The 144,179-nt window shown below is 47.3% G+C and overlaps 1 protein-coding gene across 6 annotated transcripts; it reads left to right on the top strand.

Moving 5' to 3' along the window:
* The first annotated feature begins 26,303 nt into the window (after positions 1–26,303).
* POMGNT1 (protein O-linked mannose N-acetylglucosaminyltransferase 1 (beta 1,2-)) lies at positions 26,304–143,164 on the top strand. Of its 6 annotated transcripts, XM_073564995.1 has the most exons (24): positions 26,304–26,460; positions 27,780–27,992; positions 56,218–56,320; positions 56,395–56,510; positions 56,691–56,756; positions 62,892–63,005; positions 63,821–63,938; positions 64,462–64,560; positions 83,096–83,223; positions 105,771–105,841; positions 105,914–105,989; positions 106,141–106,224; positions 106,422–106,463; positions 106,833–106,891; positions 111,954–112,026; positions 112,115–112,243; positions 112,336–112,461; positions 112,788–112,852; positions 120,487–120,555; positions 139,711–139,755; positions 139,830–139,965; positions 141,369–141,478; positions 141,895–141,943; positions 142,046–142,379. In XM_073564995.1, the coding sequence occupies exons 2-24, from the start codon at positions 27,810–27,812 to the stop codon at positions 142,109–142,111; spliced, it is 2,127 nt and encodes a 708-aa protein (XP_073421096.1). In that variant the 5' UTR covers positions 26,304–26,460; positions 27,780–27,809; the 3' UTR covers positions 142,112–142,379. The 6 variants fall into 6 exon arrangements, with proteins under 6 accessions (XP_073421096.1, XP_073421097.1, XP_073421095.1 ...); XM_073564996.1 differs by lacking the exons at positions 141,895–141,943; positions 142,046–142,379 and adding an exon at positions 142,386–143,164; XM_073564994.1 differs by having other exon boundaries at positions 141,895–142,379.
* Positions 143,165–144,179: the final 1,015 nt, after the last annotated feature.

Below are 144,179 nucleotides of genomic sequence, written 5' to 3'. Positions count from 1 at the left end.
TGGTTGCTGTTTCCCACCCAATGCCCTAAATACTGAAACTCTGCTTTGCCCACGTGACACTTGTTTGGGTTCAGGGTGATTCCGGCCTGGTGGATCCTGTCCAATACTGTCTCTAGGTGATTTAGATGCTCTTCCCATGTTGCACTGTAGATGGTGATGTCGTCCACGTAGGCACAAGCATAGTCCTGGAGACCATCCAGAAGCCGGTCAGCCAGCCTTTCGAAGGTCGCCGGGGCATTCTTCATCCCGAATGGCATAACTCGAAACTGGAATAAGCCGAACGGGGTGACAAATGCCGACTTGGAAATAGTGTCAGGACTAAGGGGAATCTGCCAGTAGCCTTTGCATAGATCGATGGTGGTCAAATACTTTGCCCCCGCCCGCCGGTCTAACAACTCATCCACACGTGGCATGGGATATGCATCCGTCACTGTTTTCTCATTGAGCTTACGATAGTCTACACAAAACCGTGTAGGCCCATCCTTCTTGGGCACTAACACTACGGGGGATGCCCAGGGACTGACTCTTCAATGACCCCTTAATGCAACATCTCTTGTCGCATCCCCTCTCGTACAGACTCAGGGACGCGGAAGGGGTTTTGTCGCAGGGGGATCTGATCCTGGGTCGCAACCTTGTGTTGTGCCAGGCGAGTGTACCCTGGTCTCCCCGAAAACATCCTCTGTCGCTGCCTCAACAACTCCTCCGCCTGCTGTCGCTCCCGGGGGCCTAGGTCTTCACCCAAGTGTACCTGGTCCCATGTTTTAGACTGAGTCCTTTCCCCTAAGACAGTGGTCCCCAACCTTTTTTGCACCAGGGACCGGTTTCAAGCAAGACCATTCTTCCATGGCCCGGCAGGGCGGGGATGGAGGTGTGGCAGGGGCGGGGCTTTTGTCATAAGGGGGCGGGGCTATGGACACGGTTGTAGTGTAGCAGTGCATACTTAGAATTAAATAACATTTATAATGTGACTCAACTCACCATAGGTTTTGAATGAGTGCTCCATCACCCCCTTCTCCCCATCATTGCCTTCACCCCATCACTCCCTTCTCTCCATCATTGCCTTCACCCCCTTCTCCCCATCATTGCCTTCACCCCATCACTCCCTTCTCCCCATCATTGCCTTCACCCGATCACTCCCTTCTCTCCATCATTGCCTTCACCCCATCACTCCCCTCTCTCCATCATTGCCTTCACCCCATCATTGCCTTCTCCCCATCATTGCCTTCACCCCATCACTCCCTTCTCCCCATCATTGCCTTCACCCCATCACTCCCCTCTCCCCATCATTGCCTGCACCCCATCACTCCCTTCTCCCCATCATTGCCCTCTCCCCATCATTGCCTGCACCCCATCACTCCCCTCACGGTCTTCTCCTCATGTCCCCATCTCCTCCAGGGCCAGGCTACACAAACACAGACCAACACACACACACACACACACATACATGTACACACACAGACAGACATACACTCACTGGCCACTTTATTAGGTACACCTGTCCAACTGTGTGTTAAGACTTAATTTCTAATCAGCCAATCACATGGCGGCAACTCAGTGCATTTAGGCATGTAGACATGGTCAAGACCATCTCCTGCAGTTCAAACCGAGCATCAGTATGGGGAAGAAAGGTGATTTGAGTGCCTTTGAACGTGGCATGATTTGATAGGAACTGAAGGAGTTAAATTGAGTTCTGTCTATGTTGCATTCTCTTGTTTAAAACCTTATCTGTTCTTCGAGATGTCTCAGACATCTCCCTTGTGAACCAAGGTCAAATACCTCTGCTTTTTCGCCTAAATGACTTTCTTTGTCGAAAACAAGTTGTAAAATCATTTGTACTGCGCATGTCTGTAAAATGTTTAAATTCTTTACTATAAAAGACGGAAGCCTAACTGATAAGCCAGAGGCGTCTTGAGAGGCATCCCGAGTGGTATTATACAGCTGGTGTCTGTGTTATCCTTCTCGACGGAGCAATTGATTAGAGACATATGGTGCTTCACACCTAAGAACATCGGTCCTTCAGATGAAAGAGTAATCTGAGGGATCCCGACAGTTTCCTGGCGCCCGAAACAGGGACCTGATATAGGCACCTCTCCAAGACTACCCGATCTACAGACCACTCCAGTTACTGATGAAATTGTGAACAGCAGACCTAAACACCTGGCCAGGTAAGAGATCAATTTTTCTCTTCTCTGCTCTTCATAATCTATCATTATAACTAAGGTCCGTATAAAGGGGAATCTAGTAGAGGAGGGGGCCGTAAAATCAGGTCCATATAAGAACTCTGAGGAAATCGGGTGTGACACGCATATGTAATTTCTGCTCGAATGAGAGGTTACTGTAGGTTCTGTGTGTGCACAGCTATTTTTAGAAAAAGAGCTGATGCAAATCAAAATGGGAGAGGTCTGACATTCCGGAATATAAGGCTGGGTGAACAGTTCATACTGCGCAGCCCGGACGGACAAGTTTTTCACAATAGACGGTTCCGCACTAGGAATAGAGGAGGTTGTTGAATGGCTACTTTGATTTGAAAGGTTGTGAAAAGTAGACAAATAAGCTGCACAGTAGGTATTCGTTCAAAGAGTGGTGATATTGCCTAACTGGGTCATGTGACAGCGTCCTTTCGGGGAGGTCACCGCCTAAGCTTAAATCAACACCCTTTACGAATAAACCTTGTGACAGATAAGAGTGTGACCGAATGAGCACAGGACCGTGAAATGAGCCTGTGACAGGATATGACTGAAGAACCCCAGTAGATGGACACTTTATTTACAATCCTGTGTGTTGTGGGAGTATTTCTGTTCGGATGCTACATAGCATATAAGTACACGAAACACGTAGTACACCGAGGAACAGACACTCCATTTAGCCTGTTAGCACCTTAGGAAGAAGGTAACGAGGTATAGTAGAGCCTAGTCTTGAGCTTACCCAATACACCACCTAAGGCAGGGGACTAACAGGAAGACAACAAGAGAGACAGGATAAGAATAAAAGATAAGATGGGGAACAGGGAAAGATACCTGAAGAAGGAAATCGGTTATGTGATATAATTGAGGATAGATATGGAAGTAGTGCAGCAAAGAACCTGGAAAAAGTATTAATCAAATCCAAAGTGCAAGATAGGCAGGCTGTGTGAATCCTTGTATATATGTCTATGAGAACCTCTGAATAAGATGAGAGATGAGTAATTGAGTATAAAAAAAAAAAAAAAAATCAGTGAATGAGCAGGTATGAATGAATCATCACACATCATTTTTGTGTCAAGAGATTTGTGACCTTTCTAGTTGTGGTGGAATCCCGGACAGATGCGTTATAGATATTTCAAATCTACATCTGAGACTGAATGAATTGAGTAATGATATAGTTCGTGTTATATGTGGCATTACATTGTAAAGTTTCCTGAATGCATTTGGCCAGAAAAAGGGCAAGACATGGTTAATCTCATTATACAGTTATCTGCCCTTACAGTGAAATCCCGTGATTTTGAGTTTCTTTGTAGAAATTGATTTTGATAAGTCTAAAGAACTACAGAATTCTGTGAAGGACGACGCTGCATTCTGACGGGAGGGGTGAAGGATGGAGCTGCGTAGTTTTTCTTCTCCCTTCGCTCTTATCTCTGCTGAGTGTGAGCTGTGCTCAAAATTCTCTGTAATTCTATCCGTAAGGTACACGCTGAAAGATTTGTGCATTTTAAAGCAACAGTACTTAATTGAAGATTGGAAGTTAAAAGTAAGATTTGGTGCCTAATTTAGAAGGGAATTGTAAGTGATTGCTTGGTCATTAATGTGTTTGAACCTGCTTCTAGTTGTGTGATTGATTTGTATAGCAAATTGTGTCAAATTACAAAAGACAGAGAAGGAAGGAAGCAGTAAAACAAGTGGGACAAATATTGAAAAAGGCAAAAATACCAGAGTGTGAATGTTTGGATGTACAAAAAGGCACAGACAAGGGAAGAAAATAGCAAGTGAATAAATGATGCTTGAGAATGTGCAGCAGTGTGGAAGGTGTATTATGAATGTTTGATTGACAAAGTGTAACCAGAGACCCAGACAAAACAGATGGACTTGTAAACACTGTGGTCAGACTCAGACAAATCCAGACTGAATAGCTACTTGTGTGACCTGTGCTACTGACCTAAGAGAATTGCACTAAATCTTATCCAGACAAGATCATAAGAAGCTGACATAATAGTGTGGATAGTGGGTAGTGGGGACATTGGCCCTTGAGGAGTAAGCTGACAGTAGACATCAGACGGCCAACCCCAGAAGGACCTAGAAGTGTGACTAGAATAAGAAAGATACAGGTGTATTATCCCTGGAGCCCCTCTGACCAGCTAGCTTTGCTGAAGCAGCTGCCTGCCCCTGAAGACCAACCATTCCCGTTTTACAGACACATAAAGGAAGTACAGCAGACATATAAGTGTACCTGGGCAGACCTAGAGAGGTTGATGAGTTTAAAGGCAGGTGACGCACTAGATCATATAATTAAGACACACACAGATGTGACAAAGAATCAGGCTTGGGGCATGGATGATAAATCTGCACGATCTGGGGAGACGTACTGTGAGTCACTAAGACAATGGGCTGCAGTGGAACAATCAGAGCAGTCTGTACTCCTGACTAATGTGACACAGCAAAGAGGAGAGAGAGTAGAGATATACCTTGGACGGTTACAGCTGAAATGGGCAGACATGGGGTACATTTGCATAAACCCACTTGATGTTAGAATACTGGTGAATGCATTCATTGACGGTATGAACAAAGACTTACGAGACGCAGTACAGACAGCCAGACCTGAATGGAGACATGTAGATCCGAAAGACCTCCTTAAGGTAGCTAAAGAAATTGAGCAAACAAGGACAATAAAACGACCTGTCATGTATGCTGGAGCACAAGGAAAAAAGTGGAGACGTAATAGGGAAGGCATGTGAGATGACACTGACGTTTCTTTTGACAATCTATTCCCCACATGACATCCATGCCATACTCCTACAAGTTCAACCAAAACATCTGTCTATGGCCAGACAGCTCCGACTTGAGTGTGCTCTACTAATTCCTGAGTATGTCACTCCTCAAAAGATGTAACGTTCTGAATCCAGCCACCCTCCTGCCTGTGGATTCAGAAGAGGGGGAATTGGTGACCGTATTGGCAAGTGAGGAAGGATACTTGACATGACGCATGAACATGTCTGCATAGAACTGATGAGTCAGGAGACAGTTGGGTTTGCACACATTCATGAAAAACCTGTTCCTAATGCAGACTTTGAGTTTCTTTTTTGTAGATGGCCCCAGATACCACCAGGATGGACGATTCTACACTGGATATGCAGTAGTATCCTCGCATGAGGTAATCCGAGCGGAACCACTCTCTCCTCACATGTCGGCGCAGGAGGCAGAGTTGAAGGCACTCACTGAGGCGTGTAGAGCCGCTGCAGGTAAAGTCGCTAATATTTTCACAGATTCGAAGCCCATTAAAAATGCAGAGCTGGTGAAACAATTGATGGAGGCATTGATGTTACCAGTCCAGGTTGGCATTGTCAAGGTAAAAGCACACACAAAGGTGACTCCGTGGAGGTAGAGGGCAATAGAAGGGCGAACGAGGCTGCTAAAATAGCACAAGGCGGCCTAGAGAGAGCAGTGGACGGTGGCGGGGAGTCAGCGTATTCCAGCCACATTGGGTCTAGATGTCCTGAAATCCCTCCAGCAAAAGGCTGCCCAAACAGAGAAGGTACACCGAGGGAGACTGGGAGCTGAGCTGAACTCAAATGGAGTATGGGAGAATAAGGATAAATTGTGCCCACCAAAGTCCCTGTTCCCAATCATGGCACAAGCAGCACATGGCCCCAATCACACCTCAAAAAGTCACATGTGTGCCATGGTAGATGCCTTCTGGATCGCTCCTGGCTTCAGTTGCGCAGCCGCGAAACTTGTACAATCATGCCTCATCTGTGCACAGCACAACCCAGGTAAAACAGTAAAAGTCCCTAAGAAAGCGACACCTAGGCCTCTCTACCCGTTTCAGAGACGGCAGATTGACGACATACAGCTACCAAGGTAGGAGTGTATGCAAATATCCTAGTATGTGTAGATCTCTTCTCTGGATGGCCAGAGGCCTACCCGGTGAAAACGGCTACAGCTCGAGCCACTGCAAAGAAACTGGTGATGGAACTAGTACCACGATTCGGTGTCCCTGAAACAATTGAATCAGACAGAGGTACACACTTTACTGCTGAGGTAATGCAAAATGTAATGCAAATGATAGGTGTAGAACAAGCATTTCATACACCCTACCACCCACAGAGTTCAGGGAAGGTAGAGAGAATGAACAGGACACTGAAATTGAAAATACAGAAAACCATGGAGCAGACCCATAGACCATGGCCAGAGTGTCTCCCATTAGCATTATTCTCAGTAAGGTACACACCCACGGGGAAAACTAAACTGTCACCCTTCGAGATACTGTTTGGAAGACCACCGAACACAGGGTTGTACTACCCACAGGTCTTAACACTCAATGTGGATAATTTGACAAGTTATGTAATCCAGTTGCAAAAGCATTTAACTCAAATGCATTCTCTAGTTTTCTCTTCCACTCCAGATCCAGATAGTGTGGAAGGAACTCATTGTCTACAACCTGGTGATTACGTATATGTCAAGAAACACTCCAGAAAGACCCTTGAACCCCGATATCAAGGACCTTACCAAGTACTCCTAACAACGCCTACTTCTGTTAAGTTGGAAGGACGACCAACCTGGATCCACGCATCGCATTGCAAACTAGCCACAGGAGTTAACAAAGCATAAGAGTGCATAATGTTTTGGTTTGGTTTTGTTGCATTATCTGAAATAATGGTAGCTGCGTGGGACAATCTAAATTCTCCAATGTCCTTGAATAATAAGTTTATACAACATCATGAAAAATTACTGAATGATTGGTCAAATCATTTGCTGGATCTGCACACATTCACCAGTATCGGCCACTAGTATTCCGTTCCTTGTTATTCCTGTGCCACCCGAGGAATTATTTGCCTGGACCAGTTGTTCTGATACACTTGCTAATAATGCCACAAATAATGTGAAGTTATGGAACACAACTGTTGGAATACCTATTGTGGGATGGGTAGGATACCCTTGGTGGCAGGGTAATCTTTCAGGAAGTAATACATACCTTCAATATCTGGCAAATAAAGGGGGGGCTTGGGTACCCAGGAATAGAACTCGATTAACCTACCTGGGGCAAATTCCAATGTATGGCCTACAAGTTAGTTTTAATGTAACTTCCCACTCTACTGATGCCTTCAAACCAATACTGCTAGAAAGAAGGTTGCATAACACGTCCTGGGAGTATTCCAATTTATTTCCCCAGGGCAATAATGAAACTTGTTTTAATATTTCAGGTAATATACCTTGCAACGAGTCATCTGGATATGAGAAAGGAACTCCCACCTGTGGAAATCCCGATGTAGGGTATTGTAGCCCTTTAGGACAACTTCCAAATTGGTGTATGCTTCAGAATGTATCTGCGTTCATAGATTTAGTTCATAGACTGGTATTACAACATTCAGCCCTATGGGACCTACCTAGTGACATGCTCTGGGTATGTGGAGACAATGCATATAAATGGTTGCCAGTAGGGGTAAAAGGTGCTTGTACTCTGGGTCGTTTGACTCCAGCTACCTTTGTTATTCCGAATGACCAGTTGAATACTCAGAGCATACCTAAACACACGTTGTACAAAAGAGCTGCTGACAATACACCTCGCCTCTCTGGGAGACCACATATAGTGCAGATGAGTGTGGCTAATAAAATTGTCAGCTCTATTTTTATTTATCCTATGATTACTCAAATGTGGGATAAATTAGTCAGGGCTACAGATTACTTAGATGACCAAATATGGGATATATTGGATATATTGAACACCACCGTTGCTGTCCAAAATCAGCTTATTATAGTCACTAATCAGCATACCATAGTATTAGATTATTTAACTGTAGCGCAAGGAGGTATGTGTCAAGTCATCGGACCAGCTTGCTGTCATTATATAGATCCCAACAGCATTATAAAGTTAAAATTGAAAATAGAGGATGTTCAAAAACTTAGAGATCAGTACAATAAAGACAATGATCGTACTAAGGATAGTTGGTGGTCAGATACATTCTCCTTTCTTAATCCAGCTAATTGGTTTAAGGGTATTGGAGGCTGGATAACTGGGATTATACTAAGTCTATTACGTATTGTTGTTTGTATCTTCGTAATATATGTGCTATTGAAACTTGTTTTTTGGTGTATCTCTGTATGCAAGAAAAGATGTAGAAATAGATAAGGAAGTTTGACTGTAAACAACAAGAATTTAACTATTATTCCTTTGAGTCCTAGATTGACATCTCATTTCTGGCATGAAGGAGCGTACTCTTGCAATGATGGACGTGGCTTCAGTATCTGGGGGATGGAGAAGGTAGAAGACCTGTCTCCCTTGGGCAACCCGTCGGCCTGGGATAGTACCTGGTGAACGAGCCACTATCCGCTGTTGTTGCAGGATCCAGTGTTCCAGATTGTGGAAAATGAAGATGTCAAAGGGGGGAATGATAGGAACTGAAGGAGTTAAATTGAGTTCTGTCTATGTTGCATTCTCTTGTTTAAAACCTTATCTGTTCTTCGAGGAGATGTCTCAGACATCTCCCTTGTGAACCAAGGTCAAATACCTCTGCTTTTTCGCCTAAATGACTTTCTTTGTCGAAAACAAGTTGTAAAATCATTTGTACTGCGCATGTCTGTAAAATGTTTAAATTCTTTACTATAAAAGACGGAAGCCTAACTGATAAGCCAGAGGCGTCTTGAGAGGCATCCCGAGTGGTATTATACAGCTGGTGTCTGTGTTATCCCTCTCGACGGAGCAATTGATTAGAGACATATGGTGCTTCACACCTAAGAACATCGGTCCTTCAGATGAAAGAGTAATCTGAGGGATCCCGACAGTTTGTTGGTGCCAGAAGGGCTGGTCTGAGAATTTCAGAAACTGCTGATCTACTGGGATTTTCACGCACAACCATCTCTAAGGTTTACAGAGAATGGTCCGAAAAAGAAAAAAAATCCAGTGAGCGGCAGTTCTGTGGCCAGAAATGCCATGTTGATGCCAGAGGTCAGAGGAGAATGGGCAGACTGGTTCGAGCTGATAGAAAGGCAACAGTGACTCAAATTGCCACCCGTTACAACCAAGGTAGGCAGAAGAGCATCTCTGAACGCACAGTGCGTCGAACTTTGAGGCAGATGGGCTACAGCAGCAGAAGACCACACTGGGTACCACTCCTCTCAGCTAAGAACAGGAAACTGAGGCTACAATTTGCACAAGCTCATCGAAATTGGACAGTAGAAGATTGGAAAAACGTTGCCTGGTCTGATGAGTCTCGATTTCTGCTGCGACATTCGGATGGTAGGGTCAGAATTTGGCGTAAACAACATGAAAGCATGGATCCATCCTGCCTTGTATCAACGGTTCAGGCTGGTGGTGGTGGTGTCATGGTGTGGGGAACTTTTTCTGGGCACTCTTTGGGCCCCTTGGTACCAATTGAGCATCGTTGCAACGCCACAGCCTACCTGAGTATTGTTGCTGACCATGTCCATCCCTTTATGACCACAATGTACCCAACATCTGATGGCTACTTTCAGCAGGATAATGCGCCATGTCATAAAGCTCGAATCATCTCAGATTGGTTTCTTGAACATGACAATGAGTTTACTGTACTCAAATGGCCTCCTCAGTCACCAGATCTCAATCCAATAGAGCATCTTTGGGATGTGGTGGAACGGGAGATTCGCATCAGGGATGTGCAGCCGACAAATCTGCGCCAACTGTGTGATGCCATCATGTCAATATGGTCCAAAATCTCTGAGGAATGCTTCCAGCACCTTGTTGAATCTCTGCCACGAAGAATTGAGGCAGTTCTGAAGGCAAAAGGGGGTCCAACCCCTTACTAGCATGGTGTACCTAATAAAGTGGCCAGTGAGTGTACATACACACACCACCTCTCTCCTCTCACCTGCCCGCCTCCCGCGCTTCCTCGCTCTGACACAGCAGCGGCCGCGCTCCTCTCTGTGTCAGTCAGACAGGAAGCGCGGGCGGCGGGCAGGAAGCTGGACGGGTCCTTGCAGCTCCGCTCCTGCTATTCCCTCTTGCAGGCAGCGGAGCTGCTTGGATCACTCCCTGGCCGCCGCTAAGAACTGCTGCGCGCCGCCCCAGCCCCCGCTACGCCACTGGCTCCCCTTGTGTCCGCGGACCGGCAAGGGCACTGCAGCGGCCCGGTGCTGGGCCGCGGACCGGCGGTTGGGGACCCCTGCCCTAAGACATCCGGCTAAATCCTCTGCTTCAGGTGCACAGATGGCCACTACCTTTTCAGGGCGCTCCCGGTAGGGCTTCAGCATATTCACGTGGAACATGCGGATAACCCTGGGGTCGTCACAATCGGCAACATTATAGGTTGTGTCGGTTATTTTCCCCACTACCTGGTAGGGCCCCTGCCATGCAGCTTGGAACTTGTTCTGCTTAGTGGGCTCTAACACCAGGACCTTCTGTCCTATTTCCAAGGTGCGCTCTCTGGCCGTCCGATCATACCATATGCGCTGGCGCCGCTGTGTCGCCTGCAGGTTCTCACGTACAACCCGGGTCAGCTCCTGTAGGTGGTCCCGGAATTCCAGCACATAGGGTACAATAGGTACCCCTTCTATGAAGCCCTCCCCTTTCCAGTGTTCCAGCACTAAGTCTAGGGGTCCCCTTACCCGTATACCAGCTCGAACGGGGAGAACCCCGTGGATTCTTGGGGCACCTCCCGATAGGCAAACAGGAGGTGTGGCAAGAATTTCTCCCAGTCCCTGTAGGTCCTGGTAAAATTCCCAATGAGCTGTTTTAATGTCCCGTTAAAGCGTTCACACAACCCATTGGTTTGCGGATGGTACGGGGCGCTTCTAATGGACTTTGCGCCGCACAGCTTCCACAGTTGGTTGGTCACCTCTGCTGTAAACTGGGTACCCTGGTCCAAGATAATCTCCCGGGGAAATCCAACCCGTGAGAAAACCTGGAGCAGGGCGGCCGCCACCATCTCTGCCAGTATGTTAGGTAACGCAACCGCGTCTGGATACCGTGTGGCATAATCTACCACTGTCAATATATACCTTTTCCCTGACTGACTGGTTTTGGCTAACGGTCCTATCAGATCGACCGCTACTCGGCTAAATGGTTCCTCCACAATGGGGAGGGGGCGTAATTTGGCCTTGCATCGATCCCCCCTCTTGCCAATGCGCTGGCAACTGTCACAGGTCTGGCAGTACTGACGAACATCATAGGTTACCCCCTGCCAAAAGTTTTGTGTCAGACGATGCCTGGTGTAACTGACGCCGAAGTGCCCGGCCAAGGGTATATCATGAGAGATTCGCAGTAGCTCCTGCCTATACTTCTTGGGAACTACCAGCCGTCGTCTTATAGTGGAGCTCGTCCCTGTGTGGTGCTGCTCTGTGATCCGGTAGAGGAGTCCCTGCTTTCATACAAACTGTTCCCCTTCCAGTACTGCTCTCCCCTCCTGTGCCTTCCCACGATGTCCCTCTAATGAAGGATCCTCAAGTAACTCCCTCTTAAATTCATCTGGGGTGGCCCAAGAAATGTGTCTGGCTATGGGAATACGTGTAGGGCTGGAATGTCTTACCTGGGCCTCTGAGTGTGATTCCGCCTCCGCAGCTCGAGATTGTCTCCGGGTGGTCACAGGGTATGTCTCAGCCAGAGGGGCCACAGAGAATGCAGACAACATGGGCCCCAAGTCATTTCCCAGCAAGACGTCTGCAGGCAAATCCTCCATCAAGCCGACCTCAACAAGGCCATCCCCGACTCCCCAGTTCAGGTGAATCCTGGCAGTGGGTAGTCGATGTATGGCTCCCCCTGCTACACGGACTGCCACTGTCCGGTCCGTCTTCTCTTGGTCCCGGACGAGATGAGGCTTCACAAGGGTCAGTTGCCCCGGAATCTCTTAGTCCCTGCATACGTTTCCCATTAACCCACACGACCTGTCGATGCTGTTGTCGATTATCTGCTTGGGCTGCCTGCACGGGGTCTACTTCATGCAGCACTTCCTCCATCTCTTCCACCCCTTGGTTAATCGTAGCCCCCAATGCCGGGTCAGCTTCGCCTTGGTAGCAGTGTACAGCAGCCCGGCTGAAGGTAGCTGTTCCCGCCTTTGGCCACTGGGTATGCTGAGTCCGGTTGGGGCATTGTCTTTGCAGGTGGCCCAGCTGACGACAGTTGTGGCATCGCGCCCCAGGGGGACTGTGGTAGGCCGGGTCTCTAGCTGGTCCCCCTACAATCTTCGGTGTTTTGGGGCACTCCAGGTCCATGGGCGGGCCCCTAGTGACCACCTTTGATCCGGACAACTGCGGCCTCCTGATGTTCATCGGCCAGAGGAGCGGCTTCCTCAAGTCGTTGGCCGCCTGTCCCGAAGCCATTCCTGTGTCTCGGGGTTTAGTCGATTAAAGAATCGTTCTAACAGGACGAGCTGGAGGACGTCCTCCGTAGTGGTTGCTTGGCTCCCTTGTACCCACTGTAGCAGTGACCGCCGTAATTTACAGGCCCATTCAGCATGGGTATCGGTTACGCGTTTTTTAAGTCCGCTGAACTTTTGGTGGTAGGCCTCTGGTGTCAGCGCATACCGGGCCAAGATCACTTCTTTGATCCGCTCATAGTCCATACAGTCCTCATCAGGTACCGTGCGATAGGCGTCTGCTGCCCGGCCTGTCAGCTTGCTGGCCAGAATCTGAACCCGTTCCTCCGACTTTACTTGATGAAGGGCACACTGCCGCTCAAAGTCCTGAAGAAAGCCATCAATGTCTTCCTCTGCCTCCCCCAACTGTTGGAAGGCATTGTACTGGATCTTTTTGTGGCTTACTGTTGAAGGTACCTGGTCGAAGACCAGAGCTCCCCCTGCTCGCTGACTCTCCTCTCTCCGCTCTGCCATCTCCATCTTGGCCAGCTCCACTTTGGTCCGCTCTGCCATCTCCATCTTGGCTAGCTCTATCCTTGTCCGCTCGGCCATCTTTTCCTTCAGATCAGTACGCACATCAGCCATCACCTCTCGTATGATCTCTACTGCAGGGTTTAGGCCATAGAACGCCAGTCTGTTCTTTACCTCCCTCTGGAATTCGGTCTTCTTCATGTTCACATTGGGGGGCACTGCACTGTCGTGTTCCATGATGGCTGCTATCAAATCCGCTTTTGTTTTGTTGCTGGCGATCAACCCTCGGGCTTCCACCAGATCTTTTAATGTAGTCCTTTTTAACTTCGGTAATTATTTTCCATTCATTCCTTTCCTCCTGTAGAAGGGGTATCAAATCCCGCTGGCTGCCACCAGTGTAACGGGGTCTTCCAAGCTGGGGTTCCTCTTTCAGTACCACCCCGTGTCTTCGGAGGTCCGCTCTGCGTTGGCTGGAGTGTGAATGAATGACGCTGGCTGGAATTCCTCTGAGTGCATGGGCGCATATAAAAGATCACTGCTTCTCCATGTATTTCCAGTCTGACAACACTTTACTCACAGGACACAGAATATATCACACAGATACAGGGGGCCGGCCAATAGACAAGCGTCAGGCCAGACATGCATTACAAAAGCCGCAGGTGGCCGGAGCCTGCGGATGTTTACTGTGGGAATTACAAAGGTGGGGGGAGGGTGGACACTGCTGATACATTAGAGACATGCATCTCCCATGGAACCTATTAAATATACATATAACTGCACAACGTATTCTGGGTGTTGAGTGGTTCTGTAACAGATATTGTATAAACTGGAGCAGTGGGCAGCAACTAACAGAATGGTTTTTAACAGGGAAAAATGCAAAGTACTACATCTGGGCAATAAAAATGAAAAAAGCATATATAGAATGGGAGGAATAGGCCTAAGCTACAACACATGTGGAAAAGACTTGGGTATACTAATAGATCACAGACTGAATATGAGTCAACAGTGTGATACAGCAGCAAAAAAGGCAAATGCAATTCTAGGATGTATTAACAGAAGCATACAGTCTAGATCACGTGAAGTCATTATTTCCCTCTACTCCTCTTTGGTCAGACCTCATCTGGAATATTGTGTCCAGTTTTGGGCACCACATTTTAAAAAAGACATCAACAAACTGGAGCAAGTTCAGAAAAGAGCGACCAGAATGGTGACCGGTCTGCAAACCCTGTCTTATGAGAAAAGGTTGCAGGATTTGGGAATGTTTAGTTTGCAAAAGAGAAGACTGAGCGGAGACTTAATAGCTGTCTACAAATATCTAAAGGGCTGTCACATTGTAGAAGGATCAACTTTATTCTCATTTGCACAAGGAAAGACTAGAAGCAATGGGATGAAACTGAATGGGAGGAGACACAGATTAGATATTAGAAAAAACTTTTTGACAGTTAGAGTGATCAATGAGTGGAACAGGCTGCCACGAGAAGTGGTGAGTTCTCCTTCAACGGAAGTCTTCAAACAGAGGCTGGACAGACATCTGACTGGGATGATTTAGCGAATCCTGCTTTGAGCAGGGGGTTGGACCAGATGGCCCAGGAGGTCCCTTCCAACTCTACGATTCTATATACAGGAGGAGCGGTACTGTGCAATGTGTGTGTGTGTGTATATATATATATATATATATATATATATATACATACACACACACACACACGAGGAGCGGTACTGGGCAGTGTATATATAAATATATATATATATATACACACAGGAGGGGTACTGTGCAGTGTGTGTATATATACAGGTGGAGCGGTACTGTGCAGTGTATATATACAGGTGGAGCGGTGCTGTGCAGTGTATATATACAGGAGTGGTACTGTGCAGTGTATATATACAGGTGGAGTGGTACTGTGCAGTGTATATATACAGGAGGAGTGGTGCAGTGTATATATACAGGAGGAGTGGTGCAGTGTATATATACAGGAGGAGTGGTGCTGTGCAGTGTATATATACAGGAGTGGTGCTGTGCAGTGTATATATACAGGAGGAGTGGTGATGTGCAGTGTATATATACAGGAGTGGTGATGTGCAGTGTATATATACAGGAGGAGTGGTACTGTGCAGTGTATATATACAGGAGGAGTGGTACTGTGCAGTGTATATATACAGGAGGAGTGGTACTGTGCAGTGTATATATGCAGGAGTGGTACTGTGCAGTGTATATATACAGGAGTGGTACTGTGCAGTGTATATATACAGGAGGAGTGGTACTGTGCAGTGTATATATACAGGAGGAGTGGTACTGTGCAGTGTATATATACAGGAGGAGTGGTACTGTGCAGTGTATATATGCAGGAGTGGTACTGTGCAGTGTATATATACAGGAGGAGTGGTACTGTGCTGTGTATATATACACAGGAGTGGTACTGTGCAGTGTATATATACAGGAGTGGTGCTGTGCAGTATATATATATAGAGAGAGAGAGGAGTGGTGCTGTGCAGTGTATATATACAGGAGGAGTGGTGCTGTGCAGTATATATATAGAGGAGGGGTACTGTGCAGTGTATATATACAGGAGGAGTGGTACTGTGCAGTGTATATATGCAGGAGTGGTACTGTGCAGTGTATATATACAGGAGGAGTGGTACTGTGCAGTGTATATATACAGGAGGAGTGGTACTGTGCTGTGTATATATACAGGAGGAGTGGTACTGTGCTGTGTATATATGCAGGAGGAGTGGTACTGTGCAGTGTATATATACAGGAGGAGTCGTACTGTGCAGTGTATATATACAGGAGGAGTGGTACTGTGCAGTGTATATATACAGGAGGAGTGGTGCTGTGCAGTGTATATATACAGGAGGAGTGGTGCTGTGCAGTGTATATATACAGGAGGAGTGGTACTGTGCTGTGTATATATGCAGGAGGAGTGGTACTGTGCAGTGTATATATGCAGGAGGAGTGGTACTGTGCAGTGTATATATACAGGAGGAGTCGTACTGTGCAGTGTATATATACAGGAGGAGTGGTACTGTGCTGTGTATATATACAGGAGGAGTGGTGCTGTGCAGTATATATATATAGAGGAGGGGTACTGTGCTGTGTATATATGCAGGAGTGGTACTGTGCAGTGTATATATACAGGAGGAGCGGTACAGTGCAGTGTATATATACAGGAGGAGTGGTACTGTGCTGTGTATATATACAGGAGGAGTGGTACTGTGCAGTGTATATATACAGGAGGAGCGGTACTGTGCAGTGTATATATACAGGAGGAGCGGTACTGTGCTGTGTATATATGCAGGAGGAGTGGTACTGTGCAGTGTATATATACAGGAGGAGTGGTACTGTGCAGTGTATATATACAGGAGGAGTGGTACTGTGCTGTGTATATATACAGGAGGAGTGGTGCTGTGCAGTGTATATATACAGGAGGAGTGGTACTGTGCAGTGTATATATACAGGAGGAGTGGTACTGTGCAGGGCATATATACAGGAGGAGTGGTACTGTGCAGTATATATATACAGGAGGAGTGGTACTGTGCAGTGTATATATACAGGAGGAGTGGTACTGTGCTGTGTATATATACAGGAGGAGTGGTACTGTGCAGTGTATATATACAGGAGGAGTGGTACTGTGCAGTGTATATATACAGGAGGAGTGGTACTGTGCTGTGTATATATACAGGAGGAGTGGTGCTGTGCAGTGTATATATACAGGAGGAGTGGTACTGTGCAGTGTATATATACAGGAGTGGTACTGTGCAGTGTATATATACAGGAGGAGTGGTACTGTGCTGTGTATATATACAGGAGGAGTGGTACTGTGCTGTGTATATATGCAGGAGGAGTGGTACTGTGCAGTGTATATATACAGGAGGAGTGGTACTGTGCAGTGTATATATACAGGAGGAGTGGTACTGTGCTGTGTATATATGCAGGAGGAGTGGTACTGTGCAGTGTATATATACAGGAGTGGTACTGTGCAGTGTATATATACAGGAGGAGCGGTACTGTGCAGTGTATATATACAGGAGGAGTGGTACTGTGCAGTGTATATATACAGGAGGAGTGGTACTGTGCAGTGTATATATACAGGAGGAGCGGTACTGTGCAGTGTATATATACAGGAGGAGTGGTACTGTGCTGTGTATATATACAGGAGGAGTGGTACTGTGCTGTGTATATATGCAGGAGGAGTGGTACTGTGCAGTGTATATATACAGGAGTGGTACTGTGCAGTGTATATATACAGGAGGAGTGGTACTGTGCTGTGTATATACACAGGAGGAGTGGTGCTGTGCAGTGTGTATATCTATAATAATAAATGCCCTAAGCAGCTTCCGGTTGTAACCGCACACCTCTTGCCATGTTAACCCTCAACACACACACTCCTCTCACCATCTCCACTCACGTCCACTCCACATACGACCCCTTCTCTCACTCCGTCTCTCATACTCACGCCGTCATCGCCGCTGATCCACGATCCCCGACATCTTCCGCCGGCGCCATCCTGGATCCAAACGTCCTCCACGCCGGCGACATGTTCTTGCGGCGACGCCATTTTGGATCAGCGAAATCCCGCGATAGTCAAGATGGCGTCGCCGGAAGAACATGTCGCCGGCGTGGAGGACATCGGGATCCAAAATGGCGTCGGCGAAAACTCGCGAGATTTCGCCGACGCCATTTTGGATCCCGACGTCGTCCACGCCGGCGACATGTTCTTCCGGTGACGCCATCTTGACTATCGCGGGATTTCACGATACTCAAGATGGCGTCGCCGCAAGAACATGTCGCCGGCGTGGAGGACGTCTGGATCCAGGATGGCGCCGGCGGAAGATGTCGGGGATCGTGGAGCAGTTGCGATGACGGCGTGAGTATGAGAGACGGAGTGAGAGAAGGGGTCGTATGTGGAGTGAAAGAGTGAGTGGAGATGGTGAAAGGTGAGAGGAGTGTGTGTGTTGAGGGTTAACATGGCAAGAGGTGTGATGCTATCGCATCCTCCTGATGCGATAGCATCGGGCCATAATCTAGTGTGTGTGTATGTGTGTGTATATATATATATACACACACACACACACACAGGAGTGGTACTGTGCATTGTATATATACAGGTGGAGTGGTACTGTGCAGTGTATATATACAGGTGGAGTGGTACTGTGCAGTGTATATACAGGAGGAGTGGTGCTGTGCAGTGTATATATACAGGTGGAGTGGTACTGTGCAGTGTATATATACAGGTGGAGTGGTACTGTGCAGTGTATATATACAGGTGGAGTGGTACTGTGCAGTGTATATATACAGGAGGAGTGGTACTGTGCAGTGTATATATACAGGAGGAGTGGTACTGTGCAGTGTATATATACAGGTGGAGCGGTACTGTGCAGTGTATATATACAGGAGGAGCGGTACTGTGCAGTGTATATATATACAGGTCGAGTGGTACTGTGCAGTGTATATATACAGGAGGAGTGGTACTGTGCAGTGTATATACAGGAGGAGTGGTACTGTGCAGTGTATATATACAGGTGGAGCGGTACTGTGCAGTGTATATATACATGTCGAGTGGTACTGTGCAGTGTATATATACAGGTGGAGTGGTACTGTGCAGTATATATACAGGAGGAGTGGTACTGTGCAGTGTATATATACAGGTGGAGTGGTACTGTGCAGTGTATATATACAGGTGGAGTGGTACTGTGCAGTGTATATATACAGGTGGAGTGGTACTGTGCAGTGTATATATATATATATATAATCATAGAATCGTAGAGTTGGAAGGGTCCTCCTGGGCCATCTGGTCCAACCCCCTGCTCAAAGCAGGATTCGCTAAATCATCCCAGTCAGATGTCTGTCCAGCCTCTGTTTGAAGACTTCCATTGAAGGAGAACTCACCACTTCTCGTGGCAGCCTGTTCCACTCATTGATCACTCTAACTGTCAAAAAGTTTTTTCTAATATCTAATCTGTGTCTCCTCCCATTCAGTTTCATCCCATTGCTTCTAGTCTTTCCTTGTGCAAATGAGAATAAAGTTGATCCTTCTACAGTGTGACAGCCCTTTAGATATTTGTAGACTGCAATTAAGTCTCCTCTCAGTCTTCTCTTTTGCAAACTAAACATTCCCAAATCCTGCAACCTTTCCTCATAAGACAGGGTTTGCAGACCGGTCACCATTCTGGTCGCTCTTTTCTGAACTTGCTCCAGTTTGTTGATGTCTTTTTTAAAATGTGGTGCCCAAAACTGGACACAATATTCCAGATGAGGTCTGACCAAAGAGGAGTAGAGGGAAATAATGACTTCACGTGATCTAGACTGTATGCTTCTGTTAATACATCCTAGAATTGCATTTGCCTTTTTTGCTGCTGCATCACACTGTTGACTCATATTCAGTCTGTGATCTATTAGTATACCCAAGTCTTTTTCACATGTGCTGTCACTTAGCCCTATTCCTCCCATTCTATATATGCTTTTTTCATTTTTATTGCCCAGATGTAGTACTTTGCATTTCTCCCTGTTAAAAACCATTCTGTTAGTTACTGCCCACTTCTCCAGTTTATTTAAATCTTTTTGAATCCTCTCTCTCTCTTCTCTAGTATTAGCTATCCCTCCTAGCTTTGTGTCATCAGCAAATTTAATCAGTTTACCCTCAATTCCTTCATCTAAATCGTTGATATATATACACAGGAGTGGTACTGTGCAGTGTATATATACAGGAGGAGTGGTGCTGTGCAGTGTATATATACAGTAGGAGTGGTACAGTGCATATATACACAAGAGTGGTACTGTGCAGTGTATATATATACAGGTGGAGTGGTACTGTGCAGTGTATATATACAGGTGGAGTGGTACTGTGCAGTGTGTATATATACAGGGAGTGGTACTGTGCAGTGTATATATACATGTCGAGTGGTACTGTGCAGTGTATATATACAGGAGTGGTACTGTGCAGTGTATGTGTATATATATATATATACACACACACAGGAGTGGTACTGTGCAGTGTGTGTATATATATACACACACACACAGGAGTGGTACTGTGCAGTGTATATATACAGGAGTGGTGCTGTGCAGTGTATATATACAGGAGGAGTGGTACTGTGCAGTGTATATATACAGGAGTGGTGCTGTGCAGAGTATATACAGGAGGAGTGGTACTGTGCATATATACACAAGAGTGGTACTGTGCAGTGTATATATACAGGTGGAGTGGTACTGTGCAGTGTGTGTGTGTATATATATATATATATACACACACACACAGGAGTGGTACTGTGCAGTGTATATATACAGGTGGAGTGGTACTGTGCAGTGTGTGTATATATATATATATACACACACACACACAGGAGTGGTACTGTGCAGTGTATATATACAGGAGGAGTGGTACTGTGCAGTGTATATATACAGGTGGAGTGGTACTGTGCAGTGTGTGTGTATATATATATATACACACAGGAGTGGTACTGTGCAGTGTATATATACAGTAGGAGTGGTACTGTGCAGTGTATATATATATATATATACAGGAGGAGTGGTACTGTGCAGTGTATATACACAGGAGTGGTGCTGTGCAGAGTATATACAGGAGTGGTACAGTGCAGTGTATATATACACAAGAGTGGTAATGTGCAGTGTATATATACAGGAGTGGTGCTGTGCAGAGTATATACAGGTGGAGTGGTACTGTGCATATATACACAAGAGTGGTACTGTGCAGTGTATATATACAGGTGGAGTGGTACTGTGCAGTGTGTGTGTGTGTATGTATATATATATATATATATATACACACACACACAGGAGTGGTACTGTGCAGTGTATATATACAGGTGGAGTGGTACTGTGCAGTGTGTGTGTATATATATATATACACACAGGAGTGGTACTGTGCAGTGTATATATACAGTAGGAGTGGTACTGTGCAGTGTATATATATATACAGGAGGAGTGGTACTGTGCAGTGTATATACACAGGAGTGGTGCTGTGCAGAGTATATACAGGAGTGGTACAGTGCAGTGTATATATACACAAGAGTGGTAATGTGCAGTGTATATATACAGGAGTGGTGCTGTGCAGAGTATATACAGGAGGAGTGGTACTGTGCATATATACACAAGAGTGGTACTGTGCAGTGTATATATACAGGTGGAGTGGTACTGTGCAGTGTGTGTGTGTATATATATATACACACACACACAGGAGTGGTACTGTGCAGTGTATATATACAGGTGGAGTGGTACTGTGCAGTGTGTGTATATATATATATACACACACACACACACACAGGAGTGGTACTGTGCAGTGTATATATACAGGAGGAGTGGTACTGTGCAGTGTATATATACAGGTGGAGTGGTACTGTGCAGTGTGTGTGTATATATATATATATATATATATACACACAGGAGTGGTACTGTGCAGTGTATATATACAGTAGCAGTGGTACTGTGCAGTGTATATATATATATATATATACAGGAGGAGTGGTACTGTGCAGTGTATATACACAGGAGTGGTGCTGTGCAGAGTATATACAGGAGTGGTACAGTGCAGTGTATATATACACAAGAGTGGTAATGTGCAGTGCATATATACAGGAGTGGTACTGTGCAGTGTATATATACAGGAGTGGTACTGTGCAGTGTATATATACAGGAGTGGTACTGTGCAGTGTATATATACACAGGATATAGAGGTGGTACTGTGCAGTGTATTCGGCCCCCTGGAACTTTTCAACCTTTTCCCACATATGCTTCAAACATAAAGATACCAAATGTAAATTTTTGGTGAAGAATCAACAACAAGTGGGACACGATTGTGAAGTTGAACAAAATTTATTGGTTATTTTAAATTTTTGTGGAAATACAAAAACTGAGAAGTGGGGCATGCAATATTATTCAGCCCCTGTAACTTAATACTTTGTTTTGCCACCTTTTGCTGCGATTACAGCTGCAGGTCGCTTGGGGTATGTCTCTAATAGGTTCTGTACATCGAGAGACTGAAATTCTCGCCCATTCTTCCTTGGCAAGCAGCTGGAGCTCAGTGGATGGAGATCGTTTGTGAACAGCAGTTTTCAGCTCTTTCCACAGATTCTCGATTGGATTCAGGTCTGGACTGTGACTTGGCCATTCTAACACCTGGAGACGTTTGTGATCCATTCCATTGTAGATTTTGCTTTATGTTTGGGATCATTGTCTTGTTGGAAGACAAATCTCCGTCCCAGGTCTTTTGCAAACTCCAAGAGGCTTTCTTCATGAATGGTCCTGTATTTGGCTCCAACCATCTTCCAATCAATTTTAATTATCTTCCCTGTCCCTGCTGAAGAAAAGCAGGCCCAAACCATGGTGCTGCCACCACGTTTGACAGTAGGGATGGTGTGTTCAGGGTGATGAGCTGTGTTGCCAAAAAGTTCGATTTTGGTTTCATCTGACCAGAGCACCTTCTTCCACATGTTTGGTGTGTCTCCCAGGTGGCTTGTTGCAAACTTTAAACAGTTTTTATGGATATCTTTGAGAAATGGCTTTCTTCTTGCCACTCTTCCATAAAGGCCAGATTTGTGCAGTGTACAACTGATTGTTGTCCTATGGACAGACTGTCCCACCTCAGCTGTAGATCTCTGCAGTTCATCCAGAGTGATCATGGGCCTCTGGCTGCATCTCTGATCAGTCTTCTCCTTGTTTGAGATGAAAGTTTAGAGGGACGGCCGGGTCTTGGTAGATTTGCAGTGGTATGATACTCCTTCCATTTCAATATGATCGCTTGCACAGTGCTCTTTGGGATGGTTAAAGTTTTGGAAATCATTTTGTATCCAAATCCGGCTTTATACTTCTCCACAACAGTATCACGGACCTGCCTGTTGTGTTCCTTGGTCTTCATGATGCTCTCTGTGCTTCAAACAGAACCCTGAGACTATCACAGAGCAGGTGCATTTATACGGAGACTTGATTACACACAGGTGGATTATATTTATCATCATTACTCATTTAGGACAACATTGGATCATTCAGAGATCCACAATGAACTTCTGAAGCGTTTGCTGCACTGACCGTAAAGGGGACTAATAATATTGCACGCCCCCCAGTTTCCGTTTTATTACTTTCCACAAAAACTTAAAATAACCAATAAATTTCCTTCAACTTCACAATTGTGTCCCACTTGTTGTTGATTCTTCACCAAAAATTTACATTTGGTATCTTTATGTTTAAAGCATGATATGTGGGAAAAGGTTGAAAAGTTCCTGGGGGACAAATACTTTTGCAAGGCACTGTAACTTGCACTTGTGGAAAAAAAACCCCAGAAGTTTGGCAAAGATTTAGAAAATTTTATAGTTTTCCAACTTGCCCTTAAATCACAGATGTCACATAAAATACTTATTAACTAGAATTATTATTTATTAAGTAACATTTCCCACGTTTACTTTACATCAGCACAATTTTGGAACCCAAATTTTTTTTTTTGTTAGGAACTTGTAAGAGCTAAAAGTTGGGCAGCGATTTCTCATTTTTACACCTTTTTTTTCGGACAACATCACATTTGAAGCCACTTTGAGGGGTCTATATGATAGAAAATACCCAAAAGTGACACCATTCTAAACACGGCACCCCTCAAGGTGCTCAAAACCACATTCAAGAAGTTTATTCCTTCCAGTGCTTCACAGGAATTTTTTGAATGTTAAAAAAAAAAAAAAAAAAAAATTTTTTCACAAAAAAAATACTTCAGATACCCTTGGGAAAATAAAGAAATATTGTAACAGGAGAAATTGGAGCCAAAAAGTTATAGTGCAATTTGTCCTGAGTACGCTGATACCTGATATGTGGGGGGGAACCACTGTGGGCACAGCAGAGCTCGGACTGGAAGGGGCGCCGTTTGACTTTTCAATGTAAAATTGGCTGGAATTGAGATCCAACTGCAGGACTGGGGAACCACGCAGAGCAGGGCCGGGAAGGAGTCACGCAGAGCACGACAGCGCCGGGGGGGGGCACGCCGGTGCAGCCCCTCGGTCCCCTCCTCACAGGGCTCCACGGTGCGGCCCCTTGGTCCCTTCCTCACAGGGCTCCACGGTGCGGCCCCTTGGTCCCTTCCTCACAGGGCTCCACGGTGCGGCCCCTCGGTCCCCTCCTCACACTGCTCCACGGTGCGGCCCCTCGGTCCCTTCCTCACACTGCTCCACGGTGCGGCCCCTCCTCACACGGCTCCACGGTGCGGCCCCTCGGTCCCCTCCTCACACTGCTCCACGGTGCGGCCCCTCGGTCCCCTCCTCACACGGCTCCACGGTGCGGCCCCTCGGTCCCTTCCTCACACGGCTCCACGGTGCGGCCCCTCGGTCCCTTCCTCACACGGCTCCACGGTGCGGCCCCTCGGTCCCTTCCTCACACGGCTCCACGGTGCGGCCCCTCGGTCCCCTCCTCACACGGCTCCACGGTGCGGCCCCTCGGTCCTCTCCTCACACGGCTCCACGGTGCGGTCCCTCGGTCCCCTCCTCCCAGGGCTCCACGGTGCGGCCCCTCGGTCCCCTCCTCACACGGCTCCACAGTGCGGCCTCTCCTCACACGGCTCCACGGTGCGGCCCCTCGGTCCTCTCCTCACAGGGCTCCACGGTGCGGCCCCTCGGTCCCCTCCTCACACGGCTCCACGGTGCGGCCCCTCGGTCCTCTCCTCACACGGCTCCACGGTGCGGCCCCTCGGTCCCCTCCTCACACGGCTCCACGGTGCGGCCCCTCGGTCCTCTCCTCACAGGGCTCCACAGTGCGGCCCCTCGGTCCCCTCCTCACAGGGCTCCACGGTGCGGCCCCTCGGTCCTCTCCTCACACGGCTCCACGGTGCGGCCCCTCTGTCCCCTCCTCCCAGGGCTCCACGGTGCGGCCCCTCGGTCCCCTCCTCACACGGCTCCAGGGTGCGGCCCCTCGGTCCCCTCCTCACACGGCTCCACGGTGCGGCCCCTCGGTCCTCTCCTCACACGGCTCCACGGTGTGGCCCCTCGGTCCCCTCCTCCCAGGGCTCCACGGTGCGGCCCCTCGGTCCCCTCCTCCCAGGGCTCCACGGTGCGGCCCCTCGGTCCTCTCCTCACACGGCTCCACGGTGCGGCCCCTCGGTCCTCTCCTCCCAGGGCTCCACGGTGCGGCCCCTCGGTCCTCTCCTCCCAGGGCTCCACGGTGCGGCCCCTCGGTCCTCTCCTCCCAGGGCTCCACGGTGCGGCCCCTCGGTCCTCTCCTCACACGGCTCCACGGTGCGGCCCCTCGGTCCTCTCCTCACACGGCTCCACGGTGCGGCCCCTCGGTCCCCTCCTCACACGGCTGCACGGTGCGGCCCCTCGATCCTCTCCTCACACGGCTCCACGGTGCGGGCCCCTCGATCCTCTCCTCACACGGCTCCACGGTGCGGCCCCTCGGTCCCCTCCTCACACGGCTGCACGGTGCGGCCCCTCGGTCCCCTCCTCACACGGCTGCACGGTGCGGCCCCTCGGTCCCCTCCTCACACGGCTCCACGGTGCGGGCCCTCGATCCTCTCCTCACACGGCTGCACGGTGCGGCCCCTCGGTCCCCTCCTCCCAGGGCTCCACGGTGCGGCCCCTCGGTCCTCTCCTCCCAGGGCTCCACGGTGCGGCCCCTCGATCCTCTCCTCACACGGCTCCACGGTGCGGCCCCTCGGTCCTCTCCTCACACGGCTCCACGGTGCGGCCCCTCGGTCCTCTCCTCCCAGGGCTCCACGGTGCGGCCCCTCGGTCCTCTCCTCACACGGCTCCACGGTGCGGCCCCTCGGTCCTCTCCTCACACGGCTCCACGGTGCGGCCCCTCGGTCCTCTCCTCCCAGGGCTCCACGGTGCGGCCTCTCGGTCCTCTCCTCACACGGCTCCACGGTGCGGCCCCTCGGTCCTCTCCTCACACGGCTCCACGGTGCGGCCCCTCGGTCCTCTCCTCACACGGCTCCACGGTGCGGCCCCTCGGTCCCCTCCTCACACGGCTCCACGGTGCGGGCCCTCGATCCTCTCCTCACACGGCTGCACGGTGCGGCCCCTCGGTCCCCTCCTCACACGGCTCCACGGTGCGGCCCCTCGGTCCCCTCCTCACACGGCTCCACGGTGCGGGCCCTCGGTCCTCTCCTCACACGGCTGCACGGTGCGGCCCCTCGGTCCCCTCCTCACACGGCTGCACGGTGCGGCCCCCTCCTCACACGGCTCCACGGTGCGGGCCCTCATGTTCCGCTTCTCTTCTCCGCCAGCCTCAGTATAGCGCGGCTTCCGGCTCTCGGGTCTTCATAAGTTCACTGGACTGAATGAGGCCACGCCCCCTTCCGGTGACGTAATTCCCCAAAAAATCGCCTCTATCGCTGCTCTCTTGTCATTGGTCCGTCCGCCTGTCACGCCCCTCCCCCTGTCGCTGGTCTAGGTTTACGATGAGAGGATTCGCGGTACACGGAGCGAGGAGGAAACCGGGAGTCGGCGGCTGCGGGACGGGAGCAGCGATGGCGGATCACTGACGGGTATTACTGAGCCCGAGCGTCCCCCCTCCAGATACCGGAGCGTCCCCCCCCCTCCAGATACCGGAGCGTCCCCATATCTCCCCCTCCAGATACCGGAGAGTTCCCATATCTCCCCCCCCTCGGGCCCCGGAGCACCGCCCCGTCTCCCCCTCCAGATACCGGAGCGTTCCCATATCTCCCCCTCCAGATGCCGGAGCGTTCCCATATCTCCCCCTCCAGATACCGGAGCGTTCCCATATCTCCCCCCCCCCCCCCTCGGGCCCCGGAGCGCCGCCCCGTCTCCCCCTCCAGATACCGGAGCGTTCCCATATCTCCCCATCCAGATACCGGAGCGTTCCCATATCTCCCCCTCCAGATACCGGAGCGTTCCCACATCTCCCCCCCCTCGGGCCCCGGAGCACCGCCCCGTCTCCCCCTCCAGATACCGGAGCGTTCCCATATCTCCCCCTCCAGATACCGGAGCGTTCCCATATCTCCCCCTCCAGATACCGGAGCGTTCCCATATCTCCCCCTCCAGATACCGGAGAGTTCCCATATCTCCCCCCCCTCGGGCCCCGGAGCACCGCCCCGTCTCCCCCTCCAGATACCGGAGCGTTCCCATATCTCCCCCTCCAGATACCGGAGCGTTCCCATATCTCCCCCCCCCCCCCCCCCTCGGGCCCCGGAGCGCCGCCCCGTCTCCCCCTCCAGATACCGGAGCGCTCCCATATCTCCCCCTCCAGATACCGGAGCGTTCCCATATCTCCCCCTCCAGATACCGGAGCGTTCCCATATCTCCCCCTCCAGATACCGGAGCGTTCCCATATCTCCCCCTCCAGATACCGGAGCGTTCCCATATCTCCCCCTCCAGATACCGGAGCGTTCCCATATCTCCCCCTCCAGATACCGGAGCGTTCCCATATCTCCCCCTCCAGATACCGGAGCGTTCCCATATCTCCCCCTCCAGATACCGGAGCGTTCCCATATCTCCCCCCCCCTCGGGCCCCGGAGCGCTGCCCCGTCTCCCCCTCGAGATACCGGAGCGTTCCCATATCCCCCCCCCCCCCCCTCGGTCCCCGGAGCGCTGCCCCGTCTCCCCCTCCAGATATCGGAGCGTTCCCATATCTCCCCCTCCAGATGCCGGAGCGGTCCCATATCTCCCCCCCCTCCAGATACTGGAGCGCCGCCCCATCTCCCCCCCCTCCAGATACCGGAGCGCCGCCCCGTCTCCCCCCCCCCCCCCCCCCTCGGGCCCCGGAGCGCTGCCCCTAAGTTGCAGTGTACTGGCCTGTGCACTATAGGTGAGCACAGGGTGACGTGACGCTCTCTTCTCTCTGCAGCCTCCACGTTCCCTCTAGACAGCGTGTCGCATGTCCATCACCAGAGCACAGAGACTGCTTCAGCCGCAGGGGTCCCCGGACAGCCAGGGGCCTATGGATCAGTGGGACCCCAGTGCTCAGGGGAGGCCCCCATTACCCCACAAGAAGCGCAGCTGGTATCTGGCCTGGAAATACAAACTGAGCAACCAGAGGACGGTGCGGCGAATGTGCCAGGTGAGGGAAACAGTCAGCATGCTTGTAGACCGTCGCCCCCAACAGCTGGTCTGAGCTTTTATAGTGCAGAGGGGAGGCTGAAATATATAACAGGAGCTCTGTGGAACGCTCGCTCTGTCTGCACAAGCTTTCCTACAGCCATGATCTTTTTTGTTACTACCAAACTCCTTCCTCGCCATCACCGAAACCTGGCTCACCCCTTCTGACGCAGCCTCTCCTGCTGCACTTTCGTATGGTGGCTTCCACCTCTCTCACCCGCCCCAGCAGCAAACATGGCGGAGGTGTTGGCTTTCTCCTGTCAGATACCTGCTCCTTCACCCCAATCCCACTGCCACCCTCTGTTACCCTCCCTTCCTTCGAGGTGCACTCTGTGCGCATCTACTCCCCCTCCAACCTCCAACTGGCTGTCATCTACCGCCCCCCAGGGCCAGCCACCACCTTCTTTGACCACTTCACCACCTGGTTACTTCATTTCCTTTCCGCGGACATCCCTACTATCATCATGGGCGACTTCAACATCCCCATCGACACTTCCCTCTCAGCTTCCACTAAACTCCTATCTCTCAGTTCCTCCTTCGGTCTCACTCAATGGTCTTCTACAGCCACCCACAAAGATGGCCACACACTGGACCTCATCTTCACCCGCCTCTGCTCCCTATCTAACCTCTCTACCTCACCTCTTCCTCTCTTTGACCACAACCTTCTCACATTCTCTTCCCTCTTCACTCCATGTCTACAATCCCCACCCCACAAACTTTCACACCCTCGCAGGAATCTTAAACACCTTGACCTACACTCATTCTCTGAATCCCTCCTCCCTCTGACAGATATAAGTTCCTTACACAATGCGGATGACGCTGCCACTCTATATAACACCACAATAGCTGTAGCTTTGGAATCCGCTGCCCCACTTACACATACCAAAACTCGCAAAACCAACAGACAGCCCTGGCACACCAGCCTGACCAAAGAACTGAGGCGAGCTTCCAGGGCTGCTGAGCGCAGATGGAAAAGATCCCACTCCAACAAGCACTTCATCGCATTCAAACAGTCCCTCACTACTTTCAAGACCACACTCGCCACAGCTAAACATACCTACTTCTCATCTCCCTCTCTCACAACCCTAAACAGTTATTCAACACCTTCAATTCTCTCCTCCGCCCCCCAGCACCTCCTCCCTCCCCACTCATCTCAGCTGAAGACTTTGCCTCATTTTTCAAGCAGAAGATTGATAACATCAGAGACAGTTTTGGTCAACAACCCCCAGAGCCCTTCCTCCCGACTTCCCAGCCCTCCACCTTCAAAACCAACTTCACCATTACAGAAGATCGACTCTCCACTCTACTCTCAAGATCACATCTCATCATCTGTGCACTTGACCAGATCCCATCCCACTTCATACCAAACCTCACCACAGTCTTCATCCCAACCCTAACCCATCTCTTCAACCTATCACTAACAACTGGTGTTTTCCCCTCAAGCTTTAAACATGCCTCCATCACACCTATCCTCATAAAGCCCTCTCTTGACCCATCCTCTGTATCTAGCTAGCGCCCTATATCACTTCTCCCCTATGCCTCCAAGCTACTGGAACAACATGTCTACCTTGAACTGTCCCCCCATCTCTCTTCTTGCTCCCTCTTCGACCCGCTTACAATCTGGCTTCCAGTCACACCACTCCACTGAAACTGCCCTTACTAAGGTCACCAATGACCTCTTAACCGCCAAGAGCAAGCGACACTACTCTGTCCTCCTCCTCCTGGACCTGTCCTCTGCCTTTGACACAGTGGACCATTCCCTATTATTACAGACCCTCTCATCCCTCGGCATCACAGACTTGGCCCTATCCTGGATCTCATCATACCTAACAGACCGGACATTCAGCGTCTCCCACTCACACACCACCTCCTCACCTCGCCCCCTATCTGTCGGAGTCCCACAAGGTTCAGTCCTAGGACCCCTGCTCTTCTTCGTTTACACCTTCGGCCTCAGACAGCTCATAGAATCTCATGGCTTTCAGTATCACCTCTATGCTGATGACACACAAATCTACATCTCTGGACCAGATATCACCTCCCTACTAACCAGAATCCCTCAATGTGTGTCCACTATTTCATCCTTCTTCTCTGCTAGATTTCCGAAACTCAGTATGAACAAAACAGAATTCATCATCTTTCCCCCATCTCACGTGACCCCCCCCCTACGAACCTATCAATTACAGTAAATGACTGCCCACTCTCCCCAGTCCCACAAGCTCGCTGTCTCGGAGTAATCCTTGACGCTGATCTCTCCTTCAAACCACATATCCAAACCCTTTCCACTTCCTGCCGACTTCAACTCAAAAATATTTCATGAATCCGTTCATTCCTCAACCAAAAATCTGCAAAAACCCTAGTCCATGCCCTCATCTCTCACCTTGACTACTGCAACCTCCTGCTCTGTGGCCTCCCCTCGAACACTCTCGCACCCCTCCAATCTATTCTAATCTCTGCTGCCCGACTAATCCACCTGTCCCCCCGCTATTCCCCAGCTTCTCCCCTCTGTCAATCCCTGCACTGGCTCCCCATTACCCAAAGACTCCAGTACAAAACCCTAACCATGACAACCTGTCTCCTCCATACATCTGTGACCTCATCTCCCGGTACTTTCCTGCACGCAACCTCCGATCCTCACAAGATCTCCTTCTCTACTCCCCTCTTATCTCCTCTTCCCACAATCGCATACAAGATTTCTGTCGCGCATCCCCCCTACTCTGGAACTCTCTACCACAACACATCAGACTCTCACCTACCATCGAAACCTTCAAAAAGAGCCTGAAGAACCAGCTCTTCCGACAAGCCTAAAACCCTCAGTAACCACCGATCCACCAAACCGCTGCATGACCAGCTCTACCCTCGCCTACTGTATTTTCACCCATCCCTTGTAGGTTGTGAGCCCTCGCGGGCAGGGTCCTCTCTCCTGCTGGACCAGTCGTGACTTGTATTGTGTAACATAAATGTACTTGTTTTTATGATGTACACCCCTCCTTACATGTAAAGCGCCATGGAATAAATGGTGCTATAACAATAAATAATAATAATAATCCCGTCCCAGAATGCAAATCACTACAGCAAGCAAGGCCTGCAGGGAACAGTGAGTGCAGCTCTGGAGTACTCAGGATCAATAATGTATGTACACAGTGACTGCACCAGCAGAATATCGAGTGCAGCTCTGGAGTATAATACAGGAGGTAACTCAGGATCAGTAATGTAATGTATGTACACAGTGACTGCACGAGCAGAATAGTGAGTGCTGCTCTGGGGTATAATACAGGAGGTAACTCAGGATCAGTAATGTAATGTATGTACACAGTGACTGCACCAGCAGAATAGCGAGTGCAGCTCTGGAGTATAATACAGGATGTAACTCCGGATCAGTAATGTATGTACACAGTGACTGCACCAGCAGAATAGTGAGTGCTGCTCTGGGGTATAATACAGGAGGTAACTCAGGATCAGTAATGTAATGTATGTACACAGTGACTGCACCAGCAGAATAGCGAGTGCAGCTCTGGAGTATAATACAGGATGTAACTCAGGATCAGTAATGTATGTACACAGTGACTGCACCAGCAGAATAGTGAGTGCAGCTCTGGGGTATAATACAGGAGGTAACTCAGGATCAGTAATGTAATGTATGTACACAGTGACTGCACCAGCAGAATAGCGAGTGCAGCTCTGGAGTATAATACAGGATGTAACTCAGTATCAGTAATGTATGTACACAGTGACTGCACCAGCAGAATAGTAAGTGCAGCTCTGGGGTATAATACAGGATGTAACTCAGGATCAGTAATGTATGTACACAGTGACTGCACCAGCAGAATAGTGAGTGCAGCTCTGGGGTATAATACAGGATGTAACTCAGGATCAGTAATGTATGTACACAGTGACTGCACCAGCAGAATAGTGAGTGCAGCTCTGGGGTATAATACAGGTTGTAACTCAGGATCAGTAATGTATGTACACAGTGACTGCACCAGCAGAATAGTGAGTGCAGCTCTGGAGTATAATACAGGATGTAACTCAGGATCAGTAATGTAATGTGTGTACACAGTGACTGCACCAGCAGAAGAGTCAGTGCAGCTCTGGGGTATAATACAGGATGTAACTCAGGATCAGTAATGTATGTACACAATGACTGCACCAGCAGAATAGTGATTGCAGCTCTGGAGTATAATACAGGATGTAACTCTGTCGAGGCAGCTAATTTGGGAGGGCTAAATTAACCCTTCACGGTTGATCCAGTGATTTCCAAATTATTCCACAGTGTTGCTATCAACTCAAATGACCACACGAAGACTGGGGTCTCTGTACGGGAGGATCAAGGCAGATCACTAAGCCCCTTTATTTTAGTCACTTCTTTTATAATATTTTGCTTAATTATGCAAGGTTCTCGACTACCAATAACATCATGGTAATGCTTCACTTTGTAAGCCAATAATATTGCAAGAAAACCGGAAACTACATATATGTCCGTATCCAAATAGAAAGTAGTATAATGGCATATTCTTCAGAGTTTTACACTCCCGCCTCCCTTATCTTGCACCTGATGGGAACAGTCTGGTTTCATGACAGCCCATGCCAATTACAAAAATTTATCTTACAGCAACAAAAATGAAGAAACGAAACCTTCAGAGAATGGATAAAACGAAACTTCAGCTCTGATTTTAGTTTTAACCCTTCACATTTCCCCCCTAGATAAATTTTTTAACACATATGCAGCATCAGAGGTGCTATCCCAAGCTAACAGCTTGAGGGGTACTGGTCTTCACATGGCTGATGCTGTGTTATCAGTCATGGCTGTCGCGGCGCACCCGTCCCCCCTGTATACTGCAGTTCATGAATAACAATTTTTGATGACGGTGGTGGGGATCTTTTGTAGGTAGCCATGTGCTTGGCTTCAACATCTTCATCAAGTAGCCTTTTGAGATCGGTGCAGAGAAGAGCAGGGGCAACGACGCCTTTGGTATCATCATTAGGAAATTCTACACTAAGACAGCTAAACATACAGAAATACACCAAAGAACAAGTTTTAGTATCACATATACAACAAGGATACAGGCAGCAATGTGTAACAAGCTCTGTAAGATCCCAGCTATCCAGCCCCCAATTCCCTTAAACCAATTGGCTGGATTGAGAAAGGAGAAAGTGTCTGACCACCAACTGTCCTTATTACAATCATTGTCTTTATCGTATTAATCTCTGAGTCTTTGAATATCTTCTAACTTTAACTTCTACCAATAATAATATGGAAAATGCGAAAAACCAAAACATGCCCCTTTATTTGCTATTGGCTTGTTGGGTGATGAGGAGAACTTGATCTGGACCGTCATACAAGGGTTCTAGTCCGTGCTTCCTGACATGCCGTTTCACGACTACCAAATCACCAGGCTTCAGGTTATGACAGGTGTCGGTTTCTGCTGAATCTGGAAGAAAAGAGGAAAATAGAACATGGGTGTTTTTACTAAGCTGAATAACACATTGAACAGCACGGTCAGTTTCTTCTGATAACTGCTGAGGCTGGAAATTTGCAACTGGGGGCCTAGTACCAAACAATATCTCATATGGGGACAGGCCATATTTTGCAATAGGGGTAGTACGGATGTGGTATAGTACAATGGGTAGGAGCTCTGGCCATGGAGCCGTAGTCTCCTGCATCATGTTGGTCAATTGTCCCCTCAGTGTGCCATTCAGCCTCTCAACTTAACCACTGGATTGTGGGTGGTACGGAGTATGGAGGGCTACAGTGGATCCAAGCATTGTCAGAACTTCTTGGTACACATGAGAAGAAAAGGCCGGGCCTTGATCACTTTCAACAACTTCTGGAACCCCATATCTGCATATGACTTCCATCACCAGTTTCTTCGCTGTGGTCTTTGGAGTCATGTTGGTAACAGGGAATGCTTCTGGCCAACTGGAGAACCTGGGGCCCAGTAGATTTTTTGCGCCAGTGCGAGGGACTGATTCTTTCCTCGATGTGTAGGTCCATGTGCCCATGTGGCAATAGCAGGGTACATCCGCTTAGGGAGACGCACGAGTTGGTCCTTTTTCCAGAGACCATTATCCATTCGTGCCCCATCAGTCTTCCATTGCTTCACCTCTTCCTTTGGAGACATTCTCTGCATCGTCATTAAGCGGTCTCGCAGGGTCCGACAGAAAACTTCAGTCTGTTGTAGATCATCAGGTTCTTGTAGGGTCAGTGCTTCTTGTAACTGTTTACGCTGAGAGCGTGTGGTCACCATAGTTGGTATGGTTGGTTCAACGGGTAAGAGAGTGGCGGCTTTTGCTTGCATATCCGCAGATGCGTTGCCAACAGTCTGTGGACTGTTCCTAGGACCGTGCGCCTTAACTTTGATAATAGCCACCTGAGTAGGTAATTTGATCGAGTCCATGAGGGCTTTAACAGCTTCAGCATTTTTCACTGGAGTTCCGGCAGCAGTAATAAACCCTCGATTGGCCCATAGAGCCCCAAAATCGTGAGCAATACCAAATGCATACCATGAGTCCGTGTATATATTAGCCCATCTGTTCTTGGCCAAAGTGCATGCAGTAGACAGAGCCTGGAGTTCTGCTTCTTGTGCTGACTGTGAGGGCGGGAGTGCAGCTGCGTGCACTACAGTGTCCTCTGTGGTAACAGCATATCCCGTGTGGAATCTACCAAACTCATCAGCATATCTTGAACCATCCGTGTATAACACCAGATTGGGATTTGGGAGTGGATTCTCACTGACATTTGGTGGAGTAGCTGTTTCTTCAGTCAGAAGTTGGGAACAATCATATTGGAGGTAATCCTCATCACTGCCATCTTTCCTTATAGTTCATTATGCCGTCTTTCAAGGCGTTGTAAAGGGGTTGCATTATGCGGGATGCATCCGGTATCCACTGACAATAATAAGTGCATAAGAAAGCGCTGGAGTTCAGTTTCATCTTTCGGGAAAGGAAGGGAGCTGACAGCTATTTTTCTTTCTTCTGCGAGGTGTCTGGCACCCTGAAGGAAACAGTGACCCAAGAATATCACTTGACCAAGGCAGAACTGAAGTCTCGAGGCCAAAACCCGACAGTTCAGTGCTGCCAGACACTTGAGGCTGACAGTCGCAGCAATAGCAAAAGACGCCTGCTCATATTTTTTGAAAACTGGTTGGGACTGTTTTGGTCCCCTTGTGACATAACTGTCCATATTAACTGTCTTCCCTGATAAGTGAATGCAAATAGACACTGGCAGTCTGGGTGTAACGGAATGCTAAAGAAGGCATTGGCAAGATCAGTAACTAAACCAAGCAGCATCCTGGGGTATTTGGGACAAGAGTATGAGGATTAGGCACCAGGTTTGAGAAACACTTTTACTGGCTCTACAGGCATTTTCCCTATATCATTTGGCCCTTTTGACCAGAGTTTAGATGGTATCTCTGAGAGGTATGGGGTGAGTCGTTGATCCTCAGGCAATATTGGTGGTGGATCTGAGCCTATCAGGGCCATCATAACCGTGAGAAGGGCATGCAAAATACAGATTTCCTCACTGTCTTCATCTACATAGGGATTATATAACGTAAGAGCCATCTGACCATCATCTTGGAATTGTATTCTGGAGCGGAACTGTGATAATAAATCTGCCCCTAGTAAATGTACTGGATATATGGGAGAGATTACGAACTGAATGGGAAAAGGTCCCACAGAAATAAGGTTTATAAAAGTATATTAATTGGGTCTGCCATCTACCCCAATTAAAACAGCGGGAGTATAACAATTTCTCTGAAAGTGTCCGAGTCTGGCACAGCGCCAGCATTAGCAGGGAGGGGCCGAGGAGCAGGGTTCCCAGTAGCTGAAGTCTGAGGGGGGGCAGAGTTTGCTGTGTGGGCTGAAGGGCACACTGTGTGCTTGCAGCTGCGGTGGGGGCTAGAGGTTGCTGTTATTGGAGGAACTGGAGCTGCCACAGCTGCAGCTGCTGGCTTGCTTTTTTTTTTTTTTTTTCTTCTTTTCTCTCTCTCTGCTGAACAGAGCGGGTTAAAGTCTTCTGAAAACCTTTTTTTTTTTTTTTTCCTCTGGATCGGGTGAACGGGGATTGAGGCTGGCGGCGGATGATAATAGGTGCCGTCAGCAGAGGTGGGGGCTGCGACTCTCGGTCTCCTTGTACAATTGTCATCTAGCAGGGAGACGTCTCCTTTCAAATCATCACTTTTAACTATTCGTCTGCCTGACACATTGTCTCATTAATCTCAATTCCTTCTTTAATCAATCACTTTCTCACACCACAGTCACTTTCTTGAACAACAATACATCCCGTCTTTGCCATAATAGACAATCAGAATTCACTTGCTGTTCAATGTCCACATAACCTTCATTATTCAATTCATGTGCCAAGCCACGGAATTCCTCAGCGCCTTCAAGTAATCCATCATCAGTCAAGCTTCCTTAATTCTTTTTAACTCCTTCATCCCATAGCATAGGCTGCAACCTCCCGCCCTTAGGAAATCCCAGAATCGAAAAAATTTTTCCTGCCTTCCTGACAGATTTCTTTCCTCGTCTTTGAATCATAAGACTAACAGTATCTGATCCTTCACACAATTCCAAACTTTTCTTTTTCTTCCACAGAAACATAATTCTCTCCTTTAGAGCTAAATATCCTGACAAATTGTGCACAGATCTGGAGCGGCCATTTCAGTCTCTGTTCCACCGGGTCAAAAATCCCCCTCTGGGAAGCCCAAAATTCGCGGTACTCAGTGAAAGGAGGAGGGCGTCTCAGACTATCCCTCCGGACACCTCTGGTTATATATATCTATCTATATATACCTGAGTTATGTATCCTACCCAGTCTTCGATCACTTCACCACGCCCAATTACTAATAATGATCGGGAATTCAGGATATTTTGACTATAAAGAGAGTCACAATCACTGGTCAATCCGGGGTGTCCGTCCCTTATGAGGTACGGTTCGAGCACTGGGCCCCCAACGGGACTACACCTCTATATGATTCCACCCATGAATCACCCCACCAGGGGACAAACCTCAGATCCTCTTTGCAGCAACATGCACAGGAAAACCACACCAACGGTCAGTCTGAACAGTATAATAATAATCTTATATAGCGCCAACATATTCCGCAGCGCTTTACAGTTGAACAGTTTCAAACACAACAGTCATAAGTAACAACGTTAACAATACAATAATTAAAGCGAAATAAGACGACCCTGCTCGTGGGAGCTTACACTCTACAATGAGGTGAGGCAGATACAAAGCACAGGTTTGTATTTACAATAATGTATTTACAATGATGGTCCAGCCATCTTCAGGGGGTGGGGGATAGATGGAGATAGTGAATGGGCTACACACACAAGCATAAAATGACTTTGATTAGTGAACATGATAGGCCGCTCTGAACAAGTGTGTTTTGAGCGAGCGCCTAAAACTATGCAAATTGTGGATGGTCCTAATATCTTGGAGTGTTACAGTAGTCCAGGCGGGAGTGGATCAGGGCGACAGTAGGGTTTTTGTTGTTTCCATGGTGAGAAAAGGGCGGATTCTAGAGATGTTCTTTAGGTGTAAGCGGCAAGAGCGGTCAAGAGATTGTATATGGGAGGTGAAGGAGAGATCGGAGTCAAACAACACCCAGACAGCGTGCCTGCTGTCGGGGTGTTATTATGGTGCCACCCACGGAGAGGGAAATGTCAGATTTAGGGAGGTTAGTAGATGGCGGGAGCAGAAGAAGTTCAGTTTTGGAGAGATTGAGTTTCAGATAGAGAGCGGACATGATGATGGAGACTGCAGACTTAGTCAGTGGCGTTTTGTAGTACAGCGGGGGTAAGATCGGGGGATGATGTGTATAGTTGTGTGTCATCAGCATAAAGATGGTACTGAATAACTGCCAACTTACCGTGGTTGTCGTGGGGGATGATCAGTCCCAATTTTCCAGCACCTGTGTCCGCTCCGAGGTTCCTTTGTCTTGTTGTCCTTCGGGGGCAGAGGTGTCCCTGTTCGGGGGCCCCACGTTGGGCACCACTGTCGAGGCAGCTATTTTGGGAGGGCTAAATTAACCCTTCACGGTTGATCCAGTGATTTCCAAATTATTCCACAGTGTTGCTAGCAACTCAAATGACCACACGGAGACGGGGGTCTCTGTACAGGAGGATCGAGGCAGATCACTAAGCCCCTTTTATTTTAGTCACTTTTATAATATTTTGCTTAATTATGCAAGGTTCTCAACTACCAATAACATAATGGTAATGCTTCACTTTGTAAGCCAATATTATTGCAAGAAAACCGGAAACTACATATATGTCGGTATCCAAATAGAAAGTAGTATAATGGCATATTCTTTAGAGTTTTACACTCCCTCCTCCCTTATCTTGCACCTGATGAGAACAATCTGGTTTCATGACAGCCCTTGCCAATTACAAAAATTTATGTTACAGCAACAAAATTGAAGAAACGAAACCTTCAGAGAATGGATTAAACAAAACTTCAGCTCTGATTTTAGTTTTAGCCCTTCACAACTCAGGATCAGTAATGTATGTACAACGTGACTGCACCAGCAGAATAGTGAGTGCAGCTCTGGAATATAATACAAGATGTAACTCAGGATCAGTAATGTATGTACACAGTGACTGCACCAGCAGAATAGTGAGTGCAGCTCTGGGGTATAATACAGGATGTAACTCAGGATCAGTAATGTATGTACACAGTGACTGCACCAGCAAAATAGTGAGTGCAGCTCTGGAGTATAATACAGGATGTAACTGTCAAGGCAGCTATTTTGGGAGGGCTAAATTAACCCTTCACGGTTGATCCAGTGATTTCCAAATTATTCCATAGTGTTGCTAGCAACTCAAATGACCACACGGAGACTGGGGTCTCTGTACGGGAGGATCAAGGCAGATCACTAAGCCCCTTTATTTTAGTCACTTCTTTTATAATATTTTGCTTAATTATGCAAGGTTCTCAACTACCAATAACCTCATGGTAATGCTTCACTTTGTAAGCCAATAATATTGCAAGAAAACCGGAAACTACATATATGTCCGTATCCAAATAGAAAGTAGTATAATGGCATATTCTTCAGAGTTTTACACTCCCGCCTCTCTTATCTTGCACCTGATGGGAACAGTCTGGTTTCATGACAGCCCATGCCAATTACAAAAATTTATCTTACAGCAAAAAAAATGAAGAAACGAAACCTTCAGAGAATGGATAAAACGAAACTTCAGCTCTGATTTTAGTTTTAACCCTTCACATTCCCCCCTAGATAAAAATTTTTAACACATATGCAGCATCAGAGGTGCTATCCCAAGCTAACAGCTTGAGGGGTACTGGTCTTCACATGGCTGATGCCGTGTTATCAGTCATGACTGTTGCGGCGTACCCGTCCCCAGTGTATACTGCAGTTCATGAATAACAATTTTTGATGACGGTGGTGGGGATCTTTTGTAGGTAGCCATGTGCTTGGCTTCAACATCTAAATCAAGTAGCCTTTTGAGTTCGGTGCAGAGAAGAGCAGGGGCAACGATGCCTTTGGTATCATCATTAGGAAATTCTACACTAAGACAGCTAAACATACAGAAATACACCAAAGAACAAGTTTTAGTATCACATATACAACAAGGATACAGGCAGCAATGTGTAACAAGCTTTGTAAGATCCCAGCTATCCAGCCCCCAATTCCCTTAAATCAATTGGCTGGATTGAGAAAGGAGAAGGTGTCTGACCACCAACTGTCCTTATTACAATCATTGTCTTTATCGTATTGATCTCTGAGTCTTTGAATATCTTCTAACTTTAACTTCTACCAATAATATGGAAAATGCGAAAAACCAAAACATTATGCCCCTTTATTTGCTATTGGCTTGTTGGGTGATGAGGAGAACTTGATCGGGACCATCATACATGGGTTCTAGTCCGTGCTTCCTGACATGCCTTTTCTTCGGGCGTCCATGACAGCACCACCTGAGAGAGGGGATCCGCCCTTTAGGAACAGGAAACCCACAGATACAAAAAGGCGGCACCTCTCCCACGCATCAGTTGGTTTCCTGTTCCTAGAGGACGGGACTTCCTTCAGATCGTCCATCATGGAGTCGTCGAGGGATTCCCAGGCCGGCTGACCGACCCAGGTAGCGGGGGGTTCTCCTACCTCGGTCACGCTCGGGTCCCTGGAAGCGCCACGGTGGGGCCGGGTAGGTCGCCACGGCAATGGTCGGAGCAGGTGGAGCATGGGGTCCGGTGGACAGCCGCCTCCATATTGCGGGCACCAGGTATGTATGCCCCGGGCCCCTCCTGGTGCCTTCTCCCCCGGGGGTCCGGTCCCCCTCTCCTATCCGGGCGGCGGTGGCGCCCGGTCGGCGTGCGCAGGTTGCGCGTGGGGCGACGGGCATACCGGTGCCGGGGGCGCCGTGCCGGCTCCTTCCGCGCGCTCCCACGGGCTCTGATGAGCGGCGGAAGTGACGCGGCGGAAGGGGCGGGGCCGGGAACACCGAAACCGTTAGTCGGGTGCCGGCCGGCTTTCCAGTGCGCGCCGCGGGTGCACGGCGGTCTGGGGTGGCGCGCAGTACCCGGGGCGGGGAGGGGGTGGCCGGTACAGGCGGGGGGGAGGTCGCAGGGGGGTCCCAGGTGGGGGTGCCGCGCCAGAACCCTGCTGACCTGGCTGGGAGGCCTTAAAAGACAGGAGGGGACGCTGCTGGGGGGCTTCTGAAGGCCCAGCAATGGAGACGACAGAAGCCCCCATAGAGCAGCAGGACGAGGTGCAGGAGCGCCCACAGAAACAGGCCACGGTGAAGCCTCATGCGAGTGGCCAGCAGAAAAAGCAGAAAGGTCCGAGCGAACAGAGCCACAGAAGTTCCTCCAGGATAAAGGACCCTCCTACCTCCCTCCGTGATCCGGTACCTGCCTCATCTGCATAAGTGTTCCCTTATGTTTTTTTCGCAGGGGAGGAAAGCTATGGGAAAACAGAAGCACAGGGAATGTGCCATCTGTAGTTGCCCCTTGCCAGACGGCCACCCTAAAAAGTTGTCAGCCATGCGTGCGACTAACGGTAGGGGTTGGATAGGGACGTGAGCCCAGGGGTAGATTGACAGGCCCTTACACTCTCCCCCGTCCATACAGGTAGCGGAAGAAACGCCGGACTTCACCACAAGCCTGAGGGAAATTATCAGGTCGGAAATGAAGGCCCTATCTAAAAGGGATTCTTCTAAAGGAAGAGAAATTAGTCTCAGGTTCGGAGTCCTCAGCCGCCCCTAGGAACGATGACTCCTCAGATTCCCCGGCCTCCACTTCATCTTCTTCAGAGGAAGACTCAAGCCGATTCTGCTTCCCCTTAGATCAAATGGATAGGCTGGTTAAAGCAATAAGGTCCACCATGGGGGTAGCAGACGCAAAACCAGAACTTTCCGCACAGGACGTGATGTTCGGGGGTCTAGATCCCAGAAAGCGCAGGGCCTTTCCATTAAATGACAAAGTCCAGAGCTTGATAGATAGGGAATGGAAAAGACCTGAAAAAAGGGGCTCCTTGCCACCTGCCTTCAAACGGAGGTACCCGTTCGATGGTCCAGTGGTAAACAGATGGGATAAGGCCCCTAAGCTGGACGCGGCAGTAGCCAAAGCCTCCAAAAAATCCTCCATACCATTCGATGACATGGCCTCCTTTAAAAGACCCGCTGTATAAAAAAGCGGATTCCTTTCTAAAGGGAACATGGGAGATGTCAGCAGGCGCTTTAAGACCAGCGATAGCTGCCACATGTACGGCCAGATCCATGATGGTCTGGCTAGATCAACTGGATTCCCAACTGAAGGACGGAGCCTCAAGAGCATCCATTCGGAAAACCCTACCAATCATCCAAAGTGCTGCCGCTTTTTTGGCTGATGCCTCAGCAGACTCTGCGAGAATGGCGGCGAGGACCGCGAGTTTATCTAACGCAGCACGAAGGGCTCTCTGGTTAAAATGCTGGCCAGGAGATATCCAGGCCAGGTCACGACTCTGCTCCATTCCATGTGAGGGTGAATATCTGTTTGGCCCCGTTTTGGATGAACTATTAGAGAAAGCCGGGAATGATAAAAAGAAGTTCCCCAGTCTGCCGAACCCTTCTTATAGACGTCCCTTTACTAGGAAAGGATATTTCCGTAGAAGGCCGTCCGGGACCAGGGCAGATGGGATGACAGGAAAAGGAGAGGTACAGGTTTCATGTTCGGAGGTGGGGGGGCGCCAGGAAGGTCCAGCCCGTGACACTAAAAAGCCGCCCCAATGACTAGCTGCTCTGGTAGGGGGGAGACTAGCTGCCTTCTACCCAGCCTGGTCTATGATTTCTAGTAGTATCTGGATACTGGGGGTGATAGCTGCGGGTCTACGACTAGAGTTCTCCCGGGTCCCCCAAGATCGTTTTAAGGTCACCCCGCTCAGGACTTCCACATCAGAACAAGCTGCCCTGGAGGCCGAGGTTCATGATCTTTGCCGCAAGAAGGTCCTAACTATGGTTCCAGAAGGAGAAAGGGGAAAAGGTTTCTACTCCCCTCTGTTCCTGGTCCGCAAGCCAGACGGCTCCTTTAGGACTATAATAAATCTTAAGTCCCTCAACGAATTCCTGGTCATACGCCCGTTTAAAATGGAGACAATTAATTCATCAATAAAAATGCTGTTTAAAAATTGCTTTATGGTAGTGTTAGATTTAAAAGATGCTTACTACCATATACCCATTCATGCAGCTCATCAGCGCTTCCTCAGAGTGGCGGTTCAGTTAGATGGGTCAGTTCAGCATTTCCAATATGCGGCCCTCCCCTTTGGGGTGGCAGTCGCTCCCCGAGTATTTACTAAAGTGGTAGCGGAAGTTATGGCCCATCTACGTGAATCAGACATTCTAGTAGTTCCCTACTTAGATGACTTCCTGATTGTAGGGAAAACGGTGAAACATTGTATGGAACAGCTACAAAGGGCAATGTCTGCCTTAGAGCGGTTAGGTTGGCTGCTTAACATTAAAAAATCTCGGTTGCAACCGATGAGTCCAACAATTCTTGGGCTTGATCCTAGATTCTGAGAAACAGGAATGCCGTCTGCCTCCGGAGAAGCTTGTTCGCCTACGCTATTAGGTCCTGAACGCTTCCAATAAACCCACCATGTCCCTCAGGAGAGCCATGTCCCTTCTGGGTTCTCTTTCTTCCTGTATCCTGGCTGTCCAGTAGGCCCAATTCCATTCAAGAACACTACAGGGTGAAGTTTTAGTACATCAAAGAGTGCTCGGAGGTTACTTAGAGGGCCAGCTAACCTTGTCCCGGAACACAAGGGAGTCCCTAGAGTGGTGGCTAGACAAGGATAATTTATCCAGAGGGGTTCCCTGGGAGTATGACATATCCCGAATAATCACCACGGATGCTAGCCCTTCCGGTTGGGGGGGCCCATATGGGTGAGATTCTGGTACAGGGCCTATGGGAGCATCATCAGATAGATATGTCATCTAACCTGAAAGAGTTGACAGCAGTAGAACAGGCAGCTAAGAGACTACTTGTGTATCTACAGGGCCATCATGTGCGAGTGTTGTCCGACAATCAGGTCACCGTGGCTTATATCAACCACCAAGGCGGGACTCGTTCCAAACCCCTGATGAATGTGGCAGAACGGTTGTTCCAGCTAGCAGAGCGGCATTTTCGATCTTTAACAGCGCTACATATACAGTGGGGAAAAAAAGTATTTAGTCAGTCAGCAATAGTGCAAGTTCCACCACTTAAAAAGATGAGAGGCGTCTGTAATTTACATCATAGGTAGACCTCAACTATGGGAGACAAACTGAGAAAAAAAAAAACAGAAAATCACATTGTCTGTTTTTTTTTCATTTTATTTGCATATTATGGTGGAAAATAAGTATTTGGTCAGAAAAAAGCAATCAAGATTTCTGGCTCTCACAGACCTGTAACTTCTTCTTTAAGAGTCTCCTCTTTCCTCCACTCATTACCTGTAGTAATGGCACCTGTTTAAACTTGTTATCAGTATAAAAAGACACCTGTGCACACCCTCAAACAGTCTGACTCCAAACTCCACTATGGTGAAGACCAAAGAGCTGTCAAAGGACACCAGAAACAAAATTGTAGCCCTGCACCAGGCTGGGAAGACTGAATCTGCAATAGCCAACCAGCTTGGAGTGAAGAAATCAACTGTGGGAGCAATAATTAGAAAATGGAAGATATACAAGACCACTGATAATCTCCCTCGATCTGGTGCTCCACGCAAAATCCCACCCTGTGGGGTCAGAATGATCACAAGAACGGTGAGCAAAAATCCCAGAACCACGCGGGGGGACCTAGTGAATGAACTGCAGAGAGCTGGGACCAATGTAACAAGGCCTACCATAAGTAACACACTACGCCACCATGGACTCAGATCCTGCAGTGCCAGATGTGTCCCACTGCTTAAGCCTGTACATGTCCGGGCCCATCTGAAGTTTGCTAGAGAGCATTTGGATGATCCAGAGGAGTTTTGGGAGAATGTCCTATGGTCTGATGAAACCAAACTGGAACTGTTTGGTAGAAACACAACTTGTCGTGTTTGGAGGAAAAAAAATACTGAGTTGCATCCATCAAACACCATACCTACTGTAAAGCATGGTGGTGGAAACATCATGCTTTGGGGCTGTTTCTCTGCAAAGGGGCCAGGACGACTGATCCGGGTACATGAAAGAATGAATGGGGCCATGTATCGTGAGATTTTGAGTGCAAACCTCCTTCCATCAGCAAGGGCATTGAAGATGAAACGTGGCTGGGTCTTTCAACATGACAATGATCCAAAGCACACCGCCAGGGCAACGAAGGAGTGGCTTCATAAGAAGCATTTCAAGGTCCTGGAGTGGCCTAGCCAGTCTCCAGATCTCACCCCTATAGAAAACCTTTGGAGGGAGTTGAAAGTCCGTGTTGCCAAGCGAAAAGCCAAAAACATCACTGCTCTAGAGGAGATCTGCATGGAGGAATGGGCCAACATACCAACAACAGTGTGTGGCAACCTTGTGAAGACTTACAGAAAACGTTTGACCTCTGTCATTGCCAACAAAGGATATATCACAAAGTATTGAGATGAAATTTTGTTTCTGACCAAATACTTATTTTCCACCATAATATGCAAATAAAATGAAAAAAAAACAGACAATGTGATTTTCTGGATTTTTTTTTTCTCAGTTTGTCTCCCATAGTTGAGGTCTACCTATGATGTAAATTACAGACGCCTCTCATCTTTTTAAGTGGTGGAACTTGCACTATTGCTGACTGACTAAATACTTTTTTTCCCCACTGTAAATGGGAAAGAAAATATCACAGCAGATTTCTTAAGCCGCAATCTGCTAAGACAAGGAGAATGGTCCCTAAAAGCTTCTATCTTCGACCTGATTGTACAAAAATGGGGTCAACCAGAGATGGATCTCTTCGCTACCATGGAAAACAGGAAAGTAAGGTAGTTCTGCTCCCTAAATCGCAGAGAGAACCCCCTGGCGGTAGATGCCTTTCTGATAAAGTGGGACTTCAGGCTAGCATACGCCTTCCCTCCCTTATCACTACTACCCCTGGTGTTGAGAAAAATCAGGAGGGACAGAGCGAGGGTTATTGTTATCGCTCCATTTTGGCCCAGGAGGGCATGGTTCTCATGCCTCAGGACCATGTCGGTGTCCGAGCCTTGTGTCCTTCCAGACATCCCGGATCTTCTATCCCAGGGCCCAGTCTTCCATCCTCAGGTGGCTGGCCTACATCTGCCGGCATGGAGTTTGAACGGACACTGCTAAGAGATAAAGGCTTCTCCCCAGACCTGATTAACACTCTACTTAAAAGTAGAAAAATCATCACTACCAAAATCTGTCAGGATTTGGAAGAGATTCCTTCAGAACTCCGGAATAGTCGCTGGGGGTTCAGCACCTATAAACCAGATCTTAGCGTTTCTTCAGAAAGGTCTGGATATGGGGCTTTCCACTAGTACCCTTAAAGTACAGGTATCAGCCTTGGGGGCCCTCTTTAGCTGCAACATAGCGGGTAATTACTGGATCAGTAGATTCATTAAGGCAGCAGGCAGATCCAGGCCAATAGTGAAGGATAGATTCATGCCGTGGGACTTAAACCTAGTCCTCACGGCTATGACAGATGCTCCATTCGAACCTATTTCATCAACTTCCATAAAAAACCTGTCCCTTAAAGTAGCCTTCCTGGTAGCTCTAACCTCAGCTCGTAGAGTAAGCGACATCCAGGCATTATCTAGACGTCCTCCTTATATACAGTTTAAGGACGATAGGGTAATACTCAGACCTGATCCGGTGTATTTACCTAAGGTAGTTTCTAGCTTTCACAGGACACAGGAGATAGTCCTTCCATCCTTCCTCCCTAATCCAGCTAATGAGAAGGAAGAGAAACTACACACCCTAGATGTTCGGAGATGCCTCATAGAATATCTGGCAGTTACCGTTCCCTGGAGAAAAGATAATGCCCTGTTTGTCTCCCATCAAGGCTCTAGGAAAGGTTGTAGAGTGTCAAAAAACACACTAGCCAGGTGGATTAGAGAGGCGATCTCAATAGCATACACCTCAAAAGGCAGGTCGCCACCCGGGAAGCTGAGGGCGCACTCCACCAGAGCCATGGCGACCTTGTGGGTCGAGAGATCAGAAGTCTCCATCGACCAGATATGTAAGGCGGCTACTTGGTCCTCTCCGAGCACCTTTTATAGTCATTATAGGCTAGACTTGGGTGCTTCCACAGACCTCTCTTTTGGTTTAAGGGTACTGCAGGCTGTAGTCCCTCCCTAAATAGTTATTACTCTCTGTAATTCTCTCAGGTGGTGCTGTCATGGACGACCGAAGAAAGTCGTAGTTACTCACCGGTTAACGGTATTTTTCGGAGTCCATGACAGCACCCGTATATTCCCTCCCTTTAGTTTAAAATTTTGGGTGTGCACTTCTACCCCTTATAGGTACACGGGTAATTTAAATAGTCGTGTAAAGTATTGTATATAAATTATGCTATTAACCGTTGTGGTCCTCTTGTGCTCTGTAATCCAACTGATGCGTGGGAGAGGTGCCGCCTTTTTGTGTCTGTGGGTTTCCTGTTCCTAAAGGGCGGCTCCCCTCTCTCAGGTGGTGCTGTCATGGACTCCGAAAAATACCGTTAAGCGGTGAGTAACTACGACTTTCATGACTACCAAATCACCAGGCTTCAGGTTATAACAGGTGTCGGTTTCTGCTGAATCTGGAAGAAAAGAGGAAAATAGAACATATGGGTGTTTTTACTAAGCTGAATAACACATTGAACAGCACGGTCAGTTTCTTCTGATAACTGCTGAGGCTGGAAATTTGCAACTGGGGGCCTAGTACCAAACTATCTTATATGGGGACAGGCCATGTTTTGCAATAGGGGTAGTGGGAATGTGGTATAGTACAATGGGTAGGAGCTCTGGCCATGGAGCCGTAGGCTCCTGCATCATTTTGGTCAATTGTCCCCTCAGTGTGCCGTTCAACCTCTCAACTTAACCACTGGATTGTGGGTGGTACGGAGTATGGAGGGCTACAGTGGATCCAAGCATTGTCAGAACTTCTTGGTACACATGAGAAGAAAAGGCCGGGACTTGATCACGTTCAACAACTTCTGGAACCCCATATCTGCATATAACTTCAATCACCAGTTTCTTCGCTGTAGTTTTTGCAGTCATGTTGGTAACAGGGAATGCTTCCGGCCAACTGGAGAACCTGGGGCCCAGTAGAATTTTTGCACCAGTGCGAGGGCCTGATTCTTCCTCGATGTGTAGGTCCATGTGCCCATGTGGCAATAGCAGGGTACATCCGCTTAGGGAGACGCACGAGTTGGTCCTTTTTCCAGAGACCATTATCCATTCGTGCCCCATCAGTCTTCCATTGCTTCACCTCTTCCTTTGGAGACATTCTCTGCATTGTCATTAAGCGGTCTCGCAGGGTCCGACAGAAAACTTCAGTCTGTTGTAGATCATCAGGTTCTTGTAGGGTCAATGCTTCTTGTAACTGTTTACGCTGAGAGCGTGTGGTCACCATAGTTGGTATGGTTGGTACAACGGGTAAAAGAGCGGCGGCTTTTGCTTGCATATCCGCAAATGCGTTGCCAACAGTCTGTGGACTGTTCCTAGGACCGTGCGCCTTAACTTTTGATAATGGCCACCTGAGTAGGTAATTTGATCGAGTCCATGAGGGTTTTAACAGCTTCAGCATTTTTCACTGGGGTTCCGGCAGTAATAAAACCCTCGATTGGCCCATAGAGCCCCAAAATCGTGAGCAATACCAAATGCATACCGTGAGTCCGTGTATATATTAGCCCGTCTGTTCTTGGCCAAAGTACATGCAGTAGACAGAGCCTGGAGTTCTGCTTCTTGTGCTGACTGTGAGGGCGGGAGCGCAGCTGCGTGCACTACAGTGTCCTCTGTGGTAACAGCATATCCCGTGTGGAATCTACCAAACTCATCAGCATATCTTGAACCATCCGTGTATAACACCAGATCGGGATTTGGAAGTGAATTCTCACTGACATTTGGTGGAGTAGCTGTTTCTTCAGTCAGAAGTTGGGAACAATCATATTGGAGGTAATCCTCATCACTGCCATCTTCCCTTATAATTCATTATACCGTCTTTCAAGGCGTTGTAAAGGGGTTGCATTATGCGGGATGCATCCGGTATCCACTGATAACAATAAGTGCATAAGAAAGCGCTGGAGTTCAGTTTCATCTTTCGGGAAAGGAAGGGAGCTGATAGCTATTTTTCTTCTGCGAGGTGTCTGGCACCCTGAAGGAAACAGTGACCCAAGAATATCACTTGACCAAGGCAGAACTGAAGTCTCGAGGCCAAAACCCGACAGTTCAGTGCTGCCAGACGCTTGAGGAGGCTGACAGTGGCAGCAATGGCAAAAGACACCTGCTCATATTTTTTGAAAACCGGTTGGGACTGTTTTGGGCCCCTTGTGACATAACTGTCCATATTAACTGTCTTCCCTGATAAGTGAATGCAAATAGACACTGGCAGTCTGGGTGTAACGGAATGCTAAAGAAGGCATTGGCAAGATCAATAACTAAACCAAGCAGCATCCTGGGGTATTTGGGACAAGAGTATGAGGATTAGGCACCAGGTTTGAGAAACACTTTTACTGGTTCTACAGGCATTTTCCCTATATCATTTGGCCCTTTTGACCAGAGTTTAGATGGTATCTCTGAGAGGTATGGGGTGAGTCGTTGATCCTCAGGCAATATTGGTGGTGGATCTGAGCCTATCAGGGCCATCATAACCGTGAGAAGGGCATGCAAAATACAGATTTCCTCACTGTCTTCATCTACATAGGGATTATATAACGTAAGAGCCATCTGACCATCATCTTGGAATTGTATTCTGGAGCGGAACTGTGATAATAAATCTGCCCCTAGTAAATGTACTGGATATATGGGAGAGATTACGAACTGAACAGTAACCTTGGGAAAAGGTCCCACAGAAATAGGGTTTATAAAAGTATGTTAATTGGGTCTGCCATCTACCCCAATTAAAACAGCGGGAGTATAACAATTTCTCTGAAAGTGTCCGAGTCTGGCACAGCGCCAGCATTAGCAAGGAGGCGCCGAGGAGCAGGGTTCCCAGTAGCTGAAGTCTGAGGGGGGGCCAGAGTTTGCTGTGTGGGCTGAAGGGCACACTGTGTGCTTGCAGCTGCGGTGGGGGCTAGAGGCTGCTGCTATTGGAGGAACTGGAGCTGCTACAGCTGCAGCTGCTGCTTGCTTTTTTTTTTTTTCTTTTCTCTCTCTGCTGAACAGAGCGGGTTAAAGTCTTCTGAAAACCTCTTTTTTTTTTTTTTTTTTTTCCTCTGGATCGGGTGAACGGGGATTGAGGCTGGCGGCGGATGATAATAGGTGCCATCAGCAGAGGTGGGGGCTGCGACTCTCGGTCTCCTTGTACAATTGTCATCTAGCAGGGAGACGTCTTCTTTCAAATCATCACTTTTAACTATTCGTCTGCCTGACACATTGTCTCATTAATCTCAATTCCTTCTTTAATCAATCACTTTCTCACACCACAGTCACTTTCTTGAACCACAATACATCCCGTATTTGCCATAATAATAGACAATTTTCCTTCTTCAACATAGCAGTAACAGAAACAATCAGAATTCACTTGCTGTTCAATGTCCACATAACCTTAATTATTCAATTCATGTGCCAAGCCACGGAATTCCTCAGCGCCTTCAAGTAATCCATCATCAGTCAAGCTTCCTTAATTCTTTTTAACTCCTTCATCCCATAGCATAGGCTGCAACCTCCCGCCCTTAGGAAATCCCAGAATCGAAAAAATTTTTCCTGCCTTCCTGACAGATTTCTTTCCTCGTCTTTGAATCATAAGACTAACAGTATCTGATCCTTCACACAATTCCAAACTTTTCTTTTTCTTCCACAGAAACATAATTCTCTCCTTTAGAGCTAAATATCCTGACAAATTGTGCACAGATCTGGAGCGGCCATTTCAGTCTCTGTTCCACCGGGTCAATAATCCCCCTCTGGGATTGCCCAAAATTCGCGGTACTCAGTGAAAGGAGGAGGGCGTCTCAGACTATCCCTTCGGACACCTCTGGTTATATATATCTATCTATATATACCTGAGTTATGTATCCTACCCAGTCTTCGATCACTTCACCACGCCCAATTACTAATAATGATCGGGAATTCAGGATATTTTGACTATAAAGAGAGTCACAATCACTGGTCAATCCGGGGTGTCCGTCCCTTATGAGGTACGGTTCGAGCACTGGGCCCCCAACGGGACTACACCTCTATATGATTCCACCCATGAATCACCCCACCAGGGGACAAACCTCAGATCCTCTTTGCAGCAACATGCACAGGAAAACCACACCAACGGTCAGTCTGAACAGTATAATAATAATAATCTTATATAGCGCCAACATATTCCGCAGCGCTTTACAGTTGAACAGTTTCAAACACAACAGTCATAAGTAACAACGTTAACAATACAATAATTAAAGCGAAATAAGACGACCCTGCTTGTGGGAGCTTACACTCTACAATGAGGTGAGGCAGATACAAAGCACAAGTTTGTATTTACAATGATGGTCCAGCCATCTTCAGGGGGTGGGGGATAGATGGAGATAGTGAATGGGCTACACACACAAGCATAAAATGACTTTGATTAGTGAACATGATAGGCCGCTCTGAACAAATGTGTTTTGAGCGAGCGCCTAAAACTATGCAGTAACTATGGGCAGTAACTAACAGAATGGTTTTTAACAGGGAGAAATGCAAAGTACTACATCTGGGCAATAAAAATGAAAAAAGCATATATAGAATGGGAGGAATAGGGCTAAGTGACAGCACATGTGAAAAAGACTTGGGTATACTAATAGATCACAGACTGAATATGAGTCAACAGTGTGATGCAGCAGCAAAAAAGGCAAATGCAGTTCTAGGATGTATTAACAGAAGCATACAGTCTAGATCACGTGAAGTCATTATTTCCCTCTACTCCTCTTTGGTCAGACCTCATCTGGAATATTGTGTCCAGTTTTGGGCACCACATTTTAAAAAAGACATCAACAAACTGGAGCAAGTTCAGAAAAGAGCGACCAGAATGGTGACCGGTCTGCAAACCCTGTCTTATGAGGAAAGGTTGCAGGATTTGGGAATGTTTAGTTTGCAAAAGAGAAGACTGAGAGGAGACTTAATAGCTGTCTACAAATATCTAAAGGGCTGTCACATTGTAGAAGGATCAACTTTATTCTCATTTGCACAAGGAAAGACTAGAAGCAATGGGATGAAACTGAATGGGAAGAGACACAGATTAGATATTAGAAAAAACTTTTTGACAGTTAGAGTGATCAATGAGTGGAACAGGCTGCCACGAGAAGTGGTGAGTTCTCCTTCAATGGAAGTCTTCAAACAGAGGCTGGACAGACATCTGACTGGGATGATTTAGCGAATCCTGCTTTGAGCAGGGGGTTGGACCAGATGGCCCAGGAGGTCCCTTCCAACTCTACGATTCTATGATTCTATGCAAATTGTGGATGGTCCTAATATCTTGGGGTAGAGCATTCCAGAGGATTGGCGCAGCACAGGAGAAGTCTTGGAGTCGGGAGTGGGAGGTACGGATTAGCGCAGAGGTTAGTCGAAACTCATTTGCAGAGCGCAGTGGTCGGTTAGGCCGATAGACAGAAATGAGGGAGGAGATGTAAGGGGGGTGCCGCTCCGTGGAGAGCTTTGTGGGTGAGAACAAGTACTTTGAATTGTATCCTGTAATGAATGGGCAGCCAATGTAACGACTGGCGAAGAGCGGACGCGTCCGAGAAGCGATTAGCCAGATGGACAACCCTGGCTGCTGCATTAAGGATGGACTGGAGAGGGGAGAGTCGAGTGAGGGGGAGACCAATTAATAGAGCGTTACAGTAGTCCAGGCGGGAGTGGATCAAGGCGACAGTAGGGTTTTTGTTTCCATGGTGAGAAAAGGGCGGATTCTAGAGATGTTCTTTAGGTGTAAGCGGCAAGAGCGGTCAAGAGATTGTATATGGCAGGTGAAGGAGAGATCGGAGTCAAACAACACCCAGACAGCGCGCCTGCTGTCAGGGTGTTATTATTGTGCCACCCACGGAGAGGGAAATGTCAGATTTAGGGAGGTTAGTAGATGGTGGGAGCAGAAGAAGTTCAGTTTTGGAGAGATTGAGTTTCAGATAGAGAGCGGACATGATGATGGAGACTGCAGACTTAGTCAGTGGCGTTTTGTAGTACAGCGGGGGTAAGATCAGGGGATGATGTGTATAGTTGTGTGTCATCAGCATAAAGATGGTACTGAATAACTGCCAACTTACCGTGGTTGTCGTGGGGGATGATCAGTCCCAATTTTCCAGCACCTGTGTCCGCTCCGAGGTTCCTTTTGTCTTGTTGTCCTCCGGGGGCAGAGGCGTCCCTGTTCGGGGGCCCCACGTTGGGCACCACTGTCGAGGCAGCTATTTTGGGAGGGCTAAATTAACCCTTCACGGTTGATCCAGTGATTTCCAAATTATTCCACAGTGTTGCTAGCAACTCAAATGACCACACGGAGACTGGGGTCTCTGTACGGGAGGATCGAGGCAGATCACTAAGCCCCTTTTATTTTAGTCACTTTTATAATATTTTGCTTAATTATGCAAGGTTCTCAACTACCAATAACATCATGTAATGCTTCACTTTGTAAGCCAATATTATTGCAAGAAAACCGGAAACTACATATATGTCCGTTTCCAAATAGAAAGTAGTATAATGGCATATTCTTTAGAGTTTTACACTCCCGCCTCCCTTATCTTACACCTGATGAGAACAATCTGGTTTCATGACAGCCCTTGCCAATTACAAAAATTTATCTTACAGCAACAAAAATGAAGAAACGAAACCTTCACAGAATGGAAAAAACGAAACTTCAGCTCTGATTTTAGTTTTAACCCTTCACAACTCAGGATCAGTAATGTATGTACACAGTGACTGCACCAGCAGAATAGTGAGTGCAGCTCTGGGGTATAATACAGGATGTAACTCAGGATCAGTAATGTAATGTATGTACTAAGTGACTGCACCAGCAGAATAGTGAGTGCATCTCTGGGGTATAATACAGGATGTAACTCAGGATCAGTAATGTAATGTATGTACACAGTGACTGCACTAGCAGAATAGTGAGTGCAGCTCTGGAGTATAATACAGGAAGTAACTCAGGATCAGTAATGTAATGTATGTACACAGTGACTGCACCAGCAGAATAGTGAGTGCAGCTCTGGAGTATAATACAAGAGGTAACTCCGGATCAGTAATGTAATGTATGTACACAGTGACTGCACTAGCAGAATCAATCAATCAAATGTATTATCGCCAAGTACATATTACATATATACAAGGAATTCTTTGTGGCAAAGAGGAAACATAATATATAACAACAGATACAACAAGTAACATCTAACAAGACAGATACAGTATATAGTCTACACATGACAATTTAATTGTTGAACAGAGAGTGGATAGAAGCTGTTCATATGGCAGTTGGTGCTGCATTTGGGGACTCTGAAGCGACGTCCTGAAGGGAGTAGTTGGAATGAGGAGTGTCCCGGGTGAGAGGGATCGGATGAAATTTTCAATGCGTGGGATCGAATACTCTTATCATAAAGATCCTGGATTTTAGGCAGGGGGAACCTATAATTCTCTCTGCTGTTCTGAAAGTCCTTTTGTAAGCGGAGTTTGTCATGCGCAGTGGCTCCCCCATACCAGACTATCAGAGAGGAACAAATCACAGATCTGATGACAGCATTAAAGAATAAGATCAGCAGATTCTTAGACAAACCATATCTTTTCAGCTGACTCAGGAAGAACATCCTCTGTTGTGCTTTTCTTATAACAGCATCCACGTTTTTCCCCCATTTAAGATCATGAGAGATAACACCAAGGAATTTGGTCTCTGTGACCCTAAGAACCACTTCGTCATGGATGTAGATTGGAAGTATCTCATTTTGATCTTTCCTAAAATCCACAACCATCTCAGCAGTTTTTTTAGTGTTGAGTACAAGATTATTGGCTTTACACAAGTCACAAATTCTTTTCACCTCACTCCGATACAAGTCTTCAGCATTTCCCCTGATGAGACCAATCAGTGTCATATCATCGGCAAATTTCAAGATTTTTACTGAGGCTGCTGAAGAGATGCAATCATTCGTATAGAGAGAAAACAGTAATGGGGACAAAACACACCCCTGAGGTGCCCCGATGTTTGTGACCAAGGTGTCCAAAGTGAATGGTCCAACTTTTACACTATGTATCCTGGCTGTCAGGAAGTTATAAATCCACAAGCATAAGTTGAGAGGGACTCCAAGAGCTACCATTTTCTTATGAAGTAAATTCGGATCAATGGTATTGAACGCTGAGCTAAAGTCCATGAAAAGAATCCGGACATATGAATGCAGTTCATCTGTATGATCCAAAATAATAGTGAGAATAGTGAGTGCAGCTCTGGAGTATACTACAAGAGGTAACTCCGGATCAGTAATGTAATGTATGTACACAGTGACTGTACCAGCAGAATAGTGAGTGCAGCTCTGGAGTATAATACAGGAGGTAACTCAGGATCAGTAATGTATGTATACAGTGACTGCACCAGCAGAATAGTGAGTGCAGCTCTGGGCTATACAGGATGTATCTCAGGATCAGTAATGTATGTACACAATGACTGCACCAGCAGAATAGTGAGTGCAGCTCTGGAGTATAATACAGGAGGTAACTCAGGATCAGTAACGTATGGACACAGTGACTGCCGCTCTGGGGTATAATACAGATATACCGTATATACTCGAGTATAAGCCGACCCCCCCCCCTAATTTTGCCACAAAAAACTGGGTGAACTTATTGACTCGAGTATAAGCCTAGGGTGGGAAATGCTCCATAGATTGTTCCCCCATATGTTCACCCCATGCTGCTGCTGCTGCTGCATGTAAAAATAAAAAAAATGACATACTCACCTCCGTCGCTGGGTGTCAGGTGCCGGTGTCACTGCTGGCACCTGAGATACTCACCTGTCCTGCGTCCATGGCTGCTCACCGCTATCTGCCACGTCATCGGTCAGTGACGTTCAGACTGCAGGGGGCGCTGCGCGCACTAATCACGTCACCGCGCCCTCTGCTGTCTGAAGTCACTGACCGATGACAGACAGCAGCAAGCAGCCATGGACGCAGGACAGGTGAGTATCGCTATACTTGCCCGTCCTGACACTGTCTCTTGAGCCCCCAGCTTCTCCGCACGCTCTCTCTTCCTGCCTTCAGCGGTCATGTGGTACCGCTTATTAAAACTCATGAATATGCGCATATTCATGAGTTTTAATGAGCGGCACCACGTCACCACTGAAGGCAGGAAGAGAGAGCGTGCGGAGAAGCTGGGGGCTCAAGAGACAGTGTCAGGACGGTTTAGTATGACCTGACACCGCCGCCCCCCCTCCCCCTCCGTCCCCCTTTTGTATATGACTCGAATATAAGACGAGAGGGGGACTTTCAGCCCAATTTTTTGGGCTGAAAATCTCGGCTTATATTCAAGTATATACGGTACTTTTTTTTTTTTTTTTTTGAGGCTGTTGGGTTTCTGGTGCAGAGCCTGCGATTTATGTTCATTGTCTGGGGCAGTTTGCGTCTGTCTCCTGTCGGGGGCGCAGCGTCTCGTGCTGTGAGTGTGGTTGTGCTCCTCTTACAGACCGCCGCTGTTCTCTTCCTGCTCGTCACTGTCATTGTGAACATTAAGCTGATCCTTGAGACGCGACGCGCAGTGAGTGAGGAGGACGTGGCGCAGGATTACGGTGAGTGCTGCGCACGTTGGGGCCGCGCTTCCTTGCGTCCGTGATGTGCATCTTCTCTTATTTTTGTGATGCAGATATTAGCGCACTGGACCAAGGGTTTCCTCATCGAGCCAACAGCGGGAAGAAAGTCCTGGACGTAGAGGTTTACTCCAGCCGCTCCAAGGTTTACATTGCGGTGGACGGGACGGCGGTGAGTGTGCCATTACCGCCCCAGGGGGTGGCCTGCTGATGTGGGAGGGGGACATGACCGTGCATTTACCGGCCCTCTCTGTTAGGTACTCGGGGCGTCGCTGTGTGCCCCTCTAGTATTAACTCTTCAGGACCCAGCCGGGACCCTCTGTGTAACTCTCCATTACTTCCTCATTTACAGGTGCTGGAGGACGAGGTCAGAGAGCAAAGTAGAGGCATTCACGTCATCGTCCTGAACCAGGCAACGGTACGACCTAGGCCAGGGCCAGTGCATGCTGCGGGGACTCTGGTAGTGGAGGCTGCACTCTGATCCTCATCTGCCTATATATATGGTGCGAGGAGCCAGTGCTGATAGGCTCTGCCATTATATATATATATATATATATATATATATATATATATATATATATATATATATATATATATATATATATATATATATATATATATATATATATAGCACCATAGTGGTGGGAGGAGCGTCTGCTGATAGGCTCTGCCTTCATATATATGGTGCCATAGTGGTGGGAGGAGCCTCTGCTGATGGGCTCTGCCTTCATATATATATGGTGCCATAGTGGTGGGAGGAGCCTCTGCTGATGGGCTCTGCCTTCATATATATAGTGCCATAGTGGTGGGAGGAGCGTATGCTGATAGGCTCTGCCTTCATATATATGGCGCCATAGTGGTGGGAGGAGCCTGTGCTGATAGGCTCGGCCTTCATATTCATTTGTGGCCAAAAGTATTGCCACCCCTGCGATTCTGTCAGATAATACTCAGTTTCTTCCTGAAAATGATTACAAACACAAATTCTTTGTTATTATTATCTTCATTTAATTTGTCTTAAATGAAAAAACACAAAAAGAATTGTCCTAAAGCCAAATTGGATATAATTCCACACCAAACATAACAAAGAGGGTGGACAAAAGTATTGGCACTGTTCGAAAAATCCTGTGATGCTTCTCTAATTTGTGTAATTAACAGCCCCTGTAACTTACCTGTGGCACCTAACAGGTGTTGGCAATGGGGTGGAGTATACACGGGCGCTACCTAGCTACAAATCATAGCTCCGATGCAGCTGGTAAGGAGACAGCACTGTGTCGCTTCCTGTTTAAACTGAAGACCTGTATAATTATATAGTTTACCGCACTGTACTGAGCAGATGTATGAAACAGGAAAGAAGTCTGTAGTGGACAAAAAGGGGTTATTTATGCAGTTATCAATACTGTTATATGAAGGGGTTGTAGAATATTCTTTACAGTATAAGGCGCTTATCTGGCGGAGACCTCGCCAGTGGTATTGTGTTGGTGATTTCTTGTAGCGGTCAATGATGCTAATAAAATGATAGAATTAAAATAACAGTAATATTAATATCCCATGCTGAACCTTTGCTATTCACTGTACTCACTAGTGTTTTCTCAGGATTTCTATTCCCTTCGGGGTGGTGCCGTGGTGCTGGCTGATAGCCCAATTTCACAGTGCTGTTCAGATAAAATTGGATTTAATTAATACTAGTAACCGTGACCTGGATAATGAGTCGCAGCTATAAGGGCGCCTCCGCACGCACTTGCACTTAATTTTAGTGTTGAAAACAGTAAGCAGGAACAATATCCTCTCATATGAGCATTGTAATGGAGCTTTAGCTATAAAGTTTGCTTTTACTACATAATAGTAGTGGCCACCGAACCGTCAGTGGATTCTGATAGAATGCTTCTGGTAATGCCTGCTGGCTGAACGGAGCAGGAGCGATGTTTGCTGTTACGCTGGTTATGGCAAGGCTCTAAACAGAAAAGACAAACACTTAGTATAGTGTTAGAGTGATCAGTCCTAATAGGACTCGCCTGGGCTTACTTGTACGGCTTGTTGAATGCCGCAATATGCCCAGGTGGTGGCTGTGAGTGAGGCGATAGCTGTAAGCGAGGAGGATAAGACTGCACCGCACGTGGCTGGGGGAGCGGGTGAACGCCAGCACCTCGTGTACTCCGGCCGGAAGCAACAGCGAGGACGCGGCGCGATCAGGGGCGGAGCTATGTGACGTCACAAGCTAGGCAAAAAGGACGGGTGCGCAGAGGGCACAATCCAACAGCCCTGACGAAGAGGGAAGTCTCCCTCGAAATGCGTTCGATAACGCATAACAGCAAACATCGCTCCTGCTCCGTTCAACTAGCAGGAATTACCAGAAGCATTCTATCAGAATCCTCGCTGTTGCTTCCGGCCGGAGTACACGAGGTGCTGGCGTTCACCCGCTCCCCCAGCCACGTGCGGTGCAGTCTTATCCTCCTCGCTTACAGCTATCGCCTCCCTCACAGCCACCACCTGGGCATATTGCGGCATTCAACAAGCCGTACAAGTAAGCCCAGGCGAGTCCTATTAGGACTGATCACTCTAACACTATACTAAGTGTTTGTCTTTTCTGTTTAGAGCCTTGCCATAACCAGCGTAACAGCAAACATCGCTCCTGCTCCGTTCAGCCAGCAGGCATTACCAGAAGCATTCTATCAGAATCCACTGACGGTTCGGTGGCCACTACTATTATGTAGTAAAAGCAAACTTTATAGCTAAAGCTCCATTACAATGCTCATATGAGAGGATATTGTTCCTGCTTACTGTTTTCAACACTAAAATTAAGTGCAAGTGCGTGCGGAGGCGCCCTTATAGCTGCGACTCATTATCCAGGTCACGGTTACTAGTATTAATTAAATCCAATTTTATCTGAACAGCACTGTGAAATTGGGCTATCAGCCAGCACCACAGCACCACCCCGAAGGGAATAGAAATCCTGAGAAAACACTAGTGAGTACAGTGAATAGCAAAGGTTCAGCATGGGATATTAATATTACTGTTATTTTAATTCTATCCTTATTTTATTAGCATCATTGACCGCTACAAGAAATCACCAACACAATACCACTGGCGAGGTCTCCGCCAGATAAGCGCCTTATACTGTAAAGACTATTCTACAACCCCTTCATATAACAGTATTGATAACTGCATAAATAACCCCTTTTTGTCCACTACAGACTTCTTTCCTGTTTCATACATCTGCTCAGTACAGTGCGGTAAACTATATACACTGTGTTCCAAATTATTATGCAAATGATATTTTTCTCTGATTTTCCTAAATAGTCGGTAAAAATGACAGTCAGTCTAATAAAAGTCATCACCGTAGAGTATACATCAAATTTTATTGAAGAAACCTCCCAATGATAACGGTATAATCTCCAAAATGAATAAAAACTCAAATTGCACTGTTCCAAATTATTAGGCACAGTAGAATTTCTAAACATTTGATCTGTTTTAAAGAACTGAAAATGCTCATTTGTGGAATTTGCAGCATTAGGAGGTCACATTCACTGAACAAAAAAGCTATTTAACTCCAAAACATCCTAACAGGCCAAGTTACATGTTATCATAGGAACCCTTCTGTGACATCACCTTCACAATTCTTGCATCCGTTGAACTTGGGAGTTTTTGGAGAGTTTCTGCTTGTATTTCTTTGCATGAAGTCAGAATAGCCTCCAGAGCTGCTGTTCTGATGTGAACTGCCTCCCACCCTCATAGATCTTTTGCTTGATGATACTCCAAAGGTTCTCTATAGTGTTGAGGTCAGGGGAAGATGGTGGCCACACCATGAGTTTATCTCCTTTTATGCCCATAGCAGTCAATGACTCAGAGGTCTTCTTTGCAGCATGACATGGTGCAGTGTCATGCATGAAGATGATTTTGTTCCTGAAGGCATGTTTCTGCTTTTTACACCATGGAAGACAGCTGTCAGTCAGAAACTCTATATACTTTGCAGAGGTCATTTTCACACTTTGACACCTTCAGGAACCTTAAAGGGCCCTACCAGCTGTTTCCCCATGATTCCGGCCCAAAACATGACTCCTCCACCTCCTTGCTGACGTCGCAGCCTTGTTGGGACATAGTGGCATCCTCCAACCATCCACTACTCCATCCATCTGGACCATCCAGGGTTGCTCGACACTCATCAGTAAACAAGACTGTTTGAAAATTAGTCTTCATGTATGTCTGGGCCCACTGCTACCATTTCTGCTTGTGAACACTGTTTAGGGGTGGCCGAATAGTAGATTTATGCACCACAGCAAGCCTTTGAAGGATCCTACACCTTGAGGTTCGAGGGACTCCAGAGGCACCAGCAGCTTTAAATATCTGTTTGCTGGTTTGTAATGGCTTTTTAGCAGCCACTCTCTTAATCCGATGAACTTGCCTGGCAGAAACCTTCCTCATTCTGCCTTTATCAGCACAAACATGTCTGTGCTCAGAATCAACCACAAATCTCTTAACAGTACAATGATCACGTTTAAATTTTTGGGAAATATCTAATGTTTTCATCTCTTGACCAAAGCATTGCACTATTTGATGCTTTTCAGCAGCAGAGAGATCCTTTTTATTTCCTAAATTCCTTGAAACCTGTACCCTGCTTAATAATGTGGAACATCATTCTTAAGTAGCTTTCCTTTAATTGAGCTCACCTCGTAAACTAATTATCACAGGCGTTTGAGATTGATTTCAGTGATCAAAAGAGCCCTGATACACAATACCATCTGAGTTTATTTGAAAAACAAAAAATTACATCTTTGACACTTAAATCAAATTTGCATAATGATTTGGAACACAGTGTAATTATACAGGTGTTGGCAATAACCAAATCACACTTGCAGCCAGTTGTTTTTCAAACTATAAGTAAAACAAGAGCGCAATAGGGTCTTATCCGAGTAACTTACGTAGATTGTTAAAGAAATATACTCACCCTTTCCAGGAGAGAGTTAAGCATGTAAAATCAGTATGTCAGCCTGCTGCACGTCCAACAGTCCACACACAGTGACCGCCACGTAAAACTCTTTGGATTAAAATTCTGGGACTTAAGTGCGCTGCCAGGGAATTAAAAGGCTAGTTCATCTACCTGATTTGGATGTGATAATTTGTCTGGCAGCGCACTTAAGTCCAAGAATTTTAATCCAAAGAGTTTTACTTGCAGCCAGTTGACATGAATTAAAGTTGACTCCACCTCTGTCCTGTGTCCTTGTGTGCACCACATTGAGCATGGAGAAAAGAAAGAAGACCAAAGAACTGTCTGAGGACTTGAGAAACCAAATTGTGAGGAAGCATGAGCAATCTCAAGGCTACAAGTCCATCTCCAAAGACCTGAATGTTCCTGTGTCCACCGTGCGCAGTGTCATCAAGAAGTGTAAAGCCCATGGCACTGAGGCTAACCTCCCTAGATGTAGACGGAAAAGAAAAATTGACAAGAGATTTCAACGCAAGATTGTTCAGATGTTGGATAAAGAACCTCGACTAACATCCAAACAAGTTCAAGCTGCCCTGCAGTCCGAGGGTACAACAGTGTCAACCCGTACTATCCGCCGGCGTCTGAATGAAAAGGGACTGTATGGTAGGAGACCCAGGAAAACCACACTTCTTTCCCCAAGACATAAAAAAGCCAGGCTGGAGTTTGCCAAAACTTACCTGAAAAAGCCTAAAACGTTTTGGTAGAATGTTCTCTGGTCAGATGAGACAAAAGTAGAGCTTTTTGGGCAAAGGCATCAACATAGAGTTTACAGGAGAAAAAAGAAGCATTCAAAGAAAATAACACGGTCCCTACAGTCAAACATGGCGGAGGTTCCCTGATGTTTTGGGGTTCTTTGCTGCCTCTGGCACTGGACTGCTTGACCGTGTGCATGGCATTATGAAGTCTGAAGACTACCAACAAATTTTGCAGCATAATGTAGGGCCCAGTGTGAGAAAGCTGGGTCTCCCTCAGAGGTCATGGGTCTTCCAGCAGGACAATGACCCAAAACACACTTCAAAAAGCACTAGAAAATGGTTTGAGAGAAAGCACTGGAGACTTCTAAGGTGGCCAGCAATGAGTCCAGACCTGAATCCCATAGAACACCTGTGGAGAGATCTAAAAATGGCAGTTTGGAGAAGGCACCCTTCAAATATCAGGGACCTGGAGCAGTTTGCCAAAGAAGAATGGTCTAAAATTCCAGCAGAGCATTGTAAGAAACTCATTGATGGTTACCGGAAGCGGTTGGTCGCAGTTATTTTGAATAAAGGTTGTGCAACCAAGTATTAGGCTGAGGGTGCTAATACTTTTGTCTGGCCCATTTTTGGAGTTTTGTGTGAAATGATCAATGTTTTGCTTTTTGCTTCATTCTCTTTTGTGTTTTTTCATTTAAGACAAATTAAATGAAGATAATACCAAAGAATTTGTGTTTGCAATCATTTTCAGGAAGAAACTGAGTATTATCTGCCAGAATTGCAGGGGTGTCAATATTGAGGGGTGACAGCTCTGGCGCACCCATGTGATTGGTGGCACTGCAGGGCCCTCGCACACAGTGATTTACTGTTCTGTCCGCAGGGCCACGTTATGGCTAAGAGGGTGTTCGACACGTACTCCCCACACGAGGATGAGGCCATGGTCCTGTTTCTTAACATGGTCGCCCGGGGTCGTATTCTCATCTTCACGGTCAAGGTGATTTTCTGAGTTTTCTATTGTTCTGCTGCTCATACGTGACTGAGAGCTTCTGTCCTGGCTTCACCACTGATCCAGTGAAATGAGCCCTTGCCCGTCCTGGCTGCACCACTGATCCAGTGAAATGAGCCCTCGCCCGTCCTGGCTGCACCACTGATACCAAGAAATGAGCCCTCTGCCTGTCCTGGCTGCACCACTGATCCAATGAAATGAGCCCTCCCCCTGTCCTGGCTGCACCACTGATCCATTGAAATTAGCACTCCCCCGTCCTGGCTGCACCACTGAGCCAATTAAATGAGCCGTCGCCCGTCCTGGCTGCACCACTGATCAGTGACATGAGCCTTCCCCTGTCCTGGCTGCACCACTGATCCAGTGAAATGAGCCCTCCCCCGTCCTGGCTGCACGACTGATCCAGTGAAGTGAGCCCTCCCCCGTCCTGGCTGCACGACTGATCCAGTGAAGTGAGCCCTCCCCCGTCCTGGCTGCACGACTGATCCAGTGAAATGAGCCCTCCCCCGTCCTGGCTGCACCACTGATCCATTGAAATGAGCCCTCACCCGTCCTGGCTGCACCACTGATCCAATGAAATGAGCCATCGCCCGTCCTGGTTGCACCACTGATCCAGTGACATGAGCCCTCACCCATTTTGGCTGCACTGGTGACAGCTGTCGCTTCCTGTAAGTCTCCTTCATGGGGTTTGCAGCAGCTCTTCAGGCATCGCTGCTGTCAGCCGTTGGCAGCGCCACTCAATCCTCTGAAATAAGAGCTGCTGCACAACCTCTTCACAGCCTGGTTATCGCTTTTCTGTGTGGCAGGATGAAGGCTCCTTCCATCTCAAGGACACGGCCAAGAACTTGCTTAAGAGTCTGGGCAGTCAGATAGCGCCGAGTCTTAGCTGGAGGGACATGTGGACATTTGTGGTGAAGAAAGGAGGTAAATCCATCCCTGCGGCGTCTGCTGCGGCGTCTGCTGCTGCGGTGACTGCGGCGTCTGCTGCTGCGGTGACTGCGGCGTCTGCTGCTGCGGTGACTTCGGCATCTGCTGCTGCTGCGGTGACTTAGGCGTCTGCTGCTGCTGCGGTGACTTCGGCGTCTGCTGCTGCTGCGGTGTCTGCTGCTGTGTCTGCAGCCGCGGGGACTGCGGCATCTGCTGCTGCGGAGACTGCGGCGTCTGCTGCTGCAACATCTGGTACTGCGGTGACTGCAGCGTCTGCTGCCGGGGGGACTGCGGCATCTGCTGCTGCGGTGACGGCGTCTGCTGCTGCGGTGTCTGCTGCATCTGCTGCGGTGACTGCGGCGTCTGCTGCTGTCTGCCGCCGGGGGGGGGGGGACTGCGGCGTCTGCTGCTGCTGCGGTGACTTCGGCGTCTGCTGCTGTGTCTGCCACTGGGGGGGACTACGGCGTCTGCGGTGCTTTCAGTTCCGCTCGTTGCCTGAGATCTCTACTGTCTGTTGTAGGGCAGATGTATGGGGAAAAACACTCCAAGTCTCCAGCGCTGTCCACGTGGGGAGATCCAGTTCTGCTAAAGACAGACATCCAGCTGGTTCCTCCTGAAGGTGAGATCCACAGATTCCTCTTGCGCCTCTTTCACATGTCCGTGTTGCGACAAGCGGGCCCACTATAACCTATGATGATTGTCACATGCCCGTTTTTCTGTGGCAGCATGAATGACAAGGGCCAATACAAGCCTACGGATCTGTGAAAATGCCGCATAGTGCACAGGTGCCGTCCATGTTTAGCCAAGTGTAGGAGAAGCTTTGTAATTTCTTTATCCATGCTGGAGGCACAGGGCTGGGACACTGAAAACTGATCCAAAACACAGATTACACTGATGCAATTTTTCTGTGGCTTAAGCTTTTGAACCCTGCACTCGTGGATCTTGGCTTAGATGGGGTCGTAATTGATGTGGGAGTTAGAAAACTTTGAATTAGGAGAGTAACTGTGTGGTAATGGTCTAATTGGGAAGGGGGCTGCAATAACCAGAGGGCAACTGGTCCTCCAAGCGTAGAAAAGTAACAGTCCATTCAGGTTCAAGGCCAGTTGACCGGAGGGTCACAACCCGACTTCTCTGAGCATCTCCATGGAGCCAGGCTACCGGCGGATCCCAATCCTGGCTTTCTCAAAACATATCCATGGATTCGATCTGTATTGTTCCAGCCGGGGCCGAGGTCCCCTAGGTTGTTTACTGTAGAATGATAGATTCGTGTCCCTCATGATGGAGCCATGATGTCTTAGCTGCAGTCCTGTAGAGTCTCTGGATGTCTTGGCTGAATCTCTGGCTCTTTATACAGAGGCATATAACCTCTTTTTATAATTAACAACTGTCCTTCTTTCAGTATTTACAGGTAATCCTGTTAAGACCAACGTTGCGGATTCTGCTGTGGATTTTTCCGCGAAGATTTGTCTAAATCTGCAGGTCAAATGACCTGTGGATTAGCCTGCAGTTTTGCCCTGCAGTTTGACACCTGTCATGGAGCAGGTGCCAAACCGCTGCGGTATCCGCACAAAGAAGTGACATGCTGTGGATTTAAATTTGCAGAAAAATCTGCAACGCTTGCACTGCGTTTTTCATTTTCCATTGACTATAGTGGTACTGTACAACGCAGCAGAAACAGCTGCGGATCCGCAGCAGAATCTGCAACGTGTGCACATAGCCTTATTGTTTATGTAATCTGTTTACATAACAAACTGGCTGGCCTGGACAATGTGTAATTAGGATATCAGTAAACATCACTAGTCATCCAGGATTAAAGCACAGTATAGTACATGAAATGTCCACTGACAAAACAATATTGCAGGCTTAAGGGCCTTTCTCACATAGCGAGATCGCTAGCCATATTGCTAAAGCATCACCGATTTTGTGACGCAACAGCGATCTCGCTTTGTGTGAAACGTGTCAAGGGAGCTATTGAGGGAGGGCTAAATTAACCCTTCACGGTTGACCAAGTGATTTCCAGATTAATCCACAGGGCGTTGCTAGCAACTGGAAATAACCAGACGGAGACTGGGGTCTCTGTATGGGAGGATCAAGACAGATCACTAGTCCCGTTTATTTTAGTCACTTCTTTTATAATATTTTGTTTAATTATGCAAAGTTCTCAACTACCAATAGCATCATTTCACTTTATAAGCCAATAATATTGCAAGAAAACCGGAAACTACATATATGTCCGTCATAGAAAGTAGTATAATGGCATATTCTTCAGAGTAGTACACCCCGGGTCCCTTATCTTGCACCTGATGAGGAACAGTCTGGTTTCATGACAGCCTGAACTTTTCACCCCAATTACAAAACAATTTTATCTTAAAGCATCAAAAATGGAGAAACGAAACTTCAGCTCTGATTTTAGTTTTAACCCTTCACAATCCCCCCTAGATAAATTTTTTTTAACACATATGCAGCATCAGAGGTGCTATCCCAAGCTAACAGCTTGAGGGGTACTGGTCTTCACATGACTGATGCCATGTTACCAGTCATTACTGTCGCGGTGCACCCGTCCCCCCTGTATACTGCAATTCACGAATAACAATTTTTGATGACGGTGGTGGAGATCTTTTGTTGGTAGCCATGCTTTTGGCTTCAACATCTTCATCAAGTAGCCTTTTGAGATCGGTGCAGAGAAGAGCAGGGGCAACGACACCTTTGGTATCATCATTAGCTGTCTTAGTGCAGAATTTCCTAATACATAAAGAAATACACCAAAGAACAAGTTTTAGTATCACATATACAACAAGGATACAGGCAGCAGTGTGCAACAAGCTCTGTAAGATCCCAGCTATCCAGCCCCCAATTCCCTTAAACCAATTGGCTGGATTGAGAAAGGAGAAGGTGTCTGACCACCAACTGTCCTTATTACGATCATTGTCTTTATCGTATTAATCTCTGAGTCTTTGAATATCTTCTAACTTTAACTTCTACCAATAATAATGTGGAAAATGCGAAAAACCAAAACATTATGCCCCTTTATTTGCTATTGGTTTGTTGGGTGATGAGGAGGACTTGATATGGACCGTCATACAAGGGTTCTAGTCCGTGCTTCCTGACATGCCTTTTCACGACTACCAAATCACCAGGCTTCAGGTTATGACAGGTGCTGGTTTCTGCTGAATCTGGAAGAAAAGAGGAAAATAGAACATGGGTGTTTTTACTAAGCTGAATAACACATTGGTCAGTTTCTTCTGATAACTGCTGAGGCTGGAAATTTGCAACTGGGGGCCTAGTACCAAACAATATCTCATATGGGGACAGGCCATATTTTACAATAGGGGTAGTACGGATGTGGTATAGTACAATGGGTAGGAGCTCTGGCCATGGAGCCGTAGTCTCCTGCATCATTTTGGTCAACTAATGCCAAAGGAGAAAAAAGAGAGCCACTGGTGTCCTTGAAATTATGAATAAAAAGACAGTATTTATTTTCAATGATAACATATATCTGGATATAAATACACAAGTACCAGTGAGAATGCAGAGAAGGGAACTATCTCTGAGTGCCCAGTAACCTCTCAAGCAGATTAAAGGTGTATCACATAGTTAACCTAATCAGGGTGAGTCAGAACAATAAGTGAAGGATCAAGCAAAGTAACAGCAAGAATAGCGCTGACCACACAGAGCCCATAGGTTGTACCAGATGGGAGAAATGTTCAGTGTGGAGTAAGAACGTTGTCTGGCTTACTAGAGAGAGGCGACAGGGACAGAGCGGAGGATGTGGAGCTGCCCAACGCGTGTTTCGCGGCCAAGCAGAGCCGCTTTCTCAAGGGACAGGTCTTTCTCAGGTCTGACAGAGAAAGCAGCTCTGCTTGGTCGCGAAACGCGCGTTGGGCAGCTACACATCCTCCGCTCTGTCAATGTCGCCTCTCTCTGGTAAGTCGGACATTGCTGGGGTTTGCTGTGTGTGAACGAGCTGCGGTGGGGGCGATGTGGGAGGGGGAACTGGGATTACTGGAGCAGCTGTTGGCTGCTAGCTTTTTTTTTTTTTTTTCTCCTGCTGATACGGAGCAGGTTACTTTTTTTTTTTTTTTTTTCTACTTTAATGCATCTCAATTTCTGCCACAAATTTGTGCAGACATAACAAAGGAAAATAGGCAAAAATAGATGAATCAATAAAACCAATCATTTATTAATAAATTTCATAAAATTCTTTTTACAAGGAAATTTCTGAAAAAAGGGAGTACAAATGTAATGATAGATGCTCACAGAATTAAGCTTTATGCAACATAATCACAGAATGTTTTTTCCTTTTCTTTTTTAATTTTTTTACATACAAATTATCTCCAAATAGTGTTTATTACTTAAGCATAAATTCATAAGCTATATTTATATAAACTTCTGTCTAAATATTTTTAGGAAAAGGCCCGATAGTTCTAAAAGCAGAAGAAACACATCTTTGATTAAATAGTGTAAAATACAAACTGCTGAAGGTAAATAACAATTGGGTTTAGCTCCCTATACTATGTGCATACCATGATAATCAAAGACAAGGCTAACTAATCCTTAATGGAGTCATCACAATGCATAAATGCTCAGATAGTAGCGACTTTTGTTCTCAATGTTTCTATGATTTATTACAAATACTTATAAACAAAAATGCATAAGCTTACCTGATTGTATAAATATGTATCTAATTGTTGTAACAAGGGAACAACCTAACTGTGTGTGCGGCAAAGAACATTTCTCCTTAATGTGAATATATCCAATGCCTAGTGCAGAGAACTACAGGTTAATCATATGTCCTGCTTCATATGCCAGCTATACTGATTCAATTTGAAATAAGCTATTCCTGCGTATATATGCCCCCTATTGAGGAAGCCAGTATGGCGAAACGGTGCTGTCGGGGTAACCAGACACGTGTATGAGAGAGCCGCAGAAGTTTTACACATGTAAGTTGTTGTAAATTGCAAACAGGATTGCATTGTTACATCATGCAGGAATAGCTTATTTCAAATTGAATCAGTATAGCTGGCATATGAAGCAGGACATATGATTAACCTGTAGTTCTCTGCACTAGGCATTGGATATATTCACATTAAGGAGAAATGTTCTTTGCCGCACACACAGTTAGGTTGTTCCTTTGTTACAACAATTAGATACATATTTATACAATCAAGTAAGCTTATGCATTTTTGTTTATAAGTATTTGTAATAAATCATAGAAACATTGAGAACAAAAGTCGCTACTATCTGAGCATTTATGCATTGTGATGACTCCATTACGGATTAGTTAGCCTTGTCTTTGATTATCATGGTATGCACATAGTATAGGGAGCTAAACCCAATTGTTATTTACCTTCAGCAGTTTGTGTTTTACACTATTTAATCAAAGATGTGTTTCTTCTGCTTTTAGAACTATCGGGCCTTTTCCTAAAAATATTTAGACAGAAGTTTATATAAATATAGCTTATGAATTTATGCTTAAGTAATAAAAACTATTTGGAGATAATTTGTATGTAAAAAAATTAAAAAAGAAAAGGAAAAAAAAAACATTCTGTGATTATGTTGCATAAAGCTTAATTCTGTGAGCATCTATCATTACATTTGTACTCCCTTTTTTTAGAAATTTCCTTGTAAAAAGAATTTTATGAAATTTATTAATAAATGATTGGCTTTATTGATTCATCTATTTTTGCCTATTTGCCTTTATGTCTGCACAAATTTGTGGCAGAAATTGAGATATAATATGCTGAATTGAGGTGGCTATTAGTTTTGGACTATTTTGTTATGTACTTTAATGCATCGTCTGGAGTCGACACATTACTCTCGATTTACTGCCATTTGCCTGTAGAAAGCCATGGGGGAAGTCTCTGGATCGGGTAATTGATTGCAAAGAGTGTCTATTTGGGATGGGGTAAAGGGGGTGGATACTCAAACCACTAGCAATATTAGACATAGCAGGGACTGAGGCTGGCGGTGGATGATAATAGGTGCCGTCAGCGTTTAACAAAGGAAAGATGGGGGCTGCTTCTCCCGGTCTCCTTGTACAATTGTCATCTAGCAGGGAGACCTCTTCTTTCAAATCATCACTTTTAACTATTTGTCTGCCTGACACATTAGTCTCAATCTCAGTTCCTTTTTTTTTTTTTTAACTTCGTTTATTAAACTTCCAACAAGAAAAGGATGTAATGTACAACATACATATTTGCTTGTGGTTGTGAACACTGTACAGAGCATGCACACTACTGTCCTTTTATTAAATGCTAAACAAAGTTAAAACACTCTTATTAATATACGAGTAATCTATGCATAATCCCACAAGCGTATACAATGAACAGTAGGCTATACATTATGAGCATGTGCATCAATCATATCTCACAGGCCTTTATTATATCGTTCATATAACGTAGATTGATTCATTATGAGTTTCTAAACTAAACTACAACTACGTCAACTATCTACTAATTCGCAGCCCACTGCCATGCACTATATTGTCTCACATGCTATGTCTCCATTCTACAAAGTGAGATGAGAAGAATTCCACTTCTCCCAGATTTTTGCAGATTTCCCCGGGCATCCCCTGTTCTGATATAGTGAGCGCTCGTATGGGACAATCGTGATTACCAAGTCAATCCAGGTTCTGAGAGAAGGACATGAATTACCCATCCACCATAATGCCAGTACTTTCCGTGCCATAAACAGCGTCTCACGTAGAAAGATCCCAACATGGTGACCCCCAAACCTCCTCCTCCCATACCCCAAACAAGCAGGCCAGTGGATCAAGAGGGACAGGAGCTTGCACCAGTGATGACAAGAATAGCGTCCCCTCTTTCCAGTACTTTAGGGTAGTGGGACATTGCCATATCATGTGAATAAAGTCTGCATCTGGTGAGTGACATCGCAAGCATTCTGATGACTGGAATCGACCCATCCTGAAAAGTCGTATCGGAGTCAAATAGGATTGGTTTATTATATACAGCTGTATCATTCTAATAACAGATGGTGATGCTCCGATCGGAGACTCCAGGATCTCTTCCCACTCCTCTCCCTGCGTATTAGGGATGAGCCTTTCCTACTTCCCTTTAATAGAACTTATGGCAGATTCCGCTCCCACCGACAGCATGTACGTATATAAAGAGATGAGGCCCTGGGGACCCTGTGAGTTAAGGATTCCTATCAGAGGTAGGGACGAGATGGCACGGCCCTCACCTGTACTCCTTATGTGTGACTGAAGAGCAGATCTTAGTTGTAAATAGCGGAAAAGTTGAGATCTCGGGACCTCATGTCTAGCCTGCATCTGCTCAAAAGACATTAAGGTCCCATGATCATACAAGTCTCCTATCAAGTAGACATTACATTGAGTCCAAAAATCAGTGGACGGGTGAACTAGTAATACCGAAAAACGGGCGTTTTTCCATAGGGGCATTTCAGCTATAATGTCCCTATATCCAATCACTTTCTTAATCTGCCTCCATACTAATCGTGCCAGACGGAGCAGGGGCAGTAAGGCTGCGTGCAGACGGAGTTTTTAGCCCTGCGGATTTTTCCGTGCAGAATGGAAGAAATCCGCAGGTCTAATGACCTGCATTTTTCCTGCGGATTTCTTCCATTTTTCCTGCGGTTTTCCCCCTGCGGATTTGGAGACAGGGGAGATGGAAAACCGCACAAAACAAGTGACATGCTGCGGATTTTGTACCGCAGGAAAACCACGCGGAAAAATCCGCAGCGTCTGCACAGCGTGTTTTTTTTTTTCATTGATTTTAAGGCTACTGTACAACACAATGCGGATATGCAGCGTTTCTGCGCGGTAAAATCCGCTGTGGATCCGCTGCAAATCTGCACCGTGTGCACACAGCCTAAACGAGGGACACCAGGCCCCTCCAACTCCAGGAAACCCAGTGGGCAATCGGTTCTTGCAGCGTGAAGCAAGTGACAGTTAGGGAGATCGTTACCCGGCATCCATTCACTGAGAGCCTTATCCTGTAAAGCCAAATAATATAGAAAGAAATCTGGCAGCGCCGCCCCGCCTCCCTTTTTAGGCCTCTGCAGAGTAGACAACTTAAGTTTAGGTCTGGTTTTCCCCCATATAAAAGACGTGACCTGAGAATTAAGATTCACATAAAAGGACTTTGGTACCGAAAGGAATAGCCAAGTTTGGGAAGTAATATTTTAATCAGGCTGATGCGTCCGGCCACAGACAGCGGTAATTTGCTCCAGGTTGTAAATTTAACTTTGACCAGTTCCAGCAGTGGGCAGATATTAAGTTGTAAGTCGAGCGTGCTGTTATGGGATACATGAACCCCCAGGTATTTAACGCTAGATAGATACAATAGCCAACGAGGAGAGAGCCTCTAGTCGGGACATCGGGGCATGGGACAGGGGTAACAAGGCCGACTTTTCCCAATTTATATATAATCCCGAATATTTACTGAATCTATCTATGGCGGCAATTACTTGAGACAAAGGTCCCTCCGCCTCGTCCATAAATATCATCATATCATCTGCGTATAAACCTATGGTATCTACCCGACCCGCTATATCTATACCTCTAATGCCAGGGGAACACCTTATACGTACAGTGGGGGAAAAAAAGTATTTAGTCAGTCAGCAATAGTGCAAGTTCCACCACTTAAAAAGATGAGAGGCGTCTGTAATTTACATCATAGGTAGACCTCAACTATGGGAGACAAACTGAGAAAAAAAAATCCAGAAAATCACATTGTCTGTTTTTTTTTTTCATTTTATTTGCATATTATGGTGGAAAATAAGTATTTGGTCAAACAAAATTTCATCTCAATACTTTGTGATATATCCTTTGTTGGCAATGACAGAGGTCAAACGTTTTCTGTAAGTCTTCACAAGGTTGCCACACACTGTTGTTGGTATGTTGGCCCATTCCTCCATGCAGATCTCCTCTAGAGCAGTGATGTTTTTGGCTATTCGCTTGGCAACACGGACTTTCAACTCCCTCCAAAGGTTTTCTATAGGGTTGAGATCTGGAGACTGGCTAGGCCACTCCAGGACCTTGAAATGCTTCTTACGAAGCCACTCCTTCGTTGCCCTGGCGGTGTGCTTTGGATCATTGTCATATTGAAATACCCAGCCACGTTTCATCTTCAATGCCCTTGCTGATGGAAGGAGGTTTGCACTCAAAATCTCACGATACATGGCCCCATTCATTCTTTCATGTACCCGGATCAGTCGTCCTGGCCCCTTTGCAGAGAAACAGCCCCAAAGCATGATGTTTCCACCACCATGCTTTACAGTAGGTATGGTGTTTGATGGATGCAACTCAGTATTCTTTTTCCTCCAAACACGACAAGTTGTGTTTCTACCAAACAGTTCCAGTTTGGTTTCATCAGACCATAGGACATTCTCCCAAAACTCCTCTGGATCATCCAAATGCTCTCTAGCAAACTTCAGACGGGCCCGGACATGTACAGGCTTAAGCAGTGGGACACGTCTGACACTGCAGGATCTTAGTCCATGGTGGCGTAGTGTGTTACTTATGGTAGGCCTTGTTACATTGGTCCCAGCTCTCTGCAGTTCATTCACTAGGTCCCCCCGCGTGGTTCTGGGATTTTTGCTCACCGTTCTTGTGATCATTCTGACCCCACGGGGTGGGATTTTGCGTGGAGCACCAGATCGAGGGAGATTATCAGTGGTCTTGTATGTCTTCCATTTTCTAATTATTGCTCCCACAGTTGATTTCTTCACTCCAAGCTGGTTGGCTATTGCAGATTCAGTCTTCCCAGCCTGGTGCAGGGCTACAATTTTGTTTCTGGTGTCCTTTGACAGCTCTTTGGTCTTCACCATAGTGGAGTTTGGAGTCAGACTGTTTGAGGGTGTGCACAGGTGTCTTTTTATACTGATAACAAGTTTAAACAGGTGCCATTACTACAGGTAATGAGTGGAGGAAAGAGGAGACTCTTAAAGAAGAAGTTACAGGTCTGTGAGAGCCAGAAATCTTGATTGCTTGTTTCTGACCAAATACTTATTTTCCACCATAATATGCAAATAAAATGAAAAAAAAACAGACAATGTGATTTTCTGGATTTTTTTTTCTCAGTTTGTCTCCCATAGTTGAGGTCTACCTATGATGTAAATTACAGACGCCTCTCATCTTTTTAAGTGGTGGAACTTGCACTGTTGCTGACTGACTAAATACTTTTTTTCCCCACTGTATTGCCAGTGCCTCAATCACAAGGGTGAAGAGGGCCGGGGAAAGGAGGCACCCCTGACGGGTCCCCCTATGTAATGAAATGGACTCAGATATGGAATTGTAAAACGGGCTTTAGGTTTCATATACAGTAGTTTAACCCATTTTATGAACTTATCACCAAAGCCATACCTCTGTAGGCATGCGGAGAGGAAAGGCCACTCGAGAGTCAAAAGCCTTGGCGGCATCCGACGACGCCAGTGCCCATTTGTTGTCTGGCAGTAGAGCACTATATTGGACTATTGACTGGACTCGTCTGATATTAATTGAAGTGCTCTTACCAGGCATAAAGCCCGTCTGGTCAGGATGTATAAGGTTCAGTATAATCAAATTTAATCTGGTGGTGAGAATCTTAGTAAAGATTTTATATTCCACATTTACTAACGATATGGGACGATAGGAGCCACATTCCAAAGGATCCTTCCTAAGCACTATGATATTGGCCTCGTAAAAGGATTCAGGCATAGATTCCCCCTCCCATATTCCCCGAAATACCTTTATCAGAAGTGGTGTTAATGTGTCTCGGTACTTCCTATACAATTCAATAGGGAACCCGCCCGGCCCAGGGGCCTTCCCAGAGGCCATGTCCGTTATGGCATTCTCTATCTCCTCCACAGTAAACTCAGCGTCCATAAAGGCTCGCTGATCAGGATCTAAGACAGGGAATGTTACATCTGACAAGTAATCCGAACACTCCAGATTATCAGAGCCACTTTTAGATTCATATAATGACTTATAATAGTCACAGAAGCAGCCAAGAATCTCCTCAGTTGAAGACACCAATGAATCATCCGACTTACGGATCTGTAATATTGTATTAGAGGTATTATGTTGGCACACCAGATAGGCCAATAGCTTACTCGCTTGGTTTCCCAGTTCAAAATAAGACTGGCGAGCAAAGAATAATTTGCGCTTAGTCTTAGTGTCTATGTGCTGGGTGTATAATCGTTGTGCAGCCAACCACTCAATCCTATTGCCATTGCTTTGGTTAGATATGTACGCAGCCTCTGAGTCCTTCAATCGCCGCTCCACCACCTCATTATCTCTTGAGCTTACCCGCCTAATATAAGAAATTGTGGAGGACAAGCAGCCCCTCAGATATGCCTTAAGGGCATCCCAAAATAAATTAATATCCTGAGGTTCCTGATGGGACAAAATGAAACCATGCAATTGGTCGATTGTTCTATCAGGGGTTACTATCAGTTTCAGCCAGAAAGGGTTCAACTTCCAAACCATCCTATTATTTAATTGCCCGTACTTAAGTTTGAGGATGACCGGGCTGTGGTCTGAGATCCCTCTACTGCCATGCTCCACACTATCCACCCACATCGCCAGACCACTGGTTCCGAATATGTAATCTATGCGCGACAGGGAGCGCCTAGTGGATGAGTGGCAGGTATACTCTCTCAACTCAGGGTGCCACACTCTCCACAAATCTAGCCACCCGCTACCCCCATAAATAGCGACAGGTGGGTTGCCGTCGGCGAAGGAACCCCCCCAGCTACTCCATCATCCAGTCTTAATTTATCAAGATGATTGTTCATAACCATATTGAAGTCCCCCATACAAATAACGTCCGCGTCCGGATAATTTAGGGCGAAACTCATCGCCTTCTGGAGAATAGACATATTAGCCGGAGGCGGATTATACACACACAAAATCACATATTTCCTGGTATTTATTGATGCATAGACGAAGACAAAACGACACTCAGGATCCCTCCGGGTCTCCCTGGCTTCCCATCTAACATCTCTGTGTACCAACAGTGAGACCTCCCTCGAGTAACTAGTAAGGAATGCGTGAACAGACCATTGTACCCAAGGCTTCTGCACGCACCGAGCGGTATCCCTGGTTAGGTGCGTCTCCACCAAGGCCACAATGTGAGGGCGGTAATGTCTAATCTGCGAGAAGACCTTGATCTTTTTCCGGGGTTTTTTTATACCTCTCACATTCCATGTCATGCGTATCATCTCAGACCCCATATTTACATGGATATGGCCTACATCAGTATCCGGGGAAAATTTAGAGACACCACACATAAGCTGAAACTGCTGCTGGCTGCGAATTATACCTAAAAAACAAATAAAACCAAAACCACTTTAAAAAAACATCAAAGTGGAGAAACAAACAATACGGGAGCAAAGTCCTGCTCTCCCATCACGGAATAGACACGGGGATACCATCACTGAACTCAGTGTCCGGTATTGTTGGTAATCCGGGCGTCCGTGGAAGAGGCTCCAATCAAACCATCAATGTAAAGAATTCTGATTAACAGTAGAAACATTAGGATTCCTTCGCAGCAGACCCTTTGCGGGACTGCAGCCACTCAGCCGCCTCCGCTGGATCCGTATGAAATATGGAAGAAACCCCATGGACCACTCGGAGCCTGGCCGCATAGATCATTAAGTACACGATATTCCTCTCCCGTAGCCGCTTCTTGCCTTCCCTGAATTGTGCTCGTTTCTGAAGTTCCATGGAAAAGTCTGGAAAAATTGAGATTGTGGCATTGTTGAACTTAATGGGACTCTTTTGTCGAGCTAGACGTAGAATCGCATCCCTGTAGTTGAGGAGGGGTGCCAAAAAAGGTCTGGGTGGGGCTCCAGGAGGAAGAGGTCTTGTAGGGACCCTATGGGCCCTTTCCACAGCAAATGTTGGGGAAAATTCGTCTCCCAGAGAGGTTTTGAGCCAATCTTCTAGAAACTGTTCCGGATGTTGACCTTCCAAGCGTTCCGGCAAACCAATAACACGGACGTTATTCCGACGCATTATATTCTACAGGTCATCTGCTTTTTGCCTCCATGCGATTACCGAGCCCGCCGCTATCGTAAGCTTGGCTTCCATGGGTGCGATGGTGTCCTCTACCTTGGACACCCTTGTCTTCACCTCCATAATGCGCCCTCTCATGGCCTGCATATCTTGTCGAAGACGCCCCACCTCGGTATACACGTCCTCTATTTTCCCCGTCAGCGATGTTCTGGTTAAAGAGATGGCCTGAATCAGTTGTTCAGATGCTTGCTTGAGGGTTAATTCCTCCTGCTCACTCTCCTCTCCACCCTCAGAGGGGCGGTTTTTACGCTGAACCTGTGAGGGGTTATTCCTGAGGGACCGTGCGGTGTCAGAATGGTCAGGTCTAGCATACTCTTTCAATTTTTACGGCCGCTCCTGCCCCCTTGGAGCGATTCATTTTTAATAGCAATATGGCACAGCTGGGCAACTGAAGTAATATATCCAGGAGATTCACAGGTCCAAATTATAAGCACAGCAGCGCTATATTATGATAATGACAAGTGTCCCAGGGGCTGCACAGAGCAGAAGGGTCACCCGGGAGGAAAAGATTCGGCTCTGTATAATAACCGAGAGGCCTTATGGCCGGGGAGGGACCACAGCGCCCACAGAGACAGCAGCCAGGGATGAGTCCAGAGGACCTAAAGTTATAATAGCACTGACCAGCTGGGTGACTTAACAGAGGGGAGTGCGGGACCCAATTTTCCAGAGCACTCACTGCTTCTCCCTGCCAGATCCACAGAATAGGTGCTCACCATCCTGTCAGCGCTGTGAGGAGAGGACCAGCGCCGCGTCTCTCACAGCCAGAGCGCGCACTTGTGAAAATGGCTGCCGCCTCCTGCAGGCCCCGCCGGCTGCCGCAGCCTGTACCGCTGTCTGCACGCTGAGATTCGGCCTCTCACGGGGTTCCAGAGGTGCTCCACGGTCCAGAGGGTCCAGTACCGCCAGGTATGTCACGGCACCACGGGCCCGCTGACAGGATTGATGTCAGGATGCGAGGAGCTCTCCCTGAACGTGTCCTCTCACCGCCGCTACATAGCCATGCCCCCCTCAGTTCCTTCTTAATCACTTTCTCACACCACAGTCACTTTCTTGAACCACAAAACATCCTGTCCCTGTCATAATAGACAATTTTAATTCTTCAACATAGCAGTAACAGAAACAATCAGAATTCACTTCCTCTGTTCTTCCTAACACCTTCGTCACACAATTCATGTGCCAAGCCACAAAATTCTTCTTTTCCTTCCACGGATTCTCTCATTTAGAGCTAAATATCCTTACTTCAGTTGTGCACAGATCTGGCGGCCGTCTCAGTCTCTGTTCCACAGGGTCAATAATCCCCCTCTGGGAAGCCCAAAATTCAACGCGGTACTCAGTGAAAGGAGGAGGGCGTCTCAGACTATCCCTCTGGACACCTCTGGTTATATGTATACACAATTCACTCCTGTGGTTTCCAACTGCTTCAGCACCCGCCCTATTCCCCTGATTTGGGTCCCTCGAACTATCGCCTATTCCCACAGATGAAAAAGCACCTTGGCGGAAGGTGGAATTGTAGCCATTGCATCAGCCAATGTGTGAACTTTGCCAACTTCTCCATTTCCATCTTTCAGTCTTGCGACCCAACTTTAAAATGCTGTAACGGAAACAAAAAAAATCAAAATAAATCCAGATTGCTCATGAGAGCATTCAGCTAACTAAATAACATATTGCATTGCAAAACAAGACCATGCAAAAAAGATTTCATGGGTGGGCCTCAAAGTTTTCAGGCGCCTCTCGTGTGTGTGTGTGTGTGTGTGTGTGTGTGTGTATACTGTGTGTGTGTATGTATATATATATATGTGTATGTGTATATATATATGTGTGTGTGTATATATATATATATATATATATATATATATATATATATATATATATATATTTATATATATATATATATATATTTATATATGTATATATTATAATATGTGTGTGTGTGTATGTATATATATATGTATATATATATATATATATATATATATATATATATATATATATATAATATATTCCTGAGTTACGTATCTTACCCAATCTTTGATCACCTCACCACGCCCGATACTAACAGTGATCAGGATTTCAGGATATTTTGACTATAGAGAGAGCCACAATCACTGGTCAATCCGGGGTGTCCGTCCCTTATGAGGTACAGTTCGAGCACTGGGCCCCCAACGGGACTACACCTCTATATAATTCCACCCATGAATCACCCCACCAGGGGACAAACCTCAGATCCTCTTTGCAGCAACAGACACAGGAAAACCACACCAACGGTCAGTCTGAACAGTATAACTGCCAACTTACCGTGGTTGTCGTGGGGGATGATCAGTCCCAATTTTCCAGCACCTGTGTCCACTCCGAGGGTCCTTTGTCTTGTTGTCCTCCGGGGGCAGAGGCGTCCCTATTCAGGGGCCCCACGTTGGACGCCAGCTGTCGGGGAGCTATTGAGGGAGGGCTGAATTGACCCTTCACGGTTGACCAAGTGATTCCCAAATTAATCCACAGGGCGTTGCTAGCAACTGGAAATAACCAGACGTAGACGGGGGTCTCTGTATGGGAGGATCAAGACAGATCACTAGTCCCGTTTATTTTAGTCACTTTTTATAATATTTTGCTTAATTATGCAAAGTTCTCAACTACGAATAGCATCATTTCACTTTATAAGCCAATAATATTGCAAGAAAACCGGAAGCTACATATATGTCCATCATAGAAAGTAGTATAATGGCATATTCTTCAGAGTAATACACCCCCGGGTCCCATATCTTGCATCTGATGAGGAACAGTCTGGTTTCATGACAGCCTGAAAAATGTATCTTAAAGCAACAAAAATGGAGAAACGAAACCTTCAGCTCTGATTTTAGTTTTAACCCTTCACACACGTACCTGCAACCATCCCCCCCCCCCCCGCTGGATATCGCTGATCATGCTCTAATGTCCCGAGTCGTCTTTTCGTCGTTGGCGTCCCGCTGGCCGGCATGCATCGCTGTGTTCGACGCTGACTAGCGACGTCGCAGAACTCAAGGACGCAGGCGGAAGTCGTCGGAATCGCTGCGGTGTGACAGATAACAGCGACCTCAGACGGATCGCTGGTGCTGATCACTTGAGAGATCTGCCTGTTTGGCAGCTCACTAGCGACCATTTAGCGATGTACCGGCGATCCTGACCGGGTCATATCGTTGTCGGGATCGCTGGTGCATCGCTAAAATGTAAAGGGGCCTTTACCAAAGCAAAAGTCTGTTTTCTTGACCTCCCAGAAAGAAACACATTCAAAAGTAAACATATAGATAACAGTCTATTCTTTCTGGCTTGCTGAAAATAGATGTCTGGTTAATTAAGATTTAGTGCTGTGTCTTCACAAGCACTTTATGCATATTTGGCATCGACATTTTCCTGTCACCCCCATTGATCCAGCATTGGCTGCATCGGTGGTCCACGCTGCGCCTGGAAGTGAACACTGTGTCGTCAGATGTCACAGGACCCCTGAAACTTGTTATCTGGTGCAGAGGTTGGGCGACTGGCACAGCGCATCATCAGCAGTCCGCAGACCTCTAGAATTTCAGATCTCTGGGGCTGCTCACACGGAGCCCACAAGGGTGCAGGAACTGAGGATCCTCTGCTAGTTTGGAACAGTCCCTGTCTAAGAAAAATCTGAATTTAATGTTACATACTCCCTAAGTATGTGGTGATATAATATGAGCTCATCTGCCATCAGTTATGTGGATTGGGATGTGCTCAGTACACTGCCTCCTTCTGCTCTCTTGGATGTTGGGGAGTTCCCTCTGGCCCCTGTGCTCTCTAGTATGTTGGGGAGGGCTCCCTCCGGCCCCTGGGCTCTCTAGAATGTTGGAGGGTTCTCTCTGGCCCCCAGGCTCTCTAGGATGTTGGGGGGGTTCTCTCTTGCACCCGGGCCCTCTAGGATGTTGGGCGGGGGTTCTCCCTCTAGGATGTTGGGGGGGGGTTTCCTTCTGGCCCCCGGATTCTCTAGGATGTTTGGGGGGGGGGGGGCTACCTCCGGCCCCTGGGCTCTCTAGCATGTTGGTGGGGTTCTCTCTGGCCCCCGGGACCTCTAGAATATTGGAGGGTTCTCTCTGGCCTCCGGGCTCTCTAGGATTTTTTTTGGGGGGGTTCTCTCTAGCCCCCATGCTCTCTAGGATGCTGGGGGGTTCTCTCTGGCCCCTTGCTCTCTAAGATGTTTGGGTGTTCCCTCTGGCCCCCATGCTCTCTAGGATGCTGGGGGGTTCTCTCTCTGACCCCTGGCTCTCTAAGATGTTTGAGTGTTCCCTCTGGCCCCCGGGCTGTCTAGGATGTTGGGGTGTACTCTCTGGCCCCTGGGCTCTCTAGGATGTTGGGGGGGGGGGGGTTCTCTCTGGTCCCCGGGCTCTCTAGGATGTTGGGGGTTCTCTCTGGCCCCCGGGCTCTGTAGGATGTTGGGGGGTGGTTCCCTCTGGTCCCCGGGCTCTCTAGGATGTTGGGCGCTTCCTCTGGTCCCCGGGCTGTCTAGGATGGTGTGGGGTTCCCTCTGGTCCCCGGACCCTCTAGGATGGTGGGGGGTTCCCTCTGGCCCCCGGGCTCTCTAGGATGGTGGGGGCTTGTTCTGGCCCCTGGGCTCTCTAGGATGGTGGGAGGTTCCCTCTGGTCCCAGGGCTCTCTAGGATGGTGGGGGGTTCCCTCTGGTCCCCGGACCCTCTAGGATGTTGGGGGGCTTCCTCTGGCCCCCGGGCTCTCTATGATGGTGGGGGGTTCCCTCTGGTCCCCAGGCTCTCTAGGATGTTGGGGGGCTTCCTCTGGCCCCCGGCCTCTCTAGGATGGTGGGGGGTTCCCTCTGGTCCCCGGACCCTCTAGGATGTTGGGAGGCTTCCTCTGGCCCCCGGGCACTCTAGGATGGCGGGGGGTTCCCTCTGGCCCCTGGGCTCTCTAGGATGTTGTGGGCTTCCTCTGGCCCCCGGGCTCTCTAGCATGTTGGGGGGTTCCCTCTGGCCCCTGGGCTCTCTAGGATGGTGGGGGGTTCCCTCTGGCCCCCGGGCTCTCTAGGATGGTGGGGGGTTCCCTCTGGCCCCCGGGCTCTCTAGGATGGTGGGGGGTTCCCTCTGGCCCCCAGGCTACCTAGGATGTTGGTGGGGCTTCCTCTGGCCCCCGGGCTCTCTAGCATGTTGGTGGGGCTTCCTCTGGCCCCCGGGCTCTCTAGCATGTTGGTGGGGCTTCCTCTGGCCCCCGGGCTCTCTAGCATGTTGGTGGGGCTTCCTCTGGCCCCCGGGCTCTCTAGGATGTTGGTGGGGCTTTCTCTGGCCCCGGGCTCTCTTGCATGTTGTTGGGGCTTCCTCTGGCCCCCGGGCTCTCTAGGATGTTGGGGGGGGCTTCCTCTGGCCCCCGGGCTCTCTAGCATGTTGGGGGGCTTCCTCTGGCCCCTGGGCTCTCTAGGATTTGGGGGGGCTTCCTCTGGCCCCTGGGCTCTCTAGGATGTTGGTGGGGCTTCCTCTGGCCCCGGGCTCTCTAGGATGTTGGTGGGGCTTCCTCTGGCCCCGGGCTCTCTAGGATGTTGGTGGGGCTTCCTCTGGCCCCCGGGCTCTCTATGATGTTGGTGGGGCTTCCTCTGGCCCCGGGCTCTCTATGATGTTGGTGGGGCTTCCTCTGGCCCCGGGCTCTCTAGGATGTTGGGGGGGGGCTTCCTCTGGCCCCCGGGCTCTCTAGCATGTTGGGGGGCTTCCTCTGGCCCCTGGGCTCTCTAGGATTTGGGGGGGCTTCTTCTGGCCCCTGGGCTCTCTAGGATGTTGGTGGGGCTTCCTCTGGCCCCGGGCTCTCTAGGATGTTGGTGGGGCTTCCTCTGGCCCCGGGCTCTCTAGGATGTTGGTGGGGCTTCCTCTGGCCCCCGGGCTCTCTAGCATGTTGGGGGGCTTCCTCTGGCCCCTGGGCTCTCTAGGATGTTGGGGGGGCTTCCTCTGGCCCCCGGGCTCTCTAGGATGGTGTGGGGTTCCCTCTGGTCCCGGGGCTCTGTAGCATGTTGGGGGTTTCTCTGTGGCCCCTGGGCTCTCTCTAGGATGTTGGGGGGCTTCCTCTGGCCCCCGGGATTTCTAGGATGGTGGGGGGGTTCCTTGAATATTTCTTTATAATTCTCTGCCCTCTCCAGATGCAGAATGCCACTGGCCGGACACGGAGCAGAATCGCCGGCGCAAACACTTCTGCGGCAAAGTAGAGGGATACGGTAGTGTGTGCAGCTGCAAGGACCCCACTCCGATAGAGTTTAACCCTCTAACCGTGAGTATCCGCCTCATGTCTGTGCACACGTGTATGACCCATGACAGTGGTGACGTGGCTAAGATTGGTGGATGTTCACCAGCTGGAGTCACTATGAAGAAGCCGTATGCCCACTGCCCAGCTCATACCCGCACACTGCAGGTTTGTTGCAGAACTTGATATACAGTTGTTTGCAAAGTATTCACTCTTTTGGCATTTTTTGGTGTTTCGCTATCTCACAGCCTGGAGTTTCACTGTTTCTTTGAGGATTTGCATCAGTTCAGGTAAAGAGCATGCCGACACCGCAGAACATTTGGTTTTCTTTTTATTGTGAAGCAAACAACAAATAGGACAAAATAACTGAAATGTTCAGTGTGCATAAGTGTTCACTCCCCTAAAGTCAGTACTTTGCAGAGCCTCCTTTTGTGGCCATTAGAGCTGCAAGTCGCTTTGGATAAGTCTCTATGAGCTTTCCACATCTTGTCACTGGGATTTTTTGCTCATTCCTCAAGACAAAACTGCCCTGGCTCCTTCACGTTAGATGGTTTCACTGGTGAACAGCGATCTTCAAGTCTGACCACAGATTCTCCATTAGATTAAGGTCTGTGTGTGATGAACGAGAGCTGGGGGGAGGGATACAGATATATGCTGCCGCTGTCACCAGTATTTGACAGCTTACACAGTCGCAGCTCTCTGGCGCCCCCCTTACCCTCAGGTCAGTCAGGGAACTGCCCCTCGGATAAGTAGTCGCTGGAGAGGCTGCCCTGTCCTGTACTGATTATCGGGCTCTCTGCAGTGAGGGCGGTGTATATATCACCAGGCCGGGAATATATATATAAACCTCTGGGACGGTATGCTGCCACCAGTTCCATGTTAGATCTAATCCCAGCAAAGAGCAAACAGATGAACGGCAGACTGGGGCCCACAAGTCAGCGCATTAACAGACAGAGCTATTTATCTGAAGTATGGCGGTATGCAATTCAGTCAAAAACCGGAGGTGCTCACATGAAAAAACGTGAATTTTTCAATGTGAAGCGAAAAATGAATAAATATGCAGCACTCACCGATAGAGCTGAAAAACTGTGCGTGGTTATGTCACGTGAACTCCATCAATAGGTATGTGGCCATGCAGGACGCTAGAGGAACGCTGGGGGAGGGAGGTGCCGGACAGCAGCCGTTTCGTGATTCCTCGCTTCCCCGGGTCCGGGGATTAGGCTTAAGGTCATTCCCTCTATAGGACCACAGACCTTACTAATTAACATACAGAACGAGTTGTGAGACAAACATTTACAAAGAAATATATAGTTATAGAATATACAGAGTGCAGGATGCTAGTAAAGAATAAATCCATATCGATTTACAAGATAATCTGTATTTTTACAATATCATAGGGAGATTATAATCTAAATAACTTTACATACAATTTTTTTTATAACATTTTTTATAAAAATACTGATGGATGGATCCGGTCCTTTAGTCCCAGGGGACCTTGTGCGTTGGCTTTCAGCATCGCGTCTTGTGGCAGTGAAGCTTTGTCATGGTCGCCTCCGTGAGGAGGAGAATTGACCTCTTCAATCCCTGGAAACTCCCGATTCCTGGTTCGGTTCCTGCACATCTTGGATATGGCGGATGAATCGCAGTGAGCCCGTTCCTGAGGCGATCGATCTCTAGTGTTAACCAAAACGTATCCTAAGTCGTCTTATGGTTTTTCCAATATATAAATATCCGCATGGACAGAAAATAATATAAACCACGAACTGAGTCTGAGAAGAAATGTGGTTTTGTACCTTCTGTTCAGTAGAGCCAAGACGTACAGCGTGCCCGGTCAGGCGGCAGGGGCCACACTTATCATTTCCTTTTATTGATAAATCTCGGAGCCATTTTTTTTTTGAGGGGAAGAAGTCTACGATGTACTAATAAGTCGGCTGTATTATCTGCCCTCTTATCTGCAAGCTGCGGAACTGGTTAACCATCTGTGTGTAGGGTTGTTCCTGCATCCATGAGACGCCGATCTTTCCTCACTGCTGCGTACATTGCTCTATCCATTGCACTATGTTTCCAACAAAAATTACATTTATTTGTAGGCTTGACCACACGATTTAATTTTTTTAGTCCTTTTTTTTTTTTTTTTTTTTTTTTAAACATCTTTATTATTTTAACAAAAAGGAATAACATTGCGACTAGTATGATCAAGCATCATTAGTTACATCAGTTTCCAGTCTGTCCTTACTGAACGGATATTGACATCTCATATTTTACTACTTGTTGCATTTTACTATATACCGGGCCAGACAGGTTTAATTTTTTACTCCTTTCCTTTAATAAATCCATTTGAGAAAATTTCTTTACCCTTTCATGTGCTTCATTTAATGAAGCCGTTGGGTATCCCCTTTCCAAAAAACGTTGTTTCAGCTCAGAAATTTGTTCATTAAAAACATTGATGCAGAAAAAAATGGCTCCCGAGATTTATCAATAAAAGGAAATGATAAGTGTGGCCCCTGCCGCCTGACCGGGCACGCTGTACGTCTTGGCTCTACTGAACAGAAGGTACAAAACCACATTTCTTCTCAGACTCAGTTCGTGGTTTATATTATTTTCTGTCCATGCGGATATTTATATATTGGAAAAACCATAAGACGACTTAGGATACGTTTTGGTGAACACTAGAGATCGATCGCCTCAGGAACGGGCTCACTGCGATTCATCCGCCATATCCAAGATGTGCAGGAACCGAACCAGGAATCGGGAGTTTCCAGGGATTGAAGAGGTCAATTTTCCACCTCACGGAGGCGACCATGACAAAGCTTCACTGCCACAAGACGCGATGCTGAAAGCCAACGCACAAGGTCCCCTGGGACTAAAGGACCGGATCCATCCATCAGTATTTTTATAAAAAATGTTATAAAAAAAAATTGTATGTAAAGTTATTTAGATTATAATCTCCCTATGATATTGTAAAAATAAAGATTATCTTGTAAATCGATATGGATTTATTCTTTACTAGTATCCTGCACTCTGTATATTCTATAACTATATTTTTTTGAAAATGTTTGTCTCACAACTCGTTCTGTATGTTAATTAGTAAGGTCTGTGGTCCTATAAAGGGAATGACCTTAAGCCTAATCCCCGGACCCGGGGAAGCGAGGAATCACGAAACGGCTGCTGTCCGGCACCTCCCTCCCCCAGCGTTCCTCTACCGTCCTGCATGTCCACATATCTATTGATGGAGTTCACGTGACATAACCACGCACAGTTTTTCAGCTCTATCGGTGAGTGCTGCATATTTATTAATTTTTCGCTCCACGTTAGATATAAGCCCGTTCCATTATCAAGCTTATTTCGAATCAGACACCAACCCCAGGTAGCATACAAGTACTAGCCGCACTCACTGACGAGGGAAATCGGGATTCGAGGTAAAAGAGCAGCCCCAAATTAATTGTTTATTTAATTGGTGAAAGGCGCAGTAGATAATACAGATATATACAGAGTAATATACAGAGGATACAGCCAGAGGTGCAGATACAGGGAGGGCACAGGATGGGGCAGCAGTCAGCTGGATAATACAGATACTGTATATACAGAGTAATATCCAGAGATTACAGCCAGAGGTGCAGATACAGGGAGGGCACAGGATGGGACAGCAGTCAGCTGGATAATACAGGTATATACAGAGTAATATACAGAGATTACAGCCAGAGGTGCAGATACAGGGAGGGCACAGGATGGGACAGCAGTCAGCTGGATAATACTGATATATACAGAGTAATATACAGAGGATACAGCCAGAGGTGCAGATACAGGGAGGGCACAGGATGGGACAGCAGTCAGCTGGATAATACAGGTATATACAGAGTAATATACAGAGATTACAGCCAGAGGTGCAGATACAGGGAGGGCACAGGATGGGACAGCAGTCATCTGGATAATACAGATATATACAGGTAATATACAGAGATTACAGCCAGAGGTGCAGATACAGGGAGGGCACAGGATGGGACAGCAGTCAGCTGGATAATACAGATATATACAGAGTAATATACAGAGATTACAGCCAGAGGTGCAGATACAGGGAGGGCGCAGGATGGGACAGCAGTCAGCTGGATAATACAGATATATACAGAGTAATATACAGAGATTACAGCCAGAGGTGCAGATACAGGGAGGGCACAGGATGGGACAGCAGTCATCTGGATAATACAGATATATACAGGTAATATACAGAGATTACAGCCAGAGGTGCAGATACAGGGAGGGCACAGGATGGGACAGCAGTCATCTGGATAATACAGATATATACAGGTAATATACAGAGATTACAGCCAGAGGTGCAGATACAGGGAGGGCACAGGATGGGACAGCAGTCAGCTGGATAATACAGATATATACAGAGTAATATACAGAGATTACAGCCAGAGGTGCAGATACAGGGAGGGCGCAGGATGGGACAGCAGTCAGCTGGATAATACAGATATATACAGAGTAATATACAGAGATTACAGCCAGAGGTGCAGATACAGGGAGGGCACAGGATGGGACAGCAGTCATCTGGATAATACAGATATATACAGGTAATATACAGAGATTACAGCCAGAGGTGCAGATACAGGGAGGGCACAGGATGGGACAGCAGTCAGCTGGATAATACAGATATATACAGAGTAATATACAGAGATTACAGCCAGAGGTGCAGATACAGGGAGGGCACAGGATGGGACAGCAGTCAGCTGGATAATACAGATATATACAGAGATTACAGCCAGAGGTGCAGATACAGGGAGGGCACAGGATGGGACAGCAGTCAGCTGGATAATACAGATATATACAGAGATTACAGCCAGAGGTGCAGATACAGGGAGGGCACAGGATGGGACAGCAGTCAGCTGGATAATACAGATATATACAGAGTAATATACAGAGATTACAGCCAGAGGTGCAGATACAGGGAGGGCGCAGGATGGGACAGCAGTCAGCTGGATAATACAGATATATACAGAGTAATATACAGAGATTACAGCCAGAGGTGCAGATACAGGGAGGGCACAGGATGGGACAGCAGTCATCTGGATAATACAGATATATACAGGTAATATACAGAGATTACAGCCAGAGGTGCAGATACAGGGAGGGCACAGGATGGGACAGCAGTCAGCTGGATAATACAGATATATACAGAGTAATATACAGAGATTACAGCCAGAGGTGCAGATACAGGGAGGGCACAGGATGGGACAGCAGTCAGCTGGATAATACAGATATATACAGAGATTACAGCCAGAGGTGCAGATACAGGGAGGGCACAGGATGGGACAGCAGTCAGCTGGATAATACAGATATATACAGAGATTACAGCCAGAGGTGCAGATACAGGGAGGGCACAGGATGGGACAGCAGTCAGCTGGATAATACAGATATATACAGAGTAATATACAGAGATTACAGCCAGAGGTGCAGATACAGGGAGGGCACAGGATGGGACAGCAGTCAGCTGGATAATACAGATATATACAGAGATTACAGCCAGAGGTGCAGATACAGGGAGGGCACAGGATGGGACAGCAGTCAGCTGGATAATACAGATATATACAGAGTAATATACAGAGATTACAGCCAGAGGTGCAGATACAGGGAGGGCACAGGATGGGACAGCAGTCAGCTGGATAATACAGATATATACGGAGTAATATACAGAGATTACAGCCAGAGGTGCAGATACAGGGAGGGCACAGGATGGGACAGCAGTCAGCTGGATAATACAGATATATACAGAGTAATATACAGAGATTACAGCCAGAGGTGCAGATACAGGGAGGGCACAGGATGGGACAGCAGTCAGCTGGATAATACAGATATATACGGAGTAATATCCAGAGATTACAGCCAGAGGTGCAGATACAGGGAGGGCACAGGATGGGACAGCAGTCAGCTGGATAATACAGATATATACAGAGTAATATACAGAGATTACAGCCAGAGGTGCAGATGCAGGGAGGGTACAGGATGGGGCAGCAGTCAGCTGGATAATACAGATATATACAGAGTAATATACAGAGATTACAGCCAGAGGTGCAGATACAGGGAGGGCACAGGATGGGGCAAAAGTCATCTGGTTAATACATATATACAGAGTAATATACAGAGATTACAGCCAGAGGTGCAGATACAGGGAGGGCACAGGATGGGACAGCAGTCAGCTGGATAATACAGATATATACAGAGTAATATACAGAGGATACAGCCAGAGGTGCAGATACAGGGAGGGCACAGGATGGGACAGCAGTCAGCTGGATAATACAGATATATACAGAGTAATATACAGAGATTACAGCCAGAGGTGCAGATACAGGGAGGGCACAGGATGGGGCAAAAGTCAGCTGGATAATACAGATATATACAGAGTAATATACAGAGATTACAGCCAGAGGTGCAGATACAGGGAGGGCACAGGATGGGGCAGCAGTCAGCTGGATAATACAGATATATACAGAGTAATATACAGAGATTACAGCCAGAGGTGCAGATACAGGGAGGGCACAGGATGGGGCAAAAGTCATCTGGTTAATACATATATACAAAGAGTAATATCCAGAGATTACAGCCAGAGGTGCAGATACAGGGAGGGCACAGGATGGGACAGCAGTCAGCTGGGTAATACAGATATATACAGAGTAATATACAGAGATTACAGCCAGAGGTGCAGATACAGGGAGGGCACAGGATGGGACAGCAGTCAGCTGGATAATACAGATATATATAGAGTAATATCCAGAGATTACAGCTAGAGGTGCAGATACAGGGAGGGCACAGGATGGGGCAGCAGTCAGCTGGATAATACAGATATATACAGAGTAATATACAGAGATTACAGCCAGAGGTGCAGATACAGGGAGGGCACAGGATGGGGCAAAAGTCAGCTGGATAATACAGATATATACAGAGTAATATACAGAGATTACAGCCAGAGGTGCAGATACAGGGAGGACACAGGATGGGACAGCAGTCAGCTGGATAATACAGATACTGTATATACAGAGTAATATACAGAGATTACAGCCAGAGGTGCAGATACAGGGAGGGCACAGGATGGGGCAAAAGTCATCTGGTTAATACGTATATACACAGAGTAATATACAGAGATTACAGCCAGAGGTGCAGATACAGGGAGGGCACAGGATGGGACAGCAGTCAGCTGGATAATACAGATACTGTATATACAGAGTAATATCCAGAGATTACAGCCAGAGGTGCAGATACAGGGAGGGCACGGGATGGGGCAGCAGTCAGCTGGGTAATACAGATATATACAGAGTAATATACAGAGATTACAGCCAGAGGTGCAGATACAGGGAGGGCACAGGATAGGACAGCAGTCAGCTGGATAATACATATACTGTATATACAGAGTAATATACAGAGATTACAGCCAGAGGTGCAGATACAGGGAGGGCACAGGATGGGGCAGCAGTCAGCTGGGTAATACAGATATATACAGAGTAATATACAGAGATTACAGCCAGAGGTGCAGATACAGGGAGGGCACAGGATGGGACAGCAGTCAGCTGGATAATACAGATACTGTATATACAGAGTAATATCCAGAGATTACAGCCAGAGGTGCAGATACAGGGAGGGCACGGGATGGGGCAGCAGTCAGCTGGATAATACAGATATATACAGAGTAATATACAGAGATTACAGCCAGAGGTGCAGATACAGGGAGGGCACAGGATGGGGCAGCAGTCAGCTGGATAATACAGATATATATAGAGTAATATCCAGAGATTACAGCCAGAGGTGCAGATACAGGGAGGGCACAGGATGGGGCAGCAGTCAGCTGGATAATACAGATATATACAGAGTAACATACAGAGATTACAGCCAGAGGTGCAGATACAGGGAGGGCACAGGATGGGGCAGCAGTCAGCTGGATAATACAGATATATACAGAGTAATATACAGAGATTACAGCCAGAGGTGCAGATACAGGGAGGGCACAGGATGGGGCAGCAGTCAGCTGGATAATACAGATATATACAGAGTAACATACAGAGATTACAGCCAGAGGTGCAGATACAGGGAGGGCACAGGATGGGGCAGCAGTCAGCTGGATAATACAGATATATACAGAGTAACATACAGAGATTACAGCCAGAGGTGTAGATACAGGGAGGGCACAGGATGGGGCAGCAGTCAGCTGGATAATACAGATATATACAGAGTAACATACAGAGATTACAGCCAGAGGTGCAGATACAGGGAGGGCACAGGATGGGGCAGCAGTCAGCTGGATAATACAGATATATACAGAGTAACATACAGAGATTACAGCCAGAGGTGTAGATACAGGGAGGGCACAGGATGGGGCAGCAGTCAGCTGGATAATACAGATATATACAGAGATTACAGCCAGAGGTGCAGTTACAGGGAGGGCACAGGATGGGACAGCAGTCAGCTGGATAATACAGATATATACAGAGTAACATACAGAGATTACAGCCAGAGGGGCAGATACAGGGAGGGCACAGGATGGGGCAAAAGTCATCTGGTTAATACATATATACAAAGAGTAATATACAGAGATTACAGCCAGAGGTGCAGATACAGGGAGGGCACAGGATGGGGCAGCATTCAGCTGGATAATACAGATATATACAGAGCAATATACAGAGATTACAGCCAGAGGTGCAGATACAGGGAGGGCACAGGATGGGACAGCAGTCAGCTGGATAATACAGATATTTACAGAGATTACAGCCAGAGGTGCAGATACAGGGAGGGCACAGGATGGGGCAGCAGTCAGCTGGATAATACAGATATATACAGAGCAATATACAGAGATTACAGCCAGAGGTGCAGATACAGGGAGGGCACAGGATGGGACAGCAGTCAGCTGGATAATACAGATATTTACAGAGATTACAGCCAGAGGTGCAGATACAGGGAGGGCACAGGATGGGGCAAAAGTCAGCTGGATAATACAGATATATACAGAGTAATATACAGAGATTACAGCCAGAGGTGCAGATACAGGGAGGGCACAGGATGGGGCAGCAGTCAGCTGGATAATACAGATATATACAGAGTAATATACAGAGATTACAGCCAGAGGTGCAGATACAGGGAGGGCACAGGATGGGGCAAAAGTCAGCTGGATAATACAGATATATACAGAGTAATATACAGAGATTACAGCCAGAGGTGCAGATACAGGGAGGGCACAGGATGGGGCAGCAGTCAGCTGGATAATACAGATATATACAGAGTAATATACAGAGATTACAGCCAGAGGTGCAGATACAGGGAGGACACAGGATGGGACAGCAGTCAGCTGGATAATACAGATATATACAGAGTAATATACAGAGATTACAGCCAGAGGGGCAGATACAGGGAGGGCACAGGATGGGGCAAAAGTCATCTGGTTAATACATATATACAAAGAGTAATATACAGAGATTACAGCCAGAGGTGCAGATACAGGGAGGGCACAGGATGGGACAGCAGTCAGCTGGATAATACAGATACTGTATATACAGAGTAATATCCAGAGATTACAGCCAGAGGTGCAGATACAGGGAGGGCACAGGATGGGACAGCAGTCAGCTGGGTAATACAGATATATACAGAGTAATATACAGAGATTACAGCCAGAGGTGCAGATACAGGGAGGGCACAGGATGGGACAGCAGTCAGCTGGATAATACAGATATATATAGAGTAATATCCAGAGATTACAGCTAGAGGTGCAGATACAGGGAGGGCACAGGATGGGGCAGCAGTCAGCTGGATAATACAGATATATACAGAGTAATATACAGAGATTACAGCCAGAGGTGCAGATACAGGGAGGGCACAGGATGGGGCAAAAGTCAGCTGGATAATACAGATATATACAGAGTAATATACAGAGATTACAGCCAGAGGTGCAGATACAGGGAGGACACAGGATGGGACAGCAGTCAGCTGGATAATACAGATACTGTATATACAGAGTAATATACAGAGATTACAGCCAGAGGTGCAGATACAGGGAGGGCACAGGATGGGGCAAAAGTCAGCTGGATAATACAGATATATACAGAGTAATATACAGAGATTACAGCCAGAGGTGCAGATACAGGGAGGACACAGGATGGGACAGCAGTCAGCTGGATAATACAGATACTGTATATACAGAGTAATATACAGAGATTACAGCCAGAGGTGCAGATACAGGGAGGGCACAGGATGGGACAGCAGTCAGCTGGATAATACAGATACTGTATATACAGAGTAATATCCAGAGATTACAGCCAGAGGTGCAGATACAGGGAGGGCACGGGATGGGGCAGCAGTCAGCTGGGTAATACAGATATATACAGAGTAATATACAGAGATTACAGCCAGAGGTGCAGATACAGGGAGGGCACAGGATAGGACAGCAGTCAGCTGGATAATACATATACTGTATATACAGAGTAATATACAGAGATTACAGCCAGAGGTGCAGATACAGGGAGGGCACAGGATGGGGCAGCAGTCAGCTGGGTAATACAGATATATACAGAGTAATATACAGAGATTACAGCCAGAGGTGCAGATACAGGGAGGGCACAGGATGGGACAGCAGTCAGCTGGATAATACAGATACTGTATATACAGAGTAATATCCAGAGATTACAGCCAGAGGTGCAGATACAGGGAGGGCACGGGATGGGGCAGCAGTCAGCTGGATAATACAGATATATACAGAGTAATATACAGAGATTACAGCTAGAGGTGCAGATACAGGGAGGGCACAGGATAGGACAGCAGTCAGCTGGATAATACAGATATATACAGAGTAATATACAGAGATTACAGCCAGAGGTGCAGATACAGGGAGGGCACAGGATGGGGCAGCAGTCAGCTGGATAATACAGATATATATAGAGTAATATCCAGAGATTACAGCCAGAGGTGCAGATACAGGGAGGGCACAGGATGGGGCAGCAGTCAGCTGGATAATACAGATATATACAGAGTAACATACAGAGATTACAGCCAGAGGTGCAGATACAGGGAGGGCACAGGATGGGGCAGCAGTCAGCTGGATAATACAGATATATACAGAGTAATATACAGAGATTACAGCCAGAGGTGCAGATACAGGGAGGGCACAGGATGGGGCAGCAGTCAGCTGGATAATACAGATATATACAGAGTAACATACAGAGATTACAGCCAGAGGTGCAGATACAGGGAGGGCACAGGATGGGGCAGCAGTCAGCTGGATAATACAGATATATACAGAGTAACATACAGAGATTACAGCCAGAGGTGTAGATACAGGGAGGGCACAGGATGGGTCAGCAGTCAGCTGGATAATACAGATATATACAGAGTAACATACAGAGATTACAGCCAGAGGTGCAGATACAGGGAGGGCACAGGATGGGGCAGCAGTCAGCTGGATAATACAGATATATACAGAGTAACATACAGAGATTACAGCCAGAGGTGTAGATACAGGGAGGGCACAGGATGGGGCAGCAGTCAGCTGGATAATACAGATATATACAGAGATTACAGCCAGAGGTGCAGTTACAGGGAGGGCACAGGATGGGACAGCAGTCAGCTGGATAATACAGATATATACAGAGTAACATACAGAGATTACAGCCAGAGGTGCAGATACAGGGAGGGCACAGGATGGGGCAGCAGTCAGCTGGATAATACAGATATATACAGAGATTACAGCCAGAGGTGCAGATACAGGGAGGGCACAGGATGGGACAGCAGTCAGCTGGATAATACAGATATTTACAGAGATTACAGCCAGAGGTGCAGATACAGGGAGGGCACAGGATGGGACAGCAGTCAGCTGGATAATACAGATATATACAGAGTAATATAAAGAGATTACAGCCAGAGGTGCAGATACAGGGAGGGCACAGGATGGGGCAGCAGTCAGCTGGATAATACAGATATATACAGAGTAATATACAGAGATTACAGCCAGAGGTGCAGATACAGGGAGGGCACAGGATGGGGCAGCAGTCAGCTGGATAATACAGATATATACAGAGCAATATACAGAGATTACAGCCAGAGGTGCAGATACAGGGAGGGCACAGGATGGGACAGCAGTCAGCTGGATAATACAGATATATATACAGAGTAATATACAGAGGTTACAGCCAGAGGTGCAGATACAGGGAGGGCACAGGATGGGGCAAAAGTCATCTGGTTAATACATATATACAGAGTAATATACAGAGATTACAGCCAGAGGTGCAGATACAGGGAGGACACAGGATGGGACAGCAGTCAGCTGGATAATACAGATATATACAGAGTAATATCCAGAGATTACAGCCAGAGGGGCAGATACAGGGAGGACACAGGATGGGACAGCAGTCAGCTGGATAATACAGATATATACAGAGTAATATCCAGAGATTACAGCCAGAGGGGCAGATACAGGGAGGGCACAGGATGGGACAGCAGTCAGCTGGATAATACAGATATATATACAGAGTAATATACAGAGGTTACAGCCAGAGGTGTAGATACAGGGAGGGCACAGGATGGGGCAGCAGTCAGCTGGATAATACAGATATATACAGAGATTACAGCCAGAGGTGCAGTTACAGGGAGGGCACAGGATGGGACAGCAGTCAGCTGGATAATTCAGATATATACAGAGTAATATACAGAGATTACAGCCAGAGGTGCAGATACAGGGAGGGCACAGGATGGGGCAGCAGTCAGCTGGATGGGTCACGTTACCATTCCTTATAACAGGTGGGCCCAGGGAAGCTCTCGTATCCACAGGTGTTTTCTTAGTTTCTAGTCCGCCTCCATGCGTTACGTGACGCGTCTTCCATGGTAGATCAAGGACACTGGCTAAAGATGTGTAGCTAGCTTTTATCCCCTAGCTCAACTCCGCTCATATTTGCCTCTGGGCCGAACTGATATCTCCTCCCCTGACCGCCTAGCTGAAATAATCCCCAATATTTAGGATGGGTTGTCATTTCCTAGTGGGAGGTCCAAACGGGACGACTGACGTCCCAACAAGTTCTTTGGGGCTGGACCGATATTGAGAGTCCAAACTTGGGTCGACTAAGTGGTTCTGGAGAGCCAGTCTCGATAGCTCGGCATCCAGCACCGCTAGAGAACGATGAGGCCCACGTGTGTGCGGAGGGTTACCAGGGTTCTAGTGGTATATTGTACTTAACTCCGACATGCACGGTACTCTCATAAGGCCATGTTCATATTGCGTTAACCGAGACGGTTCAACGCATAGCATTGACGGGCTGCGTTAACGTTATAGCATAATGCAGTTGCGTTATGCTATACTCGCTAGCGCAGATGATTCATCAATGCTAGCGGTAACGGAGCCTCAGACGCTGCAGCCCGCGTCTGAGGCTCCGTCAGTGAATGACGGCACATTGGAAACGCGTGCTGCTTTATGGCATGCGTCGCGATGCGCCCGATAATGGGGGCCAATGGCAGCATTATTGGACTGCGTTACACCGTGTTATGCCGCGTTGTAACGCAGTCCGTCTAACGGACTGCCACAACGCAATGTGACTCCGGCCTAATTCATCTCTGTGTCGGTGCTTTCTTCGTCTAGGCCTTCCATTGATAGCTGATTGATAGCTGGCTGCCCTGCACAAAAGACAGCTGAGGGTAAAGGTCCTGTTCTTTTGAGAAATTGTGTATTTATCTCATGGGTTGGTGTCACAGTTCAGGAGCAGGGAAAGAGGGAGATGTCTGGATAATATTTTGGGCCTGAAATTAATAAATCAATATAGTGTCTCCCTCGTCCTCACACCTCTTCGCTTTAGAGGGCGCTAGGGGGTATGACATTCCTGTGTTTCCCTGTGCACCCTTCCGACTCCTCCCCTTGCCCCGGAATAACCCGTCAGCATTCCCGTGGTGGCGAATGGTGAAGTGATATTGCTCAAGCGTGAGGCTCCAGTGTAGCAACCTCCAATTCGTCCCGGAGACAGTGTGTAACCAGCTGAGGATGTTGTGGTCCGTCTCCACGGTGAAGTGGCGTCCGTATAAGTAGACGCTGCAGGGCCCATACAATTGCCAGGCATTCCTTTTCCATCGTGGAGTAAGCCACCTCCCTCGGCAATGGCTTCCTGCTCACATACAAGACGGGATGTTCCTGGCCCGTTGAATTAACCTGACTGAGCACGGCACCGAGGCCAAAGTCACTGGTGTCGGTCTGTACTACAAACAGCCGTTCAAAGTCAGCAGCTTGTTGTACTGGGAAGCTAGAGAGAGCGGTTTAGAGTGCCCGGAAAGCTGTCTCTCAGGGGACTGTCCAGTCAGCTGTGACGGGCAGCTTCTTCTCTGTGAGAGGGTACTATAGTGTGGAACAAACCTTCTATATAACCCAGCGGTGCCACACAAAACGTTGACACATAAAATGAGAACACTGGGGATAGGGGAAAATGTGTAAGTGGGTTAAGAGCTGGCTCAGGGATAGGAAACAAAGGGTGGTTATTAATGGTGCACACTCGGACTGGGTCACGGTTAGCAGTGGGGTACCGCAGGGGTCAATATTGGGTACCACAGGGGTCAGTATTGGGTACCACAGGGGTCAGTATTGGGTACCACAGGGGTCAGTATTGGGTTCCACAGGGGTCAGTATTGGGTACCACAGGGGTCAGTATTGGGTTCCACAGGGGTCAGTATTGGGTTCCACAGGGGTCAGTATTGGGTACCACAGGGGTCAGTATTTGGTACCGCAGGGGTCAGTATTGGTCACCACAGGGGTCAGTATTGGGCCCGCTTCCTTTTAACATATTAATGACCTTGTAGGGGGCATAGAGAGTAGAATTTCAATATTTGCAGATGACACTAAACTCTGCAGGATAATCAATACAGAGGAGGACAATTTTGTATTACAGGAGGATTTATGTAAACTAGAAGCTTGGGCTGATAAATGGCAAATTATCTTTAATGGGGATAAATGTAAGGTCATGCACTTGGGTAGAACAAACAAGATGTATAATTATGTGCTTAATTGTAAAACACTGGGCAAAACTGTCACTGAAAAAGACCTGGGTGTATGGGTGGACGACAAACTCTCATTTAGTGGCCAGTGTCAGCTGTGGCAAGAATAATAATAATCTTTATTTATATAGCGCCAACTTATTCCGCAGCGCTTTACAGTTTAACAGTTTCAGAACACAAGTCATAAGTAACAATGTTAACAATACAATAATGAAAGCACAATCAGCCGCTCCTGCTGGTGAGAGCTTACACTCTACAGTGAGGTGGGGGAGATACAGAGTACAGGTGTGTATATACAATGGTGTATTTACAATGATGGTCCAGCCATCTTGAGGGAGTGAGGGATGGATGGAGATAGTGAATGGGCTACACACGCACACTTACACATAGAATGGCTGTGATTATTGAACATGATAGGCCGCTCTGAACAAATGTATTTTGAGAGAGCGCCTAAAACTATGCAAATTGTGGATAGTCCTAATTTCTTGGGGTAGAGCATTCCGGAGGATTGGCGCAGCGCGGGAGAAGTCTTGGAGTCGGGAGTGGGAGGTGCGGATTAGTGCAGAGGTTAGTCGATCGTCGTTTGCAGAGCGCAGCGGTCGGTTAGGCCGATTGACAGAAATGAGGGAGGAGACGTAGGGGGGTGCTGCACTGTGGAGAGCCTTGGGTGAGAACAAGTACTTTGAATTGGATCCTATAATGAATGGGCAGCCAATGTAAGGACTGGCGAAGAGCGGATGCATCCGAGTACCGATTAGTCAGATAGATGACCCTGGCTGCTGCATTAAGTATGGACTGGCGAGGGGATAGTCAAGTAACGGGGAGGCCAATTAATAGAGCGTTGCAGTAGTCCATCCAGGCGGGAGTGGATCAGGGCAACAGTGAGGGTTTTTGTTTCCGTGGTGAGAAATGGGCGGATTCTAGAGATGTTCTTTAGGTGTAAGCGGCAAGAGCAGGAAAGAGATTGTATATGGGATGTGAAGGAGAGATTGGTGTCAAGCATAACACCCAGACAGCGCACCTGCTGTCGGGGTGTTATTATGGTGCCACCTGTAACGGGGTCTTCCTATCTCGGGTACCTCTTTCAGTACCACCCCGTGTTTCCGGAGGTCCACTCTGCTTTGGCTGGAGTCTGAATGAAGGACGCTGGCTGGAATTCCTTGGTTACATGGGCGCATATAAAAGATCACTGCTTCTCCACGTATTTCCAGCCTGACAACACTTTACTCACAGGACACAGAATATATCACACAGATACAGAGGGCCAGACATGCATTACAATAGCCGCAGGTAGCCGGAGCCTGCCGATATTTACTGTGGGAATTACAAAGGTGGGGGGGGGCGGCTGGGAGCAGCCTGTGGGCTGATGCATTAGGGACATGCATCTCCCATGGAACCTATTATACATACATATAACTGCACAACATATTCACAACATACGCAGTCTGATCCTTAATGGATCGGTTTGGGGATGACCGAAGATAATGGGGTTGGTACATGTTCCGTTTGTCGACTTAGTCCATCGGCGTTACCATTTTGTTTGCCGGGTCTGTAGTGGATGGTGAAGTCCAGAGGTTGTAGGGCTAAACTCCACCGCAGCAATCTGGCGTTGTCTCCGGGGACCCGATTAAGCCAGACTAGGGGATTATGGTCCGTTAGGAGGGAAAACTGTCGTCCATACAAATATGGTTGCAACTTCTTGAGTGCCCATACTACCGCCAGGCACTCCTTCTCGATGGCCGCATAGCTTACTTCACGGGGCAGTAGTTTCCGACTCAGGTAAACTACCGGGTGTTCTTGGCCGTCCAGCCCGACTTGGCTCAGTACTGCCCCCAATCCAAACATAGAAGCGTCTGTGTGAACCAGGAAACGTTTAGTTGGATCGGGTGCGGCCAATACAGGGGTATTGGTGAGGGCGTCCTTTAGTTGGCGGAAGGCTTCCTCACACTCTGGGGTCCAGGTTACCTGGCGGGGTTGGTTCTTACGGGTCAGATCAGTGAGGGGCTTGGCTACACTGCTGTAATTGGGAACGAATTTCCTGTAATACCCCGCTGTCCCTAGAAACGCCATGACCTGGGTTTTAGTGCGTGGGGTGGGCCATTTGGCTATGGCCTCTATCTTGGCTGGTTCTGGTCGCTGTTTCCCACCCAATGCCCTAAATACTGAACCTCTGCTTTGCCCACGTGACACTTGTTTGGGTTCAGGGTGATTCCAGCCTGGTGGATCCTGTCCAATACTGTCTCTAGGTGATTTAGGGGCTCTTCCCATGTCGCACTGTAGATGGCGATGTCGTCCAGGTAGGCACAAGCATAGTCCTGGAGACCATCCAGAAGCCGGTCAGCCAGCCTCTGGAAGGTCGCCGAGGCATTCTTCATCCCGAATGGCATAACTCGAAACTGGAATAAGCCGAACGGGGTGACAAATGCCAACTTGGGAATAGCGTCAGGACTAAGGGGCATCTGCCAGTAGCCTTTGCATAGATCGATGGTGGTCAAATACTTTGCCCCCGCCACCCGGTCTAACAACTCATCCACACGCGGCATGGGGTATGCAGCCGTCACTGTTTTCTCATTGAGCTTACGATAGTCTACACAAAACCGTGTAGTTCCATCCTTCTTGGGCACTAACACTACGGGGGATGCCCAGGGACTATCTGACTCTTCAATGTCCCCTAAACGCAACATCTCTTGTCGCATCCCCTCTCGTACAGACTCAGGGACGCGGAAGTGGTTTTGTCGCAGGGGGGTCTGATCCTGGGTCTCAACCTTGTGTTGTGCCAGGCGAGAGTACCCTGGTCTCCCGGAAAACATCCTCTGTCGCTGCCTCAACAGCTCCTCCGCCTGCTGTCTCTCCCGGGGGCCTAGGTCTTCACCCAAGTGTACCTGGTCCCATGTTTTAGACTGAGTCCTTTCCCCTAAGACATCCGGCAAGGGAAGTCCGGCTAAATCCTCTGCTTCAGGTGCACAGATGGCCACTACGTCTTCAGGGCGCTCCCGGTAGGGCTTCAGCATATTCACGTGGAACATGCGGATAACCCTGGGGTCGTCACAATCGGGGACATTATAGGTTGTGTCGGCTATTTTCCCAACTACCTGGTAGGGCCCCTGCCATGCAGCTTGGAACTTGTTCTGCTTAGTGGGCTCTAACACAAGGACCTTCTGTCCTATTTCCAAGGTGCGCTCTCTGGCCCTCCGATCGTACCATATGCGCTGGCGCCGCTGGGTCGCCTGCAGGTTCTCACGTACAGCCTGGGTCAGCACATAGGGTACAATAGGTACCCCTTCTATGAGGCCCTCCCCTTCCCAGTGTTCTAGCACTAAGTCTAGGGGTCCCCTTACCCGTCTCCCGTATACCAGCTCGAACGGGGAGAACCCCGTGGATTCTTGGGGCACCTCCCGATAGGCAAACAGGAGGTGTGGTAAGAATTTCTCCCAGTCCCTGTAGGTCCTGGTAAAAGTCCCAATGAGCTGTTTTAATGTCCCGTTAAAGCGTTCACACAACCCATTGGTTTGCGGGTGGTACGGGGCGCTTCTAATGGACTTTACGCCGCACAGCTTCCACAGTTGGTTGGTCACCTCTGCTGTAAACTGGGTACCCTGGTCCGAGATGATCTCCCGGGGAAATCCAACCCGTGAGAAAACCTGGAGCAGGGCGGCCGCCACCGTCTCTGCCAGTATGTTAGGTAACGCAACCGCCTCTGGATACCGTGTGGCATAATCTACCACTGTCAATATATACCTTTTCCCTGACGGACTGGTTTTGGCTAACGGTCCTATCAGATCGACCGCTACTCGGCTAAATGGTTCCTCCACAATGGGGAGGGGCGTAATTTGGCCTTGCATCGATCCCCCCTCTTGCCAATGCCCTGGCAACTGTCACAGGTCTGGCAGTACTGACGAACATCATAGGTTACCCCCGGCCAAAAGAAGTTTTGTGTCAGACGATGCCTGGTGCGACTGACGCCGAAGTGCCCGGCCAAGGGTATGTCATGAGATATTCGCAGTAACTCCTGCCTATACTTCTTGGGAACTACCATCTGTCGTCTTATAGTGGAGCTCGTCCCTGTGTGGTGCTGCTCTGTGATCTGGTAGAGGAGTCCCTGCTTCCATACAAACTGTTCCCCTTCCAGTACCCCTCTCCCCTCCTGTGCCTTCCCACGATATCCCTCCAATGAAGTATCCTCAAGTAACTCCCTCTTAAATTCATCTGGGATGGCCCAAGAAATGTGTCTGGCTATGGGAATACGTGCAGGGCTGGGATGTCTTACCTGGGCCTCATCTGAGTGTGATTCCGCCTCCGCAGCTCGAGCTTGTCTCCGGGTGGTCACAGGATGTTTCAGCCAGAGGGGCAACCGAGAATGCAGACAACATGGGCCCCAAGTCGTTTCCCAGCAAGACGTCTGCAGGCAAATCCTCCATCAAGCCGACCTCAACAAGGCCATCCCCGACTCCCCAGTTCAGGTGAATCCTGGCAGTGGGTAGTCGATGTATAGCTCCCCCTGCTACACGGACTGCCACTGTCCGGTCCGTCTTCTCTTGGTACCGGACGAGATGAGGCTTCACAAGGGTCAAAGTTGCTCCGGAATCTTAGTCCCTGCATACGTTTCCCACTAACCCACACAAACTGTCGATGCTGTTGTCGATTATCTGCCCGGGCTGCCTGCACGGGGTCTACTTCATGCAGCACTTCCTCCATCTCTTCCACCCCTTGGTTAGTCGTAGCCCCCCAATGCCGGGTCAGCTTCGCCTTGGTAGCAGTGTACAGCAGCCCGGCTGAAGGTAGCTGTTCCCGCCTTTGGCCACTGGGTATGCTGAGTCCGGTTGGGACATTGTCTTTGCAGGTGTCCCAGCTGACGGCAGGTGTGGCATCGCGCCCCAGGGGGACTGTGGTAGGCCGGGTTTCTAGCTGGTCCCCCTACATTCTTCGGTGGTTTGTGGCCTTTCAGGTCCATGGGCGGGCCCCTAGTAACCATCTTTGATCTGGACAACTGAGGCCTCCTGGCATCATGATGTTCATCGGCCAGAAGAGCGGCTTCCTTCATAGTCGTTGGCCGCCTATCCCAAAGCCATTCCTGTGTCTCGAGGGTTAGTTCATTAAAGAATCGTTCTAACAAGAAGAGCTGGAGGACGTCCTCCTTAGTGGTTGCTTGGCTCCCTTGTACCCAATGTAGCTGTGACCGCCGTAATTTAGAGGCCCATTCAGCGTGGGTATCGGTTTTATAAGTCCACTGAACTTTTGGCGGTATGCCTCTGGTGTCAGCGCATACCGGGCCAAGATCATTTCTTTTATCCGCTCACAGTCCATACAGTCCTCATGAGGTACCGTGCGATAGGCGTCCGCTGCGCGGCCTGTCAGCTTGCTGGCCAGAATCTGAACCCGTTCTTCCGGCTTTACTTGATGAAGGGCACACTGCCGCTCAAAGTCCTGCAGAAAGCCATCAATGTCTTCCTCTGCCTCCCCCAACTGTCAGAAGGCATTGTACTGGATCTTTTTGTAGCTTCCTGTTGAAGGTACCTGGTAGAAGGCCAGAGCTCCCCCTGCTCGCTGACTCTCCTCTCTCTGCTCTGCCATCTCCATCTTGGCCAGCTCCACTTTGGTCCGCTCTGCCATCTCCATCTTGGCTAGCTCTATCCTGGTCCGCTCGGCCATCTTTTTCTTCAGATCAGTACGCACATCAGCCATCACCTCTCGTATGATCTCTACTGCAGGGTTTGGGCCATAGAACGCCAGTCTGTTCTTTACCTCCCTCTGGAATTCGGTCTCCTCCACATTCACATTGGGGGGGTGCTGCACTGTCTTGTTCCATGATGGCTGCTATCAAATCCGCTTTTGTTTTGTTGCTGGTGATCAACCCTCGGGCTTCCACCAGATCTTTTAATGTAGTCCTCTTTAACTTCTGGTAGTTATTTTCCATTCATTCCTTTCCTCTTGTAGAAGGGGTATCATATCCCGCTGCTGCCACCAGTGTAACGGGGTCTACCAAGCTGGGGTACCTCTTTCAGTACCACCCCGTGTTTTCGGAGGTCCGCTCTGTGTTGGCTGGAGTCTGAATGAAGGACGCTGGCTGGAATTCCTTGGTTACATGGGCACATATAAAAGATCACTGCTTCTCCATGTATTTCCAGTCTGACAACACTTTACTCACAGGACACAGAATATATCACACAGATACAGAGGGCAGGCCAATAGAAAAGCGGCAGGCCAGACATGCATTACAATAGCCGCAGGTGGCCGGAGCATGCCGATATTTACTGTGGGAACTACAAAGGTGCGGGGGGGGCGGCGGCTGGGCGCAGCCTGTGTGCTGATTCATTAGAGACATGCATCTCCCATGGAACCTATTATACATACATATAGCTGCACAACATATTCTGGGTGCTAAGTGGTTCTGTAACACCACCCACGGAGAGGGAAATGTCAGATTTAGGGAGGTTTGTAGACGGTGGGAGCAGAAGAAGTTCAGTTTTGGAGAGGTTGAGTTTCAGGTAGAGAGCAGACATGATGTTGGAGACTGCGGACAGTCACTGGCGTTGTGTAGTACAGCAGGGGTAAGGTCGGGGAATGACGTGTACAGTTGTGTTATCAGCATAAAGATGATACTGAAAGTCAAATCTGATGGTCTGTCCAATTGGGGCCGTGTAGAGAGAGAAAAGAAGGGGGCCAAGGACTGAGCCCTGAGGGACCCCGACAGCAAGAGGAAGAGGAGATGACGTGGAGCCAGAGAACAAAACACTGAAGTAGCAGTCAGAAAGATAGGAAGAGAACCAGGACAGCAGTGCCCTTAATGCCTAGTGAGTGGAGCCTAGAGAGTAGGAGACGGTGGTCAACAGTGGCCAGAGGCTGGAGGCACCACCAGGAGACAGGCCAGTACACCAGGAGACGTGGAGGGGGCTGTAGGAGGGCATCAACCCAGCAGCAGGACCGCTACCTCCGCCTTTGTGCAAGGAGGAACAGGAGGAGCAATGCCAGAACCCTGCAAAATGGCCTCCAGCAGGCCACATATGTGCATATGTCTGCACAAACAGTTAGAAACCGACTCCATGATGATGGTCTGAGTGCCCGAAGTCCCAAGATGGGGGTTGTGCTCACAGCCCAACACCATGCAGGACGCTTGGCATTTGCCACAGAACACCAGGATTGGCAAATTCGCCACTGGAGCCCTGTGCTCTTCACAGATGAAAGAAGGTTAACACTGAGCACATGTGACAGACGTGACAGAGTCTGGAGACGCCGTGGAGAGCGATCTGCTGCCTGCAACATCCTTCAGCATGACCGGTTTGGCAGTGGGTCAGTAATGGTGTGGGGTTGCATTTCTTTGGAGGGCTGCACGGTGTTGGGCTGTGAGCACAACCCCCATCTGTGGACGTCAGGCACTCAGACCATCCTCATGGAGTCGGTTTCTAACCATTTGTGCAGACACATAGCACCGGGGTGAATACTTCTGGAAGCCACTGTACGACTGGCTGTTTTGCGATCTAGCTGCAGCGTGTGACTGGTCTCCTGTGGTGTCGATCCTTGGTATTCCACCCTCGATCACTTGCAGGATTTGCATTTATTCTATATTTTTTTTCTTTCAGCTTAAACAAAACAAAGTATTTCATGTTCCAGTCGCGGTGATAGCGGGAAACCGCCCTAATTACCTGTACAGGTGAGCTGTGGCCAGGAGGGGCGCTGTGGTTCCCTGCCACTGTGGACCTTATCTAAGGCGTCTCTCTTCCAGGATGCTGCGGTCGCTGCTCTCGGCACAAGGAGTTAATCCCCAGATGATCACAGTCTTCATTGATGGTTACTATGAAGTAAGGAATTGCTGCTTCTCGTAATGTTGTGCACCATTAGTGGTGCTTTTGGGTGGGAGGGGCTTCCGTTTCATGTGGGCGGTGCTTGTCTACAATCCGCCACGGTCCCTTTAGCTTTTCTCTCCATTACCTTTGTTGTGTCTTCGTGCAGGAACCGATGGATGTGGTCGAGCTGTTTGGCCTGAAAGGCATCCAGCACACCCCAATAAGCATCAAGAACGCCCGCGTGGCGCAGGTGACCCTGGTGTTGACCCTGTATGACCCTGGTGTTGACCCTGTATGACCCTGGTGTTGACCCTGTATGATCCTGGTGCTGTGCGCTCCTGCTGTTGTGTCCTGTGTCTTCCACGTCTCTGGTGGCGTTGTCCCGGTAGCATCGGGTCGTGTGACCTCTTTTATCTTTGTTCTGACATTTTGCCTGTTTTTTCATAGCATTATAAAGCGAGCCTGACCGCCACCTTCAACCTGCACCCGGTGAGTGTCCGCTCGTAGTACCCTGCCCACCCCAAATATTGGCGATGCCCAATGTGTAGGTGCCCAGCATATTCAGGGTCACAGTGCTGCCGCTACACCGCCAGTCTCTAGGTATCTGTCACCAGACACAGCGCCCCCTCCTGGCAGCTGTGGGAACAGGTTAGGGTGATTTGTGTGTGGACTAAAAACGCAAGCATTATGGTGCAAGCAGCTAAACCTGTGACCCTCTCGCTGGGCTCTGGTCACACCCGTAGTTATGGAGAAAGTGATTCATCTGTAGCTCAATCAAGCTAGAAAGCGGAGAACCTGGGATCACTCCATGGCACACGCAGATTGTCATCTTTTTCTCCTTTACCTCTACATCCTCAGGATGCCAAGTTTGTTGTTGTTCTAGAAGAAGACTTGGACGTCTCTGTGGATTTCTTCAGGTAACTTCTGATTAATGAACAGTATGAGAGATCTGTCTGGTCACACGTGGTGGAGTCTGTGCTGCGCTCAGTAGTGTCCTGTGTCAGGTCACACGTGGAGTCTGTGCTGCGCTCAGTAGTGTCCTGTGTCAGGTCACACGTGGAGTCTGTGCTGCGCTCAGTAGTGTCCTGTGTCAGGTCACATGTGGAGTCTGTGCCGCGCTCAGTAGTGTCCTGTGTCAGGTCACACGTGGAGTCTGTGCTGCGCTCAGTAGTGTCCTGTGTCAGGTCACACGTGGAGTCTGTGCTGCGCTCAGTAGTGTCCGGTCACACGTGGAGTCTGTGCTGCGCTCAGTAGTGTCCGGTCACACGTGGAGTCTGTGCTGCACTCAGTAGTGTCCTGTGTCAGGTCACACGTGGAGTCTGTGCTGCGCTCAGTAGTGTCCTGTGTCTGGTCACACGTGGAGTCTGTGCTGTGCTCAGTAGTGTCCTGTGTCTGGTCACACGTGGAGTCTGTGCTGTGCTCAGTAGTGTCCTGTGTCAGGTCACACGTGGAGTCTGTGCTGCGCTCAGTAGTGTCCTGTGTCAGGTCACACGTGGAGTAGTGTCCTGTGTCTGGTCACACGTGGAGTCTGTGCTGCGCTCAGTAGTGTCCTGTGTCTGGTCACACGTGGAGTCTGTGCTGCGCTCAGTAGTGTCCTGTGTCAGGTCACACGTGGAGTCTGTGCTGCGCTCAGTAGTGTCCGGTCACACGTGGAGTCTGTGCTGCGCTCAGTAGTGTCCTGTGTCAGGTCACACGTGGAGTAGTGTCCTGTGTCAGGTCACACGTGGAGTCTGTGCTGCGCTCAGTAGTGTCCTGTGTCAGGTCACACGTGGAGTCTGTGCTGCGCTCAGTAGTGTCCTGTGTCAGGTCACACGTGGAGTCTGTGCTGCGCTCAGTAGTGTCCGGTCACACGTGGAGTCTGTGCTGCGCTCAGTAGTGTCCGGTCACACGTGGAGTCTGTGCTGCGCTCAGTAGTGTCCTGTGTCAGGTCACACGTGGAGTCTGTGCTGCGCTCAGTAGTGTCCTGTGTCAGGTCACACGTGGAGTCTGTGCTGCGCTCAGTAGTGTCCTGTGTCAGGTCACACGTGGAGTAGTGTCCTGTGTCTGGTCACACGTGGAGTCTGTGCTGCGCTCAGTAGTGTCCTGTGTCTGGTCACACGTGGAGTCTGTGCTGCGCTCAGTAGTCTCCTGTGTCAGGTCACACGTGGAGTCTGTGCTGCGCTCAGTAGTGTCCTGTGTCAGGTCACACGTGGAGTCTGTGCTGCGCTCAGTAGTGTCCTGTGTCAGGTCACACGTGGAGTCTGTGCTGCGCTCAGTAGTGTCCTGTGTCTGGTCACATGTGGAGTCTGTGCTGCGCTCAGTAGTGTCCTGTGTCTGGTCACACGTGGAGTCTGTGCTGCGCTCAGTAGTGTCCTGTGTCTGGTCACATGTGGAGTCTGTGCTGCGCTCAGTAGTGTCCTGTGTCTGGTCACACGTGGAGTCTGTGCTGCGCTCAGTAGTGTCCTGTGTCTGGTCACACGTGGAGTCTGTGCTGCGCTCAGTAGTGTCCTGTGTCTGGTCACACGTGGAGTCTGTGCTGCGCTCAGTAGTCTCCTGTGTCAGGTCACACATGGAGTCTGTGCTGCGCTCAGTAGTGTCCTGTCACATGTGGAGTCTGTGCTGCGCTCAGTAGTGTCCTGTGTCAGGTCACACGTGGAGTCTGTGCTGCGCTCAGTAGTGTCCTGTGTCAGGTCACACGGTGGAGTCTGCTGCGCTCAGTAGTGTCCTGTGTCAGGTCACATGTGGAGTCTGTGCTGCGCTCAGTAGTGTCCTGTGTCAGGTCACATGTGGAGTCTGTGCTGCGCTCAGTAGTGTCCTGTGTCTGGTCACATGTGGAGTCTGTGCCGCGCTCAGTAGTGTCCTGTGTCTGGTCACACGTGGTGGAGTCTGTGCTGCGCTCAGTAGTGTCATGTGTCTGGTCACACGTGGTGGAGTCTGTGCTGCGCTCAGTAGTGTCCTGTGTCAGGTCACACGTGGAGTCTGTGCTGCGCTCAGTAGTGTCCGGTCACACGTGGAGTCTGTGCTGCGCTCAGTAGTGTCCGGTCACACGTGGAGTCTGTGCTCCGCTCAGTAGTGTCCGGTCACACGTGGAGTCTGTGCTGCGCTCAGTAGTGTCCTGTGTCTGGTCACACGTGGAGTCTGTGCTGTGCTCAGTAGTGTCCTGTGTCAGGTCACACGTGGAGTAGTGTCCTGTGTCTGGTCACACGTGGAGTCTGTGCTGCGCTCAGTAGTGTCCTGTGTCTGGTCACACGTGGAGTCTGTGCTGCGCTCAGTAGTCTCCTGTGTCAGGTCACACGTGGAGTCTGTGCTGCGCTCAGTAGTCTCCTGTGTCAGGTCACACGTGGAGTCTGTGCTGCGCTCAGTAGTCTCCTGTGTCAGGTCACACATGGAGTCTGTGCTGCGCTCAGTAGTGTCCTGTCACATGTGGAGTCTGTGCTGCGCTCAGTAGTGTCCTGTGTCAGGTAACACGTGGAGTCTGTGCTGCGCTCAGTAGTGTCCTGTGTCAGGTCACACGGTGGAGTCTGTGCTGCGCTCAGTAGTCTCCTGTGTCAGGTCACACGTGGAGTCTGTGCTGCGCTCAGTAGTGTCTGGTCACATGTGGAGTCTGTGCTGCGCTCAGTAGTGTCCTGTCAGGTCACACGTGGAGTCTGTGCTGCGCTCAGTAGTGTCCTGTGTCAGGTCACACGTGGAGTCTGTGCTGCGCTCAGTAGTGTCCTGTGTCTGGTCACATGTGGAGTCTGTGCTGCGCTCAGTAGTGTCCTGTGTCAGGTCACACGTGGAGTCTGTGCTGCGCTCAGTAGTGTCCTGTGTCAGGTCACACGTGGAGTCTGTGCTGCGCTCAGTAGTGTCCTGTGTCAGGTCACACGTGGAGTCTGTGCTGCGCTCAGTAGTGTCCTGTGTCTGGTCACACGTGGAGTCTGTGCTGCGCTCAGTAGTCTCCTGTGTCAGATCACACATGGAGTCTGTGCTGCGCTCAGTAGTGTCCTGTCACATGTGGAGTCTGTGCTGCGCTCAGTAGTGTCCTGTGTCAGGTCACACGTGGAGTCTGTGCTGCGCTCAGTAGTGTCCTGTGTCAGGTCACACGGTGGAGTCTGTGCTGCGCTCAGTAGTGTCCTGTGTCAGGTCACACGTGGAGTCTGTGCTGCGCTCAGTAGTCTCCTGTGTCAGGTCACACGTGGAGTCTGTGCTGCGCTCAGTAGTGTCTGGTCACATGTGGAGTCTGTGCTGCGCTCAGTAGTGTCTGGTCACATGTGGAGTCTGTGCTGTTGTCCTTGGTGTCCTCACTGTGTCTGGTGACACATGTAGACTGTGCTGCACTCAGTGTCCTATGTCTCTTCCTGTGTCTGTTCATAAAGTGGTGTCTGTGCTGCACTCAGTGGTGTACACGCTGTGTCTGTTCACACATTGAGTCTGTGCTGCGTTCTCTATGTCCGGTTTTGAGGTGCACAACTTTGTCCTAGAAGGGACTGCAGAGTACGAATTGATGTGGTGATTGTTGTCCTGTGGACTCTTTCATCCTTTGTGCTGCGTCTCTATCTGGCGACACTTCTACGTCTATTGATTGCCGTCTGACCTCTTGATGGGTCTCTGCTGATTGCCGTCTGACCTCTTGATGGGTCTCTGCTGATTGCCTTCTGACCTCTTGATGGGTCTCTGCTGATTGCCGTCTGACCTCTTGATCGGTCTCTGCTGATTGCCTTCTGACCTCTTGATGGGTCTCTGCTGATTGCCTTCTGACCTCTTGATGGGTCTCTGCTGATTGCCTTCTGACCTCTTGATGGGTCTCTGCTGATTGCCTTCTGACCTCTTGATGGGTCTCTGCTGATTGCCGTCTGACCTCTTGCTGGGTCTCTGCTGATTGTCATCTGACCTCTTGATGGGTCTCTGCTGATTGCCGTCTGACCTTTTGCTGTGTCTCTGCTGATTGCCGTCTGACCTCTTGATGGGTCTCTGCTGATTGCCGTCTGACCTCTTGATGGGTCTCTGCTGATTGCCGTCTGACCTCTTGATGGGTCTCTGCTGATTGCCGTCTGACCTCTTGATGGGTCTCTGCTGATTGTCGTCTGACCTCTTGATGGGTCTCTGCTGATTGCCGTCTGACCTCTTGATGGGTCTCTGCTGACTGCCTTCTGACCTCTTGATGGGTCTCTGCTGATTGCCTTCTGACCTCTTGATGGGTCTCTGCTGATTGCCTTCTGACCTCTTGATGGGTCTCTGCTGATTGCCGTCTGACCTCTTGATGGGTCTCTGCTGATTGTCGTCTGACCTCTTGATGGGTCTCTGCTGATTGCCGTCTGACCTTTTGCTGTGTCTCTGCTGATTGCCGTCTGACCTCTTGATGGGTCTCTGCTGACTGCCTTCTGACCTCTTGATGGGTCTCTGCTGATTGCCTTCTGACCTCTTGATGGGTCTCTGCTGATTGCCGTCTGACCTCTTGATGGGTCTCTGCTGATTGTCGTCTGACCTCTTGATGGGTCTCTGCTGATTGCCGTCTGACCTTTTGCTGTGTCTCTGCTGATTGCTGTCTGACCTCTTGATGGGTCTCTGCTGATTGCTGTCTGACCTCTTGCTGTGTCTCTGCTGATTGTCGTCTGACCTCTTGATGGGTCTCTGCTGATTGCTGTCTGACCTTTTGCTGTGTCTCTGCTGATTGCTGTCTGACCTCTTGATGGGTCTCTGCTGATTGCTGTCTGACCTCTTGCTGTGTCTCTGCTGATTGCCTTCTGACCTCTTGATGGGTCTCTGCTGATTGCCTTCTGACCTCTTGATGGGTCTCTGCTGATTGCCGTCTGACCTCTTGATGGGTCTCTGCTGATTGTCGTCTGACCTCTTGATGGGTCTCTGCTGATTGCCGTCTGACCTTTTGCTGTGTCTCTGCTGATTGCTGTCTGACCTCTTGATGGGTCTCTGCTGATTGCTGTCTGACCTCTTGCTGTGTCTCTGCTGATTGTCGTCTGACCTCTTGATGGGTCTCTGCTGATTGCCTTCTGACTTCTGCAGCTTCCTTAGTCAGACCATCCATCTCCTGGAGGAAGACGAGAGCTTGTACTGCATATCGGCCTGGAACGATCAGGTATGACACGGCCAGCAGTTTGTGCGTAGACACTGCTTCTAAGTCGCGTCATGCTTATAGTAACCGCAGCGTCCTCTACATTTCTCAGGGGTATGAACATACAGCAGAGGACCCGTCCCTCCTTTATAGGGTGGAGACCATGCCAGGTCTGGGTTGGGTGCTCAGGAAAACTCTTTACAAGGACGAACTGGAACCAAAATGGCCGACTCCAGAGAAGGTAAGTGTCCAAGGATGGTGACGTGTTCTTTCATAGTGGGTGGGATGTGCCCATTATCAATCTTGTCATTTTTCTTCCCCTGGGCCGGCAAGTTGTGGGACTGGGATATGTGGATGCGGATGCCAGAACAGAGGAAGGGACGGGAATGTCTGATTCCTGATGTGTCCAGATCCTATCACTTCGGGATTGTAGGTCTGAATATGAACGGATATTTCCATGTGAGTATCTGTGCGCACGTGATGTGACAGCCGTTCGGTGTGGCTGTGACACTGGACGGGTCTCCCCTAGTGACTTTCTACCCTTAGGCTGTTTCTATTTCTGCCCCATGTTTTTCCCCCTAGCCGTTACTCTGATGAGCCCCTGATTCTCCTGCGCTCCGGCTGAGTTCCTGTGATGCCCCCTTACCCCATGTGTTCTGCAGCTTCATACCCTCATTTCCCCCGTGGTGTTCTCCCTTAGACTGTGGTTCCCGTCGTGTCTGGATAATGGCTGTTGCTCTATCGTTTGTCTTCTCCTGTGATGACTCCGGACATTTCTTCCATAGGAAGCTTATTTCAAGAAGCACAAGTTCAACACGGTCCCGAACGTGCAGCTGTCTAACGTGGAAAGGTGAGCTGGAGTGTGCTGTAGAAGGTCTCATGGGAGTGTGGGCTCCGCTGTGTGACTAAGGCAAAATTCACACTGGGCATGTTTCCTGCGGTTTTTTTTTCTACAGCAGAAAAGATGCTGCGGCAAAAAACGCATGTTTTCCTTTCGCCACGACAGCACCAACTCAGAGAGGTGATTCGCCCATAGGAACAGGAAACATACAGATAAAAAGGGGCGGCCCGCCTCCCCTCCTCAGTTGGTGTCCTGTTCCTACGGGAACCTGTAGAATACAAAGTTACCAGGGCCTTTTTTGCAGCCGCCTGTGCGGTCTCTGTGGGAACGGCAGGGTGTGCGGATCCAGAAGCAGCATCGGGGAAGCCCTGGCTGTCACTCCCCCCTCGTCTGGGTGGCGTGAGGCCAGGGTCCGGAAGGGGCCCCACTTCCGGGGGGCTGGGGAGGTGTGTCTCAAGCATGGAGAGGTGGATGAACTGTGGTATGTATAAAATCTGGCTGCGTCCTGATGCTGGTGTGCCCCAAAGATGTCTTCTCCAGGAGATTCCGAGGTGCACCCACAGGTGATGGAAGTGCAGATTTACAGGAAGTCCAAGAGCAGCAGTGGGCGCTCCCGGGAGGGCGACTCCACTGAGAAGAGTGTACGAAGCAAGAACTCTGTGCAGCCTACAACTCATGCTGTGCCTCCACCTTCAGAACCACACTGACAAGCTTCACTGGGTGAGTTACATGGCTCTGCCTACTAAGCGGATTACCCCTTCATTCTGTATACCCCAGTATACCCCTGTATACACAGAGAATGTGCCTTGTGCTCGCAACCCCTTCCTAACACCTATACTAAGAGACTGTGGCAAAACTGTATCAGCCAGACTCTAGAGGAGGAATCCTCCATCAGGTCCACTGATATACGGGCAATGAATAGGGAAGAACTCCAGTCCCTAGAACATTCGGGCAAACCTAAGAAGCATAGGACCAGTGCTAGGAGTGGTAGCCCTGTCTCTAGCCTCTCTTTTGATAGTGACTGGGTTAGGTCTCCTGGTTCTTCTCATTCAACCTGATCATCTGATGAGGAAGGACGATCCTGTTTCCCCATAGAGAGTATTGATAACCTGGTAAAATCAGTTAGAAGTACCATGGGGATTTTGGATGCAAAGGAGGCTAGAACTACACAGGAGATCATGTTTGCGAGACACTCAAAAAAGAGGCGGACATTTCCAGTGATCACAGCGGTGAAAGACTTGGTCAGGACGGAGTGTGAGAAGCAGGGGCAGCAATGGTTCCTCCCTTCAGCTTCCAAAAGGAGGTATTCCTTTGATGAGGAAGATTTGGCAACCTGGTCCAAAGTTCCCAAAGTGGACGTTGCAGTGGTTTCAACTTCGAAATGGTCTGCCCTACCCATAGAAAACTCTAGGTTTCTATCTGACCATCTAGAGTGCAAAGCAGAAACACTCCTTAAAAGATCTTGGGAGTCCTGTACTGGGGCCTTGAGACCAGATATATCTGGCTCGTGCACAGCAAGGTCAATGTTGGTCTGGGTTGATCAGTTAGAAGAGCAGATCAGGAAGGGAGATTCTAGAGAGAAATTGTCTTCTATGCCATTGAACAGGGGAGCTACTGCATATCTACCGGATGCCTTTGCGAACTCCCTATGCCTGGCGGCTAGGTCTGCTGGTCTTGCAAATTCTGCTCGCTGTGCCTTATGGCTGAAGGGCTGGAAGGGTGATGCACAATCAAAGTCTAAGTTGTGCGCGATTCCATGCCAGGGTGAGTACCTGTTTGGCAATGTACTCGATCCTCACTAAGGCGGGAGAGAGAAAGTAGGGGTTCCCTAACCAATTTGTTCCATCCTACAGGAATGCCTTCAAGAAGCAATCATTCGCTAAAAGGAGGTCCTATAAAAAACGGGATCCGTGGGAGACTAGGGAGACCTAGCAAAAAGGTGCCCTGTGTAGTGGATCTTCCAAGAGCGCAAACAAGTTCCATTAACACTGACCCTCCGGTGGGTGGCAGGTTAGGATTCTTTTGCCATAAATGGGGATAGATTACATATAATTAGCCTAGTATCATCAGGTCTGAAGCCAGAATTTCATTGAATTCCCCTGGATTCATTTATATTGACCTCTCTTAAATCCCCTGCACAACAGGAGGCTCTTGAATCAGAAGTTTTGAGTCTGTTATTCAAGAATGTCCTAGTAGAGGTCCCGAGGGACCAGGAAGGAAGGGGCTTTTATTACCCTTTGTTCCTGGTCTCCAAGCCAGATGGTTCTTATAGAACCATCATTAATTCAAAGAGATTGAATAGCTTCCTTCATAGTAACATAGTTAGCAAGGCCAAAAAAGCCATGTGTCCATCCAGTTCAGCCTATATTCCGTCAGAATAAATCCCCAGGTCTACGTCCTTCTAAAGAACCTAATCACTGTAAGAAACAATATCGTTACGCTCCAGGAAGACATCCAGGCCTCTCTTGAACCCCTCAACAGAGTTCGCCATCACCACCTCCTCAGGCAGGGAATTCCAGATTCTCACTGCCCTAACAGTAAAGAATCCTCTTCTATGTTGGTGGAAAAACCTTTTTCTCCTCCAGATGCAGAGAATGCCCCCTTGTGACCGTCACCTTCCTTGGTATAATCAGATCCACTCCATGTGCGGTGTAACCAGGGATTTGTACAGAGGCAGTATATTGCCCTCATCATGTGTATCCAGACCCCTTTTAATGCTCCCCATGATCCTGTTTGTCTTGGCAGCTGCTACCTGGCACTGACTGCTCCAGGTAAGCTTATCATTAACTAGGATCCCCAAGTCCTTCTCCATGTCAGATTTACACCTTCATATCTTCAATTTCACACCTTCAAAATGGAGTTTATAAGATCGACTATTAAACTTTTATTTCCCAGATGCTTCATGACTGTCCAGGACCAGAAGGATGCCTACTACCATCTGACCATACATATCACGTTCCAATAGTATCTCAGAGTGGCGGTCATCATGGGAGGTCGTGCCCGGCATTTCCAATTTGCAGCGATGCCATTTGGTCTATCCATGGCTCCTTGTATGTTCACAAAGTTGATACTGGAAGTGATGGCTTATGTGCGTCTGAAGGACACACTGATTATTCCATACTTTGATGATTTCTTGACAGTAGGGAAGTCTGCCTCCCAGTGTAGGGGTTGCCTTGCTGATGCAATTTCATCCTTACAAGCGTTAGGCTGGATAATCAACCTGGACAAATCCAGACTGGTCCTGGTAACTCTTCAGTCCTTACTGTGTCTACACCTAGATTCAATAAGTCAAAGGTGTCTCCTCCTGGAGGTAAGACTGCAGAGACCCGTGTGACGTAAAGCAGTGCCTTCCCGCCTCCCACCAATCCCGTAATAACAAAAACACCAACAGGCCAGGATGGGTTGAACAAGTCGGTCACAGTTTATTAAATTATAAGCAGAGAGAGGCAAGTACAATTCGCAACGAACTCATCGCTGAAAGGCCCGCGTCACTGACCGGTGGGCCAGCAATCAGATGAGAGGTTACGAACCTTTGCCCCCCTACACTTCCGCCACGTAGGATCGTGTGTATGACCTACACAGGACTCCAACCCCCACACAACCTCATTAGGGCCTGTTCAACTCCATCCTGCAAATTAGTTAAAAATAAATTGAGCCCGATATCAGTGAGATGAATGCCGTCCGGTCTCGGTAAATCTGAATTGTCTTTCTGTAGCTCGTGGTGGCAGACCACGATGCCGTAGTTTCCTCTGACCAATTTTTCTATCTTCGTGTAAATCTTTTCCTTGATTTGTTAATTTCTTTAGCCTCTTTAGCTCCGTGCCAGACCACTTGTGGTGTTATCTTACGTGGTGCCGAAAGTCCGGGTCCGCGGACCGGAAGTGGGTGGGGCCTGCTCGGGACGCCTAAGGCCTAGTGCGGATGGCTGAGCGTGCGTCCCACGTGTGGCGCCGGCGGCCGCAGCGCCTTCGGAGATTGCGCCATAAGCAGAGGCACGGGCGCAGTGACTTGGAAACGCCATGTTGTCGCCCACGTGAAGATACACCAGCGGGCGGAAGGACCGAAAGGAGCACCTACCCGCCTGCACTGCTGGATTAGTTGGAGGTGCACCGGATGCGGATGCAGCAGGAGATTGGTGCAAAGCAGGTGGCATGAGAGCAGCCGACGGAGGGACGTGAGCTGCTGCTTGGCCTGCGGGGCCTGGGGAGGACACGGTTCTTAGGGACAGCCTGTGGAACTATAATGGATGGGGCCGCAGGGGGTGTAGAGGAGGCCTGTTGCCTGGGGGAGGATTTAGCCCTGGTATGGAGGAGGCCTGCGGCACAGTTGGAGGGTCAGGAGAGGGCACAGAGAGGTGAGCACTCAGGCCAGACATAAGGTCTTTTACCCATTGCTCACCTTCCTGTGCTGCTCTGTGCCACAGGGCCTCAATCATGGGGCCAGACGTGGCTGCAGGGGAGATCCTAGAGGTCCTCAGTACAAAAGCTTCCAATGGTCAGCCGGGGAGAAAGAGGAAGTCTCCGACCCTAGCACATGAATTTAACCCCTGAGGGTGTGGCCGGACGCCCCTTCCTCTTTCTTCCCGTTGGTCAGTTGGGTGTCCTAATTATGGCATCACCTGGGGGAGTAGTGGGAGAGGTAGGCACTGCACAGAGTTCCTTTCTAGCTTATATGGGGGCTCTGCAGTCAGATGCACGTTCCCTATACGGTGCCGTGCCTGCCAAAGTGATAGTTATAATGGATAAAGTTAGGACGGCAGTTGTCCCTGAGGGAGGCTGTCTCTCTCCTGGGGTCCCTTACTTCCTGCATTCCAGCTGTCCAGTGGGCCTAATTTCATACTAGATGTCTGCCGCAAGAAATCCTCTGGGCGGAAGAGTGACTGCAAGGTCACCTCAGTGGCAGAATGACTGACGTTGGAAGCAATGACTCTGTCCTGGTGGTTGGATCTGGATCACTTTTCTAGACTGGTTCCATGAGTAGCGAGACTTTCTAGGGTAGTTACTACTGATGCTAGTCCCGATGGATGGTGGGCTTATGTGGGTGATAACTTGGCACAGGGGCAGTGGTCCATAGAAGAAGTTGATGACTCCTCAAACTTAAGGGAGTTAAAGGCAATCAGTCATGCGATACATTACTTTCTCCCACAGCTGCGGGGGTCTCCTGAGAGAATTCTATCGGACAATACCACGTCAGTCGCATATATAATTCGGCAAGGTGGAACTCGATCAAGGACTCTGCTGTCTACTGCGGAGGAAATCCTCAAGCTGGCCAAGTCCCGTCTCCTGTTCTATCAGCCCTTCACATCAGGGGAGTGGACAATCTCAAAGCGGACTTTCTCAGTCGCCACACTTTACATCAAGGAGAATGGGTTCTCAGTCACCGAATCTTCAGGAAAATAATGGACTTGGGGCTTCAAGAGAGAGGCAATGAGAAAAAACTTTGTCCAGCTCCACGATGTAGTGAAAAATATTCTTTATTCACTCAATAGAAATGAGGTTTAAAAGCCAGCATGAGTTACAAGGCATGCGATCGATCTACGCGTTTCGAGTGGCTAAGCACTCTTAATCATGATTTGGTATCATGATTAAGAGTGCTTAGCCACTCGAAACGCGTAGATCGATCGCATGCCTTGTAACTCATGCTGGCTTTTAAACCTCATTTCTATTGAGTGAATAAAGAATATTTTTCACTACATCTTGGAGCTGGACAAAGTTTTTTCTCATTGCCTTGGATTGTGCGCTTTGACACAGCGGTCTCGTGCTCCGATGTTGGAATGCCGTATCTGGTGAGCTGGATTTGTATCCTGCTTCAAGAGATAGACCTGATCGCTACCAGAGCAAACAGACAAGTCAGAAGGTTCGCCTCACTGAATAGAGCACATCAGGCGGAGATGGTCGACTCCCTCTAGTTCCCTTGATAGACTTGTCTGGCCTGTGCGTTTCCCCCAATGATTGTGCTTCTATTGGTCATCAGGGAGGAAGGAGTGAGTGTGATCCTCATGGCTCCTTTTTGGTCCAAAAGACCTTGGTTTTCATGGCTCAGAGCCATGTCCATATCTGACCCCTGGATCCTCCCATCAGATCCGGGCCTGCTCTCTCAGGATCCATTCTGTCAAGCTCCGATGAGGGGTCGCCACTTGACGGAGTGGAACTTGAGAGGCAGTTGTTGAAGTTAAGGAGGATTTCTGACACCCTGATTAACACCCTTCTGCAAAGTAGGAAGGAATCTACAACAAAGATATACAGTAGGGTGTGGAGAAAATATCTCGATTTCCATACTGGCCCCTTCTCTAATGAGGTGCCTATTTCTGCAATTCTTGAGTTTCTGCAGAGGGGTCGGGAGCTGGACCTATCGCTTAGCACATTAAAGGTTCAGATATCAGCTTTGGGAGCCCTATATACTCATAATATTGCTGGGGATAGATGGGTTTCACGGTTTGTTTCAGCATGTGAGCGTAGCGACCCTGTGCACATTGCTTGTTTATCCCCTTGGGACCTGAACCTGGTCCTTGATGCCCTGACGGGGGTCCTCCATTTGAACCTTTAGAGTCTGCTTCTTTAAAATAGATATAGTTAAAAATTGCTCTGTTAGTCGCATTAACATCAGCTAGAAGCGTTAGTGACGCACAGGCTTTATCTATCGAGCCTCCTCTTCTTTTAGTATTTCCTGATAGGATAGTGCTGAGACCAGACCCTTCATACCTCCCTATGGTGGTGGCCAAATTTCACCGAAGTCTTGAGATCTTTCTTCCCTCCTTTTTTGATAATCCTTCTACTCCTGAGGAAGAGGTGTCACACCTTAGATGTGAGGAGGGCTGTCCTGGGTTACATAGACAGAACTCATCCCTGAAGGCAGAGCAGGGCTCTGTGTCCTTCCAGGACCACAGGAAGGGGTGCGGGTCATACAGAGTACTTTATCACCATGGATCAGCGATGCAATCTGTCTGGCTTACTCGGCAAGAGGTGAAAATCCCCCGGACGGAGTAAGGGCCCATTGAGCACTGGCCATGGCATGCTCCTGGGCTGAGAGGGCGGACATCCCGATTGATCTGATATGTAAGGCAGCCACATGGTCTTCACCATCTACCTTTTATAACCACTATAGACTTGATTTATCATCATCCTCTGACTTGGTTATCGGGAGATCTGTCCTCAACATGGTGGTCCCTCCCAGGTGATGGTTCTCTGAAAGTCTCTTGGTGCTGTCGTGGCGAAGAGAAAAAAACTCTTTACTTATTGGTAATAGTCTTTATATGGAGTCCACGACAGCACCCACTCACTTCTATCCCTTAATGGCACAAAAAAAAAGAAAAACGGAGAGGTGTATGTGATTAACTCCCGGTGGTGGTTGTATGTACAGGGTGGGCCATTTATAAAGTTGGATCCAAAATGGCTGACTTCAAAATGGCCGCCATGGTCACCACCCATCTTCAAAAGTTTTCCCCCTCCCATATACTAATGTGCCACAAACAAGAAGCTGATATCACCAACCATTCCCATTTTATTTAGGTGTATCCATATAAATGGCCCACCCTGTGTATATGTATATTGATTCGTTTTTATGGAAATTGTCTAAAATTTTCTTGGCGGTTCCTCTCATGCGCTGTAATCCAACTGAGGGGGGCCACCCCATTTATTCTGTAGGTTTCCTTTCCTATTGGCCGGTCCCCTCTCTGTGGGTGCTGTCATGGCCTCTATAAAACACAATTACCGGTAAGTAATCTGTTTGTTTTTTTTTTTTTTTTTTATATATTTTGGTGCATTTTTTGGGACTGACTTGAGTTTCTTCGTGCATAATAAAGTTGAGTGCCCCCAGAGAAAAAAAAGCAAAAACTTACTGCAGAACCCATACCTCTAGATCCTTGGAAAAGCCGTCAATTCATGTGGCGCGTACAGTAAAATCACAGCTGGATCCAACAAGATAGAATAGATGGGTTACACACAATGTGTATATATACACATAGAATAGATGGGTCACGCACAGTGTATATACACATAGAATAGATGGGTTACACACAGCGTATATACACATAGAATAGATGGGTTACACACAGCGTATATACACATAGAATAGATGGGTTACACACAGCGTATATACACATAGAATAGATGAGTTACACAGCGTATATACACATAGAATAGATGGGTTACACACAGCGTATATATACACATAGAATAGATGGGTTACACACAGTGTATACACACATAGAATAGATGGGTTACACACAGCGTATATACACATAGAATAGATGGGTTACACACAGAGTATATATACACATAGAATAGATGGGTTACACACAGCGTATATACACATAGAATAGATGGGTTACACACAGTGTATATACACATAGAATAGATGGGTTACACGCAGCGTATATACACATAGAATAGATGGGTTACACACAGCGTATATACACATAGAATAGATGGGTTACACACAGTGTATATACACATAGAATAGATGGGTTACACACAGTATATACACATAGAATAGATGGGTTACACGCAGCGTATGTACACATAGAATAGATGGGTTACACACAGCGTATATACACATAGAATAGATGGGTTACACACAGCGTATATACACATAGAATAGATGGGTTACACACAGTGTATATACACATAGAATAGATGGGTTACACGCAGCGTATGTACACATAGAATAGATGGGTTACACACAGTGTATATACACATAGAATAGATGAGTTACACAGCGTATATACACATAGAATAGATGGGTTACACACAGCGTATATATACACATAGAATAGATGGGTTACACACAGTGTATACACACATAGAATAGATGGGTTACACACAGCGTATATACACATAGAATAGATGGGTTACACACAGCGTATATACACATAGAATAGATGGGTTACACACAGTGTATATACACATAGAATAGATGAGTTACACAGCGTATATACACATAGAATAGATGAGTTACACACAGCGTATATACACATAGAATAGATGGGTTACACACAGCGTATATACACATAGAATAGATGGGTTACACACAGTGTATATACACATAGAATAGATGGGTTACACACAGCGTATATACACATAGAATAGATGGGTTACACACAGCGTATATACACATAGAATAGATGGATTACACACAGCGTATATACACATAGAATAGATGGGTTACACACAGTGTATATACACATAGAATAGATGGGTTACACACAGCGTATATACACATAGAATAGATGGGTTACACACAGTGTATATACACATAGAATAGATGGGTTACACACAGCGTATATACACATAGAATAGATGGGTTACACACAGCGTATATACACATAGAATAGATGGGTTACACACAGTGTATATACACATAGAATAGATGGGTTACACACAGTGTATATACACATAGAATAGATGGGTTACACACAGCGTATATACACATAGAATAGATGGGTTACACACAGCGTATATACACATAGAATAGATGGGTTACACACAGTGTATATACACATAGAATAGATGGGTTACACACAGCGTATATACACATAGAATAGATGGGTTACACAGCGTATATACACATAGAATAGATGGGTTACACACAGCGTATATACACATAGAATAGATGGGTTACACACAGTGTATATACACATAGAATAGATGGGTTACACACAGCGTATATACACATAGAATAGAAGGGTTACACACAGTATATACACATAGAATAGATGGGTTACACACAGTGTATATACACATAGAATAGATGGGTTACACACAGCGTATATACACATAGAATAGATGGGTTACACACAGCGTATATACACATAGAATAGATGGGTTACACACAGTGTATATACACATAGAATAGATGGGTTACACACAGCGTATATACACATAGAATAGATGGGTTACACAGCGTATATACACATAGAATAGATGGGTTACACACAGCGTATATACACATAGAATAGATGGGTTACACACAGTGTATATACACATAGAATAGATGGGTTACACACAGCGTATATACACATAGAATAGATGGGTTACACACAGTGTATATACACATAGAATAGATGGGTTACACACAGCGTATATACACATAGAATAGATGGGTTACACACAGCGTATATACACATATAATAGATGGGTTACACACAGTGTATATACACATAGAATAGATGGGTTACACACAGTGTATATACACATAGAATAGATGGGTTACACACAGCGTATATACACATAGAATAGATGGGTTACACACAGCGTATATACACATAGAATAGATGGGTTACACACAGTGTATATACACATAGAATAGATGGGTTACACACAGCGTATATACACATAGAATAGATGGGTTACACACAGTGTATATACACATAGAATAGATGAGTTACACAGCGTATATACACATAGAATAGATGAGTTACACAGTGTATATACACATAGAATAGATGAGTTACACACAGCGTATATACACATAGAATAGATGGGTTACACACAGCGTATATACACATAGAATAGATGGGTTACACACAGCGTATATACACATAGAATAGATGGGTTACACACAGTGTATACACACATAGAATAGATGGGTTACACACAGCGTATATACACATAGAATAGATGAGTTACACACAGTGTATATACACATAGAATAGATGGGTTACACACAGCGTATATACACATAGAATAGATGGGTTACACACAGCGTATATACATAGAATAGATGGGTTACAAACAGCGTATATACACATAGAATAGATGGGTTACACACAGCGTATATACACATAGAATAGATGGGTTACACACAGTGTATATACACATAGAATAGATGGGTTACACACAGTGTATATACACATAGAATAGATGGGTTACACACAGTGTATATACACATAGAATAGATGGGTTACACACAGCGTATATACACATAGAATAGATGGGTTACACACAGCGTATATACACATAGAATAGATGGGTTACACACAGTGTATATACACATAGAATAGATGAGTTACACACGGTATATACACATAGAATAGATGGGTTACACACAGTGTATATACACATAGAATAGATGAGTTACACACGGTATATACACATAGAATAGATGGGTTACACACAGCGTATATACACATAGAATAGATGAGTTACACACAGCGTATATACACATAGAATAGATGGGTTACACACAGCGTATATACACATAGAATAGATGAGTTACACACAGCGTATATACACATAGAATAGATGGGTTACACACAGCGTATATACACATAGAATAGATGGGTTACACACAGCGTATATACACATAGAATAGATGGGTTACACACAGTGTATATACACATAGAATAGATGAGTTACACACAGCGTATATACACATAGAATAGATGAGTTACACACAGCGTATATACACATAGAATAGATGGGTTACACACAGCGTATATACACATAGACACATAGAATAGATGGGTTACACACAGTGTATATACACATAGAATAGATGGGTTACACACAGCGTATATACACATAGAATAGATGGGTTACACACAGTGTATATACACATAGAATAGATGAGTTACACACAGCGTATATACACATAGAATAGATGAGTTACACACAGCGTATATACACATAGAATAGATGGGTTACACACAGCGTATATACATAGAATAGATGGGTTACAAACAGCGTATATACACATAGAATAGATGGGTTACACACAGCGTATATACACATAGAATAGATGAGTTACACACAGCGTATATACACATAGAATAGATGGGTTACACACAGCGTATATACACATAGAATAGATGGGTTACACACAGTGTATATACACATAGAATAGATGAGTTACACACAGCGTATATACACATAGAATAGATGAGTTACACACAGTGTATATACACATAGAATAGATGGGTTACACACAGTGTATATACACATAGAATAGATGAGTTACACAGCGTATATACACATAGAATAGATGGGTTACACACAGCGTATATACACATAGACACATAGAATAGATGGGTTACACACAGTGTATATACACATAGAATAGATGGGTTACACACAGCGTATATACACATAGAATAGATGAGTTACACACAGCGTATATACACATAGAATAGATGAGTTACACACAGTGTATATACACATAGAATAGATGAGTTACACAGCGTATATACACATAGAATAGATGAGTTACACACAGCGTATATACACATAGAATAGATGGGTTACACACAGCGTATATACACATAGAATAGATGAGTTACACACAGCGTATATACACATAGAATAGATGAGTTACACACAGCGTATATACACATAGAATAGATGGGTTACACACAGCGTATATACACATAGAATAGATGAGTTACACAGCGTATATACACATAGAATAGATGAGTTACACACAGTGTATATACACATAGAATAGATGAGTTACACACAGTGTATATACACATAGAATAGATGAGTTACACACAGCGTATATACACATAGAATAGATGAGTTACACACAGCGTATATACACATAGAATAGATGGGTTACACACAGCGTATATACACATAGAATAGATGAGTTACACACAGCGTATATACACATAGAATAGATGAGTTACACACAGTGTATATACACATAGAATAGATGGGTTACACACAGCGTATATACACATAGAATAGATGAGTTACACACAGTGTATATACACATAGAATAGATGGGTTACACACAGCGTATATACACATAGAATAGATGGGTTACACACAGCGTATATACATAGAATAGATGGGTTACAAACAGCGTATATACACATAGAATAGATGGGTTACACACAGCGTATATACACATAGAATAGATGAGTTACACACAGCGTATATACACATAGAATAGATGGGTTACACACAGCGTATATACACATAGAATAGATGGGTTACACACAGTGTATATACACATAGAATAGATGAGTTACACAGCGTATATACACATAGAATAGATGAGTTACACACAGCGTATATACACATAGAATAGATGAGTTACACACAGTGTATATACACATAGAATAGATGAGTTACACAGCGTATATACACATAGAATAGATGAGTTACACACAGCGTATATACACATAGAATAGATGGGTTACACACAGCGTATATACACATAGAATAGATGAGTTACACACAGCGTATATACACATAGAATAGATGAGTTACACACAGTGTATATACACATAGAATAGATGGGTTACACACAGCGTATATACACATAGAATAGATGAGTTACACAGCGTATATACACATAGAATAGATGAGTTACACACAGTGTATATACACATAGAATAGATGAGTTACACACAGTGTATATACACATAGAATAGATGAGTTACACAGCGTATATACACATAGAATAGATGAGTTACACACAGCGTATATACACATAGAATAGATGGGTTACACACAGCGTATATACACATAGAATAGATGAGTTACACACAGCGTATATACACATAGAATAGATGAGTTACACACAGTGTATATACACATAGAATAGATGGGTTACACACAGCGTATATACACATAGAATAGATGAGTTACACACAGTGTATATACACATAGAATAGATGGGTTACACACAGTGTATATACACATAGAATAGATGAGTTACACAGCGTATATACACATAGAATAGATGGGTTACACACAGCGTATATACACATAGACACATAGAATAGATGGGTTACACACAGTGTATATACACATAGAATAGATGGGTTACACACAGCGTATATACACATAGAATAGATGGGTTACACACAGTGTATATACACATAGAATAGATGAGTTACACACAGCGTATATACACATAGAATAGATGAGTTACACACAGCGTATATACACATAGAATAGATGAGTTACACACAGCGTATATACACATAGAATAGATGGGTTACACACAGTGTATATACACATAGAATAGATGGGTTACACACAGCGTATATACACATAGAATAGATGGGTTACACACAGCGTATATACATAGAATAGATGGGTTACAAACAGCGTATATACACATAGAATAGATGGGTTACACACAGCGTATATACACATAGAATAGATGGGTTACACACAGCGTATATACACAGAATAGATGGGTTACACAGCGTATATACACATAGAATAGATGGGTTACACACAGCGTATATACACATAGAATAGATGGGTTACACACAGTGTATATACACATAGAATAGATGGGTTACACACAGTGTATATACACATAGAATAGATGAGTTACACAGCGTATATACACATAGAATAGATGGGTTACACACAGCGTATATACATAGAATAGATGGGTTACACAGCGTATATACACAGAATAGATGGGTTACACACAGTGTATATACACATAGAATAGATGGGTTACACACAGCGTATATACACATAGAATAGATGGGTTACACACAGCGTATATACACATAGAATAGATGGGTTACACAGCGTATATACACAGAATAGATGGGTTACACACAGTGTATATACACATAGAATAGATGGGTTACAAACAGCGTATATACACATAGAATAGATGGGTTACACACAGTGTATATACACATAGAATAGATGGGTTACACACAGTGTATATACACATAGAATAGATGAGTTACACAGCGTATATACACATAGAATAGATGGGTTACACACAGCGTATATACATAGAATAGATGGGTTACAAACAGCGTATATACACATAGAATAGATGGGTTACACACAGCGTATATACACATAGAATAGATGAGTTACACACAGTATATACACATAGAATAGATGGGTTACAAACAGCGTATATATACATAGAATAGATGGGTTACACACAGTGTATATACACATAGAATAGATGAGTTACACAGCGTATATACACATATAATAGATGAGTTACACACAGCGTATATACACATAGAATAGATGGGTTACACACAGTGTGTATATACACATAGAATAGATGGGTTACACACAGCGTATATACACATAGAATAGATGGGTTACACACAGCGTATATACTCATAGAATAGATGGGTTACACACAGCGTATATACACATAGAATAGATGGGTTACACACAGCGTATATACACATAGAATAGATGGGTTACACACAGCGTATATACACATAGAATAGATGGGTTACACACAGCGTATATACACATAGAATAGATGGGTTACACGCAGTGATTATACACATAAATTTTATTTTTATAGCGCCGACATATTCCGCAGCACTTTACATTTCAGAGGGGATTTGTACAGACAATAGACATTACAGCATAACAATAATCACATAGATTATAACAGATACCAAGAGGAGTGAGGGCCCTGCTCGCAAGCTTACAGTCTATGAGGAAAGAGGGAGACATGAAAGGTGGGTGGTAACAGTTGCCCTGATTGTATGGACCAGCCATAATGTTAAGTGTGTAACAGTACAGACACAGGGCTAATGGATGCATAAAGCATGTGGGAACATGATGCGGGGAACCTGGTTATGGTAAAACTTTTGGCTGTGCCACACAGGGATAGATTAGGTTAATGTGTTGAGGCGATAGGCCAGTCTGAATAAATGCGTTTTCAGGGCACGCTTAAAATTGTGGGGATTGGGGACTAATCGTATTTACCTGGGAAGTGCATTCCAAAGAATTGGCGCGGCACGTGTAAAGTCTTGGAGACGGGAGTGGGAGGTTCTGACTATTGAGGATACTAACCTCAGGTCATCAGCAGAACGGAGGGCGCGGGTAGGGTGGTATACTGAAACAAGGGAGGAGATGTAGGGTGGTGCTGAGCCATGGAGGGCTTTGTGGGTGAGGGTAATAAGTTTATACTGAATTCTGGAGTGGATGGGTAGCCAGTGTAATGACTGGCACAAGGTAGAGGCATCGGTGTAACGATTGGTGAGGAATATGATCCTGGCTGCAGCATTCAAGACAGATTGGAGAGGGGAGAGTTTGGTAAGAGGGAGACCGTTTAGAAGAGAGTTACAATAGTCGAGACGAGAATGATTAAGAGAAACAGTAAGAGTTTTTGCAGAGTCAAAGGTAAGAAAAGGTCGAATTCTAGAAATGTTTTTGAGGTGCAGATGACAAGAGCGAGCCAGTGATCGAATGTGGGGGGCAAAGGAAAGCTCGGAATCAAGTATGACCCCAAGACAGCGGGCATGTTGCTGGGGAGTAATAGTTGGAACCACACACAGAAATGGCAATGTCGGGTATAGGTACATTAGTAGAGGGAGGAAACACCAGGAGTTCAGTCTTTGACGGGTTCAGTTTCAGATATAGTGAGGACATGATATTAGACACAGCGTTTAGACAATCGCCGGTGTTTTCTAGAAAGGCTGGCGTGATGTCAGGAGAAGAAGCGTATAATTGGGTGTCATCAGCATAGAGATGGTACTGGAAACCAAATCTACTGATTGTTTGACCAATAGGGGCAGTGTACAAGGAGAAGAGGAGGGGGCCTAGAACCGATCCTTGGGGGACCCCAACAGTAAGGGGAAGATGAGAGGAGGAGGAACTGGCAAAAGATACAGTAAAGGAGCGGTCGGAGAGATAGGAGGAGAACCAGGAGAGAACGGTGTCCTTGAGGCCAATGGAACGGAGCATAGTCAGGAGGAGCTAATGATCCACAGTGTCGAATGCTGCAGATGGGTTATACACAGTATATACACATAGAATAGATGGGTTACACACGGTATATACACATAGAATAGATGGGTTACACACAGCGTATATACACATAGAATAGAAGGGTTACACACAGTGATTATACACATAGAATAGATGGGTTACACATAGTGTATATACACATAGAATAGAAGGGTTACACACAGCGTATATACATAGAATAGATGGGTTACACATAGTGTATATACACATAGAATAGATGGGTTACACGCAGCGTATATACATAGAATAGATGAGTTACACATAGTGTATATACACATAGAATAGATGGGTTACACACACTGTATATACACATAGAATAGATGGGTTACACACACTGTATATACACATAGAATAGATGGGTTACACACACTGTATATACACATAGAATAGATGGGTTACACACAGCGTACATACACATTAGAATAGATGGGTTACACACAGTGTATATACACATAGAATAGATGGGTTACACACAGTGTATATACACATAGAATAGATGGGTTACACACACTGTATATACACATAGAATAGATGGGTTACACACAGCGTACATACACATAGAATAGATGGGTTACACACAGCGTATATACACATAGAATAGATGGGTTACACACAGCGTACATACACATAGAATAGATGGGTTACACACAGCGTATATACACATAGAATAGATGGGTTACACACAGCGTACATACACATAGAATAGATGGGTCACACACAGCGTACATACACATAGAATAGAAGGGTTACACACAGTGATTATACACATAGAATAGATGGGTTACACACAGTATATACACATAGAATAGATGGGTTACACACACTGTATATACACATAGAATAGATGGGTTACACACACTGTATATACACATAGAATAGATGGGTTACACACACTGTATATACACATAGAATAGATGGGTTACACACACTGTATATACACATAGAATAGATGGGTTACACACAGCGTATATACACATAGAATAGATGGGTTACACACAGCGTATATACACATAGAATAGAAGGGTTACACACAGCGTATATACACATAGAATAGATGGGTTACACACAGTGTATATACACATAGAATAGATGGGTTACACACAGCGTATATACACATAGAATAGATGGGTTACACACAGCGTATATACACATAGAATAGATGGGTTACACACAGTATATATACACATAGAATAGATGGGTTACACACAGCGTATATACACATAGAATAGATGGGTTACACACAGTATATATACACATAGAATAGATGGGTCACACACAGCGTATATACACATAGAATAGATGGGTTACACACGGTATATACACATAGAATAGATGGGTTACACACAGTGATTATACACATAGAATAGATGGCTTACACACACTGTATATACACATAGAATAGATGGGTTACACACACTGTATATACACATAGAATAGATGGGTTACACACAGCGTATATACACATAGAATTGATGGGTTACACACAGTGTATATACACATAGAATTGATGGGTTACACACAGCGTATATACACATAGAATAGATGGGTCACACACAGCGTATATACACATAGAATAGAAGGGTTACACACAGTATATACACATAGAATAGATGGGTTACACACAGTGATTATACACATAGAATAGATGGCTTACACACACTGTATATACACATAGAATAGATGGGTTACACACACTGTATATACACATAGAATAGATGGGTTACACACAGCGTATATACACATAGAATTGATGGGTTACACACAGTGTATATACACATAGAATAGAAGGGTTACACACAGCGTATATACACATAGAATAGATGGGTTACACGCAGCGTATATACACATAGAATAGATGGGTTACACGCAGCGTATATACACATAGAATAGATGGGTTACACACAGCGTATTTACACATAGAATAGATGGGTTACACACAGTATATACACATAGAATAGATGGGTTACACACAGTATATACACATAGAATAGATGGGTCACACACAGCGTATATACACATAGAATAGATGGGTTACACACAGTGTATATACACATAGAATAGATGGGTTACACACAGCGTATATACATAGAATAGATGGGTTACACATAGTGTATATACACATAGAATAGATGGGTCACACACAGTGTATATACACATAGAATAGATGGGTTACACACAGTGTATATACACATAGAATAGATGGGTTACACACAGTATATACACATAGAATAGATGGGTCACACACAGCGTATATACATAGAATAGATGGGTTACACATAGTGTATATACACATAGAATAGATGGGTCACACACAGTGTATATACACATAGAATAGATGGGTTACACACAGTGTATATACACATAGAATAGATGGGTTACACACAGTATATACACATAGAATAGATGGGTCACACACAGCGTATATACACATAGAATAGATGGGTTACACACGGTATATACACATAGAATAGATGGGTCACACACAGCGTATATACACATAGAATAGAAGGGTTACACACAGTATATATACACATAGAATAGATGGGTTACACACAGCGTATATACACATAGAATAGATGGGTCACACACAGCGTATATACACATAGAATAGATGGGTCACACACAGCGTATATACACATAGAATAGATGGGTCACACACCGCGTATATACACATGTGGATTAGTCGTGCAGCAGAGTTGAGGACAGACTGGAGTGGTGCAAGAGAGTTAGCAGGGAGGCCACAGAGGAGAGTGTTGCAGTAGTCAAGGCGGGAGATGATTAGGGCATGTACAAGAGTTTTAGTAGATTGTGGGCTGAGGAAGAGATGGATTTTGGAAATATTTTTGATTTGGAGGCGACAAGAGTTAGCAAGAATTTGGACGTGTGGTTTGGAGGACAGGGCAGAGTTGAGAGTTACTCCGAGGCAGCGGATTTCAGATGCGGGAGAGAGCGTGATGCTGTTTATTATAATAGATATATCGGGTAGGAAAGATACGTGAGATGGAGGAAAGATGAGGAGTCAGTTTTGTCTACTTTGAGTTTTAGAAAGCGAGAGGTAAAAAAGGACGATATGGCTTATAGACACTCCGAGATTCTGGACAGCAGAGAGATGACATCTGGGCCAGAGAGGTAGATCGGAGTGTCGTCCGCATACAGGTGGTACTGGAAGCCATGGGACTTTGAGTTGTCCTAGGCCAAGGGTATAAATGGAAAAAAGTAGGGGTCCCAGGACAGAGCCTTGGGGGACTCCAACAAAGAGGGGGCGGGATGAGGAGGTAGTGTGGGAGTGTGCAGTCAGAAAGGTATGAGGAAATCCTGGACAGGGCAAGGTCTTTGATGCCAAGGGAAGAAAGAATTTATAGTAGTAGGCAGTGGTCGACTGTGTCGAAGACATAGCACAGGTCGAGAAGGAGGCAGATGGAGAACTGTCTGTTAGTTTGACTGTAAGTCATTAGTAATTTTGGTCATGGCAGTTTCAATAGAGTGGTGGGGGCGGAAGCCAGATTGGAGGATGTCAAGGAGGGAGTTAGATGAGAGGTGGGAGGAAAGTTGAGCATGGACATGCTTTCAATGAGTTTGGAAGCAAACGGGAGCAGTGATATGGGGCGATAGCTGGGCATAGCAGTTGGGACAAGGTTTTTTTTGAGGATGGGTGTGATGGTGGCATGTTTGAAGGCAGAGGGGAAGGTACCAGAAGATAGCGATAGGTTGAAGAGATGGGATAGGGCTGGGATGAGCGTGTTAGTGAGGTTGGGGAGCAGTTGGGAAGGGATGAGGTCAAGTGCACAGGTGGTGAGTTGTGATTTGGAAAGGAGATGAGTAAGCTCTCCTTCAGTGATGTTGGAGAGGGAGGTTATTAGGGAAGGGCCCAGGTCTGGTATGTGGAGCGGTTGGGGTGGTGGAACAGTAAAGGTTTGTCTTGTTTGGTCGATCTTGTTTTTGAAGTAGGTGGCAAAGTCCTCAGCAGAGTTGAGGGGAGTTGGAGGTGGCAGTGGTGGGCGGAGGACAGAGTTGAATGTGCTGAACAGTTGTTTTGCGATAATGAATATACAAGGTTTGTGAAATAGGTCTGTTTAGCAGAGGTGAGGGCTGATTTGAAGGCAAGTGTAGCTTGTTTGAGAGCATTGATGAAGTTGTCTGGCAGGTGTGTTTTTCTTCCAACGCCGCTCCGCGACCCTGGATGCTTGTCAAAGTTTTTTTGTGTGGTTGTTGTGCCAGGGTTGCCTATTGATTCGTCGCACTTTGCCACGCGTGAGAGGAGCAACTGAGTCGATGGCTGATGTGAAGGTGGTGTTGTTGAAAGCGGTAGTGGAGTCTGTATCATGGAGTGAAGATATGAAGGACCGAGGTAGAAGAGAGTCTGAGAGTCTGTGAGTGTCTAGGTGTGCGAGGTTTCTGCGAGGATGTGCTAGTAGCTGGACATGCGGGGCAGGTGAGGAGGACAAGTATGAGAAGGTGAGTAGATAGTGGTCAGAATTGAGGGAGAGGTTGTGAGAATGGGAAAGGCAACAGAGGCGGGTGAAGATGAGGTCTAATGTATGTCCATCTATGTGGATGGCTGTGGAGGAACACTGAGTAAGTCCAAAGGATGAGGTAAGTGACAGGAGTTTGGAGGCTGGTGGGTGTCAGTGGGGATGTTGAAGTCCCCCATGATGATGATGGGGATGTCAGCAGAGAGAAAGTGGAGGAGCCAGGTGGAGAATTGGTCAATGAAGGCAGTGGCTGAGCCCGGTGGTCGATATGACAGCCATTTGGAGATTAGAGGTAGAGTAGATACAGATATATAAAGCTGAGTGTATAGCCCCACCCACTCCGCATAGCCACATTCACTATAATATCCCACATCATCCCGTCAGCCAAAGCCACCGGACTACTACCCCTAATATCCCACATCATGCCGTCAGCCAGAGCCACCGGACTACTACCCCTAATATCCCACATCATCCCGTCAGCCAGAGCCACCGGACTACTACCTCTAATATCCCACATCATCCCGTCAGCCAGAGCCACCAGACTACTACCCCTAATATCCCACATCATCCCGTCAGCCAGAGCCACCGGACTACTACCACTAATATCCCACGTCAGCCAGAGTCACCAGACTACTACCCCTAATATCCCACATCATCCCGTCAGCCAGAGCCACCGGACTACTACCCCTAATATCCCACATCATCCCGTCAGCCAGAGCGACCGGACTACTACCTCTAATATCCCACATCATCCCGTCAGCCAGAGCCACCGGACTACTACCCCTAATATCCCACATCATCCCGTCAGCCAGAGCCACCGGACTACTACCTCTAATATCCCACATCATCCCGTCAGCCAGAGCCACCGGACTACTACCTCTAATATCCCACATCATCCCGTCAGCCAGAGCCACCGGACTACTACCACTAATATCCCACATCATCCCGTCAGCTAGAGCCACCGGACTACCACTAATATCCCACATCATCCCGTCAGCCAGAGCCACCGGACTACTACCCCTAATATCCCACATCATCATGTCAGCCAGAGCTACCGGACTACTACCACTAATATCCCACATCATCCCGTCAGCCAGAGTCACCAGACTACTACCCCTAATATCCCACATCATCCCGTCAGCCAGAGCCACCGGACTACTACCCCTAATATCCCACATCATCCCGTCAGCCAGAGTCACCAGACTACTACCCCTAATATCCCACATCATCCCGTCAGCCAGAGCCACCGGACTACTACCCCTAATATCCCACATCATCCCGTCAGCCAGAGCCACCAGACTACTACCCCTAATATCCCACATCATCCCGTCAGCCAGAGCCACCGGACTACTACCCCTAATATCCCACATCATCCCGTCAGCCAGAGCCACCGGACTACTACCCCTAATATCCCACATCATCCCGTCAGCCAGAGCCACCAGACTACTACCCCTAATATCCCACATCATCCCGTCAGCCAGAGCCACCGGACTACTACCCCTAATATCCCACATCATCATGTCAGCCAGAGCTACCGGACTACTACCACTAATATCCCACATCATCCCGTCAGCCAGAGTCACCAGACTACTACCCCTAATATCCCACATCATCCCGTCAGCCAGAGCCACCGGACTACTACCCCTAATATCCCACATCATCCCGTCAGCCAGAGCCACCGGACTACTACCCCTAATATCCCACATCATCCCGTCAGCCAGAGCCACCGGACTACTACCCCTAATATCCCACATCATCCCGTCAGCCAGAGCCACCAGACTACTACCCCTAATATCCCACATCATCCCATCAGCCAGAGCCACCGGACTACTACCACTAATATCCCACATCATCCCGTCAGCCAGAGTCACCGGACTACTACCCCTAATATCCCACATCATCCCGTCAGCCAGAGCCACCGGACTACTACCCCTAATATCCCACATCATCCCGTCAGCCAGAGCCACCAGACTACTACCCCTAATATCCCACATCATCCCGTCAGCCAGAGCCACCGGACTACTACCCCTAATATCCCACATCATCCCGTCAGCCAGAGCCACCGGACTACTACCCCTAATATCCCACATCGTCCCATCAGCCAGAGCCACCGGACTACTACCCCTAATATCCCACATCGTCCCGTCAGCCAGAGCCACCGGACTACTACCCCTAATATCCCACATCATCCCGTCAGCCAGAGCCACCGGACTACTACCCCTAATATCCCACATCATCCCGTCAGCCAGAGCCACCGGACTACTACCCCTAATATCCCACATCATCCCGTCAGCCAGAGCTACCGGACTACTACCCCTAATATCCCACATCATCCCGTCAGCCAGAGCCACCAGACTACTACCCCTAATATCCCACATCATCCCATCAGCCAGAGCCACCGGACTACTACCCCTAATATCACACATCATCCCATCAGCCAGAGCTACCAGACTACTACCCCTAATATCCCACATCATCCCATCAGCCAGAGCCACCAGACTACTACCCCTAATATCCCACATCATCCCATCAGCCAGAGCCACCGGACTACTACCCCTAATATCACACATCATCCCATCAGCCAGAGCCACCAGACTACTACCCCTAATATCCCACATCATCCCATCAGCCAGAGCCACCAGACTACTACCCCTAATATCCCACATCATCCCATCAGCCTGGGGTTAGAACCAGAGCGCTGAGTGGATTTGCCCTGACTTCCATAAGGGGATCCCTTTAAGCGAGTCTGGGGTCAGTACCAGAGCATTTGAAGGCAATTGCCCTAACTTTCATACCGGAGATCCCTTTAAGAGGGAGGATGTGTGATGGGGATATGGGCAGGGAGGGGGGGAATTCATTTCTGTCATGTGCTCTCTGCTGCTTTCTGGAGGGCAGACAATGGCTGGGAGCTTATGTTCCGGGGATGCTAGATTTCTCCCACCATGTCAGTGTCTGCTGGGATGTTGTGGAGTGGGAAAACTGTTGCTCATACCAACCAATCACAGCTCAGCTTCTTTTAAACATCTCTGGTGGAATGAAAGATGCTTCGTGATTGGATGGTGATACACACATACATTCAATTTTATATATATAGATTTAGAGCACAGGAGCGGCCTGCTCACTGTAGTTAGCAGCAGCAGGCGTAGGCTGATGAGAGCAGAGCAGTAGTCTCATCAGCTGACGCCAGTGACTTAATACCTGCGATCACAGCTGCTTGCTCGTGCTGTTTTTTGTCATAGTAGGAACTGCGACTGTTTGACCGGTGGGGATTATTTTGCCGCCAATGAGTAGTGGTGTCCTTGACTTAACTGCAGCAAATACAGTGCAAAAATATCAACTTTTTTTTTCACCATCCATTCAAGTCAGTGGGTGAAAAACGCTAAAAAAAAGTGACATGTTCTTTGGCAAAAAAAAAAGTAGCAAAGCACAAAATCCTGACGAGAAATAAAAAACAATGTGCATGAGATTTCTGGAATCTCATAGGCTTTACTGATACTGTAAAAAGCATTAAAAAATGCAGCAAAAACGCCCAGTGTGAACATAGCATTAGACGGAACCTGTTTTCTGATATATGCTGCACAGGGATCGGCACTTGTATCACTGCAGACTAGTCAGACAGGTGGATCCCCGGCGGCTTCTTCTCACCCGTTCTCCTAGAGTGACAGGTCTCTGCCTATGTACGCACGCGGCAAGAGACTGGTCACTCCATGGCAGCAGGCAGGGAGAAGCCACACTGATCTATTTCACCTGCTTATCCTGGTAATGTTGATTATGGCTTACAGCCAATGAGAACCGAAAAGTCATTATCTCAGTAAATTAGAATAATTAACAATAAACATCTGTAAATTCTCCTAAGAGTTTATAAAGGTCCCTTAGCCTTTTCAGTAGCTCCACAATCATGGGGAAGACTGCTGACCTGACAGATGTCCAGAAGGCAGTCACTGAAACTCTCCACAAGGAGGGGAAGCCTCAAAAGGTCATTGCTAAAGAAGCCAGTTGTTCACACAGTGCTGGATCCAAGCAGATTAGTGGAAAGTGGAGTAGAAAGAATAAGTGTGGTAGAAAAAGGATAACCGCAGCCTGGAAAGGATGGTTAAGAAAAGGCCATTCAGTAATGTGGGGGAGATTCACAAGGAGCGGACTGCTGCTGGAGTCATTGCTTCACACCACACACAGACGTCTCCAGGACATGGGCTACAAGTGTCACATTCCTTCTGTCAGCCACTCATGACCAATAGACAACGCCAGAAGCATCTTACCTGGGCCAAGGAGAAGAACCACCGGACTGTGGTCAGTGGTCCTAGAGTCTGGAGGAAGAGTGGAGAGGCCACAATCCAAGCTGCTGGAGGTCTACTGTGAAGTCTCCACATTCAGTGATGGTTTGGGGAGCCATGTCATCTGCTGGTGTAGGTCCACTGGGTTTTATCAAGGCCAAAGTCAGCGCAGCCGTCTACCAGGACATTTTACAGCTCTTCATGCTTCCCTCTGCCGACAAGCTTTTTGGAGATGGAAATGTCATTCTCCAGCAGGACTTGGCCCCTGTCCGCACGGCCAAAAGTACCAATACCTGGTGCACACACAACAGTATCACTGGGCTTGATTGGCAGCAAACTCGCCTGACCTTAACCCCATAGAGAATCTATGGAGTATTGTCAAGAGGAAGACGAGAGATACCTGACCCCACAATGCAGACGAGCTGAAGGCTGCTATCAAAGCGACCTGGGCTTCCATAACCCCTCAGCAGTGCCACAGGCTGATCGCCTCCATGCCACGCCGCATTGATGCAAAAGGAGCCCTGACCAAGTATTGCGTGCATTTACTGATCATACATTCCAGGAGGACAACATTTCAGATTTTACAATCATTTTTCAAGCCGGTGTTATAAAGTATTCTAATTTACTGAGAGAATGACTTCTGGGTTCTCATTGGCTGTAAGCCACAATCATCAACATTACCAGAAATAAACACGTGAGAGATCACTCTGTGTGTAATGACTCTAGAGAATAGAGGAGAGTCACTTTTTGTTTTGAAGAACTGAAATTAAGTAACTTTTTGATGATATTCTAATGTAGTGAGAGGCACCTGTGTGTCTAAAGTCCTACAGAAAGTGCCCGATGCTGCCGGGGTCGGCACATATCAGGTTCCCGTCAGTCTGCCATACACATTAGACCTCGATCTTGCATGTGATTTTGTGACTCTCCTGACTCCCCCATTCTCAGCCCAGCCGCCTGCTCATGTGAGCTTGTGATAGTGCTGCTCCAAGACTCCTCTGTCACCTCAATACCTCTCTTTCTACGACAGACAAAAAGATCAGCTGTAAAAATTCAAAAGGCCGGATCCTTCTCTCCCCCAAAATTGTGTGGTGGAGAGTTGTGAGGCCCCAGGAAATTAGACCACTCATGGTGGCTTCAGCGGACTTTTGTATGGGTGCCTTTATTTTTGTTCGCCATGGCAGCCACGCGTAATGGGTTTTATATTGGACATTTTCATAGGTCGTTGAAGGGGGCTTAAATTGTTCATGATCATTCATGAACTTTATGCACTGATTTATTAAGGGTGGCCTCCATGAATTATCCTCTGCTAGGACTAAATTCCTGACGTTCTCATTGGCTGAGTGCCCTTTGAGGCACATGATAAGCTTGTATGTAATCACTTGTACTTGTGTAACAGTGTGTCCTGTCCATAGCCTTCGGAAGGACGCCTACGAGATGGAGGTGCATCGAATACTCAGGTATGTTGCCTCCATACTCTTACTTTGGCTCTGAATGCTTGGTCATCTTGTGCTCATAATAACTGTGCTTCTAGTGAGGCGGAGGTGCTAGATCACTCAAAGAACCCTTGTGAGGACTCCTTCATCCCGGATACAGAAGGCAGGACCTACATCATGTACATTCGCATGGAGCAGGAAGCAGATTTTACTACCTGGTCTCAGCTGGCAAAGGTGCCTGCCCCTGTACCACTGTTACTGCTGTACAATCCAAGTGCCCCTGTGCCGCCGTTACTGCTGTACAATCCGAGTGCCCCTGTGACACTGTAACTGCTGTACAATCCGAGTGCCACCGTTACTGCTGTACAATCCGAGTGCCCCTGTGCCACCGTAACTGCTGTACAATCCGAGTGCCCTTGTGCCACCATTACGCCTGTACAATCCGAGTGCCCTTGTGCCACCATTACGCCTGTACAATCCGAGTGCCCCTGTGCCACCGTTACTCCTGTACAATCCGAGTGCCCCTGTGCCACCGTTACTGCTTTACAATCCGAGTGCCCCTGTACCACTGTAATTGCTGTACAATCCGAGTGCCCCTGTGCCACCGTTACTGCTGTACAATCCGAGTGCCCCTGTACCACCGTAACTGCTGTACAATCCGAGTGCCCCTGTACCACTGTAATTGCTGTACAATCCGAGTGCCCCTGTGCCACCGTTACTGCTGTACAATCCGAGTGCCCCTGTTACTGCTGTACAATCCGAGTGCCCCTGTTACTGCTGTACAATCCGAGTGCCCCTGTTACTGCTGTACAATCCGAGTGCCCCTGTTACTGCTGTACAATCCGAGTGCCCCTGTTACTGCTGTACAATCCGAGTGCCACTCTTACTGCTGTACAATCCGAGTGCCACTCTTACTGCTGTACAATCCGAGTGCCACTCTTACTGCTGTACAATCCGAGTGCCCCTGTACCATGGCTACTGCTGTACAAACCGAGTGCCCCTGTGCCACTGTTACTGCTGTACAAACCGAGTGCCCCTGTTACTGCTGTACAATCCGAGTGCCCCTATGCCACCGTTACTGCTGTACAATCCGAGTGCCCCTGTGCCACCGTTACTGCTGTACAATCCGAGTGCCCCTGTGCCACCGTTACTGCTGTACAATCCGAGTGCCCCTGTGCCACCGTTACTGCTGTACAATCCGAGTGCCCCTGTACCACGGCTACTGCTGTACAATCCGAGTGCCCCTGTACCACTGTTACTAACGTACAATCAGAGTGCCCCTGTACCACTGTTACTAACGTACAATCAGAGTGCCCTTGGACCACTGTTACTTCTATACAATCTGAGTGCACCTTTACCACAGCTACCGAGTGCCCCTGTACCACTTCCACTGCTGTACAATCAGAGTGCCCCTGTGCCACTGTAACTGCTGCACAATTCGAGTGCCCATCTACCACTCTCTTACTGCTGCACAATCCGAGTGCCCCTGTTACTGCTGTACAATCCGAGTAGGGGTCATATTGTGATTACACTGTGTCCTCTCCTGAATTCACTCCCTGGGCGCTGTTAGGACCTCACATTATGTATAAAGATGATGTGCACTGGAATAAAACTGTTCCTTTCTTTTCGGTTCTTAGTGCCTGCACATTTGGGACCTTGATGTTAGAGGCAATCATAAGGGACTTTGGCGGATTTTCAGAAAGAAGAACCATTTCTTTGTAATTGGGTTTCCTTCCTCACCTTACTCGTGAGTATCTGGATTTCCTCATGCATGAGTAAGACCATGTGTCCACCCAATGCCCCTCAGTCTGAAGTCCAGGTAGCAGAAAGTGTCGGGACTCCAGGGTTAGTCTGAAGTCCAGGCAGTAGAATGTGTCTAGTGCGAGGGTGCAGGGACTCCAGGGTTAGTCTGAAGTCCAGGTAACAGAATGTGTCTAGTGTGAGGGTGCAGAGACTCCAGGGTTAGTCTGAAGTCCAGGCAGTAGAATGTGTCTAGTGTGAGGGTGCAGAGACTCCAGGGTTAGTCTGAAGTCCAGGTAACAGAATGTGTCTAGTGTGAGGGTGCAGGGACTCCAGGGTTAGTGTGAAGTCCAGGTAGCAGAAAGTGTATAGTGCGAGGGTGCAAGGACTAAAGGGTTTTTCTTTTTGCTTCTGTTACATTAGTGGGCAGAACCACACTACAATCTATTGTGTTTCTGTAAGATCCATATGTGTAAGTATCTGCAGACTCCGGTTTTGTTTCCTCTACCACTTTCCTCTGATTAGTGGAGGCTATGTTGGCTAGCTTGTCTTACTGTTCCTTATTTGGTTGCAGTGTCCTGGGTCGGGGCCACTCACTCCAGTTCAGCCAAAATTGGACATCCATTGGCCATATGTATGAGCTTACGCTGTAAAATGAATGAAGTAGTTTTCTCCTGAGCAGCAAGGCCCCTATGGGAACATAGCCGTGCGGTGTCAGGACATCCATTATTCTGGTCATACACTGGGCGGTGTGAACATGGCTACGTGTCTGTTATATACGGAGTGAGCTCTGCTTGCGCTTCCAGCTATGAGTCACCTGAGGTGGAAAAGAGTCGTGTGAAGTGTAGAGGTGTCACCTGACATTAGAAAGTTCTGCTTTTCACCATTAGTAACTGGTTTGTTCTATGTTGTAGAAGTAAGAAGCCTCCATCTGTGATCCCCATTTACTTGGAGCCTCCACCCAAAGAAGATGCTGCTGTTGCTGGAGTTGAGCAGTCCTGACCCTCTATCCTGCTGCAAATATTTGGTGTCAATTTTGAGGAAAGGCCTGTAGCGTTTGCAAGTGTCACCAGAACTTCTGCTTGTAGCATTTTGTTTCTGGACCATTTTGTTCACTGGAAGCCGTGTGTTGCAGAACAAGACCTCTCGGCTCTAATCCCGAAGACGCGTAGAACCTCATCAGATTACAGACTTATCCTGCTCTTATGGATAAAGTGGGAAGTTATTTATTGACCGATTCTGCCCTCGGTTTTCTGCCGCGAGGATGACGTGTCCTCTCCTGCCTATTGGGGATGACTTCAACCAGTGCCTTATTCCTTAGAGCAGAGATCAGTCTGAAGGTTCCTGGCGGTCCCTCACACTGATGCTCGGTTACACCTGTGTTGTTTGTCCTGAGATGTAACGTGACTGAGGGATGCTGGAAGAGTTCGTTATGAAGGACCGTTTCAGACTGAGTGTCCTCCAAGTGATGATTACCTAGGTGCTATCTCCTCACTGAGCGGCATTCTAGTCTTTGTTGTGGAGGGTTCTGACATGTTGGGGGGGTCATGGTGGACTCTTGGTCCTTCAGTGTGGCTGGGTCCATGTTCGTAGGTTTACGGTCTCCACTGATATCTGTCTGCCACTGTAGTGTGCATCTGACCTGGACCCAAAGTGGATTTTCACTGGTACCATAAATCAGATTTGCTTTGTGTTTCTCACCTTTTTTTTTACCTATATTCCAGGTTCCATGGTCCATGTTGGTTCCCAGATTTATATAGAGTAATGTTGAATTAATAGAATTTGCTAGAGAATTAAGCAGGGCTCACTATTAATCAAGATCAGAATTACAATATCATAGTGTACACACAGACTATTCACATAAAACCCCTATTTTTCAGTCAACCGTGACAGCACCACGAGAGATGAGATCTGCCGTTCAAGGACACGAAACCTTCAAGATAAAAAGAGCGGCTCCTCTCTCCTGTCCTTGATGGAGAACCCTCAGTAAATAGGGGGAGGGAGATAGGAAGTCCATAGGAAGTGTACAGGAAAATGAAACTCTGGGAAAGCTCCCTCTGTGGCAGGGGCTACCGCGAACATGGTAAAAAAAGCGATGCCAGTCATGTCTAGAGCAAGGCAGGCTGACCCCCTTCCTGGGGAAGGGATCCATTCTCCTGTGGTGGCTATGAAAAAATTCAGCACCAAAGGGAGTTCCCTGGGTAAACAATGTGTCCTGGGTGGTTACGACGGCTGAATGTCCAAGGGGGTGGGGAGCCCACCTAGACAACTATTGGGTACAGGGAACCTTGTCGAAGGAAGAGAAGTTAGTCTCCTCAAACAGCTGGGAACTCCTGGCAGTAGATTAAACGAGCTGCCTTTTCTGTGGGGTCACTATGTGAGGGTGCTCTCTGACAACTAGGTTACAGTAGCCTATACAAACCACCAAGGAGGCACTCGCTCTTGTCCACTAATGTTGATTGCAAGGCGGGCATTTATAATAGCGGAAGAGCCTTTCCTCTTATTATCGGCCCTGCATATCAGAGGAAAAAAACACAAGGCTGACTTCCTAAGCCACAGACCGCTAAGCCAGGGACAATGGTCTCTAAAGAAGACTGTATTCGATCAGATCATGGACATGTGAGGTCTCCCTCAAGTAGATCTTTTCACCTCCAGGAAAAACAGGAAGGTCTGGAAATTCTGCTCTCTGGACCCAAGAGGGAACCCTC

Source organism: Dendrobates tinctorius, unplaced genomic scaffold (genome assembly GCF_039654945.1).
Source record: "Dendrobates tinctorius isolate UK_male_01 unplaced genomic scaffold, ASM3965494v1 ptg000515l, whole genome shotgun sequence".
NCBI classification, from domain to species: domain Eukaryota; kingdom Metazoa; phylum Chordata; class Amphibia; order Anura; family Dendrobatidae; genus Dendrobates; species Dendrobates tinctorius.
The sequence above is the reverse complement of the archived record's forward strand: the minus strand, read 5'-3'. Positions and strand labels throughout refer to the sequence as shown.

What these genes read in the sequence shown, in the direction of transcription:
- POMGNT1 (XM_073564994.1), top strand. Translation starts at nt 27,810, where the DNA reads ATGTCCATCACCAGAGCACAGAGACTGCTTCAGCCGCAGGGGTCCCCG. An exon ending in TTGCGGTGGACGGGACGGCG is followed by an intron (nt 56,511 to 56,690) that starts GTGAGTGTGCCA and finishes CCTCATTTACAG; the next exon opens with GTGCTGGAGGACGAGGTCAG. An exon ending in TATCGGCCTGGAACGATCAG is followed by an intron (nt 112,027 to 112,114) that starts GTATGACACGGC and finishes TACATTTCTCAG; the next exon opens with GGGTATGAACATACAGCAGA.